At 39.3% G+C, this 106,241-nt stretch overlaps 3 protein-coding genes across 8 annotated transcripts; 2 read left to right on the top strand and 1 right to left on the bottom strand.

Moving 5' to 3' along the window:
- Positions 1-2,823: 2,823 nt before the first annotated feature.
- Positions 2,824-61,021, top strand: MTMR7 (myotubularin related protein 7). Its single transcript, XM_075709863.1, is given in 18 exon segments — positions 2,824-2,960; positions 11,527-11,729; positions 11,852-11,974; positions 12,201-12,258; positions 12,312-12,366; positions 31,342-31,464; positions 32,392-32,554; positions 36,289-36,446; positions 38,020-38,148; positions 41,739-41,873; positions 46,955-47,087; positions 51,910-52,019; positions 54,010-54,135; positions 54,900-54,949; positions 56,623-56,823; positions 58,012-58,152; positions 60,049-60,175; positions 60,662-61,021. Coding segments are annotated over 18 exon segments (2,532 nt in total).
- Positions 61,022-61,072: 51 nt separating this feature from the next.
- VPS37A (VPS37A subunit of ESCRT-I) lies at positions 61,073-83,725 on the bottom strand. 4 transcript variants are annotated; one of them, XM_075709666.1, is made up of 12 exons: positions 83,595-83,725; positions 79,551-79,625; positions 78,579-78,693; positions 77,495-77,595; positions 76,367-76,583; positions 75,231-75,301; positions 72,889-73,016; positions 72,743-72,801; positions 72,583-72,651; positions 70,439-70,582; positions 69,643-69,723; positions 61,073-61,126 (listed from the first exon to the last, which is right to left on the bottom strand). In XM_075709666.1, the coding sequence occupies exons 1-11, from the start codon at positions 83,723-83,725 to the stop codon at positions 69,643-69,645; spliced, it is 1,191 nt and encodes a 396-aa protein (XP_075565781.1). In that variant the 3' UTR covers positions 61,073-61,126. The 4 variants fall into 4 exon arrangements, with proteins under 4 accessions (XP_075565781.1, XP_075565780.1, XP_075565782.1 ...); XM_075709665.1 differs by lacking the exon at positions 61,073-61,126 and adding an exon at positions 69,231-69,297; XM_075709667.1 differs by lacking the exons at positions 61,073-61,126; positions 83,595-83,725 and adding exons at positions 69,231-69,297; positions 82,577-82,625.
- Positions 83,726-85,092: 1,367 nt separating this feature from the next.
- CNOT7 (CCR4-NOT transcription complex subunit 7) lies at positions 85,093-104,672 on the top strand. Of its 3 annotated transcripts, XM_075708879.1 has the most exons (7): positions 85,093-85,241; positions 85,549-85,742; positions 88,819-88,980; positions 95,119-95,263; positions 100,011-100,121; positions 100,517-100,626; positions 102,964-103,002. In XM_075708879.1, exons 1-6 carry the CDS (start codon positions 85,125-85,127, stop codon positions 100,604-100,606), a joined length of 819 nt encoding a protein of 272 aa, XP_075564994.1. In that variant the 5' UTR covers positions 85,093-85,124; the 3' UTR covers positions 100,607-100,626; positions 102,964-103,002. The 3 variants fall into 3 exon arrangements, with proteins under 3 accessions (XP_075564994.1, XP_009476795.1, XP_075564995.1); XM_009478520.2 differs by lacking the exon at positions 100,517-100,626 and having other exon boundaries at positions 102,964-104,672; XM_075708880.1 differs by lacking the exons at positions 100,517-100,626; positions 102,964-103,002 and adding an exon at positions 100,424-100,497.
- Positions 104,673-106,241: the final 1,569 nt, after the last annotated feature.

Raw genomic sequence — 106,241 nt, forward strand, 5'->3', positions numbered from 1 at the left:
TCTATTAAATATAAATATTTTCTAAGATCATAGAGATTTTAATACAGAAGCTATGCTTATACACTTGGAGATTTAGAGAAATTGTTCTCTGAAATTTATTTTCCATGTAACAATATGTAATGAACACTACAGACAGACATTTCTGAAGTTCAACATAAGTGTAACAACAAGGCAGGGAATCTGTTCCCTGAACACCAGCCCATTAAAGTACTTTTACCTTGTCAATCTGGCAATTTGTTTTGCTCTTTCTTCCTCCCTTTTCCCCTGCCCATCAGGTGTAGTCAGAGACGGTGGAGCTAGATCCACCTCAGACTTACTGTGGGGCTGCTGGGAGGATATTTTTGTAGCAGAGCACTCCTTGACAGTGGAGAAACATGTATTGCCAAGTGCTATTCTCTTCCCCTCTGAAACAACCCCAACATTTTCCCAGAGCATTCTTTTCTCAGGAAACCCCTGAGATGCCCTCATTCCTCATGAGAACCACCAAACAGTATGGTAAAAAACTTAAGTTCTGCATGCCAGTGAGCAGCCAATTCAGGATTTGGCCCTTATCTTTACTGTGCTGTTCATTCTCAGCAAGAAAGAAGATGCCTATGAGACACAGAAGAGTGACCCGAGGACTAGAAAAAAACTCACATAGTTACTCAGTTGTGTTAGTAAAGGACTGAAGGTGGTGTTGGCAGGAGACAGCCAACTAGCTTTCTACTTTTTGGGTATGTCAGCCTCACCAAGGGGTTCTGATTCACACTGAAGAAGACAAAGGCAAGTCAGGAACCATAGCAGGTATGCTGGGGCAGCTTCTCAAACATTCACAGCACAAGAAGCTGTGATACCATATCTGCAATAAGCAAGACACTACATCAGAGGGTTTATCACCTGATTTTTATATGAGGGTCCAGGCTGACAACTCCAGCCCACCTGGGATGTCTTCAACTTCAAGAGGCTATCACAGCAGCTGAATCATTAACCTCCTCCCCAGCCACTGTCCCTGGGACATCAGGAAGGACAGAAAGGGGAAGAGACAGGCACCCTTGGCTGGGCAGGGCATGAATACCTCAAGCAGCTTCCAGGACTAGCTCTTCTATATACCTCATGTTAACATAGGAGAACAGGAATCTTTAATGGTAGTTTCCTGTTGTTTATAGAGCACTGTCAGCTTGGCTTTGTGGTAACTATGGATGAAGTTTATAGTCATACCGGTAATTTCCTAATGAAAATGGTCCATATAGGCATGCATTTGTGTCTCACACCCCGATCATGTGCTTCCTTGTGCCAAAGTGACACTGTACCTTGGGATCATGGAAAACAGCTTTGCATAAATGGAAAAAATGCCACACCAGTTACAACTGGAAGGAATGCCATGTGTTCTGCTTATGAATAAAAACACGGTGAAGTAGCATTTGCAACACCTCTTCTTCTTTTCAGCTCCATTTTCACTAATATTTCCTGATCACACTGGGGGCTTAAGTCAGGGATATCTTTCTCCATAGTCCTACAAGCAAGGGAAACATCTGCCTGCAGTTCAGTCACGCTGGCAAGCTCCTCAATCCAAAGCTGGGTCACTTGAAGATTGTCAGAATCCTTGTATCACTGACAGTTCAGCAGAAAAAAGGTTGAGCACTTTGTGTAGCTACTAGCGGCTGCATGACTGCTGTTCAGTTGCTGTTTGGCATGGCAGGGATGGCATTGTCCAGACAGCACCCTGTATAGATTTACAGAAGGAAGAACCTTGAATGAAAGAAGAACCAGGCCCTATGGAAGCACACCATGTTCCTTAGGGAAATGGTCCATCTCTACCAGTGTGTACACTGATGGGATGAAAATTTAAGTGTGGTGACTTATGGCAAGGATTCACAAAGAAGCCAAAGAGAAGGAGAGAAAGCAAGAGTTAAAGGCTGTTGTGGAGGAGACACATGAGTTTCATGACCCTGCAGATTAAGGCACATCAGGTTCAGTTTCCTAATCTGGTCTCATGTTAGCCTTCCTCTCAGGGCAGCCACCAGATCCTTCTGGCCCTCAAGAGTCTAGAGACAGCTTTGCTACAAGCTCCTAACCCCACACCAGCTGGGGAGGTGGCAATGCCAGAGCATGCACTCCACTGCCCAAATTGAGTGAAGAACAGCTGTTTGGAAGCCACATAGGACGCAACACTTAGTTAAATCCTTTTGAGAAGAAAGTTTGGTTCCATCTTTCTTTAATCCTGCTGACTACACTAATATTTAATATGGTATTACATTCCTGACACTGCTTGCTGGCCATGTTAGCCAAAGTATTGCTATGAAAGTACCAAACATTGTAAAGTTTTATTTTGTGACTAAATTCTGCAGTACCATCTTATACTATGGAGGGTGTAAGGACTTTTACCCTGCTTAGGCCTGCTCAGGCCTGCTCCTGCCCTAAGATTCAGCTGTGGGCAGCCCCTTGGGAAGGGATGTCTGAGGCCAATAAGCAGCATTAGGTAAAGTGCAGCAGGCAGGTGTAATTTTGCTGGCATTGGACTATCAGCACCTAGTCTATCCTTCAGAGTCCTCCACCATAAAATGCTGGAAAAAATGCTCCCTTTTCGCTCTAGACGAAGTTGGCCATAAGCTTGCAGGCTGTCTGAATACCCCTGCTGTAGCAGGGAGACCTATGCTGCAAGTAGTGACTAGCTCATTGGATGCTGATGTACCCCGGAGGGAAGAGGGTGCCAGCTTCTTTGTCTCTGAAAAATCAGAAATTTCAGAAGACTTGCCATCACAAACCTATAAATGTATCAGTTAGGTGGGGACAACCTGGGTGAGAATGCAAATATTGCTGATTTTCCCACTGTGAATTTTGACAATGACTGAAAGTCGCCATGTTCTTGGGGATGTTGCCAATGCTGACCCAATGATAGTAGGAGCTGTCCATGAGGATCACACCAACAATGACCACACTATTGTGGAAACTGGCTGGCCAACAACAAGCACGATTGGGCAGTAGTGAAGGTCTACAAACTGATGTTCACCCTCTTTTCCAGAGATAAATGATGAGAAGGGAGTATATTGGTGCTGAAAGGCAGGCAGCAACTAGAAATAGAGGCTTTCAGGTGTGAACTTTCGTATCTGCAAGTCCTGCCCCCCCAGTAGTCAGCTTGGGCTACAATGATACAGTCCCACTCCTAGCTTTATAGAGGCAAAATCTTTTCTGACTCTGAGGAGACCACAATGGACTCCAAGCAAAGCCCAGACCAGGACCCAACATTCTGCTCTTTAAGGAGTATTTCCTCCACAGATTCTTCCAGCTGCACTAGCAGCAGTTTCTGCATGGTGATCAAATCTGGATATGTGTTGGGGTCCCCTTTATCATGGTCCAACAGCATCAGGCCAGTTGCCATAGCCTGGCCTTGCAAAGCCAGCGAGCAGTAGCATCTCTGAAGCAGAGGGAAGGACTTGAAAGGATGAGACTCTGGAGTACTGCTCTTACATAACCTAAAGATACATAACGTGCACGAGGCAGATGGCTGGCAAGCATAGCCACAGAGAGGTCTGCCCTGTGTGGGCACCAAGACCATGGAATAGCTACGGAGCCAGTCGGATAGGAATGGTTCCCTTGAGACTTGTGCAGACATAGATCAGCATTGGAGATGTAAGCTGGCAAGTAACAACTCGCTCAGTTCAGTGGTTCATGTTGTGGCATGCAGCAAAAATAGTGTAGACATATGCTTTACCTGTTGAATGTAATCATTAAGTTGGTTAACTGTTAACCTCAGAATGGACAGTTATATACAACCATATCTGTAGCTATCTGCAGTTAATGATACATCTCACCTCACATATTTTTTTCCAGAGATTGCATCCTTTCTGCTCAGATGGGGACTGTTCAACCATGGTAATTCATGGACCCTGACTGTGACCAGGGAGCAAAAGTATGTTGGAGCAATACCCTGGACATTCCACTCTCAGAACAGATTACGACAAACACTGTCTTCTCATGCATAACCCATGCAAATAATTGTCAGAGATCAAGAACATAAATCTAATACTACACAGGGTGAGAAACTGTCAGGAGTTAGAGATAAGACATTTCCTGAGCCTCAGAGCTTTCAGCTTGGGAATGCCAGAAACAGTTCAAACTTTCCTCAGAACCCACCCCAAAATTTAATTTTTTCCCCAAACCCAGGAAGCAGTAATGGAGCCTGAAAAATACTGACCAGGTGAAAGAGAAACAAAGTGAATTCAAGTATAAAACTGGACAAATTTTGGAAAAACACATATGAATTCAATCATAACACCCTTTCAGCCTGAACACAGACGTTTCTATGACCCTTGCTTAATCAGCTATTTCTCAAAAACTAAATTGCTTGTCAGCAGCTGAAAGATTATCGCGTAATCTGAACCTCCTTTTCACAGAAGGTTAGTAAGTGAGACTTCACTGACAGCTTTCACAGTGTCAGCTTATCTCCTTAATACTAAGGTAGATAAGGGGCTGAGGTGATCACTTGAGATTCAGAAGGATTTCAAGAGGCACAAGTTAGCCAAAATTAATTCTGGCCACTTAGTGTGATGGCTTCTTGTCAGTAAGATAGTAGGAATCACATCAGTTTCAGCTGCTCTGCATAGATATTCAAAGAATTGTGTTTTGCTTTAGCACTTTATTCAAAAAAAAAAAAAAAAAGAAACCCTCATCTTAAGGTTTCCTTTTAAAGCACAGAGACAAACAAATTCTTTATCTGAAAAATAGGCTTTCATGTGGTGTGGATTTGGGATATGAAGCAGCATTTCAGTGAACTTTTTATTATGTATTTTTGGGAAACACGCCATTTTTTTTGTTTCCCTATGTATAGCATTGGAGCTTGTGCAAAATTTGGAGAGTAATGGAAAATAATTTACTGCCATCACAAACTCCTGCATAAATGTCATAACTGAGAAGGCCACATTTGCTTCATTGAATTATGATCATCATAGGTCAATGGGAAGTTTCAAGATAAACTAACTCTTCAGTATTTTAAACATAGCTTTAGCTAATTCTTATACAAAGACCATGGGGTACATTTCCTCTGTTATCCACTTTTTCTTTCTTCTCTGTTCTTTTTTCCCTAAACCCAGATATACCCTGTCCATTTCTTTTTCTTCTTGTTGGGAAAAATGCTCTAGGTAGACCATTAATACAGTCCTGTAAGTTAAGAAAAAGTTCTTTGTGAAAATGTTGGAAGCTGCCTTGCTATCATGATTTTGCTTTTCATTGAACAATACTGCTTCAGACTACACATAGTTGTGGTCTGCTTTGAACTCAGTAGTCTTATTTTCTTCTCCTAAGTTGTTGCTGAGCCCATGACTGAATGTTTCAATGGAAAGGGTCTATGAAGATAAAAATGCATTATTTTCATTTAAATAATTTTTTAATATCAGTTAAGAGAATATTTCCTGCCTAATATTCTGGATGAGATATTGTAAAGGTAGTCAGAGTGTCACTAATGCTAGAACTTGGATAATCCTTACATCACTCTCTAGGAGCTAGGACAGCTTCTTAACATGTCTTCTCAAAGAGAATTCCATTATTCACTGTCACTCATGCCTGATACCTGACGCTATAGTAAAGCTACTTGCAAAATTTTTAAGTGGAAGAAACACATTTTTCTGGTAGATTCTAATGAAAAGTAAGTTCTTTAAAGACTAATAAATCAGCTTTTCTTCTAAGTTTCTCTACATAGCTGGAGATTTAACTTAGGAGCAGACCTGCTCAGACATATTCAAGCATCGCTAATGTATGGGGGAGGTGGGGGCTTCTCTTACAGGTTCCCAGTTCCCAGTATAGTCATCCATTACAGCAGTGGCCTGCTGAGAAGCAGTAAAGGGCAAGACGAAGCAATTCCTTTTCACTGAACTATCTAACTGGTGAAAGAGTGTAGGTAGAAATAGCTATATATATGGATTTGCAGAATGAGGTAAATGTCTAAGCAGTATTTACACTACTTCAAGAGTTTAGGAGCTTTGAATCATCTTGTGGAAGAGTATATTTATCTAGTGGCTATACTGAGAAGCACTTCTCCATTTTCCCCCTATGATCCCTGTTGTAATAACAGACCCCTTCCTTTAACTGCTATACATGGTATGACATATACTAGCTCATCACAGTTGACCTCCTGAGACTGTACTCTCTAGCTGGTTGTCCTAACATGCTTTGCTATGAAAAATGCAGCAGTTTCAGAGTAGCTGGATTAACTATTCTAATCATGATGAAATGCTCTTATTTAACAGATAGTTATCCCTTTGCCAAAATCCTACCAGTTTCCTCAAGCTGGGGTCCTGGTTTCGGCTGGGATAGAGTTAGTTTTCTTCCTAGTAGCAGGCATAGTGCTGTGTTTTGGATTTAGTAGGAGAAGGATGTTGATAACACACTGATGTTTTAGTTGTTGCTAAGTACTGCTTATGCTAGTCAAGGACTTTGCAGCTTCCCATGCTCTGCCAGGTGCACAAGAAACTGGGAGGGGGCACAGCCAGAATAGTTGATCCAAACTGACCAAAGGGCTATTCCATACCATATGATGTCATACTCAGTATAGAAACTAGGCGGGGTTGGCTGGGGAGCCGCGGTGGCTGCTCGAGAACTGTCTGGGTATCTGTTGGCAGGTGGTGAGCAATTGCATTGTGTATCACTTGCTTTGTATATTATGATGATGATGACGATGATGATGATGTTATTATTATCACTACTATTTTACTTTATTTCAATTATTAAACTGTTCTTATCTCAACCCAGGAGTGTTTCTCACTCTCTCTCCCCCATCCCACTGGGGCAGGGGGAGTGAGCGAGAAGCTGCATGGTGCTTAGTTGCTGGCTGGGGCGAAACCACAACATGAGAGAATCCTCATGTGAGTAGCTGGACATATCTCCTCAGTCATCCTAGAATTCTATCTGTTTTATTTCTCTACTATGCATTTCAGGCCAGTTGTATATCTAGCCAGATACCATGTATCATAACAGTTTGTCTATCTGTAGAATAGGATCAAAACCATTCTTATTTCCAGAGGTCTGCTGGTATTCTTTCCTGCATAATTTTGCTTTTATAACAATACGACCATGTTTTATAACAAGACAGAATCAAAGACTGCTTTGAGTAATTCTTGAAGGAAAAGTTAAAAGGTCAAACCTAGTAACAGTTAGCTGAGTTAAACAATAAAGTGAAAGCTGCTCCCTGCATCCTTTACCTTGTCACATGCAGCTCCTGCTAGATTAACTGGGGGAGAAGTTTGTGTGTCCAAGTGCATTTGCCATGAGAAATGTGCATGTTCCCTGAAAAAGTTCAAAAGTTATGAAACAAATATAAACAGACACAATGTTTCTGAATCTATGGTACTGATTATCCCAGGTGTAAATGCTATCAAGACACCTACAAATTGTACGTGTGCATTTGCACCTTTGGCTTTTTGGCTGCTATCGGCAGTGGCAACAGGCAATAGGTAACAGGCAAACAGGAGTTTTGATGCTACAGTTTATGAATACCTGCTACGTCTCCTGCGTGAGTGAAATTACCCCGCCTCACCAGCCCCCAGCCCAACTCTTCCGGGTTTGTTTTCTTGTGTTTTTCATTTCCCCCTTTACCCTTTAACTCACCTGGTTCACTGTCACCGCTCACTTTCAGCTAGCCCCTTTCCTTCTGCATCACATGGGAAGCCAGTTCATCACACAAAAATAACTGAAAAGTAGACAGCCAAAATAAAGTAAACAGCGCAGCAAGCTCACTTGGCTTATAAATGCCAAAGCCAGATAAACACTAAACCAGAGCATGGGCAGAGGGAGCTGCAGGGCTGGAAGGCGAGGTAAGAAGAAGGAAAAACAAGCTAGTGCTCTGCCTTGCTGCACTGGCAAAAGTTACTTCATTTCAGCCATACTATGAGCCTGTGTTAGATGCATACAGTAGTGCAGTGCTGGAGCATCTCTTCTTGGGGATATTGGCACCAAAGAAAGCTCATCTGGAAAGAAGCTGTAGCACTATAAAGCTACAGTACCTGCTAACGGTACGTGGTCTTAATGTGGTTTTGTGTTGGAAAGAGGCTTGCTAAAAAACTTCTTTAAAAGCCTTCTTGTTTCTTCAGCCACATCCTTGCATTGTGGGTCTTCCTAGGGTTCTCATGCATTGGGATTTTTAAAAAGGTGAGAAGCTGATCTGTATTAGGTCATACAGCTCCTGTAACAGACTTCTGCAAGCAGGTTCTGCCACTCCCATTGATATTAGTGTCCAAAGTCCTTAAATAAACAAACATGAATTTATGGGGTTTTGGCATTTGTATTTTCAAAACGCTGTGATAGTATGTCCACTAGCATGTTCCTGAAGCATTAATCTTTATCATTTAAAAAGTGGCATGAAAATCCCTGACAAAAGAAATTACTATTTTATGTTATGAAGGGGTTAAAATAGTAGAGTAGCACTGTGAAAATGGTGGAAGAAAAGAATTTTCAAACTACAAAGTAGATATACCTAAAATATATATTATCATGATGTCCTGGTATTGTTAATCCATAATTACCAATTAACAAGTCACATGATTATTTAGTGCATTACAGGTGTAGATATATAATTTTTAAGAATGTATTTACATATTGTACTTTATGCTAAAACCCCGTATTGTTTCCCTTTTTTCTAGTATAAAAAGTCTACTTTGCCATGGATCTTACTGGATATTTCCATTAGGAGAAGACTGATAAAAAAGTCAGGTGACTTTGAGGCAATCCTGTTTGGTTGGTTGGTTTGTTGTTCTCAACAAATAATGCACAAAGACCTGTATGCTGAATTGCAGGAGAAAGTGGTGTTGCCCACAAATCACTTCTTGCCAGCACTGAGTCCAGAAACATTTCCTTGGTGAGATGCCACTGGAACCTCTGGGTTTTTTTTTCTCCATCCCTTATCCACAAACCCAGAGCTGCACTCAAACCAGTACTGTCTGCCTTTAGCCCCCAGTAACATGGGCTGCCCTAACCTCCATGTCTTCATCCCACATACCAGACTCTTCAGGTAGAGGATTCTGTCATGCTGGATATAGTTGTCCCAGCAACAAAGCTGTTATACCACCAATTTCAAGTTGATTTCTTCCCTACACGATATCATTTAATATACGGCTATAAATCTGAATGACAATCTGTAGACTACACTTGAAAATAAGTATTAATACAAGTACATAAATTTATTCTTTGAGTTTATGTTATATTAAAGTGCAGCCTACAGGAAACCACCTTTGAACTAGGAAAATATAACTGTAAAACACAAATAAATCTATAAAGCCTTCCAGATCTAACAGGATGATACAAATGCAGGCCTACCCAGGTAGGTAGTAACAGATGCAAAATATCTGAGCATTCAGGAGGCTCCTTTGAATATAACAGAAATTTTTACATATTGGAAGTGAAACGTGCTTTCAGGTTTTACTAGGTGAAGGCTGAAAGTTGACTCTACTGCTTATGGACATAAACAATAAATACACTGGTATCATTCTAGGCCTCAGTGACTGGCCTTCTTCATGGGACATTAATCAAGAACTTTGTTGGCAGTTGCAGCAGATAGGTCAAAACCTATGGAGGCATAGCAAGTTAATTTTCCTGCCCCTACATCTTAGTTGAGTTAGAGCAGTAGACTATGCAGCATTGTTTTTTGTTGTTACCCTCACTGTACCTCTACTGTGGACAGAGGATTTAATTTCCAGGATTGTTAAGGCAGCAGTTTCCATGAGTGTGAAATGCAAATGAAAAATGTTAGAGAATTTTTAGAAGGTTGTGCTTACTGCAGCTTTCCGTGACAGTTGCAGTAGGCATAACTTTTATCTGAACCCGAGTTCTGTTTATAGCTACTCTTGCCCATTAATTATTTTACCAGCCCAAGACAGGTCAAAAACTCTGGCAGGATGTTGAGCAACTGATAGCTACATAAACAGTCTCCTTTGAGCAATGTCTTAGTTTTGCAGCTCTTGATGAATGTGAAGCAGAGATAAAGTGCATTCTCACTTAAGTCTGAGAGTCTTCTTCCCATCAACAGTAGGACTTGAACTTGGCTGTGATGAATCACAAGATGTACCAGAGAAAAAGTAAATACCTCTCGGGACCGAAAGGATAACCGTGCTTTCTTCCAACTTTACTTACTCACTGGCAGTAGCAAATGCCAAAACATGATAATGTATGCAGTGAATCACATCAGCCATAACTGCAAAGGAAACATATTTCATGGTTGGTTAATTCTTAATTGATTCAGATAGCTCTGGCCTAAAATAGAGAGCAAAATGTGCCACTGATCAAGACTCTTGTGAAGTCCATGCTTTACGCAATTCATGCACTTTTATGGATGCCATCTGGTGAATTTTCAAACAGAAATGGTATCTCCAACCCCCCTTGCAGATCTGAGTGAAGAGAGTGAGACAGAATGATTAAAAATGCGCAGAAGAGAAGAGTTTTCATCCAGTTGATGGTGTCTCAGATTATGTCATACCAGCCACTCCTGCCCAATAACTGCAGTTGAACTATGAGAGAAAGGAGGGCAGAAATGGGCTAAAACAAGGGAAGAAGGAAGCAGAATGGTCAAATCCAGGGATAACTTATATTCCACTCATGATAATACAGCTTCTGTCTCCTCTAACCAAAGAGTTGGCGTAAAAAAACCTCATGATGCTGAATGATCTAGCCATGCCTTAGCAAGGAAGTGGCAGGATTGGAGAAACATTGGCAGGACTGGAGCCAGTACAGCTATCTATACCAATTGCTCCCTTTCCCTTGGGGTAAAATGCATTCACACCTTTTGGTGGCCCCATCTTATTTTCAGCCCATATTTTAACTTTCACAAAATAGATTAAGCATGCTCTGTTCTCTGCAGGTGAGAGAAGGATATGTAGGGAGCTTCTGCCGCTCTTGCCATTGCCTTTGTGTGGTTTGACAGGTCTCCACATTTGTTACTATCCCTTGATGAGGCTAGTCCCTATTTCTAAAGAATCGCTGGAATACATTGATCAATACAGAACACCTGGGCATTTTACAAGCCTTAAAGGCTACGGTTTATCAGAAATAATATATTAGCACCTCTAGTCATTTGCACGTTGGCATAAACACTAGGAAGTTTCCCTTTCTGCTCAGAATATGATAGATATTCAAAGATGGTTAGAGATACCTGTTCTTCATCTTTGCGCAGGTAAGATGGGGAATCCAGCTCTGCAGCATTTCTTTTTGCTCCAAGAGTTAACACGCCTCTTGGACCAGGCAAGGCAAAAGATGGGTCAAGGAATTTCAGACGTAAGACTGAAAATCTTGTGTCACAAAAAAATTTCCCCTTGTGCAAATCTGAGGATGCAGCAAAATCGTGAATTACAGAAAAGCAGACAGGCAGAGCTTGAGATAAACAAGATTCAGTGCTTCGGTTTCAGTAAGTGCAGCTTTTGTCTTTGAGATGTAGCACCCGCTGGGCCAGGGAACAACGACAACAAAAAAAAAATAGGGGGAGGCCATCTCAGACAGAGCTCCCTTTTATGTCTCTGATCTTATCTTTCCCCAAAGAAAGGACAGAGCGATGTAATTCAGATAAGACAGCAAACCGCTGAAGAGCCACCTCCGGGCTGTGCCTTTGGGTGCCCGGGCGACCAAGCTGCCGGCGGGGAGCAGGGTCCCCGCGGGCTGCGGCCGGGGCCGGGGCCGGGCGGGCGCGGAGCATCCCCGCCGCCGGGGCCGCATGGCAGCTGCCGGGGAGGTGGAGCCAGCCGCTGACCTGCCAGCATCGAAACACGGGCACGCTAGCTGCTTTGAATAAATCCTCCCTTTTCCCTCCCTACCTGCGCGGAAAACGCCAGGAAAAATAAAATATATTTATTATTTTTAAAGAATTTTTTTTTTTTTTTTAAAGCAGGGCTGGCAGGAGAAAATAGGAGAGAGGCCAGGTGCGTACGGCCGCCCCTCCGCCGGCTGCGGGAGGTGCATGAGGAGCTCGGCCGGGCGCCGCCGCCATGGAGCACATCCGGATGCCCAAGGTGGGTGCCGGCGGGCGGGCAGCGGGGCCGGCGGGCAGAGGGCCGCTCGGGGCCCCGGCCGCGGCAGCGTCCCCGCCACCGTCCCTGCCGGCGTCTGCTTCAGCTGAAAGGGGGCTTCGGCCGCAGCCCTGCGGGCGTGGGGCTGAGCACAGCCATCCTGTGCCTGCGCGGGGGCTGCTGCGGGCGCGGGGGGTCGGCCGCTTTGCTCTGAAATCCGCCCAAATACGCCGAGAGGTGAAGGCGTTGGTTTGCGATGTGGGCTGAGGATTTAGGGGGCGGTTTAATTGCCTTTTATTCAGTCCCTCCTGTTAACGCAGACACTGGCCGTGAGTTGTAGGTATCCAAAATGAGAGGTGTCTTGTCTGCTTTTCGGATGCCTTTAGTTGACCCCAGTGTTTCAGACCTGGTGATGAATTTGCTTAGTGTTTGTATACCGAGATTAGACCAGTGTAATAATTCTTTTCAAATAGCTTTCTAAGCACGAGGCCTGTATATGTTAACAAAATTGCCATCTTGCTCTAAAAAAGAGGATACAGTTTTGATAGAAAATTTAGATTGAAAAGAATTGTACCAATTGAACCTGAGCAGTATGTTAATTTGAAGCCGGGGTGGGAGATATTTTCATATTACTTGTTTTGTTATTTATTTATGTACCCAAACCCCTGCAGTTAAGAAATTATTTGTGTTTGATTTGTGCCTATTTGTTTATTATCATTATCTAGTATGTTGACATGAATTTTACATTAGCGGCTCTTCATACATCATCTAGATTTTTGGGCCTTTAGGTGTTAAGCTTCAAATATACTAAGAAGATAGACATTTATAACAACAGCCTTTCCTGTCGTCTCATCTCATGATCTATTATCTGCCTTCGTGGGAAGGAAGAATATCAGAATAGTAAGGATGTATCCTACTGCAGGTAGGAAACTGTCAGTGGAAGTTGTCTGAGCAGATGTTTCTGACCATTAGCTGAAGAACGTTGAAAGCTTGAATTATGAAAATAGTGAAAACAAATTAATAAAGGTAGAACAAATCCTAAAAACAAATGGTTATATTTGCTGTGAATGGAAGACCCAGGCAAGTCCCTGTTGTGGGCATGGAAGCTTATCTGTTAGCTTTTCTACAAGCAAGCCCTTAAAATGTTACTGTGCATATGTAAAACCCATTTCTGTATCCAACAGCTATGAGAAAGCACTGTACTGATGACTCAAGACACTGAAAATCTTACTCAGTGCAAGGTGATTCTGCAGTCTTGGTTCCTGGCATTCCCTTACATTATAGCTATGCTAAAAGTTATCTCTCTAATATAATAAAGCAGTTTAGAAGGCATGATTTAAAGGTACAAATGATACAAAAATCCTTTATAATTTCTTACATAAATGTAGAAAATCCAGAACAGTCAACATGAGCTGATATTGAAATACTTCACCTCTCCAGTTACTCCTGATACACTGACAACTCAGCGTACCTACAGTTACCTAGCAGAATTGATAACTTTGATTTGTTTGCTCAAAACCACTCGTCTTACAATCAGCCACCAGCACAGTGTTGGGGTTTTTTTTGTTTTGTTTTTACTGATTTTTTTTTGACAATTTGGAGTTTAATGTTAAAAGATTTCCAGTGCTGGCAATGTAAAAATAGGTAAGGGAACGCTATGTGAGTATAGGGATGTTCTCACTGTATCATATGGTAGTCTCTGGTATCACATTTTCTGACTCCATCCAATTTTGTCCTGAGAAGAATTTGACAAGCAACAGCCCTACTCTTTAAAGGTACTAATCTCAGATTAATGACACTTTCCTTGATTTGTATACTCAGCCAAATGGAAGATCAAGAGATATCCCATACTTAGAAAATTAATAAACTTAATAATATCTGAAAACAAAACTCTTGCTCCATGTAAAACTTTTCCTTCAAAAGTCAGTAAAAAAGGTCTATATCACATGATGTCTATCAGGAGCTGGCAACTGTTTTTTATTTTAATTGAAATATAACTGCAGTGGGTGGTGGTTTGTAAATATTAAAATAAATCTGATGCAACTGTCATAAAAAAGCAAAAAGAAATTGCATACCAGTTGGACCAGTAGTTCGTTTATGTCACTACTCTGCGTCTGACAGTGGCAGAAGGAGAGCAGGTAAACCTGGCCACATTCTGCACCCCCTCAGCATCCACAGTTGTATTAGGGTCCAACCCTTCCTATTTTGATTAGTATCTATTTATGGACCTCTCTGTGTGAGTTTGCCCAAGCTCCTTCTAAACATGCTGACACCCTCTGCCTCTACAGCCTGCATGGAAGCAAGTTCCAGAAGATCATGGCTGTACAAAAAAATTACTTTCTTCTATCTGTTAAAAAGTTCTCAGTAGATTCATTCAATACCCCCTGTTTCTAGCTTCAAGGATTTGGTGAATAACAGTTCCATGTTCACTTTATCCATGCCTTCACCGTAAATTTTGATCATAACTCACTGGATTCTAATAATTCTGATAACAATGACCCCAAGACCTCTTTCCTGTGTGGTAACTATCAGTTCTGAGTCCATGGTTGTGTAGATATGGTTTAGATTGTTTTTCCTGTAGGTACACTACTTATGTCTAGCTGTGTTGAAGCTTTTCTGTGTCTCTTTTGCCCACACACTCTGTTTTGCAAGGCTCTTCTGGAGTTCCTGTGCCACAGATAAAGCATTTGGCTATCTAAGACCGTTTATGATCATCCACAGACTTGAAGATTTCACTGTTTATTCTTTTCTTCAGGTCACTGAGAAAGTTGAATAAAACCAGTCCCAGCACCAGACTTTGTAGAACTTCACTGTCCATCCTGAAAAGAGACCATTAAGCCCTAGTCTTTGCTTCCTGTCCTTTAACCAGCTTTGTCTGTAAATGGACCTTTCCGCCAATACCATGGCAACTTAGTTTCTCTAATAACCTTCGATTATCAAAAGCTTTTTTTGAACTCTAAATATATGATGTCCTCTGGGTCACCTTTACCCATGTGCTTCGTGGCAGTGTCACAGGACTTTGGCAGGATTTCCCGCTGCAAAAGCCATTCTGGTTCTTTTCCAACAGACTGCTCAACAATCCTGTTCTTTCATGCACTGTTGACATAACTACATAATTTTGCTAATGATACATTGTCTAGTCTTTCACCAAAAGGCATGATACCTTTAAGTCTGGTTCTGAAGAGTTTAACTGCTGTCTCTCCTTACGTCGTGGTTTAACCCCAGCCAGCAACTAAGCACCACGCAGCTGCTCGCTCACTCCCCCTATCCTGATGGGATGGGGGGAGAGAATTGGAGGAGTGAGAAACACTCCTGGGTTGAGATAAGAACAGTTTAATAATTGAAATAAAGTAAAATAGTAATGATAACAATAACAATATAATAATGATGATGATGATGATGATAATAATAATAATAATAATAATAATAATAATAATAATATACAAAGCAAGTGATGCACAATGCAATTGCTCACCACCTGCCGACCGATACCCAGACAGTTCCCGAGCAGCCATTGCTGCTCCCCGGCCAACTCCCCCCCCAGTTTCTATACTGAGCATGATGTCATATGGTATGGAATAGCCCTTTGGTCAGTTTGGATCAACTATTCTGGCTGTGCCCCCTCCCAGTTTCTTGTGCACCTGGCAGAGCATGGGAAGCTGAAAAGTCCTTGAGCACTACTTAGCAACAACTAAAAACATCAGCGTGTTATCAGCATCCTTCTCCTACTAAATCCAAAACACAGCACTATGCCTGCTACTAGGAAGAAAACTAACTCTATCCCAGCTGAAACCAGGACACCTTAGCAAGTAAAAGTAGCAAGTCAATAGAATCATAGAATCATAGAATGCTTTGGGTTGGAAGGGACCTTTAGAGGTCATCTAGCCCAACCCCCCTGCAGTGAGCAGAAATAGAAACCAGGTATCTTGACAGTTGTCTCCATTATTTTTGAAATGGTATTCCCTAGTCTTCCTGGACCTTCCCTGGACCTTTTAGATAGCCAAGTCCCTAACACACTATTTTATGTACTGAACGCTATTGTTCTATCATTATACTATCGGTAGAACACAGAGTGCATGCATGATGTGTGCTTATATGTACGTACATATGCAGTAATGATGTTTTCACAAAGTAAATGTCATCCTGTGTGTGAAGGCTGTCATTTGAGTACATTTAAGAGTTGCTAAGAGTCACTCATTGCTAAATAGAATTATATATAACTCCAATAATCTTTTAAAAACTAAAAATTAGTAAATCCACTGTCTGCCATGAGTATGGATTGAGCAGCAAGATAGTTTAGGATAACTGCCAAAGCCCAAAATGTGACAAACTGCTCATAACAGTCATAAAAAATGAATAAGCAATGCTTCTGCACAGACTAGAAGCACATCTTGTTAACATGCGTAGAGATATGTCTGGCCATGGACAGGTTGACTGATAAAGAGCTCTGACGATATGTTTACTTCATAGGGGGACTTCATGCACTGTTGCTAATCAGTTACTTTATTTTATTTACCACTGTTCCATATCATTTGTCTTTGTATATTGGCAGCAGGCCTACTGAATGGCCTTCTTATAATAAAGAATACATCACATTTATCCCTGGTGTAACAGCTGTCTTTAGTGGAGTTAACCCAGAAATTCATTTGGCTCAGTATCTCTTGTTAACGCAATACTTGGGATGACTTGAGTTGTTCGAGTGCTTTCATTTTTGTGATGTCATGGTAAGGTATTTCCTTTCAACGATCCCTTTCTCAGGCATCATTTAAGACATGTTGCCATTTCTCATAATGACAAATCTTTCTACCAGCTATATTACGTTCCAAAAAAAATTTCCAGCATGTGTAAATGAGTGTTGTTCCCTTTTGTTTTCAGTCTATTTTCCTTTCCATAGTTCTTCCATTTCATTAAAAAAGCTTTATAATACAAGTCAATTTTTCCAATGCATCCATCAGGAAACCCATATTGCTTAATCCACTTTATACATGACATGTGGCAAAATGGCAAAAAATTTGTCCATGTGCTCATCTAGGTCAATGGCAAAATTGAACCCAGCAAAGTTGGATTTCACTTCAGTGATGCAGGAAGATGGCAGCAGTCCTGAGGCAATATCAGGAACCCGCTGGGGATGTGGGCTGGTTGTTTCCCCTACAGGCCAGGGAATGGAGTGCCACAGGCACTTTGCCATAGCAGTCCTAGCTCTTGGCTAAACTTTTATTTAGTTTGCTGCTTAGGAAAGGCAGAGGAGGTGAGACTGGCATGGCCCTTGCCTTTTATTGGTGTTTTGGGTCATCAGCTTACGGTAGATACTTTACTGCAACCTCTTTTGAGTACCAAGTTGATTTTCTGCTTTTCAAGTGTTGTGCAAAGGTGGACAGTATTCACTTTTCTGTTCTTTCTTCTAAGTATATAGCTTAGAGCAGTGCACCTTGTAGCTCAGCTGGTGCTTTCTGTTTCCATAACTGTTTTCTAATTTTACATCACTGTTAGGAAATGTTTAACCTATTCTGGGGCCAGAGAAGTAATGACTTCAAACATGTCATTCTACTCAACTGCTTATACTCAAAGTGATGCATTAAAACATCTATGCTAATTCTGGAAAATTTTGACTCTGATTTTGTGCATTATAGATTTTTTCTTGTTCATAAATCTTCCCTGTTTAGGATGCAATTTAGTTTCCTTTCAATTCCATTTATTCCATCTTCGTGCTGTGGAACTCTGAGCACAAATGATAAATGTAATGCAAATGAGCTTTATAATATACTATGCTGAAAAGCGTTCTGTGGTTTGACATTCATGACTGGAGGTGGATGAAATTAAAATAGGAACTGCAGAGGATATCTAGGTGATGTGGGATTGGATTTAAAATCTCAGTTTAGAATTTGCTCCTAAAATATTTGTTTTGAATTAGAGTCATCAAGAGACCTGCTTATTAGTGTCAGTTTAGATTTAAACAAAATCTTGTAACAGCCATTATTCTCAAAAGATTTAGTCAGAAAATGGTCAAAAGATCATGCAAATCATGGTTATTTTGCATTCACGATACCAGTTTAATTAATTTCCAACTCAAGGGTATTTTTTTCTAACCCACCTCAGAGAATTGTGGGCTTTTTAACTTTAGCTATATTTGACTGGATGTCAGAACCACAGCCTGATTACAGTATGGACCACAAACTCACAAATGATACAAATGGTATTACAGTTTATCTCACTCATACATCATATTTTCACAGCTAACCCCACTGGCCTACAATCCAGCTGAGGTTTGGCCATCTCAGCCTCAGTTTTCTCATCATCTTTATCATTTAAATCACTTAATATGTCTTTTTGGAACTGGAGGAGATCCAGAGCTGTCTTTGATTTGGGTGGGTTTCAAGACAATTTCATTATTATTGAAATTAAACTAACTCCTGCTCAAAGAAATATTTCAGTGTAATTTCAGTGAATCACGTAGCCAGAATTGCTCTTTGGGTCTTGGATTTCCTTCTCGTCCACATCATGGGTTTAGTTTAGCTCATTCCCACTGTATATACCAGACTTTGTCATGTTATATTGGAAGGTTTTGGCTGCTGTTTTATTCCCTGAGCAGTATTTCCTTTTTCTTGTTCACTGATTTGGATGTTTTATTTCTTTCTCTCTTGCTATTGGAGTGTTTCAGTTGGACCCCACCTTCTTTCCACTCTTCAGCTCTTATAATTTTATTTTTCTTTACCAGGAACTTTTCAATTAAATAATTGTAAATTGACATGTTTTTATTTACCAGACCAAAATGAGTCACAGAAGGCTATTGTTGCTGCTGAAGTTCTGTGAAAGCATCAGCAGGGTTCTGATGAAAATTTGCCTGTTTTTCTGGCTGTCTACCCAGGAGATTACTGGGGATCTGAGAACTATACTTCCTTCAAGTCAGCGGTGAAATTGGAGACTTTGGGGTTTCCAAGCTGCACAGTCCTAGGTCAGTTCTGCAATCTGGAGACCTCTTGGTTCCTGGGTCCACAGTCAACGTCCTGCAGCTCTCACAGCCCACACCAAACCAGCACATCTCAAAGTTCTGGGACACTTGCATTTGGCTGTGGATTTGAGAACTTTGGTTCACCCTGTGAAACCAGGAACCTGGAAACTCAGGTAACTCTGGCTTCACTCTTAGGACACTAATTTGGTCTCCATGTGGTAGAGCTGAAGCTCCTCCCCACCCCTGCCAAAACTCTCCTTTCTAGAGCTTGGAGTTGGAAGTCTCACTTCTGAGCTTCAGGGTGCTCAGGGGTTTCGGGGCGCCAGCTCTTTGGGAGAGATGTCAAAGGGATGGGAGTCTATTAAAGTAGGGATGAACAGATGAAATATGAAGTTGTGAAAAGTTGCATCGAAGTTTTCAAAAAGAAGTGTTGCTATTTTTAGACAGTCAAAAAATCTTCATCCAAAGTGAAAAACTTTGGAAGGCATAATTTTTCATATGGAAACAAAAGATGTTTTCATCAATAGTTACTTCATTTTTGATTAGTTGCATCTATTTTTTTACTTTGCTAAATTTTAATGTGAATAAATTAAATATTTCATTTATTGTGATTGCCCTGGAAATGCCTCCAATATAGATAGACTTTAGATTTTATGTACCAGGTTGAACCTCGTCTTGTACCAACAGGGACATTCTGGAGGGGTAAGAAAAAACTAAGCCGGTATGATCCAAGGCACTGGCTATTTCTATTTGCCACACAGGCACAAGATGTGCATTGCTTAGGGCAAGGAGCCAAACCAACCTTGGCAGATTCAACACAGGAGCACACAACAGTCATGAAGTCTTCTGTGCCATTCTCTTTCCCTAATTTTATTACTTATGCAAAATTTATTTGTATTACAGATGTGTTTGGTCCAACGATGTTGTTCTGGTGAGGCAGCACAACCCTATATCCTGTTGCTGGAATTTCAAAATATCATGAAATTATCATACTTTTCTCCCTTTTCTTTGAGGTTGGAGTAGGTGGCACGGGTAAAACTGCTACATAATCCGTAAAAATCCTATTTTGTTAAAGTGGGTTGCAATTTTTCTGTTGGCAACGTAATGAAATATCTAAATGATTGTATGCCACTGTGGTTTTTCAACTAACTTGTTTGTTGCAGAAGACTAGAACTAAAACTTTGGAGTGCAGTTTCAGCTGAAATTTCACTTTTCTGTTTATTTGGGTGAAGTTTGCATTGTTGTTTTCTCCTGTTTTTTTTTTTTTCCTTTTGGGCATCACTACTTATGGGATGAGATTTTTACCATTTAGCATTAGGTATATAATTTAAAAACAGAGGCTCCATGGACATAGTAACAGGAATTTCCAGAATCTCATTAGACTGGATTCACAGTCTCCATTCACCATTTATTCTTCATGTGCGTATGTGTCTTGGTTTAACCCCAGCTGGCAACTAAGCACCACACAGCTGCTCGCTCGCTCTCCCTCTGGTGGGATGAGGGAGAGAATTGGAAGTGTAAAAGTAAGAAAACTCGTGGGTTGAGATAAAGACAGTTTAATAGGTAAAGCAAAAGCCACACATGCAAGCAAAGCAAAACAAGGAATTAATTCACCACTTCCCATCGGCAGGCAGGTGTTCAGCCATCTCCAGGAAAGCAGGGCTCCATCACACGTAACAGTTACTTGGGAAGGCAAACGCCATCACTCCAAACGTCCCCCCATTCCTTCTTCTTCCTCCACCTTTATATGCTGAGCATGATGTCATATGGTATGGAATATGCCTTTAGTGAGTTGTGGTCAGCTGTCCCAGCTGTGTCCCCTCCCAACTTCTTGTACACCCCCAGGCTACTTGCTGGTGCGGTGGTGTGAGAAGCAGAAAAGGCCTTGACTCTGTGTAAGCACTGCTCAGCAATAACAGAAACATCTCTGTATTATCAACACTCTTTTCAGCACAAGTCCAAACCATACCCCCATGCTAGCTACTATGAAGAAAATTAACCCTATCCCAGCCAAAACCAGCACAATAAGCTTCTTAGTTACATAAATAAGATACTGAAACCTACATGGCATTAATACCTTCTTAATTTTCTGTTATAATAATCAACTTCACCTGTTCACTACTCTTAGATCTGTTTTCTCACTTCTGTAATGTGATTCGTATTTCTCACTCTGGTATATTAATATGCATTCTCTTGAACATATACTGAAGAAACAGAAAATTACTTTTGGTCCTCTTCATCCATCTCTCTGTTCTTAATCTTTGGTCATCCCACATGATGCTTTGGAAGCGTCATGTGAAACAGGTAAAGGTGTTAAAACATGTCATATATTCATCATCTCAAAACTCTGTGCTCTGTGTATCTGTAGGATAGTTGACCATTTATATAATAGCTGATTTAATGTTTACTGGTTATATCTAATCTACAGTGAGCCCAGGAGCATACTGACCTTTGTGCGGTGAATGACTTACCAAGTGAGCACAGGAGCTGTTTTACTAGAGCAGACTAGTGGTGCTTCTAATTTTGCAACCAAAACATCTGATTCAGAATACTAACAGGCAATGTAAAGGGAAGTGAGAGAAAGATTGATCCATCTGGGAAGATGCTTCCAAATTTATGTCCTGAAGCATGAACACTGATGGAGCCAGTGGTCCTAATCCAAAAGTCATTTAAGGCAATGAAAGAATTCCTCTGGCTTGAAAAGACTCAGGATCTGGCATTTTGTCTTTTATGTTTTTGGTTCTATTTTCACTTGGTTTTCTTTACTTTACACTCCCCTTAGCATTAGGGCCCTTCTATTCTGAATACTTTTTCACTTTTGAGACTTGATTTTCATACATATGCCCGTTTCCAATATGCACGTTATTTCTGTTTTGGTTGTAGTGTTGGGTTTTTTTTTCTTTTTTAAAAAGTCTTTCTCTAAATACCTTGGTTTTCCCACATCATGTGAGTGGGAAGGCACTTTCTCCCTTGTGAGATCTGTATACTGACTTATTGTATTAATTGGAAAGGTAGTTTGTCTTTAGATTTCTTGTTTTGTGTCTATTCTTTTTAGATTTAGAATGTTCTGTTAAGTCCATAATAATAAAAATATTTTCCTAATCCTGGAATTGGCAGACCTCCTTTGGATTTTCTATGCCAGCCTTTCATATTTTCAATAACGTGACCCTCAATAAAGAGGCAGCTGGATAAAGTCATAAAACAAGCTCTAAAAAACCTGGATAGCCACATACTTTAATTTGCTCTCTTGGTATCTGTGTCTAAACCAGTAACTCTCAAACTTACTGTACTTAAAAAATGGTACTGAAAATCATTAAGACAGCATGTCTGCAGGGTACTCTTTGATTTCTGTTTATGCATAGTAGGAGGCTGAGGCTGGAGCAGAGGATTTGGGAAGTTTGTCTTTGGAGTGGTCAGGGCTGGAATCTCTAAGCCTGTTAATGGACTTGAGTGGGTGGTATTTGATCTATCGGTGTCTGTAAGCTAAAGGAATGATCTATTTGCAACAGAAAATACACACTGACATTTCCTGGTGTGCAGGTGTACTCTGCTGAGAGAGTCAGATCCCTACCATGAGAAAAGGGAGTCCAACAAATCCATCTTTAATGCAAATCTTTTGTGGCCTGCACAACTCAAATGGGCTGGTACTGCTGCTCTAAAATAGACTGCTGAACAGGGCATAATTTTGAACATGCAACAGAGCAGCCTGTATCAAATGGAGGAATTAAATGCACATTTCTTTTCAGTGTCTCTTGGCTGCATGCAGAATTCTTTCTCCCTACTCCAGCTTACTGCTGTGAGCCATAGGATAATTTTCGGTATATCTTTTCAGAACTAAATCTAAACAATTTTGGAAAATGTAGTAAGATTTACTGACTTGAGGAAGCACTTTTTTCCCTAAATTAAAGCTATTCGATATGGTTTTAAATAGAACACACAGAAAACTTAGGAAATTCCTCAATTGCTCTCTTCTTTTCTAGATAAATGGGATCTAATATGGACTGAAAAAGGAAACACATTATGGAAGAGCTTTGTGTTGCAATGTTGACACCATATTGCAATGCTATATACACTTGTAATAAGTTACTGTTCACTGCATCCATTATACAACTCAGCTATATCTGATAACATGGTACTGACCTCACACTTTTTATAGATCTTAGCAGACAATAGGTTTTTTTTTTTTTAATCCAAAGTGTTAGGTAATTTGTTCACTGTCTTACTAACATTACAAGTCATTCCTTATAATTTTTTTCAGCTCTTTTCCAGTACTCCAGTTTCACTTTAGTCCTTTAGTAAATTGGACTTGCTTAGGTTTTTCTTTAATATTTTCCCCCATCCTGTCAGGTTTGCCCTGAGGAAACTTTTCACAACACAGAGCTTAAAGTGTCTTTACTTAAATGTAATAATTTTGGTATTTTTGGCTTTGTTTGATTCTTTTGACATATGCAACCATCTGACTCCATGTTACAGATTGATTGTGCATTATTTTACTGCACTTGGGAAATCTTTTCAGAGATGGAAATATAAAAAAGTTAAACAGATCAACTACAGTTTTTGTGATTCTTATGAAATAGAATAGAAACCACATTAAATGACAGCATCAACTGGCAATTCGGTTTTACTTTATTCTTGTTCCAAAATTATGCAAAAAGATCACTTATTGTATATTTTGTTTAATGAATACAACACTATAGTATCTTTGTGTGGAAAAAAATTGTAATAACATTTGGTCTTTTGCATGTTGTATTTTTTCACTCTCAGGAATTATGCTAAACACATGGATAGCTGGGGTCAACCAGGGTGAAGAAAGCTCAGATATTCCACTTGGCCTCAAACCATACCAGCTGTGCTCCTTTTTTCTCATTAGGCTCAGGCTTTTGGCTTGCACAAGCTCTTCCCTCAGATTTTGCGTGCCTGCAGTGCTGAAGCCCGTCAGAGTCCTGTCACTAATTCCCAGGATTCGGTTTCTTCTTGCCTTTACTTGCATGTGTAACATCACAAGGTGAGTAGGGAAGGCAGCTGAAATCCCCGGGCAGTCTAGGAGCTGAAGGGAAGATGATGACCTGGAGGAACAAGAAGAAGCCTTTCTAGGGTTACATGTGTGCCACTAACCTGACAGGCCCCGCCCTGTTCCTTGGCTTTGGGTCAACCTTTCCAGCAGCATAGACTGTTGTGAAAGCGGTCTTTCTTTACCCCTGAAGAATCACTGAAACTCCTTTGTACAGTCAAATGTCAAGGTACTTGATCAGCTTTTATCTGGAAATTGCTTTGACAGGCTTTTCTTGTGGAGCAATGAATTTTAACTGGCTGAACAACAGAGAAGCTCCTGAGAATATGGCATGAGCTAGGACATTCCTCGCTTACCTGTAATTAGCAGCTTTGTCCTGGCTGGGAGGGTTTTCTGGCCTTTCTTCCTTTTTTGTTATAAGGAATTGGAGGAATTAGTAATGGTTCCTCCTAAAGGAGTGGGGAGCACTCGGTGATACATGGGAGAAGAGCTATTTTGTTCTTGGGTGCCAGATAGGTTCTTCTGCTTGTGTTCTCCTTCTAGATGCACAGTGATAATTGTAATGGGCAGCTCAGTGGTTACCATGGCAGAACTGGCAGAAAAGCATCTTCTACTTCAGGTTTAGCTAATAGATGGGAAGCAAACACACAGACCAAAAACCTGTGTAGTGAGTATAAAATTCTCTGAGATGATTTTTCCTGATTCAAGACTTGGTTTTATTTGAAAATCCTCCAGTAGAGACCGTTTTGTGTCAGATAGCATCTCCTTGCTGTACACAAGTGTTTTTGTGTCAGGAAGCAAAGCGATGTGGAGAGGTGTGGGACTGAGGTTTTGCTCTAAGGCATAGTTTTTTCCAGTCTGACCTATCTGCTTCTCTCTCCTTTCCCTACTTGAGTCTAAGTTCACAGTCAAAACTGATCCTGCATCTGAAGGAGCTTTCCCATGTGCAGTTATAAACAGCATGAAAAAGGAGCAGTAACTTCTGCATTTTTTTATGATGCTGCCATGTGTCTGGAGATACCAATATGTCTTAAAGAAGTGAGAATGAAGGTAGCATATTCAAGAAGCATTTAAAAATAGGCCATGCAGTCAGAGCTTATTCAAGAAGTAACCTATACTAAAATTGAAAACAAATTAGGGTACAGAGACACTTTTTAGGAATAACATTTTGGCACGCCAACTTTTCTGAACAATTTCAGGGTCATATCTTTGCCATTCTTCCTTAGGTGCGAGTCCCATTGAAACTGGTGAGAGTTGTGCCTGAACAAAGCTTTGACTCATGCTTTTCCTTAATATGACATCTTTTTCTTGAATGACCTCCTGGCAACCTTGTTTATAAGTCATTTGTCATTGTCATGTTTATTCTCTGAGTGAAAAGTACCTTCCATCTGTTCTTAATCTGCATTCCCTTTAACTCCTATTTTTGCCTCCTTTTTTCTGTCATCTGTGTTGCATTGAAAATACAGTTTCTGGCCAACTTTATTTATCCCCATGTAAGGGGTTGTAATAATTGAAATAAATTTCTTGGCAGTCTTTTCTTTAAGCCTAGACAACCACAGTCATCAGGCAGAAATAAATGATGGGGGCAACAGCTTCAAATAAATTATTGAAGTTTTTACTTAGATACTACTCTCCAGACTGGCTTGGCTAATGCTTTCTTTTTTGTTCCTTGAGCTCTTCCAGCTCTCAGCTTTGCAGGCTGGTTTTGCTCTTTTTTATTCTTTACCTGGTATTTTCTGATCTGGTCTCTCCCACCAGCTGTTCGTTTTAGGCAAAGCACATGTGCGTGGTGTGTATGCTTTTTCCTGGCATCTGTCTGTACATACATGATTTCTTAGGTTCTCTAATAAAGTCTGCAGTAGTTTTGATGACAAAATGGAGCACTTTTTGGAGAAAAAGTAGGAGAAAAACTACTACAGTGCCTTTTTCTGATGTTGAATTTAATTTTTTTTTTACTATTAATGCTGATTTCTCAGCATGTTGTTGCTTTTGAGATAGAAAATCTCAGCTTCTTCCAAAGCACTATTGCAATGTGTGTTCCTCTCTTGTGGAAATGAACATATTCCCATTCCCTCTAGACCATTTAAAGGCACTGTTTGACTTGGCTTTCTTTTCCTGATTGGGAGGGTGGAGAAGAAAGAAAGAAGGCTCCTTCTTTGAGTCCTTTGATCAGCAGAATGGAATCTAAGACTGAGGCTAGCCCCCTCCGTGGGTGAAATATACTGCTTTTTCAGAAATTTTGAGTAACTGGAAACTAGGCAGAAGAAACAGAGATGGAACTCAGATGAAAACTATGTAAATCCATGCAGGGGGGTATGCAGAGAGTTTTAGAACAAGCTCCTGAGAGCTTAGAGACCCTTACTGCTCCTGAAGAAACTTCATTCCACTTACTTGCTATAAATCAGAACTGTGGATTTGAATCCAGGTAGAGTTTAGACTTAAGCCCTTCACTTTTCTTTTGGAAATGATGTTAGATATGATAAGGTGGTTCATGAGGCAATTATTAGTAAACCTGCTTTATTTTTCTCATACTACAATCACAGATTGACATATATCACATGAGAAAGAGGCAAGGTTAATCAATGAATCATGCTAATTTTTATTGAGCCAAATTTTGAGGTTCTCACTAATTTTAACTGACTCTTACGGTACTCTTTGAGGTCAGCAGAAATAAGGGCTAGCTAAAAATTCAGTCTGATGCACTGTCTCACAAACAGTACTTTTTCCTTGTTGAGAGGAGAGCTCATTCTGAGTTGTACTTATCCACACTGAAGTACTGAAAAACTGAGAAGCTCTTGTTAGAATGCAGAAAACATATGACATTTTGGATGCGGTGCTGTGTCACAAAAAATTCTGTCAGTATGAAAAATTCAATATTCTCCAATAAATAGAAATTGCCAAGAGCTCTGTTTAACCAGAGCAAAGAAACAGACAATGGGACCAAATATATCTGTGTTTCTGTACAAATATTAGAAGTCTGGAAAAAATGTCAAAACTAGAGTTACTGGTTATAAATGAGAATGTTGATGTAATAGGCATGTTAAAAACTTAGTGGAAGAAAAATAATCAACATGACAGGCTAATATCAGTGACAAATTACATGGGAAAGACAGGTAAAGTCATGCCTGTCAAAGAGTAGATTTTTTTGTCTTGAAGAAAACTTAAGAGTCAATTCTCATAGATTAACTTTGTCACAAAAGCGAAGAGCCCCTACAGGTTGAAATTACAAGACTAAATAGGAAAAGTAGAACTATAGCACCATGGTACGGTATTAGGCCTGTAGTACTTACTGTCCTACCTAAATGGTGGCATTGCCTGTGACAACCTAGGCAAGATTAAACAGGCATGAAGGTGGGAAATGCAATAACAATGGGAGACATCATTTACCAAATTGAGATTGCGTAAATGGGCTGGGAGGTGATTCTGAGTAAAATTTTAGGTTTTGTAAATGATTGCATATATGGAGGCTATTTGTTTATCTTGGAAAAAAAAGAAAGCAATTCTAAGTAATTCTAAATAATTCTAGGACCTGGTCTTAAGCGGTGACAGAAAAACCTGGTTCAAAATGCAGCTAAAACCTCTGTGTGACAGCAGCTAACATACTTAGATGCAGTATTCTAGAAATAGCAAAAAAAAGGCGGAAAAAAAATCTCCCAATGTTTAACTTCAAAGAGGAAACTACATAAATATGGGAACACTGTTTAAAAAGAAAGAGAGCCAAAAATTAAAATGTTTACAGGAGTCATGAAGATTGTTTAAATATGGGAGCTTGCTGCAAGCTGACTTCCAGAAAAAGGCTTTAAAAGACCAAAAAAAGTTTTGCATAGCAGAACAGCAGGGTGAAGGAGTAAGAGGATGTCTCTTATTAAAAGGACTTCTTTTATTAGAAGTAAAAGGGCTTTCTTCAAGTTGAAGTTGTGCCTAAATGAGGAAAATAAAGAATAAACAAGTTAAATATATCAACAAAATAAGGCAGGCCAAAAGAGATTTTGAAGAACAACTTGGCAAAAACTGGTAGTAAAGTCATTTCCAAGCTGTCTTTAAGTAGGTGAAATCCTGACAGAACATCTACAGGACTACTAAATGATCAAAGTAGGGAAGGTATTTAGGGGCATCCCCATTCTGGCATATTTCTCTGTCAAGAACATATCAGAAGATTTGTCACCAATAAAAGCATTATTAGAAGAGATTTCAGAAGAAACTGGCAATAATGAACAGTAAAAAATTACCAGGACCAGATGGTATCCATGCATGTTAAAAGAACTAGAGTACAAAATTGTCAAGCCAGTAACAATGGTGTAATACTTAAAACTTTCTTGGTCTGAAAAAAATGAAGGCAATAAATATGACACCTAATCTGAGAAAATTAGTAAGAGCTGCAATACTCCCTAGGCCTCCTTCTAAATCATTAGATTTAAGGATAAGTATGATAAAAAGGGGAAGAAATGGCGTAGCTTTCATAGAGGAACCCAGAATCCCTAAAATTTCTTTGAAAAAGTAACTGAATATATGGAGGAGGGAGATCCATTTGACAGAAGCTAGTTGGTCTTCCAAAAGTCATTTGAGCATGTCCTTCATCAAAGGCTCTTGAAGAAACTGAAGTATCATAGGACAAAATATATGGCCCTCTCAGTAATAACTAGTTAAAAAATAAGAAGCAAATAGTAGGAATATATTGTCCATTTTTGCAATGGAGGGAATTTATCACTAGAGATCTGACGAATCTGTTAGAACCTGTGATGGTCAACTTACAAATGTTTTGAAAGATACAGGGAGGGGAGGAGATGCCAGAGGTGGCAAAGTTCACTAATAGTACTTGAATTATTCAGAGTAGAAGAAATGAAAGATTGCTGTAAGGGTTTGCAGCAATGTCTCATGATACTCACATACAAAATTAATCAGTGATAATGTTACGGTTAGGGTTAGGGGTTAGGGTTAGGGTTAGGGTCTTAACTTATGTATGCAGACATGGCTTGGAGTTACAATTGCTATTTCTAAAAAATAAAAAATAAAAACCTCACTGTATTCAGCAGAGAACAAAAAAAGCAAGCAATGTTTGAAAAAAATTTAAAAATTGAATACAGAACAAACCAGCAAACATCACTGTTCCACTACACAAACCTGTTGTACACCCAGATGTTGAATTCTGTTTGCACTTTTGGCCTTTTCTCAAGAAATAGACCCTTTGTAGGATAATCAGAAATGTGGAAGAGCTTGTCTAGAATAGCTTCCATAAATGTCACAACTATGTAAAGTTGGGCTCTTCAGCCTGGGAATGAGAGGATGGGGGGAAGGATCTGTAACAGCCTGTGTGGCACAGAGAAAGTAAATGAGGAACGACATTCCCTGTTTACAAAATTGTTCACTGAATAGCATGGTGCTCCTGCCTTTGGTGGCAGTTTCAAAGCAAGCCAAGTGGATGTCTACTTTGCTTGTGTTTCATGGCCTAAACTACCTCAGTTTGTAGGGTGGTATCTGGGGGCGATGACTGCCTTCAGCACGATCGGAGCATGTACAGCAGAGTCCTCGTTGGCTGGACTGCAGTGTAGGTACCTTTTTTGTCCAGACAAACCTCTTTGTTGTTGTTGTTGTTATTTGTGGGTTCTTTTTAGAGTTGAGGACTGCCTACATCTTCATTTTGTATCATCCCTGCTCTTTTATAGCTTCTCTTTTGCTTACTACTGATTGCTTACTGGGTTAATGCTATGTTTCGTCCATTCCTCCTCACCCCAATACGTGACCTCTGAATTAGATGGTCCTGGGAAAACACTTTATCCATGCTTTCTAGCTGTTTTATTTTTGTTTAAAGCCAATTATAACTGGCCTTGAGGGAGAGGACTTGGTTTTACTAATTGTTTGATTTTAAGCATTTTTCTACCAAACTGGCTTATTTTGGTTTTAAGGACTTCTTTATACCTATTTTTAAAATAGTGCAATGTATTTGGATTACTCATTGTAAACATGTAATTCTTAGGTGCTGGCATCATTCTGTTTCTGGTGTGATTTCAGTGGCATTCTGCAAAATTTTGAGAATACATGGCTACCTCCCATCTCTGAGAGCATTTTGGGAAGTTTCTGTCAATCTAATCTGGAATCTCTGCATTATTAAAATCAAATTGATTTTGCTGATCCTCTTATTCCTTTTTCTTTGCATTTGTTGTCTGGTTTTCAGGAAATTGGTGCAAAATTACATTTATTTCAATGCAAAAGTGATAAGGTCTTCTTTAACTTTGTTCTTTCTTTTTTTCCCCTCCTCCATTTTCTTGGAACAACATTTAAGTCAGCTTCTGTACTTCAAACACAAGACTAGTCCCTTTTGATTTTAATGGGGACATATCTTTTCAACAGTTACCAGCCTCAAGGCCTGAAAATAACTAGGTGTGTAAAAGAAATTGTAAGTCTTGAGTGAAGAGTTGAAGAAAAGATATAGAGAAGATTAGCCAGTTTGTTGAAGATTTTTTGCAGCAGTGGGCAGGCTGCATAGATCTGTGCTGCAGCTTCTTGCATGAAAAACACATGTTCTGGTACAATTCCAACATTATAAAACCAGAAGAGACCATTTGATGATACACTACAAGCTATATGATATTGACCATCAGCATTCCTCGGTTTAAATTGTTTGAGCTACATATGTTTTTAGGAAAAACAACTAATTTTAGTTTTAAAATTGTTGTAGTAGGAAACCTATCAAAATCATGGTAGCAAATTGTTAACTGTTTTAGGGAGTTTTTATCCCATTTAATATCCACCTTGTTGATTTTTTTATTGTTCTAGTTTCTCAGTCAGAAATGCCATATAACATCAGGTAAATGCCTATGACACATGCCATATATGAAATAATAATGGTGTACAAGCCACAAGCTGCTTATCTGAGAGTTAATAACGTGCTATGGGCTCACCTATTATCAGGAGTATAGCAAAGAGAGAACCCCCATTTTGTGTCCAATGAGGCAGGGCAGTGGGTGTTAAGTCCTTGATTCCCCTTGAAAAGTGAGTGAAGGCAAAATTTTCTGGTGTGACAACTGCTTAATTAGGCAGCCTTAATAACAGCATAGGGACAAACACTGAAACATTTTTTGAACTATCAACAGAGACTTGCCTGGGAGCTCAAGTGGTAAGGTGAGATAACAGGAAAGAGCTCAAGTGAGAAATTGTCTTTGGAAGTCTTTGCTAACAGATTTTTGGATACAGAGGTACCGCAAGAGGGGGCAAAATTAACATTAAGGTAGATCTGGAAATAGATCACATAATATAACCATATTTTCTCAAATAGTTATACTCTTCTGATGGTCATTTCATATGGTACTGAAAAGAACTTACTTTGTTTGTAATGGACGAAATGTGGATGCTGAGGTGTCACTATGGCAGGCTATGCCATAGCCTAATTATTTCTTTTTTTTTTCCTCTGTCATTTCTTTGTATAGGTGGAAAATGTTCGGTTACTTGATCGTTTATCTTCGAGAAAAGCTGCACTGGGAACCTTGTATTTAACAGCTACCCATGTCATATTTGTGGAGAATGTTTCTGAAACTCGCAAAGAAACCTGGGTATGAATTTTTGTTTTTTTCAGTTAGCTGTAAGTGCATGGCACTTTATTGATGGTGATTTGAAAATAACCTGCAAAACAGTTTAAATATAGTGAATTAGTTCATATGGATGCTTTTATGACTTCAGAGCATGTGAAATTCCAGCCTGGTAATTTTTGAAAATTTTAAATGGATTCTGGATATTGGAACACAGTAAGAGGAGTAGAGGGACCTTCACCTTATGAATACCAGAAGTCATTGACTGAGGAATAGCTGCTGTAAATGACAGGGTTGCTCCTATCATCCAAGAAGAACTGAGGAGAAATGCTTCAAATGTGAATGACTTTCTTTTTCCCCATAATGTAGTATTTTGAGATATCTATTTTGATGGATCAATAGCATATGTTGTATGTGTATTTATAGGTACAGATCTAGCTCTGGTGTCATACCATTTGAGAGTCTTTAAGTAGCCTAGTTATGAATCCTTTGTCCAGTTTTGTACTAATTATTAACTCTGTCCTCTTTGGTCCCACTGTCCCCCTCCTGATTCTTATTGTAATGTTTCATTTCATCTGACGCACTATTTACAATTATATCAGGACTACCATTCTGCCAGCGAGGAGGCCCAACATTTTACCCTTATCTAAGCAATGTTGGTTCATCTTTTCATTGTACAAATAGATGAAAAGAGCTCCTTTTCTGACAATCGTTAGCTTACTTTAAAGCAAACAAACAAAAAGTTTTGGATAGCATGACCAGGCTAACGTTTGAGCAGCTGAAACACTCCAGAAGCACTTCTTTGTCTGTAGGTGATGTATCAGGAGTGTGAGGATTTTCTGAAACTCTAGTGGAAGCTACTGTGCCTTCCCTGGCACATCATTATAAATAATTATTTTTCTTCCTAAAGATTTGAATCACTTGGCATAACTGTTTTCAATTCCCTTGTAGGTTCTTCACAGCCAAATTTCCTCTATTGAGAAGCAGGCCACCACTGCCACTGGTTGCCCATTGCTGATCCGCTGCAAGAACTTCCAGGTTATCCAGCTGGTCATCCCTCAGGAACGAGACTGCCATGATGTTTACATATCTCTGATACGTCTGGCACGACCAGGTATGAGAAGGACACTGGCATAAAAGTCAATCCTCATCCTGAAGAAGGAGAATATAATGGAAGAAATGTCGCTGTGCATCTTTGCACTTTGCAGTTTAAGAAAAAAGGCTTCATTAGAGATGTGTTATGAGAGAAAAGGTCTCTGAGCAGATGAACATATTAAAATAATCGCTTATGGAGCAATGAAGGAAGCACATTATGACAAGTAGTTTGTTCCATGAAGTATGTCATGAACTTTTGTTGAAAATTATACTCTAGGCTATCACTGGCCATAAAAACATTATAATACTATTTTATGTGTAACTGTTGTTTACTGGATGCCTTGTGTAAGTGTGAATTTAGGAAAACACTGTCAAGTCTCTGAATCCAGGGAATTTTCATATTCCTGCTGTGACAAAAAAAACTTACGATATAATTAGTGGTCATGTCAAGGTCTCAATTTTCCCTTTCTGTGCTGTGCATAAATTTCTTAAAATCAGTGAAAGCTTTTGTAACAAGTAGTTGATTTATTCCACCAGACTGCCTGTGCCTATTATTACCTAGGTTTTGAAGGTGTCCTTTTTGAATTTCTGTATTCACATCAAATTCCTTTTGAAACCTGTCCTTTTTTCAATGAAAATCCAAATGTTACAGCAAAGTCCAACATCTGATCCTCTGTGTTATAGCTGCTCTCCTAAGAACCAGCTGACAAAGCTTCTGGATTGTTTGTTTTAAATGATAGCTGTAGAAATACAACACCAACCTCTGTCCTTTACTATTATTTTGACAGCATGCAAAGAAAATGGTTACCACAGTCTGTACAAAACTGACAACGCTGGCTTTAATTTTTATCTTGTTAGGAGAAGACCAATTTTATCTTATTGTGGACTTGGCAGTGTTAGGTTTACAGTTGGACTTGATGATCTTAAAGGTTTTTTCCAACTTAAATGATACTATGATTCTATTCTATGATCTACATGTAGAGGGGGGGAAAATTGCACAGTCAGCCAGCACAGCTACTGAACTTTATAAAGTATCTTCTATAGTTAGGATAGTAGTAGTAGTAGCAATATGCAACTGCAGCAGATATAATTTGGTATGCTAAGTGATGCAAGGTGAAAGTAATCAGAGAAATTTAAAACCAATGAGGCAAATTCAGTCAGTGTGTTCATGCATTCTGGAAGGAATATGATTCTGTAATGCTCTTTCCTTGAAGCCAGGAGGAGGTGTGCATACTGCTAGGCACCAGGACTAGGCACCAGGACAGGATGCTTTGATATGGGCACACAGAGTGATGAAGAGAATGGTGGCAGACTGCAATGGACAAGAAGGTTTGAATGAAGAAGATGCAATAGGAGCACCACAGAATTAGCTCTTTGCATAGTTCAGCTGCACAGTAGTTTTCCTTCTCCAGCAAAATAGCCGATCTTCATGAGAGGCAGGATAAAATCTTGCTTACTTAAAATTAGAAAGCTCCAATTGCAAGTTGAGCCAAATGTGTGCTGGCAGAGCTCTGCTGTGTCTTTTTGTCTGAGCACAAAGCTATACCTTCGTAAGGTAATACTCAGCATTATAAGGTACCCTTTACTCCATGAGGAGAAAATTTAACTCATTCAGGCTCTATTTTTCATTCTCTGCCATTCATCCCACCATAGCCAAACCTGAGTGAAGCCCATCTTGGGTACTGGCTTAATATATTCTATGTTATCTGATGTCCTAGTTACACTAAAGGAGCAAATTTGTGTTTGATTTTATTCTTGCCAGCTGTTAATAGCATTTTAGTAAGGTCAAGCTGTCAGCTGAATTTGGTCTTTTTGCTTAATTAACCCATTTTGTGAAATAAGCTGGCCATAACAGTTATTACAGGTGGAATAGCGGGATTGCAGACGCTTATGGCAAAATAACTGTGAAAGATTAGGGAAGGTCCTAGAAGTGCTGGAGAAGAGCTGATAACTGAGCTTTAAGGTGCTGACTATTAATACTTCAACATTTTTGTTACCACCAATAGATACCATCCTGTAATAATACTTGTAAAGTTGAGTCAAACTTCTGTCATAAATAACCTGGATATATTTTAATAAGTGGATTTTTAAAAGCTTCCCATGTGCCTGTGAACCGCAGGTCCCACTGGAAAGAAAATCCAGATGCTTCTGACAACAAAGCAGTAAAAACAAGAGTTCAAAATGAGCTCAAATTGGATTTATGGATTATGCTAAAACTTTACATTATCAGATGAGAAATAAACCAGACTGTTTTCCTAATCTGTGCCATGACAGAAGTTTGAAATCAGAGAGCACAGAAAGAGTTTGAACTGTCAGACAATGTGCAAATCGCTCTTTTCTTTCTCCTTACTCACAACTTTGTTACCTTTCAGTACTTTCCTGACAAGAGTTAACATGAAGTTTTCTTTCCTTATGTTCATATTTTTGTGTGTGTGTATATACAATCAATTTAATTGAAATTTTAAAATGCTAAATATACTTAAATTATACCTTTAAAAGACATAATCAAAATAAAAGTAAAGACTTTCTATTGAAAAAGCTGGAAGCCTTATTATTATTATTAATATTGTAGTCGGTTTTTTTGTTGTTGTTTTTATATTTAAAAGTGCCTTACTGCAGTCTTTTAAGACTCTGTTTATTAGGTATAGATTATTAGGAAAGAAAGTGTAGTATTTTAATTTAATTTAATTCTTGTTAAAATTATATTGTGAAGTACCTGTATCCATGGGGAACTATGAAATCAGAGAGGACTCAACTTATGATTTACTTTACTTCAGTTCTAAAGTTAAAGATTTCTGTTGGTAAGAAAGTTTTAAGGAACTTAGAGCAACAGGATGAAACATGTCCTCATGACATAACAATATCTTAATTATCAATGAGAATGTTAATTTCAAGCTATATGCTAAATAGTTACTCATATCAGTGATAGCTGGCATTTAATGGAAATGGTGTCTGGCTGCCATTGGTCACCAGGATTAAGACACTCATTAGCATAAATACACATATACTCCTAAAAAAAGATAAAAACTCCAGCACCAACAAAGTTTATTATATGGTCCTTGACCGAGGGTGACAGGTGGCATAGCTACTTAAACGAGTTCATGGTCATGATGAAATGATTGATGTAACATATGCTATTTTTATGCTATTGCAATGTCTGTATCATGAATGCCTTTGCTAATAATTCAAGGACAGAATTTTGCAGTCCACAAAACTAAAATTGCATTGAATCTATTGGAAATTTCCCTATTTAGGGACAAAGATTTACGAGTTAGTTCATTTTTGGAGGATTGTGCTGCATAGTCCATTGTTCAGAGCTTTTGTCTTTGCTACAGGACAGATGTTACGATAATAAAGGCACTTCTAAGCTACCTCTGGCCAGCAAATTCTTTTGCAGAGCAAGTGCTTCAGTTTTCTTCCGATGAAAGCATATTATCACTGACATTTTGTCTTTGTGCTGGGACAGGCTTTTACAATTCAAACAGAGAAGAGGTGTAGCAGAACAGTGTATTTTAAGCAGCATTACTAATAAGGCACATATATTGCAACATATAAGTAACAAAATAGCACAGTACTTTCAAAGTTTACTTGAAAATGGTTATAAGCCAGGATATATGGTTTTGTCTAGCAAAGCATACTTTTAAAAAAGAAACTACATAAAGGACAATATCAAATTTTGGCTTTGAAGTATGATTTCAGGATGAGAAATCTGAAGTGTTTTACTCTGTTTGTTTGTTGCTTATTTTTTTTCAGTGAAATATGAAGAGCTGTATTGTTTCTCATTCAATCCAAAATTAGATAAAGAAGAACGAGAACAAGGCTGGAAGCTTGTGGACCTCATTGAAGAGTATAACCGGATGGGTGTTCCAAACAACTATTGGCAGATTAGCGATGTGAACAGAGACTATGGAGTGAGTTGTCGTGATTTTTCTGTTACAGAGGGTGTAAAGTGAATCAACAGTCTGACTATGGACTACGGAAGTGCTTAAATGCAGGATCCCTTTATGCTCAGTGCTGTACAGACATGTGGTAAGGTGCAGGTCTTCCATTCTTTCACATAAAAAGGCACATAGAAAGGATGTGTCTTTGTTTAATATATATGGAAATTAGGCACAGAAAACTTGTACATGATAAGTTTTAAACATTAGTACTTGGCTGCCTGGGGAGAAGTTTAAATCATACCTAATGTTATGTGTCTGAATGAGCATTTTCCTGACATGTAGGGTTATATAAAATTACTACACAGTCATTTTAAGGAAAAAAATTACTTGAAATAGTGAATTTGTCAATATTTTTTCCTCACTGGCCATCCTCACGATCCTTTTGAAGCCTCTGTGATTGACAGTATTTTTTGCAGTCATCCGACAGGTCATATCTCTTCCTAGCTGCCTGCTGTCCTGCCTAGTTCAGTCCTGTACGATTGAAGTCCCTAGAATTTTAATTAATTGTGAGAAATAATAACCAAGTATTTTTGAAGGAGGTTTGTCCATGCACACGATTGGCTCTGTGGCTGGAGGAGTATATCCATGTTAAGGAAGGCCTGTGAAGTTCTCAGAGAAGACTGAATGTGCCGTCAGGGTTTGTTTTCTTTTTGTTGAAACAAGCAGAAAAAATGTTTGACCTCTTTTAAAATAAAGTGTAGGAAAAATGGCGTCATGAATAAAACTCAGTTCACCACAGCAGCATCCGTAACCACAAGCCCTTCTTTTTCTTTCTCCTTCATTATATATCTCTGGCTCTCTCAGAATGTAATTTCTTCCTGGGCATCCTAATTCTTTTTAGTCATCTCAGGAAGTTCCAGGAAGATACTGGATATCCTTTTGACCCCAGCCAGAATGCCACAGGCAGTATCAGAAAAAGCAAGTTAGACCAGGACCCCATTTGTGGTCCCACTTGTCTCCAGAGGAACTTCTGGGCTTTTTTGCAGGCTCATTGGGTTCCTTTCAGAAGTGGTAGGCATTGTCAGAGCTGCTTGCCTTTTGGTATCCTCATTTCATAAGGATTAATTTCTTTTCTCCAAGTCCCTGTATTGTCTTTTTTATTATTATTATTATCAGATTTGCTGGGAAATTTGGCTCTACAGTCCCCTCCCATTATAACGGAGGGGTGTTTGAGAACTTCACCCACTCCCATCCTTACTTCCAAATTCTGCTACAGAGGAATCTGCAGTTGTAAATACAACCTTGCTATAGATAATGATGAATCTTTTCTGGCATGAATATATGTTATACCTGTCTGTTCTCAATGAGGCATGAATTAACATTTAGAAATACCGCCCTTCAACACTTCTGCTTCAGTTTTGCCATCTGTATGTTAGAATTAATGCTTTCCAGCTTCAAAAGACTGAGAAATGTCAGTGATTTGGATACAATAATTATGGCATACTCCCTGAGATTAGAGTTCCTTGGTATTTTGTTTTTTGCTGTGGAGATGGCTAATGTTAGTTGCATTTTGTAGACCAAATAAACGAGTTTCCGTTCACAGGTCTGTGACTCCTATCCTACGGAAGTGTATGTACCAAAGTCTGTGACTGCACACATCATAGTGGGGAGCTCTAAATTTCGGAGCCGAAGGCGTTTCCCAGCTCTTTCCTACTATTGCAAGGATAACAATGTAAGTGTGGTTTCGTAGCTTTGAAGTGTTTGCTTGTTTTGGCCTTGCTTTCATAATTCTTCTAGTAAGCTGTCCTGGTTTCAGCTGGGATAGTTTTCTTCCGAGGAGCTGGCATAGTGCTGTGTTTTGGATTTAATATGAGAATAATGTGATAACACACTGATGTTTTAGTTGTTGCTAAGTAATGCTTACGCTAGTCAAGGACTTTTCAGCAGTGAGTGAGTGAACGGCTGTGTGGTGTTTAGCTGCCTGCTGGGTTAAACCACAACATAAGCTTTCACAAGAAGAAATCAGTGTTTATTTAAAAAAAAATTAAAAGATGGTTAGCGTAGTCTGGTTAATTTTGTTTTGTACATATGGTCACACACTGGAATTATGGTTAGTTCATTAATAGGCATTTAATGCAGTCATTTAAACCAAGCTTCATCATCCAGCTAACACAAAAAAAATGTGATCCCTGTATCACAAGGAAGTGGAGTAGTACAAGAGGTCCTGAAACATGGGTGGCAGAAGAGTGAAGGCCAGTAGCAGGCAGCTTAGCAGGTGATTGCGAGGAGAACAGAGGAATTTAGGTTCTGGTAGCCACAGTCTGAGAGCAAGTCAAGGAGGAAGAAAAACTATACTTGCAACAATTACAGAATCAGGAGTAGTGTCTGAAGAAAAGATCTGTGAATAGATCCAAAAGGGATGGCTGAAACAGCTACCAAATTTTGTCTGAGCAGTATGTCGTGGCTTTGTTGAAGAGACTCTCCTTGTCTGTATGAGCAAGGAGTGCCGCCTTCTCCTCTCCTTGACAGATGTTCTCAGGGCTGAGTGAGGAACTGCCTCACTTGTCTGTAACCATTTGGAAAAAACCCTGTACATAGACTATTTGCATTTCTGTTTCTGGCAGCTGAGGTAAAGGAGACCCTTGGACTGCAAGATCCCATGGACTGAGTTTTTTTACATTTGCATCCCAGCCCTCTAGGGACTGGCTTAGCTCAGCTGTCATTACCAGTTAGGAGGATGGTGTTCCCTTTGTACTCACAAAAAGTGTGAGTGTCTAATATCTCCTTCTGTTTCAGTGCCAGACTGGCAACTGCATCGAGAGGTCTTCCCTAGTGATGGGAGATGGCCAGGACTTCCCAAGAGAGAGAGCTCATGTGGGATTACAAGGCATCTGTAGTGTTTGCCACACTGGATGGGAGATATTTCCGTAGGATGTCACAAGCAGGAATTATAAGCTACAGTCTCCATGGAAATCTTATCTTTACAGGGGGCCTATCATAGGTTTAAGCTTCAGAAGGAAGGAATGAGACATTATTTTGACTCCTTTATCCCTTATTTCATCAGAATTCTGCTTCCATAAACATCTATGAATTTGACAACAAAACAGGAGGATAGGAAGATTTAAATAGTAATACAGTCTCTGCATAAATTACATATCTTTAATACTTCATTAGGGCCAAAATTTTCAAAATTAATCACTTTGCATAATCAACTAAGTCCAAATACAGATATCTAGGATTCAAAACACTTGGACATTTCCAGATCTCAGTGAAAGAAAAGGTCTCTGGGATCAGCTAGATTCCCATACTTACTGATACAGTTTGGATAAGTTTCATGGTTTCAGTCTGAATGTTTTCCCTGTTGTGGTTGGAGTTGAGGTTAAGGTTCAAACCACCAGGATCTGAAGTATTGTGTTTACTCCTGGATCTTTCATGGTTCAAAGGGCTAGGAAAAGGGTTGGGAATGTTGGAGGAAATACCTCCTTGCGAGTTTGGATGTTGGCATTAGTTACCAGCTGATAGAGTAGTGGGCAGGAGTGAGGCAAGATTTGTGATGGTAGACATTGAACAGCTACGGTAACAGCAAGTTGGGAAGAGGTCTGCTGCATGCAGGGGAGATGGGTGCCACTCATTCAGTCTTTCATACCCAGAACCAGCTCCCTGCTACTGACAAATTCAGTGATGATGTGACACCTTACTCTGCGTCTTACAGGATCTGTGTGAATGTGATAAGATCAAACTCTGGGACTATCGGTTGAGCCTGTGCAATAGCAAAATATGACCTCATCTCTTGCCCTACTCTTAAACATAGCCCAAGAAATTTTATAGATATATGTGCTCATCCTAAGCAGTCAACCTGGGTCAGAAGGAGGTGATCTCTTCACGGATATCGTGGGTAATGATTCCAACTTGTGATATCTAAAGGTCACTAGGTCAGCTTATCTTCCTCGTTGTGCAGTACTGGCAGTGTAGCTGTTTCTTAAGGTGGGGCTAAACATGATCTTAACCCCAAGCCTAACTTGACAGACAAGCCATTCTCTCATACTGGTGCCAGTGCCTACCTTAGACCTTTGGGCCCCCAGGATGATATAACATAATGGGTTCCAGCCCATACTTTCCTGAATCCTAACCTTCATCCACAACCTTTAACCGTACTATTGAGGGCCATATCTGCCTTTTGTATGGTACTCTATGAATGAGAGGGAAATGTCTTCCTTCTGTTAAAATGACAGGTTGTAGACATATTCATACGTACCTTTTGCTTCATGCAAAGGAGGTGTAAGCATATATTAAATCACTGGAATGTGTGCTGATCAGCAGGCAAGACTCTAGGTAACTAATAACAACTAATGTTTGCAAAAACTACTAATAAAGTATGAACAGGCTCTCACACAATTCAGGTTTTCTGTATTAAAGATCCATGTTTTACTAACTACTGATAGTTCAAAGACTTGGCTGAAAATGAGCATGTCCCTTCTCACAGTAATAAATAATCTATAGGGCAGTCTGCACGGGTCGCGACCTTCAGCAGGAAGATTCTCTTCATGCTTATTTTCAGTAGTTAGAAAGTGCACGTATTAGCCCCTTGCCCTCTACAAATCTAGCTGCCCTCTGCCTAGCAGAAATAAAAACCTCCCTGCTCACCCATTTCACATTCTGTTCCTTTTTTCCGAGTTTCACCTGGAGGGCTGATCCTGATGGGTCTGTGGAGAAACTCTCTTACCTTCTTCAATAGCACTGATTAATATACTCCAGGAGTCAGGCTGCCTGACCCACTTCCCATGCAGTAAGGTCTTTCTCCAGAGGCAGTGCTAAAAATACACCACCACCATGATCTAGCTGCATATTATGTATTTTTGTCTCCTGGACTCATAGTGTCTCAGGCTGTTTAGTAAAGCATATATTGGTGCAAGTTGGGTGTCATCAGTATCATAACAGGTAAGTGTGAGTGACAGTGCAAAAGGACCCATTCTTTATGTGATATCAGCATTCTTCTCATTGCAATGTTGTGCTCATCACATCCTCTAGAGACCACATTTCAGGAGTTATTCCACTTTAGGGAAATGCTATATTTAAAATAGCTCTAAAACTTGGATTCAAAACTAGACCTGGGCCAATAGGTTTGTATAGTTTTAATATTTCCTTGCCTTTTTAAAATGAATTTGTTTATTAACATGTAATTCTTCTTACCATTCTGCCTTTCCCATGTAACTGTACACCTATGCAAACATCTAATGAAATGGTTTTGCAAATGCTTCTGGATACTAAATAACTTCTACTAAATAACTATGTTGATTTTGTTTGTTTTTTGTTTTTCTGCAGGCTTCCATATGTAGAAGCAGCCAGCCTTTATCTGGCTTTAGTGCTCGATGCCTTGAGGATGAACAGATGCTCCAGGCCATTAGAAAAGCAAATCCAGGAAGTGATTTCTTATACGTTGTTGACACTCGGCCCAAAGTAAGTACATTAAATTTCTTGCACATAGCAAGACTGAATCTGGGCTGAATACATTAGAGAAGATGCACAGCCCAGATGATTGACCATACTTCTGCTCTTAGTTGCATCTGTGTAACTCCGCAGGTAAATCAGAATTTATCAGGGGAATCTCAACTAGAAACCTTGCCCACATTTTTCTCTCTCAGACAATTTGTTTCTTTACACTGAGCTTTTGTCTTTTTTATTCTTAACAAAACGTTAAGACAGAGAAAAATAAATAACTTGGAATAGTAATTCTTTCCACACAGAGAGGAGCTATCACTAACTATATTACTGATGAGGCTAGTGAAAAATAATTCCCATTATAAAACTCTATTTACAGTTGTCTGTAATGTTACAGCCTTCTACCTACTTATACTAAATTTTTCTGTGCAAGTTTTCTCTTGCAAGTGGGAAAATTTCAACAACCTGTGCATGAGGCTAAGGAAGGACCATTTACTCAGGTTACAAGAATTGAGGAGACCTTCTTTGAGTATCTCCAGCACTTCTGTGTTTTTGAGACAGAATCTGAAATATGGTAAATAGTGATCTCAGACATCATATCTCTATAATTGACTGTAATCTTTAGCCAAGGTAAAAACTTTAGAAAAATTACGCTGTGCAGAAACATGGAAACTCAGTAATGACCTAGAAGAGGATGAAAGCTAACAAAACTTGTGTCCAAAGTTGGCATGCCAGCAAACAGCTCAAGGTGATGAGGACTAGATAGGCTTCAGTGCCTGGAGGTGGGAGCAGGGATATGTTCTTTCTTACACTATCAGTAGCTTCCCTGCTGAAGATACCAAAGCATGTGAAGGAAAAGAAACAAAAGGGGCAAATCTCCACAAAATCCCTAGTAGATATAGGATGACCTATATAGCAGGGGGAAAGGAAAAATGAGAGCAAAGGCTTGAGGAAAAGGAACAAGGAAGCTGTTTCAGCAGCCTGAGATCAGGAGACAGAGCATGAAAGGGCAAGGTGGCTAAAGCTGAGAAACATGAGGAATGGAGTGAGGAAGGGCAAAGCTGGCAGAGCTGGAGCAGAAACGAGGAACCTGTCTGGCTGACAATTCACTGAAGTCCTGGGGGCTGGTGGGAAAGTGCTGAGTGCTCACAGCTGTAATAGGAGGCAGCAGCCAGAAAATCAGGGCCTTGGGATGTGTCATTGCACTTTGTAATTTTGTGACTACTTTGACCTTCAATTCCCTCTTTTTTTACTGGGAAGACGAGGATCGTACCACCTTACTCATGGTCCTGAAGAAAATGAATCGCGATGAGCACTAGGAAAGGATTGGTATGACTGTTCATAGCAGGCTTTGGATAGAAAGTACAGATCTGGCTGCCTAAATAATGCTTGTTTAACAGTTTTCTGTATGTGATAATATTTATGGCGTAGCATTTCCTGGCTGATGATGCTGGTACTCTTCCCTAATTAAGGAGGTTGCTCATTGATGGGATTTATTACTAGACACTTACTGACTTGGCTATTAATGATGTTTTGCAAGGCAGTAACAGGAAGGTCCCAACCTGTAAAATTTTCTCATAAATGACTTTGGTGAGACACCTCCTGTGTGCAGTGAAAAAAGCCTGTACTTTAAGTGAAGAGAGTCGAATTGGCTCGCTCAGTCATGAACGACGGCGTATTTCCAGCAATGCTGGCTTCTTCAGGAGCCAGTCAGCAGATGAAAACTGTTTGTTTTCACTGAACTTCTCTGGGGAAAAAAAAAGGTTTTGATGTGAAGAAATGTGCATGCACAGATTCCTACTTATGTCTCTCTGTGCTGCAAGAGTAGACTGATTTTCTAAAGCTCCTGTGGTTCCAGGTGCCAAATACAGCCTTGTTAAAGCTGTTACAATTAATTTTGCAGCTCCCAATGCATGTATAAATCTAGAGCATTTAGGAAGTGATAGAAATCAGTGGAAGCTGTTCCTGGCATTCCTCAGGGAACCTTTAGCAAATGTAAAGGTAAGTTATCAAGTCTGCTGCAAGGTTTCCCATTGCTCTAGGAAGATAAAAAACTACCTGCCTCTACTCTCATCAGAACTGGTTCCTTACAAAGATGATGAATATTCATGGGCCAGTGAATTCAGCATTCCAAGAGTTCTTCATATGCTGTCCCTCATTGCGCTTGAAAATCTTCAAAACAAAAGGTTTGTCCACGGAAGAAAGCTTTTTTCCATTTCATTTAAATATACCAGGATGACCATATGCAGAGCTTTACTTAGGCTGCTGTCATTCTTAATTTTCTCCTTCCTCTATGTGTTTACAGAAAAAGCTAATATAAACTTACTGCTTATGAGTCAAACAAATTAGTTCTATGACTCTTTATAACAAGAGAGGACTCAGTTATTCTCCACTTTAAAGAAGATGCCAGGAAATCTGGCAAGTGAGCTCTGTTCCCTTTAGAGGTTGTCTCCTCATATTCACTGAGATTAAGCGAGGACAGGCACAATTTAGAGAGCTTTGCAACAACTACTTTAAGAGCAACAGATGGAATTTTGGTAGGTGATGTGGAAAACTTGTTAGTAAATATTGTGGCAGCTGCAAAGTTTGGCAACTGACAATATTTAAAATAAATGAGTGTCAGAAAGCGTTGCAAATTTAACCTTATATTTATTTGCTTTTAAGAGGGCTATTTCAGACTGTCTTAATGAAGGATTTCTCTGATAAAATTGCTCTGCGGCAGAGACAGTTAATAGCATTTATTGTACTGAGGATTAGGTCAATTAGGGGCTAGATGTTTTTCATTTAGAGTTGCAGGGGTTTGTGGTGGCTTAGACTCATATGCACAGATCTTTCTTCCTGAAGCTATATGCTGTTGCAGAAAGAGACTGCTTCATTTTGTTTATATTAGAACACTGATGTCTACTTCAAAAGAGAAAGATTAGGATTCAGCAGATAATTTATATCTTTCCAGCAAGTCCCACTGAGGACTCTGTCCTTAAAGGACATGCTGTTCACAGGCTGTATCTTTTTTTTTTTTTGTTATTCATTGATAGTCAGAACATCAGCAGACTGCTGCTTGATAGGCAAGAATTTTTTTTTTTTTGCCTGCACTTTTTCCTGAATTGCATGCTACAAGTTAAAAGAAGTTTTACACAAGACTTGAGTAATTGAAAAATGCTGTGGTTTTGCCTAGGTTCCTGTCTTAGAGTATGGTTCCTTCTGTTGTATCATGAAATTCATGCAATGTTTCAATTCCTAATGGTGGTCCGCTAATGTAACTATGTATTCCTATTGCCAAGTTCTGCTCATGGGAATGGATGTGCTAGGAACTGTGAAGATGGGAAAAAATCCCCTATCTTCACATATTACATTGGACAGAATGAAAGAATTGAAAAGCAGTCTCACCTGTCTGTTTGCTTATGTATCTAAAATGAAATTATAATGGCATAAAAAGCTTTTAGTCTTTAGCTGTTTCCTTTGAAAGTTAAGAGGTCAAATTTGGTCCATGGAAACCTATTTTGAAATATGATGTAAAAAAGCTAGACTTGTTCACCTTAGTTGGAGATAAGTTGGCGGCAGACAATCAGTCCTACTCAATTACATGCATTTGGCTCCAAATTAAAATTGAGTATCAGGAGTATGTGTGTTTGGGGTGGAAGAAATTAGGAAGAGACACATTCTTGTATATCCCATGATTCCATTAGCCGAATACTGAAGTATGTTATTGCGAGTTTTGGAAGTGACAACAGAAGCAGCAAATCAATAGTACTGCCTGAGGTATTGGGAAATAAACTGGAAATGGAGTTATCTGCATAGCCTCTTCTCCCCTAGGCACTGCCTACAAGATACTTGATTTGATTTTTCATGAGCATTGGCTCTCACTGCAATGAAGACGAGCCATTTTTTGTCCAACTGATACCTCATAAGGTCTCTCCAAAAGCTTTGTTAGTGCCCTCCAGTCTGGATGTGCAATATCCATTGTTATTTAATTCTTAAATCTTCCCTGAGCAGAAGGTGTTAGCTGTCCTTGGAGGCATGGAGGTTCTGCCACGTGGGCTGCTTTGTTACTCCTGGAGCCTTCTTATTTCTTGGGAAGTTCAAAGGCTCCCCAGCCTTACAGTGTGCATTTCATAGAAGAGGAGGGTCTTCATGCAAAAAGGCAATTTCCTTCTTTTGGACAGTGATATTTTGCTATAGAAAATTAAGAAAAAAAAAAAAGGGGTAATAAAGTAAAAGTACTTAATTCATTTCTATCAGCTCCAGTTTTCAGTCCACAGATCAGCATTTGGCATAAGGGGCTTGGCAGATAGTTTTCTTTTCCCCCAAGAATCTCAAAAGGAGGGAAAATAAGCATTAAAAACCCCCTTAATTTTACGCTTGGGAAAACTGAACTAAAGAAGCATTTAGTGACTTTCCCATGCCAGGAAGCAAGTGACAGATTCAAAGACAAAACTCCAGTTTCCAGTTGAATGTATTTTTTGCTGAAGCACAGCAAAATATTTGATAGTGCTGCATTGCAGATGAAAATATTTGTGGTCATTTTTTCAATTTAAATCTTTTGTGGTCTTATACAACTAGAGCCAAGATATTAACAACTCAGGAAAAACTACTCCACCTCTCTCTTATTCCAAGCTTCAAAGAAGTAAGCTGTATCAACTTTTGGATTATTTGAGCAGTAAAACACAGTAATTTGGGCAACATTACCGTGTACATATGCTATGAAACAGTGGCATGGCAGATAAGACACTGGGTATATTCTGCCAGTAAACATAATGCTGATCAAAAATAAAATCAGAATAGCCTTTTAAAAACAAATTAAAACCTTTATGCTCTTGCAGAGGAGCCCTACATAAGCTGTGTTTTTCTGTGTCTAACCTCACTAATGAAGTTTCACTCCAAGTGTGTGAAGTAGAGGTCAGAGCCTCAGCAACCCAGCACCCTGCAATAGGCCGTAAACAGATCCCTGATTCCTAACCCCTTGCGTTGACACTGTGATAAATGCTTCCTATTTGTGCCTGATTTAAATCACGCTGATTTATTGCAGTAGACCACGAGCTTTGTTTTGAAAAGAATCTGTTTGCTACTGGTTTTCATCCAATTTTCCCTAATTTTTTCAGCTTAATGCAATGGCAAACAGAGCAGCAGGGAAGGGATATGAAAATGAAGACAACTACTCCAACATCAAGTTTCAATTCATAGGCATTGAGAATATCCATGTCATGAGAAATAGTCTGCAGAAAATGCTTGAAGGTAATACTCTTCTTTATTAAAAACTAGAGGAAATATTTGATCCTTCTGTCACACAAATCAGCATAGATGCTCTGAAATCAGCAGCAGTGAAAACGGGTATGAAAAGAGACCTTTGCCTGGTGTGCTGCATGCAGCTGCCTACTGGCTAATGGGACTCGTGCAATGGAGCATCATTGCAACTAATGGTGATTTCCTAATTGTCCTAACACCTTGTTTCGTGGGTGAAATCCAGATATCGTTTACTTTAATGACAAAATTAATTTGACTTCAATACACTGTACTTTTACTGCATCTTCTTTTGTGGTTTACAGTTTGATGGTATAATGAAAAAAGTCACTTATAGCTGACTTTGATGCTAGTGGAAAATACAGGAATTTTATTTTAAGCTCAGAAAACCTATGTTTTGATTTTTGTATGTGGTCAATAAGGTAGTCATGCATTTTAGGCTGTGAATTTTAATAGACACTCGTGCCCTGTATAGAGCATGTCACATCAGATTTATGAAAGTCAGAGTCAATGGGAGTAACCATTCAGCACCTTCATAATCCCATAGAAATTAGTAATAATTGCTTTATAAATACTTATAGGGTATAAACGAGCACATCTGTACTGCCATTTAATATTTGGAGTACATTACTGTTTAGAGGCCTTCTGGGAAAAGGGTAAGAATAAATAAGCTGTCCTTGACCCGCAACGGCTTGTTGATTTTTAACAAGCAAATAGTAAATAGTGCTCACTCCACTCCACAGAGTCTCAGTATTTACTTCATGTATATCATCGACACCTTCTGTCACCTCCTGCATCAGCTTGATGTAGCTATTCTTGACTTGACGCTCTGCCCGTGCTCTTTCATTCTTCATCTGTCTCCCATCGTCTGTATCCAAATGTGTCAGATCTAAGAAGGGCTTGCATTTTCCATGACAGGAGAGCTGTGCTCTGTTTTCAAATAAGAGCAGTTTATGAAAGCCAGCAGTAAAGTGTGATGCAGGTAAAACAGTCACTCTCTTCATGACGTATTTTTACTTAATTCCTTGCTCTAAAGGTCTCAGGAAGGAAAATAGAAGGATTTTTAGTTCACTACAAAGTCTTGTTTGGCTAGGAGAGAGGCCAGGCGAATAAACCTGTCCCTTTATTTGTTCAGCTTAAGACCATCAGAGTTAAAATAGTAAACAACCAGCCTGGCTGCATGGGACAGTGCTGTGTATTATTTTTGAGCCAAAAGTTCGTGAGACAGGCCCATGGCCCAAACTGACATATAACAAGGTATTTCTGATCCATTCAACACTTCAGGCTGCTTGAGGGACATAACTTCCTAGCACCTATTTTTAAATGAGTCATATACTCAAAACATCTGCTTTTCCATAGGTTTTATATTTGCTATGTTGAAATCTCATATTTAGCAGTCTGACTGATAAGATTAGAAATTAGAGAAGTTAAATCCACGATTTCAAGCACTTAAGGCTTTCAAGTACCTTTTTTTTTTTTTTTTTTTTTTTACAATCTTATGACTTCCAGTGTACAAGCAGGGCTTTTCTCATGTAAGGTGCTGCATAGCTTTTCTCTTTTTGCATTTGTATCAGTGTCCCTTCATCAGTTTCTCTGGTGGCCTTTGAAAGAGTATTTATTACCTGACTTGCGCATACAAAGGGACCCAGAATCAAAAAGGCTGTCAAGGACGACGACAACATACATTTAATATGGCTTTACATTTTTATCAAGGAGTACTTAAACATACCTAGGTGAATCCCTAAGGTAAAACATCATGTTATGCTACAAACATTATAAAATATGTCTGCTGCTTGTGATCTGTTGTGAGATGTTATAAGGTACATAAAAACCTTTGAAAAGACAAATGAGGCTGATGAAAACTGATTTTAGTTTAATGTGTGCTGCATTGTTGCCTGGAAGTGTACAGCATGGAATAGAGAACATCAAGACATAATGGGTCTGATGTGTTGCAGGAGTGCAAGGGCAACGTTATTCAACTTACTGGAATTAAGCAGAAGTGAAGGTTTGGAGGATTTTTTTCATATGAGAGACTGCAGATTATGTTCAATATAGAATTTTAAATAAGTTCCAATGCTGAGGAAATTTGAACAAAAATTGATTATTCAGTTTTCCATTGGAAAATGCTCTTATATTAGGAATGTGTTCATTTCAATGATGTTTCTTTAGGAAAAAGCTGAAGAAATTAATTTATGCTTATAATAATGTCAATAATTTGAGTAGGTAAAAAAAATTGGTGTCAGCTTTGTGATTTTACTGACTTTAATTCTAGCTATTTTATTCATCTTAACTTTAACATGTATTTACTCTTGTATAATCTTAATTTTTGGCAAAATATATCAGCATTATAAAATGATTAAATCTGTAGGATAATGAGATTTTTTTTTTCAGAATATGCAAAAAATGCTGAGATTTGACTGTACTCCAGAAGTAAAATGTATTTCAACATGCTGGAATTTCCTTCCAGGGGAAAAAGAAAAGTTTTACTTTTGTCTCTGCTGCCTCATATCGCTTTAGTATAGTATTGATTTTTTTTTTTTTTTTTCATTTAAAGAGAGGTATATGTGAAGATCCTTGTAATTATTTTCATCCTGTGCACAACCTCCTTGAAATAATTTTTAATATTAGAAGGAAACGTTGCACAAGGACCTTCCTCGGTAAAGATTCAAGGGCTGACTGAGGCTGCTCTTTGGCATTTGTGATGGGGTGAGCTTTGCCGTACATCTGGGGGCCAACCAAGACTTGACCCCCATTTGTTGTGCATTGAGATGATGACCCCACATGCTCCCTGTCTGTATTTAAACAGCATATATGAGCTTCTCCTCCCCCCATACCAGGAGCAGTAGTTGCTGATGTAAGAGCAGCCCTCTGATCCTTGGATTTCAATGACAGATCAGCCAGAAAGAGAGCCTGAGGGTTTGGCCCACAGCATTTACTCCTTCCCCTACCTATGGCCGTGCAGCCAGAAATGGGAGAACTTGCCCAGCACCCCCCTCTGGTACTTTTGCTGGTGGAAAAGGCAGTTTCCACCATGTGTCCTCTTTCTTCCTCCCCTCCTGGGGAAGGGAGCACCGCTGGCTTGCTACAAGGTCTGCCCAGGGGCTCTTGATTTTCCTGTGCCCATGCAGTGTGTGCAGCAGGTCTTATTTCTGCAAGATTTTGGTACCTTTTCAGCTGAGAGGGAAACACCTTTCCCCTTAGGATAAGTGTCATAATTGAATTTGTAATTGAACTCAGTATTAAAGGTCCAGATTGGTAGCCAAAATCATGTGAAATATACAGTCTATGCCTTTAGGACGGTCTGAACTTTGCTCAGTGAAGTGGCTGGTAAATATTGACTGTAATTTGTTAGTGGGAATGAGCAAAGCACTATTTCAGAATTACCTTGGGCCTTTGTAAACAGAGACAGCAGCTTCAGCCAGAATTCAGCTACTAATTGGTCATGCTTCCATCTGCACAGGAGCATTAATCATGTGAAAAGCTGTTTGTTTTCAGTGCTCCTATTGATGCATTTTTATAAATATCCTTCAAAAATGACTTTTAAAATAACCATCTGGAAGAGGCCCTAGACTTGCAAGACTTTGTATGGACACATTAGGCTATTTTGCCTCTGAATTAAATGGAGTTAAGAGAGTTGGATACATTCACATGTGGTACAAACTCTGACATCAGCCTGTAAAATTAAATTCCAATTACATTGAAGGAAGCTAAAGTTTTGCCACTGGTCATAAAGGCCATAATTAACTGAGTCTTTTAGAAAATTTCCAGAGGACAAGAGACCTACTAAGACATTATTAATTCACAGATCATACACTAACTCAGTAAAAACCATGATGTTTTTCCCTGTATTCCTTAAATATGTTTCACTGGTTGATATCTTTTTCCTTAAAAGACAGTATAATTCTACATGGATCAAAATAAATGTGTAATCTATTTATGTGGTGAATTTAGTATCTCACTCTTGAAAATAGATCGCACCAAATATTGTTGAATATTTGTTTGCTGCTGGACTGAGGTACCTGAATTAGATTCCTATTGCCTGGTTTTTATTCTGATGCCACAAACTCTGTAATACTAAAAAATAGACACTTGGATACGGCAGGATAGAAACTTAGTGTTGTAAAAACTGGGAGGTTTTTTTTTTTTTTCTTTAAAGATGGCATAGAGCTTGGAAAGTTTTCAGGAAAATATTGGCGTTGATGAATTATGGCTTTTCCTCACCGTCAGAATACTTTCTACAAGTGAAGCTTTAATAAGGTTTCTTTCAGGGACAGAGAACTGCTGAGTGAATTGCTTTATCTCAAACACCATCACCTGTGGTGATGCTGAAGGCTGGGTGTGGTGGGCCTGCTCTTACAGAGCTTCATCACCAAATGTAGCTGGGAATAGGAGGCTGTAGCACAATTCGGGTGGCTGGCTGCCCGTCCGACAGCAGAAATGCTATGCTTTCTGTTTCCAAGCCCTAAGTATTAAATAGAAGATCCCCTTTCAGGGGTTTGAAAACTTCACTCCCAACACAATTTTGGAAAATCTGTGCTGCACAGAAGGATGTATTTGGTAAACTGTTTGCAACAGGCTTTGTAACAGCTTCTCTTTTTAACTTAAATCAACATATTGGGTGAAATTTGACCCAGCCCCATTTCTCAAACATACACTTTTTTTCAACGTTAAAGTTTGACTGTGAAGTCGACATTCTTTTCAAAAGATGGGTATTTTATGCAGGGGATATCTGAAGGGATAACTCTTAGGTTGAACAGTCAGTGAAAGCTTAAGGGACTATAATTGCTGTACATTTAAGATGTAGCTTATTTTGCAGTTTGTGAGCTGAAATCGCCTTCAATGAGTGACTTTCTGTGGGGCCTAGAAAATTCTGGCTGGCTGAAGCATATCAAAGCCATTATGGGTGCTGGCATTTTTATTGCAAAGGTAAAGTGTGTAAAATGAGAACAAAACTTGGATTAACCAGATACAGAAAGTGAGGACCAAATTCTCTGCTTGTGGGTAACTTCTGTTATCTTCAGTGATGTTCTATCTGAAAAAAAGCCCATCTTGCAATGCTTCATATATGAGCAGAGATGGTTCTTAGGTGCTGCTGTGTGGATATTTTGCTAATATGGGGGGGGGGGGGGGGGGGGGAAGTTTGTGTTCTTTTCACCAGAGAATTCAAATGTACTAAAGCCTCTGCTAACCTGTATCTTGTTATGCCAGGTATTTGAATGTCCTTACTTTACTCCCCAGCAGAGATTGTCACTGTTTCTTGTCCCTATTTCCCCTGCCTTCTCCACTGGTTTCTGGACATCTTCTTTATTGAAGGTTTCTGGTTTAGGATTACTTCTTCACATGTTAGCTGTAATATAGGAATATTAGCTAATGCGTTATCTCTTCTGAGTTATTTTGTGACTAACTAAATTCACCTCCTGAACCAACTCCTGTGTATTACCCTGGCCAAACTCTCTAGCAGTTTCTACTCTTACGTACTTGAGAACTGTTTCAGACAACAGTTGTTGGCTTTGATAAGAAATTATTTCTCCTAATCCCATCCAAAGTAATGCAGGTATTTGTCATCTACCAACGGTAGTTTTAATTTTATTACCCCCTTCCTTGTGCTCTGCCTTTTACTGTTCCAATTCTTATTTTTGAGATTACTATTATAATTTCTTATAGGCCATTTTATTCACATGACCTGCTACATACGACTTGGATAAAACTTCATCGGTTTCCCTCCTCAGTAACTGCTTGTTTCTCTTGTTTTGCTTCTTCCTGCTCAGAAGGCAACTGTAGTTTCTTACCTGAACAGCAGCTGTGGGATAAATGCACGTTATTATTTCTCCCAGCCCTACTAGCTTTCATTAGCTTATATAAATCAGGTCATTTACATTAGCTCTTGCCAACTTCTCCCCAGTGGCTTGTCTTAAAATATTGTCCAAAAAAATTTGTCCTTTGTCCATATGCTTGCTAGCCTTGTGCCTCCTCAGACATGCATTTTCACCCGCTCTTATCTGTACGGTTCCCAGTTCTCAGTTGTTGGTCTCCTGCCCACAGGGGTTCTATTTTGGTAGAACTTACTTGTCTCTTGAGATAAACATAGATAATTTATTATTATTCCTCGTTCCCTATTAAGCCCAAACTTAAGTGTTTGTTTTTCTAAGAAATATCTTTCCTAACCTATTTTATTTCTCTACTTTATAAATTTAGTTCTCTTTAGAAATGACAAAGGCCAAAACCCTTAGTTAGCATTTAAAAAAACCCCTCAAGTTCCAAAAAATAATGCAACACCAGACTTTGGACAACTTAGTATGATCTCTTCTTTGTGTGTTTATGTATAAAATGGGATCCTCTCTCCCCAGTTATTTACATTACAGATAGTGATGCAATCTTGCTTATTAGATATGGAAGTTTACCACTACCACAGGCTTCCCCACAAACCTTTAGAAGTACGTCATCGGTGTGCAGTATGCTGTAATAATATCCATGCTAGCGCTGGCATCGGAAGCAGACATTACTGTTATTGACATTACCGTCAAGAAAGGAAATTAAGAGCCATATTGCAAATATGGCCGCTCTGTTGCTGGTACGTGAATTAGAGCATTAGCAGCGTCTAAATTTGCTTTAGGTAGTTGTCTGCTCTGACAGACAGACGTATTTTAATTGAAATGAATCCCACATCCTCCTGTAGTGGAGCATAAACAGGTGATGCTGCAACCATCATATTGAATAGGATGGGATGAGATTAAGACTTTCAAATGACAGGAATAACATGCAACATAATTCAAGAACTGTGGCAGAATAAAAAAATGAACAAGGCTTTCCAGTTCCCAAATTAATATTCTCTATATTGCGCTCTCTCACTGTTCCTCTCTTACCACTGCCTTTCCCCCTGCTTGTGAAATCTCTCTGACTTTTTCTGTATCCTTAGGCTGTGGCTGAGGAAGGTGTGAGTGTGCTTGTTCACTGCTCTGATGGCTGGGATAGGACAGCCCAGGTTTGCTCTGTAGCAAGCCTTCTATTGGATCCATATTACAGAACTATGAAGGGATTCATGGTAAGCAGGCTCTCTTTCACAGAGTAAACAGAAATGTTATGAGATTAATATCTTTGGTTTTAATGGACAATAAACTTTCCTTAAATATGCCTTTTTTTTTTTTTTTTAAGTAGGAGGGAAGGTTATTAGCTGTCCAAGTTACAGTCTCCTGGTTTCTGTATGAAATGTTATCAAAGGTGGAGATCAGTTGGGTACCCATTTATTTTTTTCCTAACCTTAACCAAGAAACTTTCTTGCAGCCCCAGGAGCTTTTGTGCAAGCAAGAGTTTGTATTCATTTTCAGGGATCAGTGAAGTTTTGAGTGTCAGAAGTGTTGTGCTTCCTAGATGTTAGATTGCAAAGAGCAGCTATGTTGGAAAATCTGTTCCTTTTCCAAGCAAACCAGCACTGGTACAGCATCTAAGAATGCTTATCAAGTTACTGGTCACGCATTAAAAGAGATTTGAAATATTTTTAGGTTCTATTTTAGAAAATGATGAATCAAGCTAATTAAAGTTGTGTTGAAATATTGGCATCCTATCTGTATCCATGAAGAGTGCTACTTTGAGTTCTCAGTGGTGTGCATTGTTCATTATTTTTCTGCTTATTCTAAAAATTATCTGGGATTCTAATACTGCTTGCTTACATCATTCCTGCTTGTCACTTTTCTGCTTATTCTAAGAATTAACTGGGATTCCAATACTGCTTGTTTACACCACTCTTCTGCCTGCTTCAACATGTGTCACCTCTGCTCCACAACACTGAATGCAATATTCTTATTTTAGGTGTTAATTGAAAAAGACTGGGTTTCCTTTGGTCATAAATTTAACCACAGGTAAGGTGGCGCTAAGGTTCTTCTGTATATATTTTTATGTAGTCAGTACCTGCTGCCATTCCAATTTTATTTCCTTGTTGCCTTTCAAAGCAGAATGCTCTCAGGAAATGGCCATATCCTTTTCTCCTACTATAGAACTTAGCTGCCTGGAAAAATCAAAGGGAAATATTTTCATTATCAGTCGTTTCTTATATATGCACTCCAAGACTGCTATTGGGAATCGTGAGTGCTGGTCTTGCAGTTGCTACAAGCATTGAGAGATCCATGTGAGAGAAAAGTAGCATGTATATGGCATGCAAAATCCCTTTGGACTCCAGCAGTGCCAAGACTTGCCATGGAAGTCCCTCTTCAGCAAAGTTTACATCTTCCAGGACACTACTTAATCTTAGGCGTGTCTGCAAGTTATCTATTAAGTAAAATATACTCTTCCTGTTACACTCTGTTCTAACGAAAACAGGAGGATTTGTTCAGAAACGTCAGGCAAAGGAGAGTGGAAAGTCATCTATTTGGGCAAGTTATTTTGTACCCCCATTATGTAAATGCTATAATGTAATGAAAATGTTTGAAGACTTTATAAACTTAAACATGGATAACTATCCACATTGTCTTTTTTTCTTGTATTTCCTTTTAGATTCTCTAAAAATAAAAAATGGAGTTTAATTAAATCACATTGCTTGATTTGAATATAAATTTGTCCTAGTTTCAAAAAACATGCCAAAACTTTCAAAAACCTGTGCAGCTCCACACCACCTGTGAAATTCCAGCAGGAATTGCTACATTTAATATGATACTGTCAGATGTCTATTATTATCAGTGGTGAAAAATATTATGAAATGTAATCACCACTGATAGCTTTGGTTTGCAGTACAATATTGCTGTATTTTCTTTGATGCATAACAGTAGAATTAGCAGTTTCAATTTTAGGTGTTTATGGAATTCCACTCTGTTGGCATATATATATATATATATATGCACTTTTCTATATATACACACACACACACTAGACAAGCAGAATAATTGATTGAAAATGCTTCTTTCTGTTATGTAGACTTACGAAATATTTTTTACTTCTGTGTGTTTTATATTTTCAGGCTCCTTTTCTTCATTGCAAGTGGTTCCAAGAGACATTTTTATAGACAAAGTTTGATGTTCACTTGACAGTTACAGTAGCATGTAAACATTTCCCACTTCATAAAAATTTCACCAAGAGAGGGCAGCTTTAAACTGTTTTCTGCCAAGGTTATTCTGTTCCTCTCCTGCTCGGTTTGCGGATTTTGGGAATGGTCTGCCATTAAGTGACTGTCTAAGATACATTTTTGTCATTAAGTCATTGCAGTCATTGTTATGATGACTTATGTTACTATGGTATAACTTTATATTAATAGCATTAAAACATGGCTATGCAGTAGCCAGCTGTTAGTAGCTATAAGGCAACAAGACACCCGTTGAAGTTTCTTTTTTGTTTGTATTTGATAAATTCTGCCTTCATTTCACCCCATGAATCTTGCATCATTTTTGTAAGTAAAAAAATATACTATTAGTTGAGATTTTAGAAATGAATGCCTATGATATAACTTGTACACTGAAAATGAGGGGTTTATTTTTCATTAGTGTTAATTCAGTTTTCCTAGAGGATTTTAGGTTATAATTGAATGTATCTTGTCTTGTTTCAGGTATGGCAATTTAGATGGAGATCCAAAGGAGATATCCCCTGTTATTGACCAGTTCATCGAGTGTGTGTGGCAATTAATGGAACAGTTTCCTTGTGCCTTTGAATTCAATGAGAGATTCCTCATCCACATACAGCAGCATATCTATTCTTGCCAGTTTGGGAATTTCCTGTGTAACAGCCAGAAGGAGAGGCGAGAGCTGAAGTATGAAAGTCTTTTCTTTAGTAGCATATTTACGTGTGGGGTCTGTGGGTGGTGGTGTACTGAGGAGTCAGACATTTGCCAGTCTAGGTGTATGTGCTTTCGTAAGGTGCAGGGTGCAGTGTAGACTCCTTGGCTGTCATCCTCTGGCAACCGATTAATACCGAAACAGTTGATCCTCTGCCATGTGGCTCTGCTGGGAGTGTAATCCACAGCGTGCGTGACAGGGATTAGAGAAGAGTGACAAGAGCATTAGCCCTTCAGCCATGTGGCCCTACCTTTATTCCAGCATTAGCAACGTACAAGGCAAGCTGTCACTGTAGCTCTAATACAAGATGATATTAATTCTAGTTAAGTTCTCAGTTTGAGTCACGGCTCTTCTGTGTTTTAACTTGTCTTTGGATCTCATGTCAGGACACTTTAGTCCTGATCTCTCAGATACTTTCTTATGAGCAGCTTTTTTGTCTGGTAGCCCTCCCTAGGACCAAGTCAGCAAACTATCTTTCTGCTGTCTGGGCCCAAAGCAATTATGAATTAATCTACCTGCCCTCAGGCCCAAACAGAGACAATAATATCATTCCTGGCAGTGCCGATGTTTGTGCCTGTTTCCTGGGGCCCTGGCTCCTCAGGTACCTCCTGATACCCACCGCTTTTCTCACGCATCCTGATTGTGTCAGCAGTAGTAATGAGAGAACGTGGGAGTTACTGCTTGCTGCTGCCGTTTGGTCCCTTTCACCGCTCAAATGCAGAGCAGCCTCAGTGCCACAGTCCATTTAAAATCAAAACCTTCACGAGTCATCCTATCCCAAGACCTAACTGCATGAGAAATTGCAGCCCAATGGTGTAGGAGTGCTTTTAAATGTGGGGATCCCTTTGGTGTAGAGATCGGTCCGAAAGCTAATTATATGGAAGTGATCCTCTCCATCTCGCAAAGGAACCCGTCTCTCCACCTGCTCTCGCCAGATGCTCTGGCTTTATGGGAAATGGATTGAATTTTGCCTTTAGTGACCAACAAAGGAATATGGGTCTCTGTTTTCCTATATTTACAACTTAAGTCTAATTCTGTTAAGGAAGTATAAAGCTGATTGTAAACGAATAGTACAGACAACTGGAATGTTGCATCTAAGCTTTAGCTATACCTGAATTGTAGTAGAGACTTTAATATATCTTTATTTCATATATTTTTTTCAGAATCCGAGAACGAACATATTCATTGTGGGCTCACTTGTGGAAAAATCGTGCCGATTACCTGAATCCTTTGTACAGATCAGCCCACAGTCAAACCCAAGGGACCCTGCACCCACAGATGGCTCCATGCAACTTCCTGTACAAGTAGGTAGTATCACTTGCTACTGAGCATTGTAGGATGTGTTAGTACAGAACAGAGTGCCTTTGTATTTAAGTATTTCTTGTTCCATAAGGTAGCTTATAGAGAGTAAATTCAGTCTCAGATGCAATGTGTTCTTTCCTTGTGTGCTCATAGTCAGCCAACACCTCTGCACCATTCCACAATGGAGTATTAGTCTGAAAAGAAGCTTAAGATTAAAGCTATATTGATAGTTGTGTGTCCTAATTTCATGGTTACTCACTTCTTCCACTGAGAAATGTCTCTTTCAGTTCTGTTCTCGTCTGCGGTTTCTGAATTTAAAGTAGCTTCAACTTCTTCCATTCCAAGATTTTGTTATGTTTATTTGGATTAATTAAATCAAAATAAGTCAAAAAGAAAAAAGGGACATTTCAAGAAGTCATACGGTTTCATTGCTAAAACAAGTGTTTAGTAACACAAAAAGCAGCCCTTCCCCATGTTGTTATTACACCTTGAAGTATACACAGTAAGTTTGACTTGATATTTAAGTTTTTTTCAAAATGTAACAAAATACCATAATTTTAGAAATGTTACTATTGACATTCTGACTTGAGTAATTAATTGTGCCATTAATCTTAACAAACTTAAGGAGAACTTGAATAGAAATTAATGAAAACTGTGATATAAGTAAAACTGATCAGTTTGTTTTCCAGTTGCAAGTAAAAGCACCTGTTAAAAGGACAATAAGTATCTTCAATGACAGAAATTCAATTCTTTCACATCTACTATTCCAGGTCATATCCACTTCAAAACAATTTAAAAATAGTCATTAATCGTATTCTTTAGGATAGTGGGATTTATAAAAGAAACACTGATACTGCAGATCCTCCATCAGATGAGTAATCCTGTTGATTTTAATGGAATTACTTGGGTGCATAAAGATTTCCAGGCATGAGCTGTGAGATGATAAACTTAAGGGGGAACGTGACTTAAATAGTATACTATAGTATACTATAGGAATAATAAACCACCAGGGAACACGCACGTGCTCCGAAAATATCTGTCAGCTACTTGGCTGGACCGCTGCAGCTGAGGGCAGGTCTCGGTTACTTAACCTGTCTGGTGAACTAGTTACATACTCAGAGTCTGCCTGGGCCGTGTAGTGCCAGGAAGACAGGAGGAGTGCTAGAGTAAGACACGGACTTACAGTTCAAGTCCTTTCCTCCTGAAAATGAAAAATCAACTCAGCTGTTTAACTAAAGGTTTGGCAAATAATTCCATAGAACAGGAATAGAACTTGCCAACATATATGCTTCGTGCAATTTCCATAGGCCAGTTTAAAATGTCAGTTTAAATTGTAAGAGAACAGGACGCCATACTGTTTTTTACTCCTGATTTTTAACCCTTCTTTACAGGGGAAAAAAACCCTGTTAACTAGCTGCACCTCACCGCCCCCCTAGACAAAAACAAGCACCCAGAATTTCAGAGTTGACTTAATGGGAAGTTAAACAAGGGTTGAGAAATACAATTATGAAAACCTGTCTTTAACCTTGGCTGTTTTATAGGTATCATTGCCCTAAAGCCCATAGTGTAGGACAAGCAAAGGTTTGTGTTCAGTGAATCACCCTCAGCCACGTGATCTAAGTCAAAGGTACATTCACCGCTCTTTCTATTGTGTATAAGAATTAGTTCAAGCTGTGTATGGCCACAGAGTTGCATCTTCAGGACAGACCCAATGCAAATGAACCATAAATCTTAGCAAATGGACTTATATGTGTGCACTCTAATGATGAATAATCCATGGATGGATCATTTAGGACAACATGTGTCAGGAAAAAAAAAAAAAAAGAAAAGGTGTGTTTAAGTCTTCTGAGGCCACCTCACCAAATGAGAAAAATCACTGACCCGCCCATCAATTCCAGGTTCTGGAGTGGTATGTACAACCGCTTTGAAAAGGGGCTGCATCCTCGACAGTCAGTTACTGATTATCTGATGGCAGTGAAGGAAGAAACTCAGCAGCTGGAAGAAGAGCTGCAGGTCTTAGGAGAGGTAATAAACACTTGACCTCGATGCCCCAGACTTAACTGATGGTAAATGAAACCCAACTCCATACACTTGCACAGTCCCCTGTGCTACATCCTCTTCTGGCATGAGGATGTTCAGCCATCTTCATCTTTGTTCTCACAGAAATTATTATAAGTGTTTTGCATTTAAGACACAACAGTGGACTTCTTTCCTTTAGGGATAAAATTTCACCTGTGTTGGTGCACAAGTACCACTCCTGTTCTGTCTTTCTGTAACTCAGAATTGTAACTCAGAAGGACACTGTAATTCAGCATCGGTTTGTGATAAATTGTGCGCTTCTCATACTCTACAAATGCAAATAGGCTTTCTTAAAGGGTGCCAATTGGGTTGGGCTCTGAACTTAGGTTTTTTAGTTTTTGTCTTTTTTTTTTAAAAAGGCAAAGACACATAGGAGGATCACTGCGCCCTAAATGTGTCCGTGTAATATATATACTGTTTCCTTTATTTCAGAGATTGGCGAATCTTCAGAAATCACAACTAAATGATAATAAAGTCAAGAGTAAGCAACAAGACCGAAGCAAACTTTTAGGGCTTTCTACTTCCAACAACATCTTAGCTAACACTCCCCAGGAGTATAGCAATGATCTGAAATCATTCCCATCCCGGAGCCCTTCACAGGGGGACGAAGAAGATTCAGCCCTGATTTTGACACAGGACAACCTGAAAAGCTCCGATCCCGACCTCTCAGCTAACAGCGATCAGGAGTCTGGTGTGGAGGACTTGAGCTGTAGGTCCCCAAGTGGGGGTGGCTGCTTGCCCAGTGAAGACAGTGGCAAGGATTCAGATGAGGCTGTATTTCTGGCAGTCTGAAATACCTTCACAACAGCAAGGATCCAGATGAAGTTGAGTCTTTCACAGTCTGGGATGACATCTTTTCATCAGATGAAGAATGGGAGTAGTCTGTGGCCTAAAGAACTAATCCAAAGAAAGGGAACTGTGCAATTGTGTTAAGTAAGGATCTAAGCAGAACAAGCCATTATTAGTTTTAAGCATAATGCTAAAGAAAGGTAGTATCTGCTATTGTATTTAGTTAAGCCAACGTGGTATTTGTTTTATCAATGCTGTACATAATTATTCCTTACTTTGTATATTTCCATAATTATTTATTATACAAAATAATAGTTCTTCTCCAAAGATGTGAAATTCCAAAGTACTCTCTCACACATAGGGACAAGGCTAAAGATTCATTAGTGTTAGCCTTACTGGTGAATCAGTCAAAACTTATTTTTGTAGAGCTCTTTTGCCTTCATATATATTGTGTATATTCTTCACTTTTTTTTTGTTTCATGGGGAGGTGTTAGATTTTGAATTCCAACAGTTTTTTTGCCTATTCTCCTACAAAAATCCTTTATGGCAAAGTAAAACTAACAAATGGACATGCTTGTTAAGGGGACAAATGAAGCATTGATCCTGCAAAAATACCCTTTAGCAAGCAGCTGCTGCTGCACGTGAGTGCATCCCCTTTGTACTCAACTCTCAACCAGTGTTGAAAGTTCAGAGGTTTCTGTGAGCAAAACTTCAAGGAATATAACAATACTTACACAGCCTTTGTGTAAAGCATCCCTTTATAATGAAAAATGCGTTAGGCAGTATACTCTAGGCTCTTTATATTTTGTTCTCAAGTTTGATTGTTTCTATCTTACCCTTGTTCCAAACCACCTACATAACATATAAAGGTAAATTTTTAAAGGTAATAAAACCCCCAAATTCTCCAGCCTATTTTGATTCCTACTTGAAAATGTTTTATTTGAGTGGGAGTGAAGTACATACAGAGTAGAGAGAATAGGGAATCCAAAATCACTTATCAAAATCACTTATGAAAGCATCATTCCAAATTCAGAATTAAAGGAAGGTTATGCCCATAAGGGAACTGTTATAAAGAATATTTTTTCCAAATTTTATTCAAAATAAGCTAACCATAACCAAGGGTTTTTTTTTATCCTCACACAAAATTACCGTTTTGGTGTTTGCCAACCTGAACAGAGCATGGCAGTACTAATTTAAGAAAAAGACTGATTCAGCACAAGAGAAAGTTTAATCTCATTTGGTTTAAGAACTTTCATACTTTTTAAGAGTAGGAGTAATAGCTTTCATAATCATAGGTATGGAATTAAACCACTGAAGAATGTTTAAAAATTAGGATGTTTTTGAAAGTCACTAAAAAGGCTTCCATACGGGGATGTAATTCTTCCAGGTTTCTTTTTTTTTTTTTTTTTAATTCAAGCAAGCAGTTAAAAATATAATTCATATGGCTGCTCTTACCTGTTTGGACACAATGTGGTACTGAACTCCAGTAAAGCAAAGAGGTAGTAATGTAAGTTTACTTTGATTGCATTTCATACTACTCCTTCAAATACAGACTTACAGGCAGAATTAAATTATATAAATATACCTCAATTTAGAAACTTCAGATTTTATTATTCAGTCTGCTTTTACACAATGGCTTTTCATTCTGTTCTATGAACTTACGTTATTAAAAATGAGTAGGTAAACTGCAGTATTATTAATATCCTCTTAAAGGGGCTGCTGTCTTTGAACAAATAATTAAATTCCTAGCAGCAAGATTTATCTTAATGTTATGCTGGAAAGGCCAGATCCTCAATTTGATAAATCACTGTAGCTCAAATGAAATAAATACAGCTATAATTTATACTCTATTGAGAATCTAGCCTTCTGGTTTTTAATCTTTATGAATTTTTAATAAATGAAAGCCCTGATTTTAATTGCACTTTTAAAAATGTTTCCTATTTTGAACATAGCCTGTAAAATTTATGGTATTAAAGGAGATTTTGAATGGGTTTTCTCAAACTAAAGAAACATGCTGCAAAGTCAGCAATGACAACAAAACACACAAATATTCTGCCTAAAAATAAGTTTGGAAATGGGCAATATTATTACACATCTTTAAAATGTAAAATTGTGTATGATGGTATTGTGTCCTATTAGACATGTCTAGAAATAAATGCAGAACAGCAATATATGCAAATTAAAAGCACTGTCTTTGTGTCGCTTATGCAACTCCTTGTAATTAGCTTTACAACTAAAGTATTAACATATTAACATTTTATATTAAGCCTTTACTTAGCCCTCTGCAATGTGTCTTTCAGTCCCTGGAATTTTGCATTAGCTGCTACTGTTTTCATTGTAATGTATGTATTTGTGGCATTATTAGCCTGCTGAGAAACACTTTCAAATAAACACTTAGGTCATTTATAGTGTTACGTTATTTCACACCAGTGAATGAAACAAAGGTTTGCTTTCCCAATTTTTGTAATACAGTTCTTCATTTACTCAAGAGTCACTTTGTCACAGAGACAAAGGCATTTTTTTATCTTCCCTACTTTGATAGTTGAATCCAGTGGTTTAAGCTGTGGAGGAATCTACAACTAAGAAAAATGAGGTTCCTGTCAATTGAGTTAATTATATGGGAGCACGTTACACCCCTGTAATTTATTTTTTTTTTTTAGGGAATGCGAAACAAAAACGATGAGCAAACCACACTATGAACTACATTGATTTCTTGCAGCCTCCCCTCTGCTGCGAATCCTTGCAAATTTGGCATAAGCCCACTGTAATTTGAAATAGGACACAAGTGAACGTAACTAAACTTCTGGAAAAGAAAGGACTCATAGAGCATTGTAGATTCTGTGGTGTAATTTTAGCCTCTAGGTTCAGGCTGTTCTTTAGTATGAAAAAGTGTGTCTCAAGGACACTGAAGGCAATGGAATCAACAGCTGAAATTTTCTCTACAAAAGATCATCATCTAATGAATGGAAAGAAAACATATTCACTAGCTGCTTTTATTGGTAGCTCTACACAAGACACTGACAAAGGTGGTAAACTGGTGATGGATTCTGAAAAGCTGAGAAATAAAATTAAAAAGTTGGAGGGCACAACTCAGACCGAAGGGTATCATTAAAAATAAGGAGAGAAAAAGAAAAAAATAAGTAAAAGGAGGGAGGCAGGGAAGGAAAGCTCTTTGTAAAATTAGCAGTAAGGCAGGGTACCACATTCTTTGAAGACAGGGGCAAGCCCGAGCACCAGTTTACATAGCATGAAAGATGTCCGATGACACCAACTAGTAACAATTAAAACCCAGCAACAAGGAGGTAGCCTTTGCAATGAAGACGAGCATTTCGCCACTGTTGACCAGCTAACTTCATGCTTTTATGTGGACATTGCCCTGATCTGCACAGCGTCCACAAGTTTATCGCAAACACCACAGTGGAGACAATGGGCTGCTTCTGCGCGTGGGCTGAAGGTTGAGCGTAGCTTTTAGGTTGGCTGGTCACCCTTACGCTCGGTAGCGTAGAGGCAGGTTAACACCACAGTGATACTCCAAGGGCAGGTAAGTCACTGACAACTCATTTGGGAAGGGAGAAACATGTGGTGGGGTAAGTTAAAAGTAGGTCAACTTATCACAGTACTAAGACCAGTGAAAAATCTGCGAAGGATCTAGGGCCGACCGTACAGCCAACCCCAAATTCAAAAAGGCCAGAAGCATTGCCAGAGAGTGGGGTGATGAGAAGGAAAGGTAAAAATAAGCATTCAATTTTACTTATATTATTTAAATTGCCAGTAAAGCACCCGGAGCCAGCAAATCAAATCATGTTGAATCTTAAAATAAAATCTAGTGGTCTTTTAATATAAATCTTTCTGGAAAGAAGCTAATGCAACTTTACAGGTCCACCAGAATCACTGTGACTGAGTTCAGGCCAGGACTCTTTTTTAAGTCTGCTGGTTGCCAAGGTTATTCAGATTCATTTATTCTGTTTCCAAAGACGAAAAGAACACAATGCTTTATGTCAAGATATTCCCTTATTATCGATATACAAGCTTTCCTTGTAGCTTATGACTACATATAAATTTGATCTCTATAGGTATCCGACCAAAACAAGGCATTTACAAAAGCAGCAGCCAGAGATGCCATATGCGTTTTCAAAGCCCATTTTAGTGAAGGTGGCTCCAGGAATTACTGCTGTTGAAAGGGTTAAACAGGAAAAGCTCAAATCACTACACACAAAGATTAAAAGTTTGTCCTTGAGTAGCTTACTGCATGTTTCCAACACAATTCTGTATCCACCCAACAAGTCCTGGAATGCCCAACTCTATCCGTAAGTTAGACAATTACAAGATATATTAAAAATCCCAAAGCCTTTATTTGTAAGTTTAACACATTACAACATTTTCTGTTCAGAATAATGTACACAATAAGGCTGTGATAACTGACTTAAGGTTGTTGCCAGAGTTTTAATTCAGTTTTACCTGAAGGTCTCTTAAATCTCTCTTTTAGAAAGATTTATCCTAGTCTTTGAAGGGAATAGTAAGAACTCGGACAGAAACATGACTAAAAGATTTCTAACTTCCACATTTGGTCAAGGTCCAAAGTGGCAAAGCTGGAGGAGTATGTACAGAGCAAACAACAGAACTACAGCAGATCATTAGATACTGTTTAGAACTAACTTAATTACAGACTCTTGCTTGTAATGGTGGCTAGCGTAGCTGTATGTACCTGACAGTCCCTGCCTTTCAGAAAGGCTAGCATGTCTGTGAAATCTAGAAAAACTTTCTTCTATAAGCCCCAGCAGAAGGTACCATTAACACCAGTTGTATACAAGATCACCCTAAAATTAAACCTACTTAATTTCAGACTTAGATTTTAAAATTTCTCTGGTCTGCAATAGCATTAGTTGCAATTGCTATATGGAGAATTTGGTTCTGGATTTAAGTAGTCACTTGACTCAGGAAGGAACAAAAGGCTTAAATTCAGCTACAGAAAACATTTAGCAGTAAGATCAGATGTTAAAATTAGGCAAAACCCAGCCTCAATTAGCAGTTACAATACAGAATGCACCCTCACCCCCACCCCAAACTATTGCAACACCAGAGACAAGCCACCTCCTTACTCTTCTATTTCCTGGTCACTTATTTCACTTTTCCACTTGGCAGAACACCTCACCATGAGCGTGGCACAGCGCAAGGATCTCCAGAAACAAGTCACCTTATGTAGCCTATTATTCCAGATTAATTAAGAGTTCACTTGACACATTTCAGAAGATTTTAGAATATGCATCTAACAGCAGCTGCCATTCTCTTACACTTCATAGGGAATTGTTTAAAGCTGGATTCACACCTACACGCCACATTTCAGCAAAAGAAGGAATGCGCTTAACAGTGAACCACCAGCATGCTAGAAGCCAAAAAGCCTAACACTGGCAGAGCGTTACCAGTGTTCTACTAAGTCTCCTGATGAAAGTATTAAGATTACCTATAAGGAAAAACGTTCGCATTGGCACAACCAATGTAGGACTGCAAGAAAAGGAAAAAAACCAAACCAGCAAGCAGGTTGGCTTGTCCTTTAAGGGCCAGAAACAGGCTGGCCATTCCTGCATGTGACAGGATACCTGCAGCTAACCCAGTACACCACTGCTGAATAGAGATTTCTGTGCTTCTTTTCTAGAGGACGGGTTTGTGACTGCAGAAGGGGCTAAGAAATAGGGGGGAAAAGATCCTAAGAATAGGAACAACGATATGAGAGAGAGAATACAAAGGGAGAAAAAAGAAGACCTTAAACTTTCGTATCCCTGAACAAGAAACACTGTACTAAGCACTGCATTGAACAGTGACATTTTCTCCTAGACTCTCCTCCACTATCATCAAAAGGACTCCATGGAGAAGTCCTGAATTTACAAATTTGCTTACAAAAGTAACATAAGAGGAAAAGCTGAAGTGTTGAGATCCTGTACTAGTTTGGGAAGCAAATCCCCGAGGGTGACCTGGCTAGAGTTCAGTCACAGTAGAGCACCATAATACACCATGTAACATTCAACCGGAGGAGGCAGATGAGGACAGAAATCTGTCATTCCATACCATTATAAAATGTATAAAGATACTAGCCCAACTCAGGAAGAACACCTGGTGTTTGGTCATCTGTTCCTTTCTCTGCTTACAAGGAAGAAACAACAAAAGCAGCCCTGTAGAGGACTGTGTCTAGTCTTTACGCTTGTTAGCTAGATACTCAGAAACTAAGATCCAAAACAACTTGTACACTCAGCACAAAAATAAACAGACTTTGTCAAGAAGGTAACACTGATGACTTAAATCTAACTTTTCTCCAGAGCTGCAGAAATCACACTACAGAGGCACCCAAGTCCACTTGGAAATGTACACGATCTCAATTTTAATTAGGGCTTTAGTTAGCACGTTAGCAGAAGTGCTATGTCAATACACAAGCAGTATTATGCAGTCAACAGAAACGTTTTTTTGCAAGAAGATACTCCTAAAAGTATTGCTTAACCATGGCACTTACAACTGGTTTATTTTTTCAGGCACCTAAGTATCTTCTTTGATTTGGACCACAGTTCTGTTTGCTTGGGACATCTAATCTCAATATGTGGACAGCTTCACAAAGAAAAATCCCATCAAATACCAGTGAACAGTCTACTCGCCCTGAAAGGCAATAGCTTAAGACAAGACAACCACAGTACTGTAAAGTATGACAGGGTTGAGACTAAAGCCCCATTTGAAGATTCACTAGCCTGTGGAACAGACTTCTTGCACTTACGTGTTTTTCATAACTCCAGATGTACTCACTTTGCTCCAGTTCAGAAGAAATACCTTATTGCATTTTGCTAGAACAGCATCGAGTTTAGGACTGACTGAAGATTAGCGATACAGAAAAGAACTCGCTTGGACTGACGTGCTTTAGTGTGAGACTTAAATCTGTGATGTCCTGTGACCCTATCTAGGTAACACAGAGGCAGCGTCTTGGCTAAGAGGTTTATCTCTAGACTGCTTCCTGACAAGAAAGCAGGGTTCCTGATAGATTACTTAATCAGTGCTTTATCTTATTTACCTCCAGAACTGCACAATTCCTTCTGTTCTTCTGGAACTTGACTGTTGCCATGAAAAGCTAATGCACTGACAAGATTAAGAAAAAGAACGTGCCTTTTTGCAAGAGAGAACACCCATGCATGTATTTAGGAGTTGTATTTTTCTCCTATAGAATGCCGCACTTGGTCCTATCCATTCTCACCAGATATACCCCCATCCCAAAAAAAGTCAGGTCACCAGAGGCAAGATCAGCAATTAAAGGGCAGAATTAAGTCTCACTTCCAAATTCTACCCCTGGCCTTAGCATAACACATTATGCAACTCCAGCCAAATTAGTTTCTTTATTCCTTAAAATTAGGAAAAAGTAACTGCTACTTCACAAAGAACTTCAGAACTAGTTTTTGTAAAGTGCTTTTGAGTTCCTCACATGATGAACATATTCAAATTGCCTAAAACAGAAACTGGGAGGGGACCTGATTATTTTTCCTTTAAGTAAAAACAAATATGAAAATGAAATTGTTAGATGAAAATTGTGTTTAATTACAGTGGTAGGTACCAAGCCACTCCTGAAATCAAGTGCATCGGTGCTACTGAGCAACATACCAAATCTATACAGAGATCATTTATTCTACTTTGATTCCAATACAATTTGTTCTAGCACACACCCTTTCCTTAATCCAAATCTACTTACCCAAAACACAATACAGGCTATACTCAGTTTTGTATTATTACTTAAAAGCAAAAAACTTGTTCTTAAACATTTTGGCTTCAAGAAAAGACAGCTTGTGAATCCACTGACAATCTCAAATTATCAACTTCTTTAGTTTCTAAAGCTCTATCACCATTTATCTCAAACTTTTCCACAGATCAAGCCAAATCTATGTTTAAAGTCCAAAATACAAAAGATATGAATTATGTTTTTATAAAAATGTAAAAAGCTAGTCAAAATTACATGTTTAGATATTTAATCTCTGAAGAATGGAGTATAGCAGCAGGAACTTAAATATAATAAGAACTATCAACAATAAATAGAAGAAATTAGTGCAAAGATTGCAATAGAAGGATTCTTGAGTACAATGAGAATATAAAGAGACATTCTAATTTGTACAAAAACCATCCCAACTCTGTATACAATCTCTTCTATAAATACAACCACATAAGATGAAATGCTTATTTGCAAATAATAGTTATTTAAAAGTGTGCTTTATTGGGTTTTTCATTCGTTCTCTTGGCAAGTGTAGTTTGCAGAAAGTCTGTAAAGACAAGTTTCCGTAATTAGGCATTTTTAACTCCTCCAGAAGTTTTTTTTAAAAAACAACTAATAACAGATGCAGCAAATACTTGATTTCCACAGAAAGCATTGTTAGAACACTAAGCATTGTAACACATCCATTTGCAGTTAGCAGTTTGTAAGTGTGTGACAAGTGACACTGAGGTAAATTGTAAAAAAACAACCAACCACACAACAAACCCCCAAACCAAAACCCGAAACAAAAAACCCCCCAACCAACCAACCAAAAAAAACCCCAAAACCACCAAACCCCCAAAAAACCCCAAACCAAAAAAAGTTCACCGCAAATATTGAAACAGCAGTTTACCTATAGCGGAGCATGAAATTGGCTGTGCATTGCTATTGCCTGTTGAAGTTTTTCCTCTTTGGCTCGTCTACAGTGGCAGAGCTACAAAACAAGACATAGGAAGAGTGAATTCTGAAAGGAATTTTTTGTAACTACAGTTTCTCTTTAATGATTTAGCTACTTTGCAGGCTCTTTAAGAAAGGAAAACCCTGCGAACCACCTCCCTTCCAAGCTTCAGGCTGAACAACTGTCTATATCAATAACATTATTCCATCCACAACTGCCTACAAGAGAAGAGAATAGTTTCCTATGTTATGAAAAGCATTTATTAGGCATCTTTAAAAAAAGGTGCAATACCCGGTAATTTACTCTTGTCACAGCATGAGCAAGAATGGTGGTTTTCGAACCTCAGTTACCTATTTGGTGATAGCCATCAACAGAATAATTAAAGATGCCTAATAAATTAAACATTAAGGTTGCTTAACACAACATGTCATTCTATGTCAACTTACCAAATTTAAAATTGTCCATGTGGCTATCTTCCCTCTGCCTAGAAGAAAGTGGCACAAAAATATCTGCAACAACACAGGACTAGGGTGTAATGCAGGAGACTTCTGCCTTCCCATCTTAAAACTATGTGCCTTCAGAACGCAGGTTGTATTCTAAACAGACTAAAGCCACTTACGGATTATTTTTCTTTTGCTGGAGCTTACTAAAGCACTGTTCTGTATCACAGGACTGCTCAAACTCTAAGTCTTGAATTTATTCACTATGTGTTGTATATCTCTCAGATTAGAATGACTTGTATATTACCTACCGTTCTCTTTTCCATGAAACTACTAAGAAAATCATCTATTTCTGTTTTGCCTTCCAAGAAGTCTTCTGCAATAGTGTCAGATTCTTCTTCAGCTTCATGAGCAGCTACTTTAAGTCTGGCTTGCAGAGCACTTGGACTGCAACTCTAAGAAAATAAAAACTCCTCTGTAATATTAAACTGTCCATCAAACCCCACATTTCGAAGAAGACAGACAAATGACTACATAAATACGGGATATGTGAATAGAGCATTGTTACTACATAAAAGCCAAGTGACCAGATGAAGCTTCATCTCCAAGAAACAGCACAGCTTGTTAAACTGGAAAGGATTCAATGTGAGAAAAGCGTTCCTAGTTTAGGTCTTGATTCACAATCATTGTCACAAACGTATAAAGCTTTTCAACTTTTACCCTACGCTGTAGAAAGCATCCAACTTGGAAATCTGACAGGTTCTCAAGTGCATGATTTCTGAGTAGAACTAGTGTTTCAAGTGTCTTCAATAAATAGGGTCTACCTTTGAAACTCAAAGTCAGTAGTGAATGTTAGAAGTACAAAAAGGTTAAAAAGCTCTTACTGTTCAGCTTTTACATATACCCTTGAAATGACTGTGGAGGGGAAGACAGGAAAGGAAAAAGCACCTACTCAAGAAGCAGATGGACTCCTAATCTAAACAACCAGTATACTTGTTCTTCTGTTCATATGAACCTCAAACCTTATTTCTGCTTATTGCGTATAATTGCATTATTTTTCCTCTAATACATTTGGACAGTTAATCAGAACATGATTCACATCTTCAGTAGGAGTCAGTACAGAGCCAGAACTGCAAAATTAAGATATTTATAGATTTTACATCCTTGGACTACCCTTCATCTACCCCGTGGAAAATATTTTACTTATGTACTGTAAAACTACAATGTAATCAGAAATTTCCTGTTAAATTAATCTTGTACAAAATAAGGAGAGTTTGCTTTAATAAAAGATGACTAAAATTCACCCACAGTACAAGTAAAAAGACTTGTCTGGAACTTTGAGGGAGAGGTAACAGGAGATACCAGGTAGTGCACAGTAAACATTAACATATGAAGATACAGCATATGTGGAAAAACAGCACAAAACTCCAGCTGCAACTCCCCAGCTCTCAGCCTCCTAACCATCATTAAATTGAATCAGCAAATCTAACTTAGAAAAAAGAAAAGGTAATATAGCAGTGGGGTACTATGTCCTGTTCTTAAGTGGTTTCTTACAGAAGTAGAAAGTTTCTCAATGCCGACTACCTCCGGCCACTTTAAAGCCAACTTAAATCACACAGAAAGGAGGTATTAGGAGTCAAACTATTCTGATTTTGAAGTAAGGAAACAATTAATTAATTTAGATCACCAATGAAATCATTCACTTTGCTGTCACATAACTTTTTGCTTGCTATTTCACATTTTGTTTCTTGCGGAGCATTTTGAAATTCAGGTACTATGCATGCTATTTTAATGGAATGTTGTATTCTCAGGTCTTGCCAATACTGAAGATTTCAGTGCAGAAATTGTTTTATGAGAAGTTACATCTTTTAATGCATATCCTGGTAAACATGCTAAGAAATTTTTCTCCTTCCCTGAACTGCTTTCTGAAGTAATGACTTTACCCTATTTGCGCTTTAGAATGTGCAAAGTTTGACAGCACATATAAACATGTTGTCCAAAGTACGCATACCCTGTGAATCACAGAATTTGAGTTTCTAAAGCAATGGTTTTAATTATTTTCATCTGGTACAGTTTTACAAGCTCATTATGTTGAATGGGTACCATTAATTAAACAAGCCTTCTTTAAAAATCATTCTATTCTTAAAACTGGTTTGACCCAGGATTGTACTTAAGAACAGCTCTAAATGCTCATCACACTCCCTTCTTCCAACTTTGCTTCTATTGTAGTGTTACAAAAAAACCCCAACCCAAAAAACCAGTAGTGCAATCATAACACTGTTTTGCTTTCAAACTGTTTGGTACTTCATCCCATTTTATTTCATACTTGATGTGAATCTATTTCATATAAAATTAGAGTTTCACCAGAAGAATATTCTTTATGGATAAAGATACAAATAAAAACTTAAGTTTTATTCAAGTATTTTTAAAGGATAACATGATATAGAGATTATACCTCACTAAGTTCATGCTGTCTTTGCATCTTTTTTTCAAAGGCTGCTTTCATCTGTGTGAGTTGCTCATACTGGAAAGAAGAAGAAAAAGAGTGTTTTCTCCCTGAAAAAAACAGAATATTACAACTAGTATTTCTGAAAAAGATTTTATTGTTCACTTACTTTATCCAACACCATCTGTCTTTTTGCCTCGAGACTAGGCTCCAGTGACAAGTTTTTTTCTGTAAAATAAAGTCACTATTACTACTTTTTTTAAATAATTCAATTCGCAGAACACAGCAACAGATGCTAATGTTTTGACATCTTACTTGCCAGCTCTTCAATGCTTTTCACTAACTCATCTCTATCAGTAATGACTTGCTTCAGTTGTGGTAGAGTCACAAACTGTTCCAGTAACACTTCCTCTTGCTCGTTCATATTGGTCAGCTGTGATATACTATATTCAAACAAAAAGAAAGCAGATTTAAAGCTAACAGTAAACATTACATGTAGAGTTACTCATTCCTGCCAAAAGTCAAAAGTCTGAGGCATTTATTGGAACTTTACAGATACATGACGCTTGACCACAACTTATTTGTCCCCTTTCTCCTGGATCGTGGGCTCTACTATCTGCAGCAGTGAGCTTAAAAAACATCTCTCATTTCAAGCCTTACTTCCTATAAAGCATTTTTTAATGCTACTATAGTGGGTTGACCTTGGCCAGCTACCAGATGGCCACCCAGCTGCTCTCAGTCCCCCTCCTCAACAGGATATAGGTGAAAAGCTTGTGGGTCGAGATAAAGACAGGGAGATCACTCACCAATTACGATCACAAGCAAAACACGCTCAACTTGGGAAAAATTTAATACATTGCCAATTATAGTAAGAGTTGGATGGTGAGAAAGACAGACAAAAACTAACACACCTCACCCCCTTTTTCCCCAGACTCAACTTCACTCCTTCATTCCCAACTCCTCCACCTCCCCCTGCCCCAGCCAGCACGGGGGTGTGGGCGGAGGGAAGGAAGTGCAGGTGCTGCAGCCAGTGCGCAGCAGTTCATCTCTGCTGCTCCTTCCTCCTCGCACCTTCCCCCTGCTGCAGCATGGGTCCCCCTCCGCAGGCTGCAGTTCCTCGCAGGAGAGCCTGCTCTAGTGGGGGCTCTCCATGGCTGCAGTTTCCGTCAGGGCACATCTGCCTGCTCCAGCGTGGGGTCCTCCATGAACCGCAGCGTGGATATCTGCTCCAGCATAGTCCTCTCCATGGGATACAGGGAAATACCCCTTCTACTGTGGTCTATTCCAAAACCTCCATAGACCGCAGATTAATACCTGCTCTGGCACTTGGAGCACCTCCTCCCTCTTTTTCTCTGACCTTGGTGTTCACAGGATTCTCACATTTTTCCACCCCTCCCCTCAATCCTTACTGTCTCTGCGGTGTTTGCTCTTTTTTAAATGTGCTTTCATAGAGGCGCCACCCGCTTCACTGATCAACTCAGCTATCCTGCAGTGGGTCTGCTGCCAAGCTGGCTGTGTCTGGCATGGGGGCAGCCCTGGGGCCCCTTCTCACAAAGGCCACCCGTGCAGCCCCCAGACTACCAAAACATTGCCACCTACACCCAACCGAGCTACTCAGAACAGCTACAATACCATCTGTGATTTAACTCAACTCCCACCAGAAGAATCATGGAATTTTAATCCAGTCTTCTTGGAAGGACCAAACTTGGTTAGAGTGTTTTGTTTAAACAAACAAACTACACTTCCCCCCGACAAACCCCCTAGCTTTCTGCTACATAATAAAGATGCTGCTAGGACTTACAGCTGATTTAGCTAAATTAAACAGGTTCTTAAGAAGGTGTCATGGGAAACAAAAAAAACACCCCCACAACCCAGAAGTCCTTCTTGCCAAAGGTCTTTTCCTTTTTGAAAGGACAGAGTTTTCAATCACTAAACTATGACACCACCATAAAGATGTGAGATCAGAAAGAAACCAATCTCCTAAGACCCTTTCGGAATTAATAGCTAATTTGTAATCTATTCATCCCAGATAACTCATCAAGGAGGCTGTCTCATGAGATCTGAGCAAACTGCTGGGAACAAGAACTAATACAATTTTTTTGAATTGTGACAAGATGTACTTTTGGTGAAAATATTTGTGTAATATGCACATGAAGTATTTAGATGTGGAAGTCATTTACACTGGGACAGCTGGCACATTTACCACCTGGATTTATCTGACCCAAACCCCCACACACGCTGAGCTGCTCAGAAAGTAGTCCATTTGTGAGCCAGTGTCAAGACTATTTCCCTGTCCCCTTTCCTCCTTCAAAAGTTTTCTACTAATACAATAAGTATAACAAGTCCCTGGTGAAGCCCCAGAAGACAGCAGAACACTGATAGTTAGCGAAAGTAAAAATAAATGCTCTTTTTCCTGGTGTTGAATACTAAAGTATTGTTCCTGCTGAGAAAACCCTAAACAAGCAGCACATTTGAATAAAATGCTGGCTTACTTTCTGACTCTACAATTTTGGTAAGTGGTAGTTCTTGTATTTATAATTTCTACAAAACCCCATCAGTGATATATATATATAGACTTTTGACAAAAATCAGATACAGACCAGCAGTAATTGCCTTTTAATGACTATGGAAAATTTTGCTACCTTCTGAAAATTTACCTTAGTTCTGAGAGTTCTGGAAATGTATCAGGAACATCAGGCATCTTGTAAGTAAATCCATTCTGGCTAACCTAAACAGAAGTTTAGAAAAGCTTAGGAGATTTTTGAAGGGCAATTTCTTGATATTTCACCTCATTAATCCAAAACCAGACATGAATAAATATTCCAGCAACAAGATGGAAAAGCAGTAAGAAGCAGTAAGCAGTAAGAAGTCTCCAAACAGAAGACGTCTCAACTCAACCACGGCAACAAAATACTTGGGGACGTTTGGGGTAGGACGACATAAAAAATGAGTCAATTTTGGAGGAAAATAATTCTGTCTTGCTATGTCCTCCATTTGACAACAGGTAGATGACCCAGGAAACACACAGGATGAGTGTAACTCAGGGAAGTGAGAACAGAGAAAGAGATTAACATTTTGATCTCTCTCATGTGGTTTTGAAAGCTATAATCCCTTAGGAAAAAAAAGTTTTAGACAAAAAACCCTCTGTCTTCATAGAAGGTAGAAATTTTAACTTCTACAAACGCAGAAAAGTTCTTCCAAGATGATGAAAGCTTTTGTTTCTAAAGACAACATTTGATGAAAGACTAAACATTTAGAGATAAAGTTTTTGGAGGACAATAAAAAAAAAAAATCCTTCAATAGTGCATCAGTGAGAGGGAGTTTGTGAGTACACACGTACAATATCCATGAAGAGAAGCTATTTGAAGCATGAAACCTAGAAATAAATACTCTACACATAGAGGCTTGAGACTGTACATCGTTCTCACCTGATAAATTCTGGGCAGGAAATCCCATATAGAGAAAAGGATCTCATTTTCTATAGCTGGAGAAACAGTCAGAGCTGCACTATGGGGGAGTGCAACTCCAAAAAAAAGTATACCCAAAGACATTTAGCACAACACTAGTTTCACTGAAGCTCAGAAAGACAAACTTGTTTCTCTGACTTCAAGTTTGTTCTAAAAAACTTCTCATCAAAGCCAGAATGACAGTTTAATTTTCCTAGCACTAGCAAAACAATGAAGTGCAGTCACTCAGACTGTTCCCTTGAGTTTTATGGCAATGCCCTGTGTGCCCTTGAGGGAACTTACACCCAGTGTCTGATAGCTTAAGCAGCAAAACTCAGGACACACACCTGAAGCACTGCTTCTGCTGTCGGAACAGGTAGTGGCAGATCAGCAATCAAGCCATAAGAGGGAGCAGCAGGCTTGTCTGTAGTGTAGCTTGAAGAAACTGATTCAGCAACAGGCACCGCTGCCATTGTTCTGTTTGTCTCTTGAGGCGGGTATGGAGGAAGAAATGGAAACCCCTGAGGAGCAAAAGGAGGCATTCCAGCTGGTTTGTTGAAAAGGCTAAAAACAAACAAACAACCACAACCGTGAGCAACCAACCGTTTACGGCACATTTCTTATCATTTGAATTATAATTACTAGACCACATACAAGACGTAACATTGAGTTTTTAAAAAACCATAAACTTTGCATTTTCTGTTCGCTATTTTTGATGTACTAGGTCTACTTTATGCCTTATACTATATGTCTTATATACATAACATACGACACCATTAAACTATATTCTTGTAGAACAGCCAAATACACACTACTACTCAAAAATTTATGAGAGCACAAATTTAAATTGTTTCCATCTCAAAGTCCTGAGAAATGCATCTGTGACATACACTAGTTCTTATTTACAGTATAGCATTTAAGAGCTTGGGCAACACACACATAATTACTTCTAAATAACATGAATTTTTTTTTTTAGATGCAGCTGCATCTAAACCCATTATCATTGTCAGCCACAGGAACCGCAGTTGTACTATTAAAGCTGTAATGTCTCAGGCCACTTTTGCATATTTAATACAATTATTTAAATTGCACAATTTCTGCTGCACGGTTGTGCAACAGAAGCTGCCTCTAAGCCTGGGACATTACGAACAGAATATGAACACAACTGCTCAGATCATGATCTACAGCAAATTCAACATGTCATCTGATAATGTAAACATTTTTGCTTTTTCAAGAAAACAGAAGTTATAGCAGCATGTTGATACAGTAACTCCAGTGAAATCTACTGTTTCTTCTGAAAACAATCATGCCATCAAGCATGCACACAAAATTGTGCAAGGGCAGGGAATCTATGTCTCACAACACATCCACTACATTATTCCTGCTCCTGCCCTCCTAAGATTTCGTTTCATCTCTTTTTAAAAAAATGTAGGTTAATACACATAGTTCCATTCATCACGTTTATAGGTACTTACTATGGAAATGATGTTGAGCTAGGAGCCAGAACCGGAGGATTCTTCCAAAATTCGTCCAGTAAACTTTGAATAATTTTTCCAAGATCTGAGTGCATTGTAAACTGGTAAAAACAAAACAAAACAAAAAACCTCAAAAAACTTAAAGCAGCAAGATGAAGAATAAAAATTATTCCTGGGATCCAACAGTTCCAAAATGTGCTCAACTTAACTATGTATTATACCCACATGGCAGTGCTGTAAGCTATTTCAGAGACATAACAGCTAATGTAAACTGTGTTTACACAAGCTCCAGATAAAATGGTAAAGCCACCCAGAACTGAACAGAAACTACAAGTCTTTTGTACAATACATTATCAATGGAGAATCAATCAAGTATAACGTTTCTGATGAACAACCAAAAAACCCCACCTTAGTTACCAAGTTACATTTGGGGAAAAAAAAATAAAGAAAAAAAAAAAAAGATTGAAGTTTGAAACAAAAAGCATCATTAATTGCATTCTGAAAAAGTTATAACCCCACCCCACAACCCAAAAAAACCCTACCACATCCTTGTTGGCAGAGGGGAAAAAAAACCCAAAAAAACCAAAAACCCACAGCATATTAAAATCTGGCATATTAGAGCTAAAACCTTTACATCTTTCTAACAGGATTAGGGTAGAAAGAACTATGTTACAGAACAGTCGTAAAGCATTGTTTTCGCTTCTTTGGAATAGCTGTAGAGAAACAGGAACTGTGCTATTGGTACTAACAAGAAAAGCAATAGGAACTTTCTAAGCCATCATAACTTAAAATAGTTTTAGATATATGGAATCCTGAACTTAGTAATGGTAGCAGTAAAAGAATAAATCGTAGTATACTGAACACTACAGAATTTTTGTTTCAGACCCCTGAAAATATAGTTTGAGAGGGATTAGGATCTCTACTAATCTTTTTTACCAGAAGTATTAGCAATAATCTAGTATGACATGTATTAAAATTGCTATTTTTAAGAGTAGATATATGTGAAGATATAGTGTAGATATATGTGTATATGTAGATATATGTGAAGCTAGTAGATATATGTGAAGCTACAAATTATACATACATTACTTATTAATGGACTGGTCACATATACTCCCTGCTTGTCCATTAAATGATGTCTCACAGGTGGGAAAACACTGATGACTGGTTTTTCCTGAGGAAACTGAGGTGGAAGCAAGCTGCAAATACAAGAATAATCATTACCACAGCTACATCCCATGATAAAGTTTGCATAAGGAGCCTTCTTATGCAAAGAAAAAGTACTATTAATTACATAAACTTACTTGTCTACAAGAAGAGTTATGGAGAAATACAGAGTGAAGCACATAAGAGGATTATTCAGTTACCAAATTAGAAGTCAGACGGATTAGAATACTAGACTTCCACAGAACTGAAAAGAGCATTTACTGGGCAAAATTGTAGTATAACAATGAAGCAATTATGTCCACGGACAAAGAAAAAGCTGTAGCATAATGAGAATATTTTCTAATACAAATGTTATTACTACAAAGACAATGCAGTGTAATCTGAAAGAATATCAGGCAAGTTATCAGGCTAAAGTAATAAAAACCTTGTGAATAGAGTACCATCAATATCTGCCAGAGCAAAAGCACCCCCCAAAGTAAATACATAGGAAATGTTACAATGAATCACTTAAGTTATGATCCAGAAGCTTTATCAGGGTAAGAGTTAGTATTAGGAGTTTACAGCAGATTAATAAATTATTAAGTTTATTTTCACTTGTAGGGGATTCAAAGTCATCAGAACCCCTCAATCATTTTCTCCTACTTACCTTCAACTAAAACCATGTAGGTATCTTAGGAGCTGAGCACAGCAAAACATAGTTTTACTTTCAGCTGAGCATCTGCATACTGTACAGAGCTACTTTCACTCATACCACTACAACTACTAATGCAAATCCAGGTTATAGCTGCTGGAATTATGAGATGGGAGCCATTTATGTTCTATTACTACCTTTTTTTTGAGAACATTTTTAATTTTCGAGATATGCATAGAGATATCTCACTCTACTTACATGTTAATATTAATTGTCAAGTTGTTTACAGTGAATGGCAGTCGATATTCCACATCTTTCTGAATTTCTGCAATGCTGTCAAAAAAGAAATTGTTAGCATCCAATTCATGGTCACTGTAACAGCCTAAAGTCTAAAAAAAGGCATGACCTCAGACCTTTGTGTTTAGTTTCATTTCAAAAAGCCTTGTAAGAGTAAAATCGAAAATGCTGGAATAAGATAATATGCTTCAGAATGCTACACTGAATATTATTAAAGCAAAAAATAGTAGATTCAGCTTTTAAACCTCATACATGATCACAAGCAATGAAAATACAGGCAGTGAAACTGTGCTACCCACTGATCTGACAACAATCTCAACTTTATTTTTCTCCACTCACTGGCTTAAGACATCACATCAGTGATTTTTTTTTTTATATGCTGATTTTTATCTGAGAAAACATTTACTTTACCAAGGTGTTACATCTGGTTCACAACTAGGTATTGCTCTGCAACACTGCCTACAGATCAATATTTAAAACACGTATTACACTAGGCCTTCTTAATAGATTAGCTTACTATTTAATAGTCGTTTTTTCCACATGAACCAAGTTCTAGGCACTGGCACAGATATTTTCAAGAATTATCTGGAGAAGAGCTACTTGCAAGAATGTAAAGCTCTGTAATCCAGTGACACTCAAGACACAGGACGCCCCCCCCCAAAAGCATCGAGTGAAGAAACACATCCTCCTGTAAGAGTTAAGCTACTGAGAAAAATCTTTAATAGGAAGTTGATTTCAGCACTCAAAGCACTCTACAATTTGGTGCACAGCAAGACTGTTTTGAAAGATGGCATCCCAAAGAATGTGGAGGAGGAGGAAGAGGAGGAGGAGACGACCTAGCTCAGAAGCAGAAATCTCCAGACAAAATGAACATACCTAGGCTGGGACTGGGAGAAAAAGGAGGGCAGAAAATCAGCTTCACCTTATAATGCCTCAATCAAAACAAACTTAAAAAGCAGACTGATTCCTCTTCCACATATTTTTCCTGCCTGCACCTTGTTAATAATATTCTTCCCCCGCACCTCTCTAAGGCTCCCTTACAAAGGGAGGGAACACAGCTCGAATTGGGAATAATGGCAGCTGGATGTTCCCAGAAAGCCTCCTTGTACCCAGCTTCGGAAATGCCCCTCCATCCACCACCAGCTACACTCCATACAGTTACTTCCTCAAAAAAACCCAAAACACATTACCTGCAAATGTGTGTTAAGTGCAGTCCTAGGAGTGTTCTGTATCCCTCCAAAGCATTATTTGCACACAGAATTTAAAACTCTAGTTTTCACAGCTTTGGGAATAAATGGAGTAAGACACAAACCTAGCTAAGCACCCTGCTTTCTGCAGCCAAACCTCATTCCTCTCACAGAGAACCCAGCATCTGCTCTTTCCCTGTGAAATCACATGCTGTTTGAAGAAGCTATCAGGCATCCTCAGCACGGGAGAATTTAAATCAGGGTTTAGGGCTCTAAAACACACCAAAATCACCACCTCCTCATTCTTAACTGAAGGATTCTCCCTGGAATCTCTCATGCACATTCCTGCCCTGTAATCATTTGTCACACATTTTAATAGCCTGCTACAAAATCCTTTTGAGAAGAATATATAATTATGCTCCACTCACATGCACAACCTATAGGAACTGGGAAGGAAGAGGAGAACAGGGAGAGAGAAGTGAGAAATCCAGAATCTCATCGAGCTGTCCGAACTGTTATAACCTCCTTTAAGTGAAACCTTGAACTGATAAACTTAGTTGTCCCTTCCCCAAGAGCGAATGGGTACACTGGAAAAACAGCAAATTCTTAACTTTGTCTAGAACAACGACAAACGTAAGAAAACCATTTTTTAAATGCAAAAACTTTATTTCAAGCTACTAACCTGGGAGGGATCCTGAAAAGGAAGGCTAGCTACTGTAATGAAATTGAGATCACATATACCTGGGCCTTTATTCACCTACAAAACCTAACCAAACTTACCTCACTGAGGTAACTACACCCTGTCAAGAATTTTATTTTGAGCATTTCAGTAAGAAGCAGCTGGGATACACATAAATACGTGACAAAATATACTTATCAGATGAAACAAACATTAGAATAACATTTATTTAATCATTGCTTAGGAAACAACGCTGTTGCAATGCTTGACGCATACTCCTATCCCTATAGATCTGTGCAGCTGTGGAGTCCACAGGCAAGCACATCAGTCCCACCCTCCAAAAAAAATTTGTACATTTGAAAACTTGCACCAACTACACGAACCTTTTTAGGAGCACAGGATTTGAAGCACAATTACACAGATTTATTTAGTAAGAAGTATCCCTCATGAAAACTGTACCAGAATGTACTCCTTTGCTTACCTATTTTTTTGGTTTTGTACACTTATCCTCAAGAGAGGTCAGGCAGGCCAGTTTACATTGCTGAAAAGTTTACATTTGAGCAGCTACTGTCTCCCCACCCCTCACCTCCATTCCCTCTCTGCATATGCTTGAACTGGTGCCTGCACAAACAGGCAGTAAAACAGCTCAGCAAGCTGACCTTGACAAAAACTGATCACCTTTTTTGAGGACTTAACCTGGGGTGAGCTCATCTCCCTGGTAGAGGAAAAAAGGGTAGAAATAAAAGGCTAAGTAAGGCCAGCCCAACAAAACCTTCTAGTTGGGTAAGCTGCTGCGTACTCACAGAGACAGCTCCTTAGAAAAGCAAGCCATCCTTCAAAAATATTTGCAAAATTGGCTCCTAACAGATTTAAGTTTAAGCAAGCAACAATACTTAGCAATATTGTCACACTTATGTTTCCTGTGTGATAATTCAAAATATCAGGGTAGTGAGCGAACTGCAATTATTAAACATGGAAACACAATCAGTTTCTCTTCCACCACTAACCTCAGCCTGACATAACAGAAAATACTATCTTTTCTTTCTCTGGATCACTTTTGGAGGCTTCTATCATGCTACTTCAACAGACATCCTAGGAAGGATGAATGCTTACACATTCACAGAAAATATAACTTGAAAGATACGAAGTGTGGATCTCCTTTTAAAAAAGACGAGCATTTTTAAAAGACTAAAATCCAGGCAAAACTGATCAGCATACTGACAAGCTGGAGTATCTCAGGATAAAGGAAGGCGTTTTGCTGGAGAAAGTGTGGCTGTTGAACAGGGAAAAAACCACCTGCCTCTGGTGAGCGAATGAACAAAACAAGCTACAAAGGAACAGTCGGTTATTCGCAAGTTAGCACTGTACATCAGAAAACCAGTTTGTAGAGCCAGCAGGGCTGCTATGCCGCTGCTGGTAAGCCCGCTGCGACGCACAGCTCCTTTACACTGCTTGTTTTATTCTTCACTTTTAAAGAACTACGCTCCTACAGCCAGTTTGCAGAAAGGGGGCTTTCTGCCAACACACGCAAGCTCTGCGGGCTTTAAAACCCATTAAATCGTTTAGCTGCCTTTCCGCTCAAGCGGCCGGTGTAACCGGCCACGGCGACCTGCGCCCGATCGCCCGGCCAAGCCACACCGACCAAACCCCGCCAGCGGGACGCCCCCCCCCCCCCCCCACCTCACCCCCCCGCCGCCGCCGCCCCGGCAGCAAACGTTGCTTTCGGTTTCCCAGCGCAACCTCCCACCCCGCCGCCCACACGGGCTTCCCCCCGCCGCCGGCCTGCTCCCCGCCGGCCTCCGGCCACGCACCCGCGGCCCTGCGCCGGGACCCCGCGGCACGCCGCCCCCACCCCACCCCACCCCCCCCCGCCGGCCGCTCCCGCCCGCCGGGACCCTTCGCGTCCCCGAAACGCCGCGGGGTTCGGCCGGGCCGGGCTGGCTGGGTTTCCTGTTTACCCGCCCCGCCGGCGCCGCGCACGGCCCCGGGGCCCGCAGGACCCAGCCGGGCCTCGCCGGGAAGGGACGGGGCGAAACGGCGTGCCGGGGCGCGCGCGCGGGGCCTCACGACAGCCTCCCGAGGCGCCGTCCCCAGAGGGGCCCCGAGCGGCGCCGGGCCCGGCCGGCGGCGGCCACTCACGAGGCGTGGGCGCCGCGCAGGGACTCGATCTGCCGCTGCTTCTGCTGCTGGAGGCTGGTGAGGGCGGGCAGCGGCGCGGCGGGCGCGGGGGAGCCGCCGCCGCCCTTGGCGAGGGGGAACAGCCAGTTCATCCTCCCCGCGGCGGCCGCCGGCGGGCACCGGCGCCACCGCAGCCCGGCCTCGCTCCCTCGCGCATGCGCGCGCCGGCGGGGCGCCGCCCCCGCGCGGCGGCACGCAGGCTGCGTCACCGCCGCGCGCCCGCGAGGGCGCGCCGCGGCGGGGCGGAGAGGAAGGAGGGGCGGCGCGGCGCGGCGCGGCCGGCGATTGGTGCCCCCGGCCGTCGGTCAGAGGTGAGGGGGGAAAGGCCGCGGCGCGGCGATGATGTAATGGCTTTGTGCGGCGGGGGCAGCGCTTCCTGTGTCTCGCGCGGCGACTGGCGGCTCTGGGGCGTCGGGGGCCGCCGCGGGGCCTCGCCAGACCCGCCGCGGCCCGGCCCGGCCCGGCCCGCCCGAGAGCGTGAGTGAGCGAGGGGCGGGGGCGCGGCGGGGAGCCGGGCGGGGGGAGGGAGCCGAGAGCGGCCCGGTGTCCCCCCCCCGGTCTGGCCGTGCCCCGCTCGGGCCCGAGGCAGCCCCGCGGAGGCCCTGCGGCCTTGCCGGCAGCCCTGACGGCCCGCTGGGGGCGGGTGGTGTTTTCGCGGGCCGCGCGGCTGCCGCTGGAGGCGGGCTCGGGAGCGGAGCCTCTCCCTGCGCTGCGCCGGGGCGGGGGGGGGGGGGGGTAAGCCGGGGCGGCCCCTTCCCAATTGCACCCCACGGAGGGGTGCTGCCCGCCGCGCTGCCGCGCAGGGCGGGCTCCGCGGCTCCTCGGGGCGGACTTACGGCCTGGTGCGCATGAGGAGGCGCCCCGGAACCCAGCCGGGGCGTCAGGCCGCGCCTGCTGGGCCGAGCTTCGGTCCCCTCGGGCCGCCCTCTGCTTTAGCGCGGCCCCGGCGAGCTGAAAGAGCTGCTCTCGCCCAGGGGGGCTGCCTGCCCGGGCGGCTGCTTGTCGGCCGCAGTGTCCCCCAGTCTGGCGGAACGCTAATAGTCACTTTGCCGCTTCGTTTCATGTTGCACGCAGCCGTGGGATCCACAGGAATGTGCTCTTCTAACCCGTGGGGGAGTAACGCTTGTGGGCTCAGGTATCTCTTTTATCTGTTGCACTAGCGCGCCTTGCCGGTTTGCCTGGCTTTGTGCAAGAAATAAAGCTACTAACAAAGTCGTAGGGTTTTAGTTTCGGATAGTAATCTGAACTCATATAGCTGAACTGCACGTTGTTTTGGTTGCTACGTTGTGCTGCTTTTACGAAATTCTGCAGTGTAAAGCTTGATCCCGATGTTTAAGCGTTTTTTCAGATAAGTGCAGAATAAAACCCTCACACTTTGATGCTTTGCTTTCTTTGTCTCTTAGGTTAAAAAAATAAATAATTAAAGTCCTCTATGAAACTGATCCTCAGTCAAGTGTAACTTTTGATGTATGGTCTCTAAAGCCCCCCACTATGCCAGCAGCTACCGTAGACCATAGCCAAAGAATCTGTGAAGTTTGGGCTTGTAACTTGGATGAAGAGATGAAGAAAATTCGTCAAGTTATACGGAAGTATAACTATGTAGCTATGGTAAGTGGGTGCTTGATGTTTATCTAGCAAATTACTGCAAAAAACATGATCATTTCATTTGATGTTAGTAAATAAAAGCTATAAGCTTGTTCATCCATTTTCGTTGAAAGAATAATGCATTCTTAATGTTGAATTAACGCTGTCCGAGCATTAGATCCTAATCTATTACCTTTTTTAAAAACTAGATCTACACACAGTGCTCTTCCACTATGAAACTGTTAGATGCTCGAAATATGTTTTGTTAAAAATGAGCAATGTAAATTTTTATGGCTGTCTTTTTGTTGAAGTTTTAATTCTGTTATTACAGGATACAGAATTTCCAGGAGTCGTTGCAAGGCCTATTGGAGAATTCAGAAGCAATGCAGACTATCAGTACCAATTATTACGCTGCAATGTAGACTTGCTAAAAATAATTCAACTAGGACTGACATTTATGAATGAGCAAGGAGAATACCCTCCAGGAACTTCAACTTGGCAATTTAATTTTAAATTTAACTTAACGTAAGTGTTAAATGCCTGTGCTGTTGAATGTATGTTTCTGATTTACTGAAAATGTATTCTAGGTTATGAAAAGCTATAGCAACTCTTTTTATCTATATGATTGGACTACCATAGATACTTTATGTGAGGAAAACTTTTGTCAGCCAAACACATGCTTTCTTCCCTCATTTCTGTGCAGTCTGTCTTATGTTGGTAATTTCGTCAAAAATGCTAAGCAATTTCAACAAAAGCTTTGAAAAGAGGCATTTATACTTAATAGAAGAGTTAGCTCTGCATTTTCACATTTAGCGTGTCAAGAGTGCTTCTATCTTAACTTAGTTTAACTCTTACTAGTTGCTGTAGAAGTCACATGTTTCTTTGCATATTTTTAAACAGAAAATACCAACATGTGAAGAAAAAAAAAAAAATGTGTGTAAAGTTACTGAAGTGACTAAAAAAGAAGTGTGACAAATGTTACCAGCAAGTTCTAAAGCAGGTGATCTCTGTCCTCTTTAAAATAACGTTATTCTTGTTAAGAGACTTGCAACCACTTCTAGATAATACTCTAGGAAAAATACTGACAACTTTTTAGTACTGTAGCAGCTTTTCTTGTGTTTTCAAAGCAACTTATTCTATTAAGCTACTGTATTTTAATTTTCTTCTATAATAGGTTGAAAGGGATTGATTCTACAGCATAACCCCTGTGGAGATTTTTGTTTTGGATTATTTTTTGTGAAGTGTTGGTTAAAAAGCAAGCTGATTTTTACTAGCTGTTGGAAAAGTATTGTGAGCTTTATTTCACAATGTGATTTTTATTAGTGATAACCCTTTTAAGTATAAATCTAGCTTTTCCAGTGGGAAAAGACACTTTTGTGGAGTTCTAATTATATCTTTAGCAGGCAGTTGATAAGGTTACTAGTATCTTGAATTTTTTCCTGAAGTAAACATAATTGGTCTGATAAGTTTTCATATGGCCTGAGTTGAGTACTTAAATGTGTTGAAGGCTTGGGGTTTTTTGGCAGTTGTGTTACAAACTGATCACTGGACAGATTGATACACATGAGGTAAAACTGCAGCCTACAAAGGAGGTTTAGAGAACAGACCTTTTTATCTGCAGATAAAAAGACTTGTTTTCAAAGTAATCAGGGTTCTTACAAAGAAAAAAATACTGGTGCTGTATCTCTTTCTTCTTTTCTAAACAAGCAGTGCTGTGGCTTGTCACAAATCGGTTTGGTCTGAGGAATGACATGCTCTTTTTAGTTTTGTTTGAAGCATGTCCTGAAAGAAAAGGAGGTACAGATTTGGTATTTTGGTATCTCTAAACATACCTGGCCATGTAAATGCTCGATGGAAGTTATCCATTATCTTAATAGAATAATATACTAATTCTGCTAAGTATAGGAGAAAGAGGAGGAATGAATTAATAACTTCCAAACTGTGATCTGGAAAGAAGAGTCTGTGTTAAGTTTTATTTATTTTCTGAGCTTCAAAGGTCTACTTAAGCAACTGAAAACAGAAGTAGTTTTCCATCCATTTGTGCCAGATGCTGCATAGCTAAAACAGCTTAGTAAGGCAAGATATGGGTAGTCTCCTAACTAACTTATTACTAGTTCATTGGGGGGATTTTATACAAAAAGGTAAGCTAGGTAAGTGCTGCATGAAATGTGATTTTTTTTTTTTTTTTTTTTTTTTTTAACATGGGTGGAGAAATTACTTATTTTTGTCTGTTTCTAAGCTTCCTTTTGGGAAGTGGCACTGTGCCAAGTGTTCTGCTCCTAAAGCAAAACAGCTGTTGACTGTTCCTAGAAGGTAATTTTTTTGTGTGTGGTTCCAGCCAGGTCTTGTTATAGTGTGCTTTTAAAAAGCTTCTCTAAACTCAGTATCCACCTGATTAGTGCAGAGCAACAAACTAGAATTAAAACTTCTTTTTGTAAAATAGGCATGTTTGTTTTGGGTGGGTTCTTTAATGTGTCACGGAGATGGACAGGTGTTAGGAAGCTGATGCTTTGAAGCTGGAGAGCTAATGAGCAGCTGTGTGGGAGGGAAGAAAAAAGATACAGCAAATCTTGAGAATGTATCTCTATGTTCTAATGAATGATGACTTGCTAATAGGAATAACGAATATAAGTCGTACGACTGAATCTAGTAAGTCAAGTTTGATGTATTGGTTGTCTGGTTTTTTTTTTTTTCATTTTTTTTATTAAAATTGAAAACTATACATTGAAGACGCTTTGTAGCATAGTATGTTGTGGACAGTAGTATGAATATCATCTTCTAAGTAGAACCATGTTTGCTTTTTTTTTTTGTTCCACTTAATCATTCTATGTCTTTGTTATGATGATGTAGATTAAACTTCAGGAAAAATAACCCCATCCATTCATCACAAAATCCTTAATACTTTATAAAAATGTTAGTGGTAAAGGGAATAAATACTAGGGATAAGAGGGGATCAAACAAGGCATAAAGGATTTTTTTTCCATCCTGTTAAATTTTAGGTCCAAAATACAGCTATTAAAATTGAAGTTGGTTGTTTAGAAAGAAATGTTAGGCTACCTGATTGACTGGATGGAGCAAATACTCAATTTCCAGTTGTAGTGAGAAGGAAGTTTTGATGAGAATGTGTCTAAACATTTACGTAAGCTTAAATCACAAGAAATGTGTGGCAGATATTATCCACAGAACTAATACAGCACTGGGATCTGGAGTGTACTCTTCCTAGATCTATAATGTAATATGTTAGTGCTTCTGTCACAGTTCAAGTAATGGATCTTACTTGGTAAAATATCTGTATTCACACATTCACTTTCCTCTGTATATTTGCAAAAGGGGAGCTCTAGGTAACCAGAAGAGGAGCAGGAACTAGTTTTTTATGAAGGAGGTGAGAATGGAGGTGCCAGGAATGGTGAAATGCTAGTGAAGAGTAGCAAAAGCTATGAAAAATGGTTGGGTTTGTAATTAACACAGAATGAAGTCAAGTTGCCCCTGCTCTATGCTAGTGAAGTCTGTGCAATGAACAGCAAAAAAGAAATGTTACCAGGTTTATAATCACTGAGGTTTGTAGATTTTGAAAATTTATTTTTCCTCTCTCTGTTTCTAGAGAAGATATGTACGCCCAGGACTCTATCGAACTCTTGACAACATCTGGTATCCAGTTTAAAAAGCATGAGGAAGAAGGAATCGAGACACAGTACTTTGCAGAACTGCTTATGACATCAGGAGTTGTACTGTGTGAAGGAGTCAAGTGGCTTTCCTTTCATAGGTAAATTCTGCATGTTAACTACTGGAGCTTTCAATATTAATTATGGAATTCTAGAGCTTTGGATTTCACATCTCATGTGTTAAGTGGTGTACATCTGGTAGTGTATATATTTATATGTATCTATATATGTATATAGCACATATCTTGGTAAGAATTAGAAAACTATTTCTGCTGTAATACCTATAGCACCATTCTGTATTAGAAGAATAGAGCATACAGGGTGATACTCATGTTTTTTATTTTTGGTGTTCACACTAGGCAGAAAAACATGAAACTCTTAAGCCAGCAGGTGGCATTGTATCTTTTAATATCACTCATGCAAGTAGTAATAGTAACAATGATAAAAGCAAACTATTCCTAAGCAATTCTTGAGCAAATATTGTTTGTCTCATGGGAGAGACTGCAGAATTATCAGTGAAGAGTTTTATAAAACACTTTTAAATTTGTTTTAAATCTCCTGGTAATCTGGGCAGCTGAAAATTACTCAGCTTGGAAGGAGAGCCCTGATAAGCCTTAATTCTAGCTGCAGTAATGAATACATTTTGCTTTTATTTACCTTATTTCATCACAGGAACTCATCTTCCAAGTAGAAATAGAAATGCAAATGCTAAATCTGTATTAATCTGTCAAGATACAAAAGATCTTTGGGCATTAATAAGATTTAACACTTTAAAACTTATGCAATAGTCATTGTATAGTCAACTACGTGCCAAAGAGAACTTGCACTTTTTGCAAGCAACAGTGGCTTTAAAGGCTTATTGCTGTGTAAATGCCCTCAAGTTGACATCTTAAATGCTGGCTGCTAAGCAAGTCAACAAAGGTAGAGCAAATGTTTTAGCTGAGACTAGCAGTTTCCTTACAGCCTTATTCTTGTTTATCACACATGCTACATTGGTGGGTGGTAATATGTAGATGACGACATTAGAAAAAAACGCAAATTCTTCATCCTTAAGTATTAAGTCTTGGAGGGGAGGTTGAAAGAAAGAATTAGAGGAGTATTTACTTTATTAGCCAACTGAAAAATAAGGATTGCTTCAGCAAGGAATGTGAAACAGTACTAGAAATGTGCATATAACAGCCTGTTGCAGAATTTATCATTTTGACTTGCTTTGTAGAAAGCAAGTATTAGACTGACTTTCCAAAAGGAGGGGGGAAAAAAAAGACAAGACAGGGTTTTTTTAAAAAAAAAAAAAAGGGGGAGGATCCTCTTTGAGTATGCTTGTCACCTAATTTGCCTACATCTTCCACTTGCAGCTGTCTTGACTCGCAATATGACTCCAAAATAATCTTACTCTTGCTATCTTGCTACTAGGGTAGCACCTTGGGGAAAAATACTGGAACAAGAATGCCATGAACTATGTCAAAATAACTATAAAGGCTGAATTAGCGAATTAAATTTCTTTCAGCTTCTTAAACCCATTACTACGGGCTCTTCTGTGCATATTTGTGATTTACACTTGACTACAGTAAAGTAACTTGATGGTTCAGGAGAATGGGAGGGGAGGCATGTTATGTGTGTAACTGGTACGCCAACAGACACTGCCATGTAGAAGCAGCTACAGCTACAAAACGGTGTTTTTCCAATATTGCCTAACAACTTTAAGGGCCTAGTGTAAGCTATCCTAGCAAAAGAATACCTGAGGCACTTCTACGCTAGGGATTCTTTTTAAAGCATAATTATATTGATTGTGTATGATTCCTGACTAATATGCTGGTTGAAGTGTAGTGCAAACTATGTGCCATAACGCCATTTTTACTAGTGCAGCTTATGAAGGGTTTTTGCAATGGCTTTGTTAAAGTCCAGTTTAATCTCTGCTAAAATGAGTTTCTGTTGTGGACTTTACTGAAAATGTCTTCAGAAATCCTCTTAAGACAGCTATTCCAGCAAATGTTTGTCAAACACTGATTATCCACAACTCTGCTTGAAGTCTGAGAGTGTTTAAAGGCTTTTGTGCTTGACAGACTGTGTTGATATTATCTTGAGCACAAAACCCTGGAGTAGTGGGTTAACTTCTGAGGAAGCTAAGATTGCACAAAGCTATAGTTGAGCATGGGTCACATAAAATGTGCCACAAAGAATAGTGAATGGCTGTTTCTAAATATATCTTGGGTTGGTTGTGATTATGTTCTATCGGTGGAAACTTAAACAGCAGGACAGCTCAGTCAAAAACTTGTTTTGTGTAGGCTCTCCATGTAGTAGTTCTTTACTGAAAAAGCTGTGCTTGATAGTTGCTCACTGTGCTATTGCTTCTGTTTCCTTAAAATGCTTCAATTACTACTAACTCAAAATTTATGAGTCTCTTAGGAAGCGGGCAAAGGAGAATTACTCCTTTCTCAGAGTGTGAGGTTATATTTTGGTTTAGTTTCGTTTCCCAGTCTTGGATTTCCTTGAATTCTTATGTAGTTTATTTCTAAGCTCTTAGCTTCTCAAATAGTTTTCTTTGTGTGCTTTTTATCTCTGCATTTGATGTAGCTGCCTTGGCATCCTGACCTACTGGCAAATCTGTGTGGACCTGCAGTTCTGCCACGCACAAGCAAAGAAACATTTGCTTTGTCACTGATTCTTGTATACTACAACTTCATAAGTGATTCCATCAAATCTTTTGTATGTGTTAAAATGTATTTGAATCGATGAGAGAGGAGGGGGAAGCCCTGAATTTCTGATTCTTGTCACAGTCAAGAGAGCTGTCAGTGCTTGGCAGTCTAACAAGTTATAAAACAGAACAGCTCAAACACTGTTTTTGTGGATGTTCAACTGACTGATCTGCTGAAGCTTTGAGTGTCCACCTGTGTGCAACCTCCTCGATCTACCTTTGGAGGCTCTGTGCAAACATGCCTCAACCCAGATGTTTTTGGGAAGCTGGAAAGGTCCGAGCTATTGTATTTCAATAATCATTTGTGTCTAACTGATTTTAGTAAAATTTAATCTGTTAGCTAATTTCTGTTAACCAGTTAAAAAATGAAGTAAAGCTTTCTCAGCTCTGTCAGGTTTTGATTTATTTCAGAGACTGTTGGTGCTTGAGTAGAATTCATTGTTAATTGGCTATCTGAATTCTTTCTGGATAGTAAGGGAAAGAAATGCAGGCATGTTTGATCTTCTCCATGGTCTTGTTGCCTACAGCTGCCCATGTTCAGTGAAAAAAGGAAAAAAAAGAAGTGGTTGTAAGAGTGCTTATGTTGCTGTGTAGCTCCAGGGATTGTGGCTAGCTGCACTAAGTAACTTTAGGTGATTGTATTAGAAATGGTGAAAGCTTTTTAAGGAAAGGAAGCCTATGTGCTTCAGGGTATAAACCAACCACTAATTGCTTGTTAGAGGATTAGAAGAAAACTTCTTTAATGAGCAGGTAATTACATAATTGCTCACTGTGGACTTTCTTACCCTTCTGTTAGCATTCAGCAGTGGCCACTCAAAAATTTTTGAACTAGATATATCTTAGTCTTGAATTGGAGTGGCAGTCCTTATGTCTGTGTAAGCTTGGATGACTGGAGCATATTACCCCACAAAAGTATACTAAAAAGATTATGTAAATGCTCTGATACTGCATTGTGATTAGTAAAGTGTGGTTTGTGATGATTGTTACAAGCACAATGGGACTAAGTGTAAGCAGCTGGAACTTAAGGAATGTGAGACATCATTTGGCTGAGCGGACTAAAACAAACCCATGCTTAGGATCCAAGAACAGATACCTGACTGAATGCTGTCATGCAATGGAAAGGTAATAATTCTTGTTAAATCCACTGTTCAGAAATCCTGCTCCCATTTTTTGCATGAGGATCCTAGAATGAAAGAATCTGCTGCAATCTCCAGGGGGAAATAAAAAATATATATCTCTATATAAAATTGTTCATTGAAATTGCAGATTTATGCTAGCCTGCTCACTCTCAATACAAATAGTAAATGAATCTTGACTTTACTTTTCTTACAGTACTTCCTTCTTAATAGAAATTCGAAGTGTTTGAGAGCATCTGTTTTCTAGTAATTCAGTCATGTACGTAAATTTTTTTTTGGAAGGGGAGCACAAATACTGTTTTCTTCACTTCAGAAGTTTTAATACGAATATTACATTTGAGCCACAGGGATGACAGAGTCAGGAATCCAGTGAGTTAATAAGCTCTCTAATCTCTAGAGGAGTAAGTCTCCTTAATCCTGAACGGTCTTTTTTTGCATCCTTCTGATCAGTCTTTTTTGCTAATGAGGCACTTCTCTTTTTTTCTGTAGAGGGGTTTATGCTGGTACAGGCTTCCCCACCACTTCCCCTGCCTACCCCCCTCGTAGCTGATCTAATAAAATTAGGCTTCCAAGCCACTGTTTTGCCAAGTATACTACAGGTTTTTACTTTGTAAGACTCTGCTGAAATCCTTCTTTATCTTTGGCTCCTTTGCTCCCTGGCCAGTGGCTGCTGCTGGGGAAATTGGAGTGCCGCCAGCACAGCTTCAAAGCACCAGATGCATTGCAGGATTCATTCAACATGAAATTCCTGTTTAGAGCACTGGAAACCCCCATGGGAGAGCTGCCATAGTCCGTACCTTTTGTATATCTTATATTAATGAACTTTTAGCAAACAATCTATTCATTCCCAGTATGTTCAAGATTTTCTACTCTCTGTCTACAAATTCATAAGATAAAGATGATGTAGTAGAGAATCCCATTGTATACAAAAGGTACAAAAAGCAATCCTCTTTACATTGAGCATGGAAGCTAAAGCCTTGAGCGTGCATCAGAAGTTGCAAGTCTTTGTGGGTGCTAAATATCTGCAGGATCAGTAGTACCGTGCTTTTAACTGATTTGTCTTTGTTGGTCATCTCACAGTTAAAGATCTCAGTGAAGATTTACCAAGTTGCAAAATTCTTGGTTTTGAGTATGATCCTCGTGTAACCAAAAATTAACAAGGAGTCTTAAACTGGGAATTTGGAGTCTGTGGTGGCCACCCATTCACTTGAATTGTCTCTCAGCTATACGCTAAGGTTCCTTAAGCAGCAAAACTGGTGAAGCCTTCAGTAGAGGCAGCCCTGCTGCATGTTTTCATCATCTTAGTGCAGACTTTTTTTTAATTGCATGTCAATAAAATCTAGGAACCAATTTGGTTCAATGCAAACCTAATAACAAGATAATGTATTGGGCCCCCATCTAGTTCAGTGTATATGTGCATGAACAATCCTGCAAGTACAAGGGATTGGAACAGATCAGTTTCATGATCAGATCATGAATAATCTGGCCTTGTAATCTCTGCCTTCCTAGGGAAAAAGATAATTAGTCATCCCTGCTTTTTGTTGTGGTGTTCAGTCCTGCCTAATACCTGGCATCTGTCTTTCCTATGCTTTAAACCCTCTCTTTCCTCTCATAACCCTTTGTAAAAGTACATGATTTCCCCTTTTATTTCCACACCTCCTTCCTATGTCCTCTTTCTTCAGTCAGACTACTGAGAAGGAAGTCTTCCCAAACTCTTTTCTCCAATACACGCGCTATATATAATACCTCAGTTTCTTCTACCAAACCTGTACTACTCTGTTATCTTGCTGCCTCCTGCTGGCTTATATGTACACACAAAAAATGCTCCAACTTATTCTGTCCTTGCCTCCAAAAGGAGTAATAGTCTACAAAATACTAAATTTTTCAGTTGTCTAACTGTGCTGACTTCATTGGGAAAGTTGAAAGACAATCTGCTGTTCTTCATTGCTGAGGGTGAAACTTGCCTCCAGGCATAAACATGTGTTGGCTCTGGAAACTCATGAATCCTTTGGATTTCAAGAACTACAGAAGTGTGTCTATCTCATTTAGTTTGGAGTGAGAAACTCTAGTCTGTGTGAAAAGAACCAGCTAGGAGTCTTTCTGTTTTAAGTTCTTGTTATCAGATGAAGCCCCAGCAGCACTACCTTGTTTCAGGATTTGGAGAAGCACCTCTAGGCAGATCTTTTTTTGCTTCTTCAGTTGGCCTCATTGAGACTAAATTAAAATCTTTTCCCCGAAAGCTGCAGTGGGGTCATTTACACTGAGGCTTAGTCTTTTGTAAGAGTCAGTCTTAATTGCATTGAAATTAAGCAAAATGTCCTGTTGATGTGTAATATAGTCTTGATGATGGAAGTGACAAGGATGCTTCTAAGTTAATTGCTTATATTGTCTTTGTTATTAATTTGCAGTGGATATGACTTTGGCTATCTAATCAAAATCCTGACAAACTCTAATTTACCCGAAGAAGAGCTGGACTTCTTTGAGATATTGCGGTTGTTTTTCCCTGTCATCTATGATGTAAAATACCTTATGAAGAGTTGCAAAAATCTGAAGGTAAGTAATCTGTTCATGGCTCAGAACAAATTTTGGTTTCGGAGAGTACTTTCTGCTATAAAATACTTTTTTTTTCCTGTATTTTTATTTTCTGGTTTTGCTTTGATAATACCCATTAAACAGCATTTTTGTCTCAAACCTTATATATTTAATATTAAAAGCTATTGATAGAGGCAGGCAGGAGCACACGTTGATTTGTATAACTGCTTACCAGTTAAAATTAGCATGTTGATACTGTATTTATAGTGCCTAGTCTTTGTTGACAGATTATAAACCCATGTTTGGAATTGATCCTTCACTTCCTGAGCCGTAAGAATTGATGGGTTTCATATACTCTTATTTCCTCATTGTGCAGTCCAGTAAAGGACTGCAGTCGTCTTGGCAAAGGTAATTGCAACGATGATGCTGTGGAAGTGTCTTGGGAAGAGGAATGGAGCGAAGAATGTTTCCGATGGCCCCATAAGGAAAGATAAACAACAGCATATGTTCAGGGACAACATGTGACTTCTAGAAAAAAAATGCAGTACTAGAAACTAATCTCTCATGTCAGGCCAGCGGGGTTACTAATTGGCTTACTCTATCAGACATAAAATTTGGATACTGTATTGGACTGGAGAATGGATGGAAACTGGAACTAAGTATGTGAAGGGGAAGACAGCAAGTGAAAGAAAGATGCTACAGGGATTGTTAACAGCTTTACTTGCCAAAGAACTGTAAGAATCTGGACTGCTGCTGGAATGAGGTGCATCGCTCATCTGAGGCAATTAATGACTTGCTGCTTTTATGGAAAGTAACTTGATTCTCTAGGCTTTCTTAACAAGAACCTGCAGGAAAAAGAGAACACTGACTGTAGTACAACCAAATCCTAACTAAGGGATGGCTTGCCGCTTTGCTGTGCTGAACTAGTGATCTGTGTGGGGTTTATAGTCTCTGTTTCTTTCTGAGATAAACTAATAGAGTGTGTCACTTTTTAGTAGCCTACTTGTGTGGGAAGTGTGTAAATCCTCTTGTTAAAATAATGTTGAAAATGGAGACCTCCCTTCCAGTTAGTAAGAAAAGTATACCTACCTGTGTTCATCTAGAGCTGTTATTGGTATAATCAGCCAGGCAAATGGCTGAGTATTAGAGAACATCTTAGAGTTTTTATTCACAGAGGCCAGAAGAAAAAATGAAATGTTCATGAACTTCAGGAGTCTTAAAAGAGGGGTGGGGGGGAACCCTAAACAAAAAACATCCTCACTTTCTCACTCCTGGTGAAGCAAAGTAAAGCGTCTGGTGTCTTGGTGGTGACAAACTTACCAATAACAGAATGTATAATCTGACTTTAGTGACCTAGGAAAGGTGACAGAATGACGTTCCATGTCACCATTCCAAAGGTGACATTCCCAGTGGGTTTGGGGAGAGGGGGATTTGATTTCCTGTCATTTTGTTAAGACGTAGTTGTGTGTAACCTGTGCTGTTTAGAGGCATTAATGGTTTTTGGAAGACAAGAAAAACCTTCACAGGTCTTATTTCAGCAAACCTTAAGAACAAGGGTAATCTTTTTTCAGAGCTGAATATGTAGGTCAGCTTTCTTGCAGTAAATCTTGATCCTGTTGTCTAACCTGCACATTGGTAATGACAGCAGGGGAAGGGATGTGGACTACCCTACCCCTCCAAAGTTACCAGTGATGAAATGATGGTGGACTTGTACTGTACTGAGAGCAGCTGTCTGAAACAAACTGCTAAACATTGTGTTGTGACTCTAAAAATGCATGCGCTGTCTCCTAATGTCTGTCACTTACAATCTCTATTAAATTGCAGTGAATTGAACTGCTGTGCAGTTGTCCTTTATTGACTTGTCTAAGTTATTTTTCATATGAAAGTCACTGACTTGCTGTAGGTCCCGCAATCCCTGGCCACACAGCCAAAAAAAAATTTTTGGCACTGAGAGGAGAAATATGCTTCAGGACTGCGAAGCTGTTTGATGCTCTTTTTGTGGAATTAAGTAGTCTGTGAATTTACAGTATGTTACTCTAACGTAAATGGACATGAATGTACTTTACAGGCATGCAGATTGGGAGTTAACTTGAGATATTAATGTAGTATAGATTAAACTCTTACTTGTTCTCTAAAATTCTTTCTATGTAGACAGTTCCAAAACTTTTGATAAGTAATGTAGATTTATAGACCTTGCTGGAAACTTCCTTGTAATATGGGGATTTATACAGAACAATGAACTTTGGTACTGGTGCCACGAAACGAGTTTGAGCTGGATTTGCTGCTGACTGTGGTCGTGTGATTATGTAAATGATTCTGTGGCCTTTTTCTTGAAAGACTGATGCTCTGAAAATTTGGAAAGAATTTGTAAAATGTTCTTACCTGGAGTGTAAAAGTCTCGCCTGAAAGAGAATCTCAACAGCCTATTAATTTTCAGAGACAGACAAGTTTTATTCTGTAATTATTGCAGTTATAGACCAAGAAGTTCCAGAAAAAAAGTGGTGTGTGGTATATTTACAAATATATACCATTAAAAGCGCTATTTTCAAAGCATTCTTCTGGAGGCTGCCTTTACTGTAAATTTTGAATTACTAAGTCTACATTCCAGAGCTTGCAGCTGCTGTGTAAATATTACTGATTTTTATTCTTGAGTGTTTTTTCTTCAAAGTAATTTGAAGTTAGAGTAGATAGTCTTACAGCTAGCAGAACCTGATGCTGCTAATTTGCAGCTTGAGGAAGTAGGAGGTTTAGGAGCAGCAAATGGTGCCTTGAAAGGGTGTGGCCTTAACTGCTGTTGCTGACTCTTAACAGCTCATTATTGGAGTTGGAAAACAGAGAGCATGCTTGTACCTGAGATGCAGTTTTTCCCCTGCCCACCAACCCTCAGCATGTTTTTGAGAGTGTAAGCTAAATAACTGAGCATGTTTGCAGTGTTCAAATGTTGTAGCCAAGCACATAAAGAAAAACAAGCTAACTTCAGTGCTTAACTGTGTAGTCTATAGACTTACTCTTAGTTTAAACTTCTGTAAACTATATTCCTGCTGCTCAAGCTAGAATAAAACTAGCCATACCAGTACTGGGTTTTCATGTTGGTTTGTACGTGTTGCTTGGGAATGTTACTACTGAAGCTTCCATCTTTCTAAACAAAACAAAAACCTGTTGCCATAAGATTCACAGGAATTTTCATAATGTTTGATCTGATTTTCAGGTCGGACTTTATTTTATTGCTATGGGAGTTTTAACTTTGACTGTTACGCTTTTGCCTCTTCCTCTCTTCCTGCCTTGCTTCCCTTCCTGTACTTGAAACAGGTTAAGAGTGCGAGGAAAGGTGAACTCAGATACTAGGCAGTCTTTCTTTAAAAGCATTGCCTCTGTGCAACATTCTTGCCTTGCAAAGCTTATGGCAGCACTAAGGATTTTGTCATTTTTTTGATCTTTCTAGACCTTAAAGAATGTGTATGTGCTTTAGTCTATTTCCAGTAGCTTTATGGCTTAATGATTACAAAAAAGAATTGAGGTACAAAATTATGTGCTCACGTTGTAGCTTACAGCCTTAAAAGATCGCAGTTACAATATAACATGTCTGTCCTTCAGCTGATCAGTGTTACCTGTGTAAAATCAAACCAACTTCTGATGGGTTTGCTTCCACAAGTAGTGGTTATTACCATTTTGGGGAGCGCTGAAAAGGTTTATTTAGTCACTTTGCAGTTAAGGGGATAGTTTTTCACATAGGCTTATTTGGCTTCAAAAAAAAAATTGCTTCAAAAGTTTTGCCTTTAACAGATAGATTTGCAGCTTTCGAGTGTTTACAGCTTCACAGTCTCCTTCTAAACCGTGTCAACATTCAAAGCAGACAAATACTGTTTTAAATTGTTCCCTTTTTGTGAGATGTTTATATACTTTTTTAAGAAATAAGTTTCATTACACATGTGACTTAAATATACAACTCTAACAGAAAAGCTGGCTATACTATTGGAATTTTGTATCTTAGAAAACTAGCTGCAAGACAATGGATTTTTTTTCATTTTTTTTTCCCTCTCCTCTTATGGCAGCTAATGAAACAAACTTTAAAGAGGGGTAGAATGTCTTGTAGAGATGGAGTGGGCACTTTCTTCCTTTTTTGACTTTACCACCTGGTTTCTAAATGCCTGCTGTGTAACATATTCCTGGACTCCCTGTAGTGTTCTAGATACTTAAGGATACTCTCAGTTTTTGTGAAGGGAAGTGGAAAAACCCTCAACTTAATTGTTGAAAGGTAAGTGGAAAGAAAAAGGTCTGTTTCAAAGGAAGCCTAGATACTTCAACACGTGGAGGCATATGGGCACCTCATTTGTAAGCACTTGAATTCTTCTGTTTGTAGAACAACGTTTTTACCTTTTAAACTTTCATTCAAATAGGAGTACAGGAACACCTGGTTTTCTTCTTCAGCATTGCCAGTCCTTTCAACATCTTGAAGGAACTGTTTTGTTAAGTAATGAGATCTGGTTACTGGAGAAGCTGGAACATGAAGGAGTAATAGTTTTGTTGGTTACAGATACTGCTTTATTTAATCAATACTGACACAGAATTCTAATGCTGCTATTGATACTGAAAGTTTGATTCTCCAGGTGTGTATTTATCTAGTATAATAACTGTTTCAGCTACTGTGGAAATGTTAAAATATACCTGAAGTTGTATGACTTGTGTAACAGATTTTCCCAGCTATAGCTGTTCAGTTTTCTGATTTGAATTTTTTTTCAGCAGTTAACAAAAATGTTTTCTTTTTCAGGGTGGATTACAAGAAGTGGCTGAGCAGTTAGAGCTGGAAAGGATAGGACCACAGCATCAGGCAGGATCTGATTCTTTACTCACAGGAATGGCCTTTTTCAAAATGAGAGAAGTAGGTGGACATAATGGTTTTATCTCCATGATAGTAACGTGCTGTGATAGTCAGATGGAATTACTGATTCTGATAAGTCTGCTCTATTTTAAGGAGGTCTCTGAAGGGCTTCAGGGGTCACTCCCTCTCTTGACAAAAATAAGACCACCTGTATTTTCCCCAGAGTAAGTGAACCAGCCCTGCTGGTTCCCTGCTTACACACTGCTGTGTGTATTGCTTCCTGTTTCCAGCCTGTGCCCAGCTTTTGGATTTTTTTTGTGGGTTTCGGTTTGTGGTTTTTTTTTTATTTCCCTGTTTTGCAGGGTACCTTTTTTAGGTGGCTGCTGCAGTGAGTTCTGAGCTGCTGGAGCCAGACTGCTTTCTGGGGGACTGTACTCAAGCCAATTTTTTTTGAGCTTCTGCCCAGTGTAATACTCAGCTGGCGTGCACTGCTGCTTGTGACAGGCCTGGGGGGCGGAAAGAGTGTCTGGACTAGCCACTTCTAGCTAAACTTGCAGGCTTACAGGTATGTTAAATGACTTGCAGGCTGCTATGGAGAATGTCCATGCATTTGTTCCTTACCATTGAGTAAAGCGCAGATTAACTGAGGTTCTAAAAGATTATACATCAGTCAATTAATTCAAGGTTTGCAGTAAGGGAAATCAGGTCTTACAAGCTTCATGTATCTTTGCTGCTTGGCTGCATACAATAGGAAGGTATTAGGGTGTTTAGCATTAGCAGAACAGACAGATGTCGAAGGGGCCTCTTCTGGAAAGCAGTTGCACTGGTCAAATGCCAGTGCACGTGAACATGGATTCTGTCATCAATTCAGTGTCATTTACCACGTCAAAACAGATGGCTATAGCAAACCTCATCTTTTAATAAGGTTTGGTATTGTATGCTGAGGTGTCTACCTTCTGTAATCCAGCCTTTTGTGTAAAGGAGAAAATGATCAGGAGTTTCTGACAAATACTGGCGAGACAGCAGCTGAAAAATAAATGCTGTGATTTAAGCTGGTTTGCTCATCATAACACTCTGTTCTGCCTCCGCTGGAACTGTTGCAGTTGTCAGGCAGGTCATGGGCTACAGATGCAATAGAGAGGATTGTGTTTCTGGTATGATCGAAGCCCAGTGCTGCTAACTGCTGTCTGCCTGGTATTGTTAATCTTTCACTCTTGAATTTGAAACAAAATCCAAAGCAAATAAAGGGAAAGAGGAAGGAAGTATAGGATAATCATGCCTAAGGTACTGCCTTTCAAGTTAAGTTTTCTAGAGGAAAAGGTTCAAACCCATGATTGTTTCTCTAATGAGATGCAGTTTGTGTAATGTGGCAAATTAGCTTCTTCAATTTGTTTACCAAAAGCTCTTACTGGGAGAAGTAGAAATCTTTGAGGTTTTTTTAGTGCAAAGCATTTGCTTAATTAAGCCAACAAAGATGGATTATGATGATTTTCTTCAGTATTTTTCAGAGATTCTTTGCGAATACAGCATTTCTAAATAAGGACACAGTAGTCAGCAGAGAGAAATATATTTAATGTGCGTTTTTAAAGCCTTTTCAGTAGAGTTCATTGTTTAACAATGTATTTCTGAGTGGACAAAACTTCATTTTACGATGCTTTTAGAGACACAAAATTAATAAATGTGTTACTGCTGCGTTACTAATGGTTGTGAAGGAGTTGCAACTTGCTGGGATTTTGAGTCCAAGCCAAAAAAGTTACTGATCTTTTTCTTCCCATCAGAAACACTTAAATACCGATACTACAACAGTAGAGCTGTTATTTTGGGGTTTTCCTACCTGTTTATTTCTTTAAGAACTGCTGGGGCTTTCAAACTTCTAACTGAGGTCTTCAGTTCCTGCAGTACAGAACTTTCCATTCAGACTGTGCTGCTGTTAGGGAGGCACACGCTTGAAGGGAGAAGTTTTCAGCCTGTGTGGTATATACAGTCCTCTGCATTTAGATTGTGTATTGCGTCCACCCTGCTCATGCGTGCTTCTGACTGCCTTACATTTCTGATGTTGATGATGACTCAAAATGTCAACCACTGGGTTGTCCAGGGTTGCTGTGAAGTTTTTAGGGTGAAGAATTTTTGTTGTGTCGTCTTTTTTGTTGTTGTTGTTTGTGGGATAATTTGTGGTTTTGCTTGAAAGCCGAAGTCTGAAATGTAGACTATCAGAATATCGTGGGGTTTCATATGTCTTCCACTGAAAGGTTCTGTTTGCAATTAAGACTTCTAAGGTGTAAACGCAGTCTTAGTACAAAATTTACTTTAATTTTGCTGTTGCTTTTAAAATGAAGTCCCCCTCTGTGAGGAGCCAGCTGGAAATGCATCTTTCTGCATTTCTCTAAACTCCATAGTGGGTTTTGTGCTCAAACATTCTCCCCACCCTCAAACCTTTATAGTATAAATCTGGACATACCTCCATTTCAGGACAGTATGATGAAAACCCCCACACTGAGGAGTAGGTAGAGTACGGGCACTGATGGCAGATGCTGAGCATATGCCTGTTTTGAGAAACTCCACAGAAATCAGTTGGAGAAATATCTTTGTTGCACTTGTGGAAAAGTGAGCGATAACTGATAATATGAAATTGTCAAAACATTGCATTTGGTCATTTCATCAGGAAAGGTGTACAGGAAGACTGATCGTATTCCTTGACAGATTTAAAGAATCACGTCATACAGCACATTTTGATAATGTGTTGAGATTAAGTGTGTTATTACATTAATTGTATCATCTTTTGCACCTTGGGATTTGATATATTATGCTAAAAAGAAAGTAACATTTTAAAGCCTTTCTATAGTTCTATTTTAAGTGAGCCTTTTCTTTGGCAATAATTTGTGTCTCTCTCTTAACTCTTTAGATGTTCTTTGAAGATCACATTGACGATGCCAAATATTGTGGCCACTTATACGGCCTTGGTTCGGGGTCATCTTATGTACAAAATGGCACAGGAAACGCATATGAAGAAGAAGCCAACAAACAGTCATGACACGAAAGGAAAGGCCATCTTTTTGACCTCCACATGCGTGTATATAGGTTTTATCTCTGGTTGAACCCCTTGGACAATAAGGCTTTTTTTTCCCCTTTCTCAGCACACTTTCTTTCTGCCTTTCTATGTACTAAACTTGACCGTTCCTATCACAGATTTTGATCTTCATATTGATATGTAAAATTTTCTGGGTTACATTTTGGCCTCATAACTAGCCCATTTGTACAGAAGCATGTATAGGATCACTGTGGCAGAGAGAAGCAGAAAGATAAATCATAACGAATAGTCCGGTAAACTTACCTATATTGATCTTCTAGTTTTTTGTCTCTGTCCCCTCCCTTCTCCAAATCAAGTGGCACTGATTGTAACTAACTTCCCCATTCATGTCTGTTCCTTCCAGTATGCAGGCGTTTTAGCTATTCAAGATTGTGGATCATCAAATTTGCACTTTAGAGAGCAACTGTGACTCAGATAGTCTGTTTTATTTGAAGTTCGGTTTTGTTTTTTCTTTTGCCCTCAGCTAGAAAACAATCATCTGCCAAGTTCAGCAGCTTCACGCTGTATTTCCTTGGTATCTCAACCCACAGAACGTGACTTATTTGCTGCATAACTTTGGTTTGTTCAAGCAAAACAAACTACTGGAATCATAGTAACTGCTGTTATTTCACTAGTGTTCAGTCATCTTCAAACACATCCTGCACGTGTCAACTGCTGGTTGGCCTGCTGCTTTAAAACCGCTCTGTGATGGGGGAAAGAAGCTTGAAAAAACAGCTTTACACCCTTCAGGAAAAGAACAGCTATGACTTCAGCATTTTTGCCATTAAGCTGAGAGTTGAAGGATACTGGAATAATAGAAATTTTGTAATGGCACGCTTCCCTTGATTAACTTCCTAGCTTTTATTCTAGTAATGTACACCTCAGATATTTTTTATGAAGTCATATTTATTATGTACTTGATTTGATGATTTTTGAAAGACAGTTCAGTTGAAGATAAAACCCAAAGATCTGAAAAAATACTATTTAATTGAATTACTGAATTAGAAGGACAATTAAATCGTGCTTTTTTGTAGTTGCTACAAAGACAGATGTTAAAGATATTTGTTGTAAAACAACAAAATATAAATAACTTATAGCTAATAAAGTTACCTGAGGAGTGTAATGCTAGTTTATTTTTGAGTATATCTTAGCAATATATTTTAGATATATTGTTTTAAAGGACCCTAAAATACGTTCTTAACTCTGCATAGCAAGTATACAGAGCAGTTGTGCAGGAAGGATTTGTGGTATTGAATAGCTAAATACTGGCCTGAAATGATGGAATGTGCGACATTGTGTGCCTGTGTGTGTGCGCGCGCGTATGTGTGTGCCTGTTCAACGTGGAAATCAATCGTAGAAAAATCTCCAAATGTTCGCCAAATTACTCTGTTTTACCTTGTACTTAAAAAAATCAAACACCTTTTTTCATTGAGTTATGATGATGTAACTGGGTGGTCCTTTTTAAACAACGAATAATTTGCATAACAGAGGGTATTTGTTTTTAAAGCTTTTGTAAATAAAGGCCTAAGAAATGTTTTCTTACATAACAACAGACTGGTGGTTTTGTTGCAAAATTTCTCCTGGAATGTGTGTATTTAGTCAGTTCAGTTCTGTATTCTGTTTTGTTTAGGCATGATAGTTCTCTCCGTGTGCTGATAAAATGATCTAGCTCGCTGCTCCCTGACTGATTCCGCTTTCAGAGCAGAATTCTGTTCGTGTGTTTCCAGTTGCTTCATTCCTACTGACCCGAGTTGCCAGAGTGGTGATTACAATTTACTACCGAGGCATCCAAATCCCATTAGTAATTTATTTTAATACCGTTATGCATTAGATGATGGTGACATGTTTTAATTTTGGTTGTCTTTGGCTTTAATAAGATAGGGACTATCTAATGGGAAAACAGGATGGATTCTTACTGTGGCATCAATCTGTGCCTTTTCACACTTGAGCTGTAGGCTTATGTGGAAAATTTGCATACACGTGGAATGAAGAACCCCTGAAGTTTGATGCATTTGCTTTAAAGTTTAGTAGCTTTGCCTAAAGCATACCAACAACAGCTATCTGTGGTTAACTTTTGAAGGGAATGACTCTTCGAAGAACTTTGATGGGGTTTTGTTTTGAAGTATCTTTTTAGTTGTGGATCAAAGGAAGTTTTTTAGAGGCTTCTAAATGTGTGCCTGCAGTAAAGTTTTAGTTCAGATTGGGATGTGCTTTTGAAGCAACTGCTGAGCATCCCACATGCTGTGCCATGCTTTGCTTTGCTTTCCTTCATGGACCTGTCAGAGCTTGGACTCCTTTTGGAAGAAGGTAAACCCGAAGATGCACGATAGGTGTGCATCTCATCCCAGCTGCTAATGAGCATGCAGTCTTCAGGACCAGGCTGAGCTTGCTTAAGCCCTAGCCTAAAATCCTCATGGGGCATTTGACTTTAAACAATTCTACTCTTCAGTTTTCTGCCTGTAAGAAAAGCTTTTCTCAAAAGCCACTGATCAGCATGAAACTAAGATGATGCTTTATTCTGTGTGAGAACTCTTGGTCTGATCAATGTGATCTGTCTGTTGAGAGTTGATTACAGCTGGGGAGACATCTGCGTCATTCAGTTTCCCTGGCAAAATTAGATTTAGGTTCCATTAAGGAGTGATTTTTAAATGGTGAATAGTAGAGATTATGAAAAAAGTAATTTCTTCTTACGTGGAGGACCATTACTTGTAAACTGCAGAGCCTGAAATCTGAATCTTTCCAAAGTGGACAGTTTCAGTTGCTTTTGCAAAAATAAATGTGCAGGCACAGTTCCAGCTGTCTAGACGTGCACCTCTCTGTTCAGAGACAAGAATTCTCTTTCCAGGCCCCTGCTCTTCCCAATCCATTTAAAATATATTGTTGTTTGAGTAGGTTTGTCAGAAGAAAAGCAATATCAAAACCTGTTACATTTGATCTTTCTTTTTTTTATTCACTTGTATTTTTGGCTTCTGGAGTGAGATGAGTGTTCCAGGAACATTATGTTCTCTGTCACTTTTTTTTCTTCTTTTTTTTTTTTTTTTAAAGCATTTAATCCCTTTGCTTATTTAAACTAGGCAAGAAGGATCTTTGAGACAGAAGAAAATAGGTCTGGA

This window comes from Pelecanus crispus, chromosome 4, assembly GCF_030463565.1.
Source record: "Pelecanus crispus isolate bPelCri1 chromosome 4, bPelCri1.pri, whole genome shotgun sequence".
NCBI classification, from domain to species: Eukaryota; Metazoa; Chordata; class Aves; order Pelecaniformes; family Pelecanidae; genus Pelecanus; species Pelecanus crispus.

What these genes read in the sequence shown, in the direction of transcription:
- VPS37A (XM_075709666.1), bottom strand. Translation starts at nt 83,725, where the DNA reads ATGAACTGGCTGTTCCCCCTCGCCAAGGGCGGCGGCGGCTCCCCCGCG. An exon ending in CCAGAACTCTCAGAACTAAG is followed by an intron (nt 73,017 to 75,230) that starts GTAAATTTTCAG and finishes GTTTGAATATAG; the next exon opens with TATATCACAGCTGACCAATA. An exon ending in GTTTCATGGAAAAGAGAACG is followed by an intron (nt 69,724 to 70,438) that starts GTAGGTAATATA and finishes CTTGTTTTGTAG; the next exon opens with CTCTGCCACTGTAGACGAGC.
- CNOT7 (XM_009478520.2), top strand. Translation starts at nt 85,125, where the DNA reads ATGCCAGCAGCTACCGTAGACCATAGCCAAAGAATCTGTGAAGTTTGG. An exon ending in AGAGTTGCAAAAATCTGAAG is followed by an intron (nt 95,264 to 100,010) that starts GTAAGTAATCTG and finishes TTTCTTTTTCAG; the next exon opens with GGTGGATTACAAGAAGTGGC. An exon ending in CCTTTTTCAAAATGAGAGAA is followed by an intron (nt 100,122 to 102,963) that starts GTAGGTGGACAT and finishes TTAACTCTTTAG; the next exon opens with ATGTTCTTTGAAGATCACAT.